Source organism: Rana temporaria, chromosome 8 (genome assembly GCF_905171775.1).
Source record: "Rana temporaria chromosome 8, aRanTem1.1, whole genome shotgun sequence".
Lineage (NCBI taxonomy): Eukaryota > Metazoa > Chordata > Amphibia > Anura > Ranidae > Rana > Rana temporaria.
This window is the reverse complement of record NC_053496.1, coordinates 93,845,720-93,989,898: the sequence shown is the minus strand read 5'-3', so window position 1 is coordinate 93,989,898 and position 144,179 is coordinate 93,845,720. Positions and strand designations below refer to the sequence as shown.

Genomic DNA, 144,179 nt, shown 5'->3' with positions numbered 1-144,179 from the left:
GTGTGTTTTAATTGATGCCTATCCTTCTTCTTTTTTTTCTTTTATTATTCTTACTGTGGGTGGGGGCAATGTGAGCATGGTACATGGCACATTGTACCATGTGGGGGCACGTGTACTTGAATCATATCCAGGAATCATTTTTACAAAGCTGTTTCCTCACTATAGTGATCATATCTGCATTCTACCATTCAGATGTGTATTACACAAAGTGCCTCATAATGGAATTATACAAGAGCAATATACAGTATTTCATTAGAAAAAATTAATCATGCTCTATGTTAGTGGATTTTTGTATTCTAATTTTAGGCCTTTATGGGTTTTCTGATAGGCTCATCAAGTTTGCTATTTAGTAACATTTGCATGCTTGTTTTAATATAGAGATGAATGTGTATTATGTAACTTGAAAAGTTCGATTTATTTATTTTCACTTTCATGCATCCTATGCATTAAGGTGGGAAAAAAACCTGGCCCCCCGTTTTACTTACCTGAGTCCCAAATCTGCTGTGCGCGTCCCCCAGCGTTCCTCGGAGTCTGGGCGTCAATTGGCTAGATTTTCTAGATTGATAGCAGCGAAGTCATTGGCTTGTGCTGCTGCCAATCACATGCAATGACGCGGCACACTGGGGGGGGGGGCCGTGTGATACAGTCGGCGGCTATGGCCGCTGGCTGTATCACGGGAGCGTGCCCGCAAGCTAACCCCCTTGGCAGAGCACTTCCCATGAAGAAGGTTAGCTGATGAGGGGAAGAGCCGAGACAGCCACCAAGGGACCTCAGAAGACCAGGATTGGGATCACTGTGTGCAAAACGAGCTGCACAGTGGAGGTAAGTATAACATGTTTGTTGTGTGTTTGTTTTTTTTTTTTTTTTTTTTAAACGGGAACCTTTAGTGTCCCTTTTAATGTTTGTTTGCCTTTATGCAGTGGGTATTCTATTCAGGTTTTATATTATAATGTCCATGATCGGTTTGCAGAGTATGTGCAAGAACTTCACAGTAACCAGTTTTCAGAGTGTGCATGAACCCTGCAGCACCCAATTACCAGAGTATGTTGATCAAACCCTCAGTAACCTTCAGGGTTTGTGTATTGACCCCCACAGTGACTGACCCAAAGTGAACAGTATGTACGTTAACTCCACAGTAACCATTGTCCAGAGTATATTTGTTGGCCACCCAGTAATCATTGTGCCGAGTATTTGCTTGGAACCCTACACTCTGAAATGTGGGTTTGTCACTAACAAAACTTTGAGAAAACAATAACCCAGGGAAGGATGCCTTATCTTTACAGAAACATAGAAAAGTGATGACAGAAAAAGACCAAGTGTCGTCGTGTTTGTTTTATTTTTTTTACTCTTTTGTCCAAGTGTAAATCTATGATTTTTCCAAGCATGTTTTAAGCCACTTACTGTTTACTGATTTACTACCTCTGCTGGAAGTCTATTCCAAGTATCAACTACCCTTCCAGTAAAATAATACTTTCTAAGATTCGTTTTGAACTTTCCTTCTGTTAGTTTGAGGTCATGATGGATTTTACATGCGGTCATGATGGATTTTACATGCGATTATAGCCACTAGCAATAATTGTGTGGAACCATACCTGGCAGGAGACCACAATGGCTCTGCCGGAGGGATTCCCTTATCAGCTCTGACTGTGTTGATGGGGGGGGGGGGGTAGGGGGGACACAGGTTGCAGGAAAGAAAATCGCTCCATCTATGTCCGACTTAAGAATCCCCGGTCAGTGAAAGATCCCCTGCCATAAGAATTGAGATCCATATTTGCCCCCCACCACATGTGTTGGCCAGAACAGTAAAACCTTGGTTTGAGAGTAACTTGGTTTGAGAGCGTTTTGCAAGACAAGCAAACTTTTTTTTTAACAAATCTTGACTTGATATACAAGTGATGTCTTGATATACAAGTAGCGTCATGTCACAACACCAATACTCCAACACAAAATCCAGCAGGAGCTACAGTGTATAAAAGAGAAGAGAGACGCCTCCTAAGAGCCGGTTCACAAAGGCAAGACTTGTCGAGCGACTCGGCAAGGTGATTTGCCCACGACTTCAGAGGGCTTCCCCCTCATTTCAGAGCTACCCCTCAGATTTACAGCGACTGAACTTCCAGTGCAATTTCAAGTGCACTTTGCACTTGTAGTTTGCACTTGTTGTGCAAATTGGATTTGGCTTTTGTAAATAACCCCCACAGTCTATAAGACTGGGCTATTGCCCGCTCACCACACTAAAACAGAAGAGGATGAGGATGGTGATATCTCAGGAATGTGGCTCCTTCTGATTGCAGGAATAAGTAGATATCCAGCTCCTGGCTACATTGTTGCCTAGGGCAGCTCTCAAAGATTTGCACAATGGAACACAAGCTGTACAAAAGTAGTAGAAGGTGGAAATCAGGTTCACAAACTGGCAATAAACTTCTGTAGTCTATCGTTATATTGTATCATATTATAAATAAAACCTCTCTGGCATTTACATTTTACTGAGCAAAAGACTTGATGAATACGTTTGGAGAAAGCACACGCGTAAGGCATTCAGAATATTGTGTAGTGGACCAGGTTAACATTTTTTTTTTCTTTGTACCAGCCAAACATGTATACTTCTGGGTTTTATTTTATCACAATGTCCCAAGAGTCAGCAGAAAAACTCAATGGCGTTGTTTTGGGCACATACACTGCCAAATGGACAACCCCAACTACCACAATGCAAATAACTTGAAATAAACATCTCATTTTTAGTGTGTTGTTGTTGCCTTTCCCATTAGGTTATGAAAAGCAGCTTACCACATGTATTCTTAAAATAAACTTTCAATTGCCATCTTTTTATTTATATTCTGGGAATTTATCCAACAAGACATTTTGGACAATGTTTTGTTCATTTTCCAGGAACCAGGGAATTATATTTACATAAGGGACAGGGTGAATCCAAAAATAAATTGGAAAAAGTTTCATGTTTAAAGTACATTGCAGCACGAAACCTGTATCCCCTGGCATTGGGTTGTGACCAAGGCAAGGAAATCTGATACTTGTCAAATGTTAATTACTGCTGAATCAACTCCGAAATTATAATTAGCATTGTGTGACTTATGATGATCCTTATTGTTCAAAAGCATTCCATGCTGCAGAAGGTTTGTGTATGGTGTCTCTGTACTTGTATTTGTTTTGTATCTGTATTTCTTCCAGCATTCATTTTGGGAAATGGTCTTCAACACCATGTAAAAGTTGGTGCTACTAGGAGGTTGGACACACATCTTGTGGCAATAGGCCTGCATATACTGAACAAACTTATATTAGTTTCCTTAGGAAGACCTCTATCCCCAGCTCTGCCAGCTCAAGATTTACTATTAAAGCCTTAGGCCTCATACACACGATGAGAATATCGGAACAAATCATTGTCGTGTTTTTTTTTGTTTTTTTTTGCATGGTAGTCTCCATATTGAAAATAGGTTACTCAACCTAAAAAAAAAAAAAATTTGTACGACAGAATACAACTTCCAAAGTGATGTAATGCAGCCCCCAAACTTTCCACTTGCCTGCTCATATTAGACATTATGGCAGACACATCGGACACGCTTGACACATTTTTTGGGACCATTGGCATTTATACAGCGACCAGTGCTATTAAAATGCACTAATTACTGTAAACAATCTCACTGGCAGGGAAGGGGTTAACACAAGGGGGCGATCAAGGGGTTAACTGTGTTCCCTAGTGTGTGTTCTGTGGGGGAAGGGGACTCGCTATAGGAAATGACAGATCGTTGTTCTCAGCTATTAGGAACTCACAATCTGCATCTCCTCTTCTCACAGAACAGGGATGTGTGTGTGTGTGTGTGTGTGTATTTATGCACACACGTCCCTGTTCTTCCTCTCCTGCCCACGGTCATCGCGACCGCCATTCACGAGCATCGGCACCTCCGCAGTGGGGGCGCACACCTGCTTTCCCGCTTAAAGGAGCCGACATACAGCTACGACGGCTCGCGGGACCGACCTGCTGCTGTATAATGATGGTGGCAGGTTGGCAAGTGGTTAAAGAGAAGGGTTTTCAGGGATCGTTTAAAGATGGCTAGATTAGGGGACCATCTGACAGATTGAGGTAGGGAGTTCCACAGGAGGGGAAAATCTTGGGAGAAATCCTGGAAGCGAGCATGGGAGGAGGTGACAGAGAGCATGAGGTCTTGGGAGGACCAAAGAGAGCGGCTTGTTTGGTATTTTGAGACTAGGTTAGTGATGTAGCTGAGGGCAGAGTTGTGGATGGCTTTGTAAATTATTGTTCGTACTTTGAATTTTATTTGTTGGGTGAGTGGAAGCCAGTGCAGGGATTGACAGAGAGGGGTGAAGGACACTGAATGGTTGGTAAGGTGGATGAGACTCGCAGCACCATTTGTTATGGACTGAAGGGGGGATAGTCTATGTAAAGGTATTCCAATGAGGAGGGAGTTGCAGTAATCGAGTCGAGAGATGACAAGGGAGTGAATTGGAAGCTTGGTGGTGTCATTGGTGAATAAGGGGCGTATTCTAGAGATGTTGCGGAGGCTAAGGCAGCATGATTTGTATCATGTCTGCCGTTTGCTAATAGTATTAATGGGGGCTCTAACAGACTCTCTAATGGACACCAAGAGGGCCTCTGTTAAAGAGAACCCCCTTCAGGTCCCATTAGACCCCACTGTAGTCTCTACCAGGCCTGGTGGGGGGGGGGGGGCTCTTTCTAACAGACTCTCAAACAGAGGCCCTCTCTGTGTCCATAAGAGAGACCCCCTGGGTACTCTGCTTCTCTTCTTGTATTTTGTTGTTAAGGGATCGTGGGAGAATCCCAGGGTAACAAACTCCTTAGGGGGGCATCTCTGTGTTTTGAGTTGTTGCCATAGAAACATTTGTAAAGGAGAGAAGTTGGTAAGATGCCCACACCCTGTAGAAAAAAAGTTCTGTGGGTGCCCATGCTCGAGCAGGATACAGGGGGCACCCACATACCTAGAGTCGGTCAGTGAGACCAGAAAGCAGTAGGAGATGCTCCAGAAGTGAACATTTTAAGAAAAAAAACGTTAAGAGCATGCAAGTTGTGCTGCTAGCACAGTGGTTCTCAACCATCCTAGTGCCGTTACCCCTTGATAAAATTTCCCAAGTTGTGGGAACCCCTAACAGTAAAAATGTTCATAGCGTGGGTTGTCGGCACCCAAGGCAAAACAAGTAATTTGCGCCCCTAACCCTTACATTTGTGAAGTATTAAAACCCCTTATGGTACATTTTAGTATGTACCACTCTTTGTTGTCATTTCTTTCCCTTTTATCTCTCTATCCTAATTTCTTCCCCCCCCCCCCCCCCCATCCCTCAATCTAGCAGTCTTTCTTGCTCTTTCTCTTAATATTTCTCTCCCTTTGTATTTGTTGTTCCCCATCTTTTCCTTTCCACATATTCTCTACATTTATTCCTTCCCTTACTCCTTGGGTGTGGGGAGTTGGGATGAGTGGCAGTGGGGGTGGGAGAGTTGGGATGAGTGGCAGTGGGGGTGGGAGAGTTGGGATGAGTGGCAGTGGGGGTGGGAGAGTTGGGATGAGTGGCAGTGGGGGTGGGAGAGTTGGGATGAGTGGCAGTGCTGGTGGGAGAGTTGGGATGAGTGGTAGTGCTGGCGGGGAGTTCTGATCAGCCAACATAGGTGCTCTTGATCAAGGTCATTTACTGATCTGAGAACTGTAGTGGAGACTTTTAATAGGAACTATAATCACATGTAGTGTTACTCACTATGTCTCCCACTTCACATTCCTCACCAATCGGCTGACCTAGAGTCTCTGCCCCCCCAAGCCATGTTGTCAACTGAATGGGCGGCTGCAAAGAGGCTGAGTGGGCGGCTGTGGGCTCCAGGGACAGCCCTGTTGGGTGGCTGCAAAAGAGGTGCGGGCTTCAGGAACAGCCCAGGATTTGGTGACCCCTGACAAATCATCATTTGACCCCCGAGGGGGTCCCGACCCCCAGGTTGAGAACTAGCAGCCCATTTAAAGTGGTTGTAAAGGCTGAAGTTGTTTTCATTGGTGCCTGTTGCCTGTTGCTGTCAAATCCAGTTATCAGTGCATTTTTATAGCACTGGTCCCCAAAAAGTGTCATTTGGGGTCAGATTTTCTCCACTGCAATGTCACGGTCCTGCTAAAAATTGCAGATCCCACCATTATCAATAAAAACTATTTTAAAAATAATAAAAGTCCCTGCATCTACAAACTACGGGATAGATTCAACTTTTGCGCAAATCAATCAATATACTCCTATTGCGTTTTATATCTGGGGTGTAGAGGGGCCAGAGTGCTGGGGGGACATTTGGGTTTTTAAAGAGGTCAGAGTGCTGGGGGGAATCTGGGATGTAGAGGGGTCAGAGTGCTGAGGAGATATTTGGGATGGAGAGAGGTCAGAGTGCTAGGGGGATATCTGGAATGTAGAGGGGTCAGAGTGCTGGGGAGGCATCCATCTAGCAGATATATTATATGCACAAGACAGCTTTGTTACTTTATGTGTTTTTTTCCCACTGTTTGCTGTACAGAATGATTGTTTATGTAGTTAATGCGGAGCTCCACCCAAAAGAGGAGGCTCCGCTTGTCTGCCTCCTACCTACTTGATGTCCGTTTACCTGCACTGTCTCCATTGTAGGAGCCCCAAAGCATTACTTTGGCCAGTGGCCCATGATGCTATTAAGACGGACCTGCTTGCGGCTTCACAGCTGGGTTCGCACTGGCCGGGCAATCTTCTGGGACCTGTGACATGTCCCAGAAGATTGTAGGGAGGGAAGGGGGAGAGGAGAACTTCATGCGGCACCATGAGCAGAAGTGGAAGCTAGGTACCTGCCCCCACCCCCCAAAAAAAAACGACATGCTAAATGTGGCATGTCAGGGGGTTGGTGCTTAAAGCAGAAGTTCCATTTTTGGGTGGAACTTCGCTTTAAATCAATTGAAAAACCCCCTTTTGGACCCTCTTGCTTATTTAGTCTACTGTGGGAGATTGCATACATTTCTAGTTCGTATGTCTGTATTTCCTGCATACTACTTTGTTCCTCTTGGTGTAGTGGTATTTTTATGTACAGTTAACTTGCCAGACAACCCCAGAGTGTCCAGCTGCTATTGACAAGTCTCAGAATACTTTGCCAGCTGGTGTCTATTGGCCAGGAGGGCATGCATGGAATTTTAAGCTGAAAAGGGCTGGGGATCCAGAAGTTGACGCATTTTACAGTGATTCTGGCTGTTGCTATAAATAGAAGTACAATAGAAGGATTCATTGAATAAATGTAAACTGGAATCCGCCACTTGAAGTAGATCATGTGTTGGTAAATTATGTCTAAAAAATATATCATGGTGACTCCACTGACCATCACTGTGCGCAGTTATTTACATTGGCAGCATGTTTGCCACACCCAATTAAGAGCTCACACCATTTGATCGCTTTATAGATTTGTACCTCTGTATGCCATGATTCAAAACCATTTTTTTTGCTGAGAAACGCCTTAAAATAGCCTTTTCTCTGATCTGAAAATGCTGCGTCATGCCCTCACACTTCAGTGCTCTATGCTATATAGCCACACACTTGTACATGTGCCCTCCCATAGAATTGCATTGCAGCGAAGGTGAGAACTAACTACCGTACCTTGAATTTCTGACAGCACTGTGTCTTGATTTGCTGCCTGTTAAACTGCATAGTCATTTAGAGACCCTGCACAGCTGCTGTCAGACAGAAGTAAAGATAAAACTAGCAAAATAGAGGATTGTCAGTCTACGCCCAGGTTCACACTGGGTACGATTTGCTTCGATTTGAGATGCGATTTCACATGTGAAATCGCATCTCAAATCGGCGGCATTTGCCGGCAATTGTCGGCAATGACACCGTCCTAATCGGTGCGACGCCGCACCGATTTCAAAAAGTAGTTCCTTTACTACTTTTTACGATTTCTGGCCGCGATTTACATTGACTCTGTGCAGAAACCTGCACAGATGTCTCTTCAAATCGCGGCCGAAATCGGGACTGCCAGCGGGAGTGAAGCCGTGCGAGTTCAGCTGAACTTGCACGGCTTCACTCCCGCAGCCCAGTGTGAACCAGGGCTACCTGTGACTTCAGTTGGGTTTTTGCAATTGTAGTCCTGTTGGAAAATTGGCAGGTACATCCAAAGAAATCCCAGGCAGGGGATACAAATAGTAAGCACAAATAGGAGCCATAGGGAGCTACTACAAACAGAACTTGCTCATGGGTGTATCAAAACGTATCTTCTAGTGACTAAGTATGAACAGCAGGTAATACACCAGTTATTGAGACATTTTTATGATGTGGGTTTAGTGACACTTCATATTGCAGGGAGAAGTGTTTTATTTGTATTCATTTTTTTTTTCTCTTTTTTTAGAAGAGTTTACTACTACTTTTACACTTTTTGTCAGATCGGACAGAACAACATCTTGTCTAAACGCCAAGTCCACCATTTGCAATAAAAAAACAAATGCACCCAAATTTTCCCCAAAAAGTTTTGAGTTGAGTTTGAGGGTGGGTCTGCTTGGCGCCATGTTGCATGGTATGCCCTAAATATGGGTGGAACGTGTAACATGTACTAAAAGGCAGACTTGGCTATGACTTTCCACTGGCTATATGCGTGTGACCAAACCACTTTTGCTGTAGAAACAGAGATGGCTTATAAAGAATTTTGATGAAAGTTCTGTTCAGTAAAGCAGAAGTAATAAGTAAAGAAAACATTACCGGTTTAATTAAGTGTACATATTTGTCAAAGGCTTGTATTCATAAATGCTTGAAAGGCTGTTCATCTAAAGAAAGGATGATAATTTTTTTCATCTGTCAATAGATAAAGCCCTTAGAAGTACACATTGTACAGATCCTCTGTTAAATCTTGCTGAATCCTGCCAAATCTGGTCCTCTATCCCAGGGATGCTATTTTTCAAAGGCTATGATATATTTACACCAGGGCCTGTCAGTGGGGAGTGCTTGACTTTTGGCCTCTGGCATTGACTGGATGATTTTACAGCCTTTAAAATCCCATTGTATCCTAGAGGAGCCTGCAGCACAAGATAACAATTCCCTGTTCTACTTGGATACAGGCACGTTCACAGCTTGTAAACTTGTAAAAAAGAATTTTGCATACGATTCCTGAAGCTTACAAAATATATCTGGAGAAGTGTGTGTGTTTGTGTGTAAAAGGGTATATATGTATACATATACAACATGCATATAATATAAATATATATAGTTTCTAAATGAAACATTTTGTTGCTGTCACATATGATTGTATGTGGTATTCACAACATTAGTCTGCTAAAATCTGACACATTTTCTTAAAACATATCTAAAGCTGGCTATAGTGAGTGGTTAGACCTATGTGTATGATCCCACAGATCTCACAAAGTCTTCCAGACCAGGTAGGAGGAGGGGGACTCTTAACCAGATAAGCAGAGGGAAAACTGTGCCACTTCATTGTCTCGACAAAATGCCCATTTGAGGTTGTTGCGTTCTACACCATAGATGTTGATCTGCCCAAAAAGTCTGGATCAGGAGATTGTCTAATGCCTGTAGGTATTTGAGTCTGGTACACACTGGCCGAATATCGGCCAGTTCAACAGGAGTCGGTCATTTGGCCCGTGTGCACACAAGCCTGTTCGACAGAACCTGGCTGAACAGCCGGTTTCTATCGAACGGGCATGCTGAAAAACCAGCATCCAATCAGCGGTTGTCTAAAATGGAACATGTGAGGTTCCCAAATGTTTGTAGCAAAGGAACTCAATGCTGTTACTCATGGTTTGTCTAGTAGACCAGTGGTCATCAACCCTGTCCTCAGGGCCCACTAACAGGCCAGGTTTTATGTATTACCTTGGGGAGATGCATATTAAAATACTGGAATCACTGAGGACAAGGTTGTAGACTACTACGTTGGAAAGAATGGCTAGGTAAAAAAGACAATCGACCACAAGATGGGGGGGGGGGGTTGTTGGGCTATTTATGGCCAGCCTAACTCTGACATCAATACATTTTTTACTAGCAACTTAAATCTCATTCTGTATTAAGGTCATTGAGCCCTTTTGAAAACCACCACAGGGTTATTAACTTTTAACACTACATAAAACTAATCAAAAGAAAACGGTCCAAAAACCTAACATTGATAGTTCTAGGCCTAAAATGATTGTAAAAAAGACAGACTGACTCTAAAGCTTCCCATTAATACTAGGCAACGGTCAGACATGCTGGTATGTCTATAAACTCAAATATAGTGAGCATTCATGTCTAGCCAGTGCAGAGGCACAGAAACAGGTGTTTAGACCCCATCTGACACTGGTTGTATGTGTTAGTTTTAGGCTGTAGTGATGGGGCGTGCTATCATACACAATATACTTCCTTTTGCTTGCATATCAACCTTAAAGATTCCCCCCCCCCCCCATCCCTGCTGGAAGCAATTTCTTTTTTTATTTTTATTTTCTCACTTTTTCAAAAAAAAATCTGTCTGGTCGCAGAACTCACTGGTTCCTATTCCTTCTTGTTTTACAGGTTATCTGTAGTGTTGTATATTGCTAGGCAGTATTGATGGTCCTTGCTTCCAAACTGAAGTTCTATTCATTGTTTATGTATAATCGTGATCCTTTCACATCTTCCTTTCTTTTTTTTTCTTTTTTTTAACTTTAAGTTTACAATTCAAACAAAATCAAAACGGTGGTATCCTTGAACTTCTTAGCTCTATGGCTTACATGGTATCATGCATAAAAATATGTTGTATATATGTTGAACTTAGGGTTGCCACCTCATCCCTTTAAAAAGGAACACATCTGAATTACACAGATTCTGTGGCTGATTAAGGTGGTAATTAAACTCACTTGGTGCCTTATCTGCATTAAATTAGCCTCAGAATCTGTGTAATTCAGATGTGTTCCTTTTTAAAGGGATGAGGTGGCAACCCTAGTTGAACTGCATATGTACCACATTTTTAAAACCCCTAGTCTAAATGAGCCCTTTTTTGTCAATGAGTTTCTAGGACTGTTGCTTGGCACTGTAGGTAAAAAAGGTGAGTACTGTGAAATTTACTTTCCTATTTTCACTGTAATAATGTTCCATCAAAGGCGAGTCTAGGTTCAATAAAAACATGGTAACATTTAATTCTTTGTGTGTTATTAGTTTAAGCAGACTGTGATTGTCTATTGTTGTGACTTAGATGAAGATCAGATCACATCTTATGACCAATTTGTGCAGAAATCCATATCATTCCAAAAGGGTTCACATACTTTTTATTGCAACTGTATACAGGCATACCCCACTTTTAAGTACACAATGGGACCAGAGCATGTATGTAAAACGAAAATGTACTTAAAGTGAAACAATACCTTTTTTCACTTATAGGGTGTAGTGGGGGGTCAGGGGTGTAGTGGGGGGTGTCAGGAGCTGTAGTTAAGGTCTCAGGGGCTGTAGTGGGGGTGTCAGAGGCACACTGGAACAGGGCGGGCTATGCTCTCTGAGCTTCAGCTCCTTCTACTGCGGCTGCAAAATGTCTGTACAGTACTTGTAAGGCACTTTACATACACTCACGGGTATGTCCTTACTCGCGAGTGTATGTAAAGTGAGTGTACTTAAAGCGGGGTATGCCTGTATACACAATAACTTTAACAGATATATTTAAGGAAATAGAATATTAGTCCAAAAATAGAAACAGATCATTCATATCAATGCTTTTTATCTTTTACACCAGAGATATGCAATTAGTGGACCTCCAGCTGTTGTAAAACTACAAGTCCCATCATTCCTTTGCCTGTGGGAGTCATGCTTGTGGCTGTCAGAGTCTTGCTATGCCTCATGGGACTTGTAGTTCTGCAACAGCTGGAGGTCCGCTAATTGCATATCCCTGTTTTACACAATTGTGATCCTTTTCAGTCTGCATTTCACTCCACAGCACTCCACATAAACTTCCCTTCTAAAACTCACAAACTACTTACTAACCGCCAAAACCAATCATTATTCCGTACTTACTCTTGGACCTTTACACTGCCTTTGATACAGTTGACCACCCCCTCCTCCTCCTCAAACTAAATTTGCTGTGCTCTCATTTTGGTTTGAATCTTGCCTATCTCACCGCACCTTCAGGGTCACCTGCAACTCCACTTCCTCCTCCAACTCCTCTTACCATTGGGGTCACCCAAGGTTCTGTTCTTGGCCCTCTACTATTCTCGATGTTGCATGTCTTCCATGGGTCAGCTTATGGCCTCCAATGACTTCCACTACCATTTATATGCCAATGACACCCAAAGCTATCACTCTGCCCCCAGCTCACCCCATCAGTCTCCTCATGCATCACTGATTTACTAACAGACATATCAGCCTGGATGTCAAACCACTTCCTCAAACTGAATCTATCTAAAAACGAGCTCTTAATATTTCCTCCCCCACGTGCCCCTTCCCCTGACTTCTCTGTCAAGATCAATGGCACATCTATCAGTCCGTCCCCACATGCCAGGGTGCTAGGTATAACCCCTGCCAATCCCTCCACTGGCTTCCACTCACCCAACAAACAATAATTTACTAACCTAGGTCCTCTCTAGATCTCCTGCTCACTAGCTCCCTTGTCACCTCCTCCCATGCTCACCTCCAGGATTTCTCTAAAACTGTAATTTAACTGTAATGTCTGCCTTTATTTTGTTAAGCGCAACGCAAACTGTTGGCGCTATATACATCCTGTATAATTATTATTATAATAGTGGTTCCGATGCAAGGTGGAAACATTTTGGCACCAGTCTCTTTTTTGTAAAAATGAACAAAGCGAGTTTATTTCTCTTAACAGGAATGGTGGGAGAGAGGGTTAGGGCACAGGACACTCTTGGGCAAACCCAATAACATCTAAGCAAACTCTGCAGACCAAAAAAAAAACTAGACAGACGGCATAGTTGCATAGTAGGTATGGCTTATATGTCAGTATTACAATGTATATCCCTGTATGTTGTGGTCGTTCAGGTGCTTATCTAATAGTTTTTTTAAACTATCGATGCTCCCTGCTGAAACCACAGTGCAAAGGAATTCCACATCTTTGTCGCTCTTACAGTAAAGAAACTTATTTTCTTCTAATTTTAATGAGTGCCCCACGTGTCATATTAAACTCCCTTTCTCTGAAAAGTTTTATCCCTATTGTGGGGTCACCAGGACGGTATTTGTAAATTGCAATCATATCCCCTCTCAAGTGTCTCTTCTCCAGAGAGAATAAGAGAATAAGTTCGCTCCATTTCCATTACATTCTTCCTGAGGACTGGTGCCCAGAACTGGACAGCATACTGTAGGTGCGGCCGGTCCAGAGTCTTGTAGAGCGGGAGAATTATCACTTTATCTCTGGAGTTAATCCATTTTTTTAATACATGCCAATATTCTGTTTGCTTTGTTAGCAGCAGCTTGGTATTGCATTGCCTATCATCTACTAGGACCCCCATGTCCTTTTCCATCCTTGATTTCCTCCAGAGGTTCTCCCCCCAGTGAGTAGATATGCATTTGGGTGGCAAAAATATAAATGCATATTTTAACATTTTCCACATGAAACCTCATTTGCCATGTGGTTGCCTACCCCATTAATTTGTTCAGATCTTCTTGCAAGGTTTCCACATCCTGCGGAGAAGTTATTGCCCTGCTTCAGGCCTGTCGCTACAGGACAGGCAAAACAAACAATTGCTTGGGGCCCCAAGCTGGCCTGGGGCCCCCAACTTGTAGCGTGGCCGAGCTCCTCTTCCTTCCTCCTGGAGTCCTGTCAGTCCGGCACTGAGTGCTCACTTCCTTTCAGTCCAGCCGGGAACACAGGAAACTGAATCTCCTGTACCGCGCGGTACCCGGCCTGGCCCGGCCCAGGCACTATCTGATAGGGGGCTGGTGACCCATAATGATAGAACACAGGACTGACAGGAGGAAGAGGAGCTCGGCCACGCTACAGCGGCAGCCTACAGGGAAGATGTGGAGGTGAGATTAGAAAAACATAGGGACAAGAGGGGGTTGGGGGGTGAGTAAGAACATGGGTTTAAAAAATGTGTAGCGTACTCCCCATTTATCCCCATCCTCTGAACTCGCCCTTGTAGCCAGTTTTCAATCCATGTAATCACACTATGATCCATGCAAATGGACCTTACTTTATACAGTAAACGTTTATGGGGAACTGAGTGAAATGCTTTTGAAAAATCCAGATACACCACATCTATGGACCTTCCTTTATCTAGATGGCAGCTCACCACCTCATAGAAGGTTAATAGATTTTTTCTGGTAAGAACGATTCTTCATGAATCTATGCTGTTTACTGCTAAATGCTAATAATACCGTTTTGATTACTAAAATATTGTATATAGTCCCTTCTCATCCCCTTACAAGAGCTTTCATACTATTGATGTTAGGCTAACTGGTCTGTAATTCCCAGGGATGTATTTTGGCCCTTTTTTAAAATATTGGTGCTACATTGGGTTTTCTTCAATCAGGTGGTATCATTCCAGTCAATAGACTGTCAGTAAAAATTAGGAACAATGGTCTGGCAATTACTTGACTGGGTTCCCGAAGTACCCTCGGGTGCAAGCCATCTGGTCCTGGTGACTCATTAATGTTAGGTTTTCCAAGTTATTTCTAATTCTGTCCTCTGTTAGCCATGAGGGTGCTTCCTGTGATGTGTCGTGAGCAGGGCTCTTTTTCTCAAGCAATAGGTGCCGGAACTCTACCATGCCCCCCCAAAACCCCTCCACCCACCCTCCAAATCACATAAAATAGTGGGTGTGGTCAGTCAAACAGTAGGAGGGTCTTAAATGGGCATTAAATACCAGGATTGCATTACATACAGAGTTCAGGGGGATTACACACAGAGTTGTCACTTGTAAACACAGAAACTGGACTTCTGTGTTTACAAGTGATTGTGGTGAGCAGCCCCCCCCTAAGGGTCTGATCCAGAGGTGGTGGAATGGAGTTCCACCAAGTTCCTCTTGGGGGAGAGCCCTGGTCATGAGGATAAACGCTAATTAATTTTTATCGCTTGAATTATTTTTCCCATTATGGGCAAGAGTGGGGCCTTGTCTTTGTTTTGCCTAAGGCCTCACATAGCCTGGAGCCGCCTCTGATGTCTAGTGCAGTGATAGGAAGCTTATGTTCACAACTACAGGTGAGCTTAAAATACTGAACAAAAAGCATGGCAATTTCCCTATAGCTAAGACTCCCCACGTGCTCCAGACCAGCCAATAGGAAGATGGACAAAATGGGTGTAAATTGCTGCAATCTTACAGGTTTGTAATTGACAGAATTCCAACATTACCTTCCTGTTTTCAAATTTCAATAGAATACTCTTCCAGTCCGGAAACCACATTTGAAAAAGATGATTTAAAAAAAAAAAAAAATACTAATACAGGCAGTCCCCAAATTACGAACGCCCGACTTACGAATGACTCCTACTTACGAACGGTCTGAATGCCGGCTGCTTGTGCTCCACGATGGTCCTGGATACCTCCGAGCAGCATTTCACACTGCAGTACTGCATGGCCAGAAGAGCCCCAGAAGGGCCCAGAACGTGCCACATCCCTGCACAGGCGGAAGTTACACTTACAAGCAGTGTTCCGACTTACGAACAAATTTTACTTATGAACAAACCTACAGTCCTTATTGCGTTTGTAAGTCGGGGACTGTCTGTACATAGAGTAGGTCTAAAAACCTTGAAAGATTTATTTACGCAAAGCAAACCTCTCTTCAGGAGAGTTATGGAGTGTGACTCAATTGCTATCAGTTGGCTAGATTTGTGTTCTAGGCACAAAAAGGTTTAAGGGTCAGAGAGTTGAACTAGAGGTAAGAATACTAAACTGCTCGCTTGGTTGTAATTGAGCATGGCTTATCTAAGAAAATAAATCAAATAATCACTGTTGCACTCACTAGTCCCATATTTGAAAGAATGTAAGAAAAGCCTGTATTTTTCTGCAGTGTGGTACTTAATAAGATGTAACATGCTAAATACTTTAGAACTAGAAATAATATCTCATCTACTGGAATATAATAATTTAATAATTTAATTCTTGTGGTTAAAACATGCAGTCGTAATTGGTGCCTGAAATATAGTGGAAATAAGAAGCTATGAACCTTGTTTGTCAAATGGATAATAAAGGAGAGTGGAAGTGTTGCCTATGCCAACTGGACTGGTTTTGGCACACAATAATTTGTGTATAGCCCTGGCAAAGGATGAAATATTTATTTATTATTACAGGCACTTGTATAGCGCCATCAATTTACACAGCACTTTACATATACACTCACCAACCACTTTATTAGGTACACCTGTTCAATTGCTTGGCAACACAAATTGCTAATCACACGGCAGAAACTCAATGCATTTAGGCATCTAAACGTGGTGAAGACGACTTGCTGAAGTTAAAACCGAGCATCAGAATGGGGATAAAGGGGATTTAAGTGACTTTGAACATGGCATGGTTGTTGGTGCCAGACAGACTGGGCTGGTATTTCAAAAACTGCTGATCTACTGGGATTTTCACATACAACCATCTCTAAGGTTTGCAGAGAATTGTCAAAAAAAAACAAAAAACAGTGAGCTGCAGTTGTGGGGACGAAAATGCCTTGTTGATGTCTAAGGAGAATGGGCAGACTGATTCAAATTTATAGAAAGGCAACAGTAGCTCCAATACCCACTCATTACAACCAAGATATGCAGAATACCATATCTGAATGCAAAACACATTAAACCTTAAAGCAAATTGCCTCAGCAGCAAAAGACCACACCGGGTGCCATTCCTGTCAGCTAAGAACAGGAAACTGAGGCTACAATTCGTACAGGTTCACAATAATTGTAAAGATAGAAGATTGGAAAAAATGTTGCCTAGGCTGACGAGTCTCTATTTCAGCTGCGACATTCAGATGGTATAGTCAGAATTTGGCATAAACAACATGAAAGCATGGATCCATCCTGCCTTGTATCAACGGTTTAGGCTGGTGGTGGTGTAATGGTGTGGGGGATATTTTCTTGGCACACTTTTTGGTACCGGGACCTTCGTCACAGGCAGCGCGGCCAAACTTTACACAATGTGACAGGAGTTGGGAGAGGAGCGGGACAGCCGCGGCTTAGCTCAAACCGGCCTCAGAACAGGCAGCCTACCGGAATATCTCCCGATATCCCGGTAGGCCAGTCCGGCCCTGTCTGCAGGCAAATCATCATTACACAACAATGGTGCAGAGCTAGGTAGCATTAGTGGCAGCAGTACACACTGTGTTTTAAAGCGGGAGTTCACCCCCAAATCAACTTTCTGACATTAGTTCCAGCATACTGCTAACATCTGCAGTATGCTGTGTTTTTTTTTTTCCCCCCGCTACTTATCGTTTTATGAGCCCTTGTTATCCGGCTCTGAGCGGGGAATCCTGCGGGGAGTAGGCGTTCTTAAGCAAAGAGGAGTTGATTGACGGGCTGCTAAAGCGCGTCACGGCTTCCGAAAATACCCGAAATGACATTTGGGTGTTTATGGCGCTAAACGGCGCCTGCGCCTGCCGTGTAGAGCTGACTGCGCAGGCGCCGTAAACACCCGAGTGTCACTCTCGGGTATTTTCGGAAGCCGTGACGCACTTTAGCCGACCGTCAATCAACTCCTCTTCGCTTAGGAACGCCTATACCCTGAAGCGATCCCCGCTCGGAGCCGGATAACAAGGGCTCATAAAACGATAAGTAGCGGAAAAAAACAGCATACTGCAGATGTTAGCAGTATGCTGGAACTAATGTCAGAAAGTTGATTTGGGGGTGAACTCCCGCTTTAAAGGCCTAGATTGTGATAAGATTAGGACGATTTTAAGCTAACCTAGTGTTTATATGTATTTTGTTTGATCTTGTAGAAATTATGGATAAATTGAGACAGCCCGAGATTCTGAAGAAATTCATTGATAAATATCAGGAATTATGCAACCTTTGGGAAATCAAAAACAACCTCTACCACAACAGTGTTGCACGAAGGACAACAATTTAACAATTTGCCAATTATATGAAGACCTGGATCCCAGAGGCAGATTACAACATGATAAACCGCAAAATAAATAATCTGAGGAATGCTTATAAGAAGCAGTATAAAGAGGTCCGCGCATCACTGAGATCAGGAGCAGCAGCAGACAAAGTGCATGTGCCCAAGCTGTGGTACTTCAAACACCTCCGTTTTCTGGACGATCAAATCGAAGCGTGGGAATCACTTTCGAGTCTTCCCTCCAGCGTTCCTTCCACCGTTCTCCCCACCCCATGCAGAGGGTGATGAGGAGCAAGCTGAGCTCGAAGAGCCGGATCCCAACATCTTCAGCCAGGTATAGTAGTTTACAACATATTTCTGGACCTCGATTAATTTTTGTTGGGAACGAGATGTTTTTTAAACCAAAACTGATGCATCAGTATGAATGTAATAACACTAAAACAAAATTTTTCAAAAAACAATTTTCCTCCTGCCTTATGCCACTACCCTGGCTTTTCCATCCAGATCGACACCAAAGGCTCGGCATACCCCCCCCCCCCCCCCCCCCCCGGAACACAATAGCACTGTGGGAAGGATTCCCCCATCAACACTGTTGATGGGGGGAATCCAAGCTATTTTCTTTCCTGCAACCATAAAAATCCAATCTATGGCTTGCCTTAGTAATGGCAATCTCCATTGTCCCTTATTTACCTTAACCTAGGACAGCCTGCTTCACGTCGTCATTAGTGCTGAAATGCCGACCTCCAAGGAACTCTTTTAGGCCCTGTACACACGTGCGGATATCCGATGAAAACGGTCCGCCAGACCGTTTCCAGCGGACATTTCTGCTCCGGATTTTGATCTGATGGGCTGTACACACCATCAGATCAAAATCCCTGCCGAAAACATACGCGGTGCCGTTGCCATGACGATGACGCGGCGACGTGCGCAACCCTGGAAGGTAAATACTTTCACGCATGCGTCGAATCACTTTGACGCATGCGAGGGATGGGGATCGGCTGGACTTATCCGGTGAGTCTGTACAGACGACCGGATAAGTCCGACAGACAGGTTTCCAGCGGATAGATTTCCGCTTGAAAAACGGTCGGCTGGACAAATGTCCGCCGAAAAATGTCTGCTAGGCCGTACACACAACCGGATTTGTCTGCTGGAACTGATCTGCGGATAAATCGCAACGGACAGATCCGGTCGTGTGTACGGGGCCTTAGGGGTCCAAACAGGTGGAAATAACTCGGAGCGAGAGGTCTGGGCTGTAAGGGGGATGTGGAAATGCCTCCCAGCCAAATTGCTGTAATGTGCTGTGAGCCATTTGATTTGCGGTCTTCGGGCTGGCACTCGACATGTGCGTTGCCTATAAGTAATAGGACACCTTTGCCACTTACTACTGCATGTAGTACCACCACGCTAGCATCCCTTCTTATACCTGTACAATTAAAAGTTCCAGTTTGACTTTGTATTAGGGGCAGATAAATTCATCTCCCTTTACTCTTTGGAACACTGCTGAGTATTCTGGAACATGTGAGGGGAACTTTCCAGGATGCAGCTGATGCCAGGGTTACATCACCAGCGCCTCACTCAAAAAGGAAGTAGAAAAACAGTAATTAATAAGTAAAACAAAAAAAGTGAAAAGCGAAAGATGTTTAATGATTGTAGGATGATTTTATATCAGCATGCAGAACTGTAGGCTAATGTGATTTTTAGTCAAAGGGGGAGGAGGTCTACTTTAAAACTCCTCAATGGCATTAAAGCGGTTGTATACACGCTGAACTCTTTTTTTTTTTTTTTTTTCTTTTTTAACCCTGTAAAGCAAAAGGCATACTAGCTCATTATCAAATACTTACCTTAGAACGAGGCGTTGGTAACTTACCTGGTCCACGCCGAGGTAGCTGACATGTTGCCTCGGCGTGTCTTCTGGGTATAGCGGATCCAGCACTGTAAATGGCATGCGCACAGGAGACTTCTTTCTGGCAAGGTCCGGCGTCTGCCGGTCCTTAACCCGAAAATCCCCTGTGCGCATGCGCCGCTGCATTCAGCGGCTCATTGTGAGGGGAATATCTCCTAAACCTTTCGTTTTGGATATATATATATATATATATATATATATATATATATATATATATATATATATATATATATATATATATATATATATTTATCTACAGGTAAGCCTTAAAAAAAATCACTATACAACCGCTTTAAGTGGAAAGGTTTTTAAAGTTGGTTCACCATTACCCATGGAGATGATATGTGTCCTTTGGTGGACATACAATAATTATTGTCCCAGTATTGAGTCCATACTGGGACAATAATTATTGTATGTCCACCAAAGGACAGATATAATTTCTATTGACTTTGTTTTTTCTTTACACTGCAGATGGTGGATTTGAAGTGGTTTCAATGGGCCTAATCCACAAAAACCCGGCGCAATGTATTTTTTCCCGTTTAAGTTACACCACCGCAAATTCTCTACCTAAGTGCCCAATCCACAAAGCACTTGCCTAGAAATTTTGAGCGGTGTAACTTAAATCCGTACGGCGCAAGGCGTTCCGAATTTAATGGGGCGAGTCCCATTTAAATTAGGCGCGCTCCCGCGCCGGACGTAATGCGCATGCTCCCGACGTCATTTTCCCGACGTGCTTTGCGCGGTTTTACGTTGCGCCGGGTTTTGAGAATCGCGACGGGCGTAAAAAAAAAAACGTGTTGCGGCGAAAAAAAAAAAAAAAAGACAGCGACGCGGGATAGAAGGGTCTACTTTTACAAGGTGTAAACAGTTTAGGCCTTGTAAAAGCAGCCCTAATTTTGCGACGGCAAACTAATACTTACGGAGAAAAAACGAAGCGTAAAAGCTTTGTGGATCTCCGTAAATGCTAATTTGCATACCCGAAGCGGCATTTCGACGAGAAATGCCCCCAGCGGCGGCTGCGGTACTGCATCCTAAGATCCGACAGTGTAAGTCCCTTACACATGTCGGATCTTCTGCCTATCTATGAGAAACTGATTCTGTGGATCAGTTCCATAGATAGAAACAGGGATACGACGGCGTATCAGTAGATACGCCGGCGTATCCCTTTTGTGGATTAGGCCCAATGTGTGTAATGTGTTGTGCATGCCTAGATTTGTTGCATTACACTACGTCTTATGATCTGTTATGTAAACATCGCTGGGGACAAACTAGATAAGTTGTGGAACACACCCTTGGCTCACAAACTACATGTACTTGCCAGGGACTTTTTTTTTAATCTTTGCTGTGATTGTCCGCTGTTTCACGACCTATAGTGGATAAGCTAGGGAAATGTCTACTCAGGAAACACCTGCCACCATATCACCTGACCCCAGAGCATCCTGGGAGTGTGGGATACTTGTCACTGACGGCTGAGCTGTGAACATGTTGCGATGAAAACAGCAGTTTGCATTTGTATAACTTTTCTATATTGTAACAACATTTTTATAGTGCTCTTTGTTGTCTTTGTTACTGGTGATTTTTTTGTAAAAACTGGCTACACATGTTATAATCTGATCATACAATATCGGATAACTGTTTTATGTGTGTTGTGCAAGTGCAGTGTATTAATTTAAATTGTCTACCTAATGCACAACCGTCCAAAAATGGGATATGCAGCATTTTCAGCAGCACAATTCACTGCAATGCATTGTTGGTGTATTGCAATGCAGGAAAAGTGTGTTGGGGTGCCATTCAGAGATGACACAATCGTTTAATTCTGGTGCCTATAAAATTTTCAGATGTGTTTTACAAATGTCTGACAGAGATCAGCCCTACTGCAACTTCTCAGTTTGTGACTTGCTACAAAGTTAGGCTGCGTTCACACTACAGCCGTTTTGAATCACAGGCAAATTTGCCATGGATCTGCCCAGGATTTGACAGCGCCAAGGTGTGAATGACAAAACGCTGGACTTGCATTTGAGATGCCATTCATTTGAATGGCACCTCAAATCGCTGTGCAGATCTGCCGCGATTGTTGCATCAAAAAATGCGCTGCAATAGCGACAACCCACATTGTGGGACACATCGCACCCAAAGTAGCACCCGAACGATTTTTGAGCGACATGCGTTCCGCTGATTGCAACGCATTTTATCGTTCAACAATCATGGCAGATCTGCACAGTGATTTGAGGTGCCATTATAATGAATGGTCTCTCAAATATGAGTCCTGCAATTTTGTCATTCACACCTCGGCGCTGGCAAATCTGCCCGTGATTTAAAATGCTATAGTGTGAATGCAGCCTCACAGTGTTTGATCACTGGCAGAGAGGAGATGCTTCCTCCTACCTCTAGCACACTGATGACATCATTGAGTCACTGATTGAAGCTCAATGACTGCTTTAATGGATAAAAGATGCTTTTTTTTATTTTTTTTATTTTTTTTCAGTTATTGTTGCTTTATATTCTGAAATGAATGTCATTATGTCTGTATTTTATTCTTGCAGAGTTACTGAAAGGTCCACTTTAAAGTTGTACAGCAAACATTTTCAGCATTGGTCTGCTTCGTCCAGCGATGAGAGGAACAAATGTGAGTGTTATTTTTGCAGTATACTTAAACTTTTTTTCCCCCCACAAAACTTTTTATAGTCTGTAGTTTTTTGTCTTGATTATTTTACCTTTGTCTGAACTTTCATGAACAAGGTGCTTCTGTACCAGGAGCACTGTTCAAGTAATTTTGTGCATTGTACAGATAAGAATTCCCAGAGTTCCTTCACAAAGTGGTAATGTCATCTTAAGCTGGCCATAGTCCAAATTTGAAAGGAGTCGATCATTAGATGGACTCCTCTCGAAAGGGAATGGCTTTAGATGGATCGAAATAGATGGTCCCTGTTGAACTGGGCAAATTTTAATCCATTTTTGGCCAGCTTTAGGCCCCTTTCACACTGGGCGCAGGAGGTGCGCTGGCAGCATATCGGCGCTAAAAATACTGTGGTCTTTACCGCGATATTCGGCCGCTAGCCGTGCGGTTTTAACCCCCGCTAGCAGCCGAAAAAGGGTTAATACCGCCGGCAATACGCCTCTGCAGAGGCGCATTGCCGGCGGTATTACCGCGGTTTCCCATTAATTTCAATGGGAAGGAGCGATTTAGGAGCGGTAAACGCACCGCTCCAAAGATGCAGCTAGCAGGACTTTTGGAGTGGTCCTGCTAGTGCACCGCTTCAGTGTGAAAGCCTTCAGTGTGCTTTCAGTGGGCTTTCACACTGAAGACTGCAGGGCATGATTTTTTCAGGCGGTATAGCAGCGCTATTTTTAGTGCTAAACCGCCTGAAAAAGATGTTAGTGTGAAAGGGGCCTTAGACTTCTCACAGCAGTTTAAATTCTCTCAGAAAGCTTGCCTCCTTGCTTATCAGACTACCATATTAGAGGACATCAGTTTAAAATGGAGCTCCACCAAAAAGGGGAAGCTCTGCTTTTTCACACCCTCCACTGCCACATTTGAACCTTTTTGTCCAGGGGCACTGGTTTTGATAGGTACCTGCTCCCACTTTCGACTCGGATCGATGTAGCGATCTCTGAGTATTTCCGGCACCTCCTCCCCCCCCCCTTCTCTTCCCAATGCCATCTGGGACACACACAGGTCCCAGAAGATGGCGGGACCATTTAGAAAGCGTGGCTCCCGCAAGCGCAATAGGAATCCGGCTGTGAAGCCAGCTTGGCGCTGCTTTCCTGCTGGTTTCACTTAGTGAAGATGCTGGTGCCTGCACTCAAAGCCGATTGAAGAATCGGTTCGGGGGGCCAAGATTACTGGAGAGGCAAGTGTCCTTATATTAAAAATCAGCAGCTACAATTCTTTTTTTGCCCAGAATGCAGTTCCTCGTTAAGCTGGCTATACACTGATGGGAATTTTGCAGGTTCAGCAGGTGAAGGATGAATTTTGAAAGGCTTGTGGCCGTTCCCGCTTAACAGAAGTCAATCCTTTGTCAGAATATAATGTCCTTTGCTTGTCCACCTTTATGTGGATGGAGGAATCTGTTTTTCATACAGCCCACTGGCTGAATGAAAGAAGCTGACAGTGTATGGCCAGGTTTACTCTTTATGGTGAAGTATTGATGAAAACCAAATCCTCTGCTAGGTCTATTATACACAGTGGAAGAATGTTAGAACCCTTTATTGCAGACTGTACTGCGGTGATTTCTATCGGTCAAATGTATCTACCATGCCTTATTTTTTTCTTTTGTTGGTCCTTTTTTATATATTTTGTAACATATGTGTTACTTTGTATGTGTATACTACCTGCTATTCAGCGTTTTATATGTGGGATTGATTTTAATCCCTCACACTTGCGATTCAGATTTCTGGTAGAGTTTTTAAATTGGATCTGTTAGCAACCGCCCAGTGCTATGATTAAGGCCCGCGTAGGGCAGAAACGCGTGAGCGGGAAGGTCATCATGTACAGTTTTATCCTGTTCTAATAGAGTATTGCATGTAACTCCAGGAGTGGGTGTTGGCATTCCAATTTAAATGAGTGTTTTTGTATAATATAGAAAGTATATTATATAATCCTCCTGTGCTACTAACTATTCCCACAAATGAACAAATAAAACAATTATGGAAACTGTAGCAGCTGCTGATACAGACGTGTTTTTAAAGAATAGTTGCATTTTATGGAAAGGACTATGATGGTTTTGCGTCAGTTTTGAGCGCTACCTTCATGGATGAGGTGGAAGGTAAAGGCTGAGGAAAAAAGTTGCAGGTAACACTGACAAGGCTTGTTAAATCTGGAGGAAATTGGAGGGCCGAGGTTCACTACCTCTTAAAAGGGATAGTGGGATTGGACCTATTTTGATACATAGTTAAAAAATGAGATTACAGTGTGGACAGTGGGAGATCACATGTGGTACACTAGTGTGAATATATCATAGATTGAGCACATTGCATTTTTAATTTATGTATTGGATTTCTATAAGGACTTTATATCACTGATGAATGTGGTAATTTATACAAATAGTGTTGATTTAAATCAGTTTTGAAGATCACTTTGTTATATTTGGGGTGATTTCTGTTTAGATTATACAATATATAGGATTATTTATTTAAATATACTGCACATATATTATTGCCCATATGTTTTCCAGCACGTAGGATTGCTTTGAAAAAAATGGCACATTGGGATATTTTGGTATATATTTTAAAGCATGCAGGACTTTTTTTTTTTTTAATTGTACTTAGAGGTTGGTTTACACATGATTTTTTTTTTTTGTATAATATTATATAATCACATGATCAGCCCCGGTTTTGTGAATGTTGCTTCCCTTTTAGATGTGCTTCACCTCTGTAATCCTATCACCAAGAGGAAAAAACGAATGCAAATAAATCTGGCTAAGGCTGACCATAGACACATTAAATATTGGCTGATTCATACTGAATTGTCTGAAAAATGTTACTTTGTAGATAGCTCTGATGGCAATACCTGGATCGACAAAGGTCGCTTTTTTTAAAATCAACTTTCTTAAAATGGAGCCAGGTGGAACCGTCATCCAGTCAGATGCAGGCACTGTGATTGTATTCTGAAAGCTGGTGGGACCAGCTGTCAGAATAAAACAACCTGCATCAGGAGACTCCTCCTACCACATTGTTGGTGTGCAGGCTGAACAAAAAATCTATATGTGTATGGCCAGCTTTAGGCTGTGATTTTACCACAACTTGTCTGCAGAAAAGCATTGAACCTGGTGGCTTTTTAGAACAGTATGGAATTATATTACAAAGCAGATCTAGCCCCATTATATATCTAGCTTTAAAATAAGGTTCTTTTACACTGAGGTGCTTTTGATGCGTTTCCATTAACTTACAATAGAAGGTGCCCTCTTGCTAATTTTTTTGAAAAACTACCAAAGATACAGCATGCAGGACTTTTCAGACCCCGTTCACATTTGAGCGTTTTGTAGTTAGAAGCTCAAAAAGAAAAAAACTATTATTTTCAATAGCCTTTGTTCACATCGGAGCGTCCTGTCACTTGTAGCAAAATGCCTGTCTTGCAAAAAAGTACATGAACTACTTTTCTGGTAGGATTGGACGTTTTTTGTCCCCATAGACTTCAATGGAAACACCTGAAAAGCGTTTTATCATGCATTTTCTGCTCAAACAGCAGCTCCAGACACTTTTTCAGCAGCACTCCACACCTTTTAGTTGGAAAAACTTGAAAACGTGATGCTCACTCTAAATTTACAAATTTACAATTAAGCGACACATTTTTTAGGCAGAATTTTTTTTTTAAACAGAATTGCACGTTTTATTCTTCAGGTGTTTTTTCAGGCATTTTTCAACTAAAATATGTGGAGTGCTGCTGAAAAATGGGGTAGAGAATTTCAGGGGCGGACTGACCCATCGGGCCCGTGCCGCTAGGGGGACCGTGAGAGCCTCTGCAATGCATGCAAGGAAAGAGAGAAGGGTTTCAGGACGTGTATGTGATACCTCTCACAGCGCGCTGCTCGTTGCCGGCTCCTCCTTCCCTCCCGTCCACCCCAGGTGCTTGTACTTGACTTTGCCTGGGACGGACGAGAAGAAAAGAGGGGTCGGCGGTGAGCAGCGCGCTGTGAGAGGTATTCAGGCTGCAGGCATCAGGTGACCGGAAATCACTGTTTTTTTTTTTGCTGGAGGTGCCATGGCCGCCATCGCGGGAGTGGGCAGCGCGGTGCGGCAGACAGTACAGGTCAGGTGGTGTAGGGGGCCTGGCCCCAACAGAACAGCAGGAGGCCCCGTGAAATTCTTCCAGTCCTCTCCCCTCCCAGTGTCCTCCGGTCCACCCACCCACCATCAGTGTCCCCCTGTGTCCTCCACCCACCCACCATCAGTGTCCCCCTGTGTCCTCCACCCACCCACCATCGGTGTCCACCCACCCACCATCAGTGTCCCCCTGTGTCCACCCACCCACCATCAGTGTCCCCCTGTGTCCACCCACCCACCATCAGTGTCCTCCTGTGTCCACCCACCATCAGTGTCCCTCTGTGTCCTCCACCCACCCACCCACCCACCATCAGTGTCCACCAACCCACCATCAGTGTCCCTCTGTGTCCTCCACTCACCATCAGTGTCCCTCTGTGTCCTCCACCCACCCACCATCAGTGTCCCCCTGTGTCCTCCACCCACCATCAGTGTCCCTCTGTGTCCTCCACCCACCCACCATCAGTGTCCCCCTGTGTCCTCCACCCACCCACAGTGTCCCCCTGTGTCTTACACCCACCCACCCACAGTGTCCCCCTGTGTCTTGCACCCACCCACCCACAGTGTCCCCCTGTGTCCTCCACCCACCCACCATCGGTGTCCTCCATCCACCCACCCACCCACCATCAGTGTCCTCCACCCACCATCAGTGTCCCCCTGTGTCCTCCACCCACCCACCATCAGTGTCCCCCCTGTGTCCTCCACCCACCCACCATCAGTGTCCCCCCTGTGTCCTCCACCCACCCACATGTGTGTCCCCCCTGTGTCCTCCACCCACCCACATGTGTGTCCCCCCTGTGTCCTCCACCCACCCACATGTGTGTCCCCCCTGTGTCCTCCACCCACCCACATGTGTGTCCCCCCTGTGTCTTCCACCCACAGTGTCCCCCCTGTGTCCTCCACCCACCCACAGTGTAAACTGTGTGTCCTGTGATGTGCCCCATGCCCTGTGATGTTCTCAGTGCCCTGCTGTGTACCGCCTAATGTGCCCTGTGATGTTCTCAGTGCCCTACTGTGTACCCTGTGTTGTGCCCTTTGCCCCATGATGTGCCTTCCTGTGTGCCCTGTGATGTGCCCCATGCCCTGTGGTGTTCCCTGCTGTGTACCCCTTGATGTCTTGATGTGCCCTGATGTGCGCCCCATGCCCTGTGATGTGCCTGTGCCCTGCTGTGTGCTCCCATGATTTATGTAGGTGGGGCTTTGTGTAGGTGTGGCTCACGTGTGGGTGGGGACACAGGGGGCCTCATGATCTTCTATTGGCCGGGGGCCCCATGAGTTGTCACTCCACCCCTGGTAGAGATTTGCTGTTTGAGCAGAAAATGCTCAACAAAATGCTTGAAAAAAAGCCAGTGTAAAAAACATGTCACGCTTTTCAGGTGTTTCAAATGAAGTCTATGGAGACAAAGACCGCTCGGTTCTGCCTGAAAAGAAGCTCATGTACTTTTTTAAGTGATGGTGTTTTCCTACAAGTGACAGAGGAAGAGACTGTCACCAGCACACCATGGATCTCCAGAACGGGTCCAAAGCTTTAGTTGGCGTTACAGCAAATAGTAACGTTTTAGAGCCTCGCAGAACCCCTTCATGATGTCTGACTATTCACGGTTCCAGCGGATGGTCGCACTCATTTATATGCGCAACCTTTTCTACAGGATTGTGTGCGTTGGGAATAGTGTGTTGTGACAGGACTCTCGGATGTGAACAAAGGCTATTGAAAATATTAGGTTGAGCATTTTTGAGCTTTGAGCTACAAGCTACAAAACATGCCTGCAGTGTGTGAACAGTTACATTTGATTTAAGATGATTGTTTTTATAGACTTTTGTGGCCCTGGGAAAGGGCCTGAAAGTTTTGTAATACTTGCATATTGGCTCCTGGAGACAACCAACCATATCAAATGGAAGCCAGCAAGGACCACCTGCATCCTTCTCCGATAGATTGTGTACTTTAATCTTTGTGCCAGTCTAGGTGCCAGTACGGAACATAGATGTGTACATTTCAGACAAGCTTTCTTATTTGATCTTTGTTGGTGTATTCTTTAATGAGTGAGTAACTTATATAGCGCTAACAAATGCGAACTGAATCGCCTCAAGGCGCTTTTGACCAACTTGTCCAAGGTCCTTCAGAAGAGATGAGTCTTAAGTTTTTTTCCTGAAGGCCCGATGGTTCTCTTCCATGTGGATGTTCGTTGGTAGAGCATTACCCATTAATGCATGGGTAACATTAGACAGTTGTCTTTATAAATTCTCTCCTGTGGATCATTCAGTAGAATTGTGAAAGTCGGTGTTACTTGCAGCGGCATGAATAATGAATTATCCTCTAGTCACAGCATCTTATATAATGGACTGTAATTGTTTGCTCCCCTTTGTATTGTACATTCTTTTTGTGTCCTTGAAATTGAGCTCAACAAACTCTATGTGTTATCAGTTATGTTTCCACTCCTTGACTTCATCATTTTCAAGTAGGAACAGGCCAAGGCTGTGCTAGACTCACTAATGCTAATACTCAAAGCTGCTATAACCAAAGCTACATTACATAATTAATTATGTTTAAGCTTAAAAGCTGCACATTTTAGTTTTCCACTTGTACTCTAGTAACATGATGCTGAAAATAAAGTTAATTGAAACGTATTCTATATCTGAGGTTAAATGATCAATAAAACAGCACCACTGCATAAATGGTCACATTTCTAAACTAATGGACAGGACACCTACAACTAATTTTCAAAACTTCCAAAAATGTAAAATATGAGCCCCTTCATACTTGGGTGCTAGTTTTAGCAGCACTTTACCGGCACTATGGGAGCGGGGGCGCTTTTAACCCCAAAGAAGGGGTTAAAAGCACCCACAAAGTGCCGCTGCCCATTGATTTAAATGGCACCGGCCTAAAGATGCTGCTTTTGCGGGACCCTTTTTTTTTGGTCCTGAAAGCACATCGTCCCAGTGTGAAAGCACTCAGGCGTTTTACATGTGTTATTTTTAGCGCTAAAATGCATGAAAGGCGCCTTCAGTGTGAAAGGGGTCTAAGGCCTCGTACACACGACCGAACATGTCTGCTGAAACTGGTCCGCGGACCAGTTCCCGCGGACATGTTCGGTCGTCTGTATGGGCGAGCGGACCGGATTCCCGTCCGAGCGGCCAGGTTTCCAGCAGACTAATGTTTCTTAGCATGCTAAGAAACATGTCCGTCGGACATGTCCGATGGTCTGTACGACTCATCGGACATGTCCGCTGGGCCGCAATCCCTCGCATGCGTCGAAGTGATTCGACGCATGCGTGGAAGCATTGACCTTCCAGGGTCGCGCACGTCGCCGCGTCATCGTCGCGGCCACGTCGTGACCACGTCGCCGCGTTTGTTTTCCACGGGGATTTTGGTCTGATGGTGTGTACAGCCATCAGACCAAAATCCGGCAGCAGACATGTCCGATGAAAACGGTCCGTATGTTTGATGGTGTGCACGAGGCCTAAGAGTGCATACCAAGTGTGTTTTTCAAGCTGAAGGTTTTTTTTCCCTCCTGTCTCTATAGTAGCGTTCTTTCCACTGACTCCTAATGAACTGGTTATTGCCGGGGTTCCTGAAAAAGTATTTGAAAGGTTCCTCATGGCCACCCTCATCATTTTTGTTCAGTCTTTGGCATTTATGTTTCAAGACAGAATTTTGTGTGGGACTTGTGTAGCATACTGCTAGATTGTTTGGAATTTAGGTGATACAGTTTGCATTTTACAATTGCTAACACTGTAAAAGATTAAATTTTTTGTATAACACATTAAAGTAAAGCTTTATTAGAACAGCAGGCTCACCTAATGCCTGGTACATACGGGCCGAGTATCGGCCGGTTCAGCAGAAACCGGCCAACCTGCGCTTCGAGTGTAAAGCTGCCTGTCCGGCTTCTATTGAACGGGCATGCTGGAAAACCAGCGTCTGATCAGCATCCTACTGGTATCTTCTAGCGGACGGGAAGTCCAGTCAGAACACAATAGCACAGCAAGCGATCACTGTACTAACCTCACATAATTAGTACAGCAAGTTTTTTTTTTTCAGTCTAAGTGTGTACCAGGTTTTAGGCTGGCCATACATGTTCTTGTATGATTTTCCTTTTAGATTTACCAAAAAACATGTAATATGAAGTCAAAGCTAAACCACTTTCAATTTTATCCAATTAGGCAGGCCCCTGCACTACATAGTTTAAGGTAAATTTAAAGCAAAACTGAACATGTATGGCCAGCCTTAGACCCCTTTTATCCCCATCACTGTATGCCGGACCTTCAGAGCACATGCATCGGTGTTACAGGCTGCATCCAGTGTGAATATCTCCTAAACACCGCAAGTTGTGCACCATGACAAGACCACATGTCATGGTGCACAGCAGTTTACATGCATTTCAATAGAAAAAACATCCAACAAAATGTCAGACTGTACACTTCCGACATGCAGCTTGATGTCACCGGCTCCTCCCAACGCGTTGTCTCATCAGATCACGTGAAGTCATCCATGGATAATGGGCCAGTACGCGCAAGCTGCCTTATAGACCAATTATCATAAGCCTCTCCATAGAAATTAAGTCGGCGGCCATTTTGTAGAAGACTGAAAGATTAATGCAATAGGCTGCCATCATGGGGTGTACCACCTATACTTATGCAAATGCTGAACATAATGTCTTATTTTTCCCCTAAACTCCCCTGGAGTTCAGCTTTAAAAAGTTCTCAAGGACTGTTTACTGTATATTCTCAGATATCCTTTTAAAGCACATGTTTATTTTCAAATGTCTGATGGATGATTTATTTTGTTTACTACCAGGTTAATCCCATACAATATTACCTCTGGCTCTTTTTAAATGAATTATTTGGAAAAAAAAACGCAAATATTTTAAATTGTAGAGGAGAGTGAAGGGTGCAGAAATATTTATATATTTAAATATGGGAATACTTTTACAGATAACAGATGAGTAGGGAGAGTTTGTTTTATTTTCTGCAACAAATGATTTGAAAGCTACAGACTAGGAAACAAGGAAGCAGTGAGACATATGAGCACTGGGAGTTGATACTGCAGCTCATCTGGGTAACCACCCTTTGTAAGTACCATAGGCCTGTTTTTCACAAGCCCGTTGATGTTCTCTATTATAGAGTGTTCCGTGAGATACCGAAAGTTGCTGTCTCCAAAAGTTAAGTCTGCACCTTTTTGAAAGCTTTTTTTTTTTTCCATCCCGTGGCTTAGTGCTTTCCTTGATGGCAGACGATTCGTCTTTTGATAACATTTCGTATGAGGGAACCCTGCAATAATATACAAATGCACATATGATGTTGGGGCAGTCATAGTCTTTCAGATATTGGTGCACACATTGGGAATTAGTTAATGCCAGACCTCCTCTTTTTATATCTAAAAAATTACAGTTTGCTTATGTTTATAAACTATAAAGTTCAGTGCTAAAAAATTGTGATTCGAGATGACACAATGCATGTGATAACTGTAAAGTACAAATGTGCAATACCATAACTAATGTGCAATAGTGATGCAGAAAAAAATGCAAGTATAACCAACACAATACAGCATAACGTGTGTTTTTTTATGTAAAGTGCAATAACATATAAAGTGCCAAATATAATATCGAATAACAGTGAAAATGTGAAAAGTTCATATATGGCTGGAGTTCAATGAAGGGGATCAAATGGGGTCACAAAGCGCTTTGTTGGATCAAAAATCCACTGAAAAGATGTCCTGAGCGTTTCCCACCAGAAGCCTCTACAGACACTGGGCGATGATCAGATAGCCTCAATACCGGGAAATGCAGATATGCAAGGAAACAAATACTCCAATTGTGTGATATTGTCTTTTTAAGTTTAATGGGAAATGCTGCATACACAAATTCTGTCTCAACAATGAGTCTCCTGTACAAACAAACGAAAAGTAATTCCTTACAGATAAAAAGTCCATAAAACGTGCATCAAAGCAATCGCGCATGTGCAGGGCATGTGTGCGTCACGTCCCGACAATCGTTTCGTCATATGCGACGTCATCAGGGGCCCTGAGGGAGAATGAGAATCTGCTGATGAAAAGGTACTGTTTTAATCAAGCTAAATCATATATTATTATTTTACATGTTATAACATAATTATTTATCTATTTGCTGTGAAATTACTGGTTTCAAGTTATAACTTCAGTAATTTGTCCGTTAAGCCACCTGCTTGAGTACAGTTTTGAAAATATAGTAAATTGCAAAAAATAATTATTATATATTTTTATTACTTATGGTAATTAAAGTGGAGGTTCCATCAAAAAAACAATTTTGCTTTAAACTCTAGCTTACGACTAAAAAAAAAAAGAAACATTTTTTTTTTACTCATCTGGAAATGCTTGTTGCTATGCGGTCCCACGAAATCTGCCTTTGAATCCACCTAGGATTCTGACATCATCTCCCTCTAATGCTCCTGGGAAATGCTGATGCTGTGTCATCATTTCCCAGGATGCAGTGCACTGTCCAATTATCACTCCCCATCCAAGACTTTCAGGAAGTAAGTGCCTGTAGGCTTCACAATGCCCACAAGCAAAATGACAACGGTGTAGACATAGTTTTATAAACTATCTTTTTTGAATATCTATGCGGATCGGCGGCAGATTGTGAAATAGTAAGTGACCAGATTTATATTATAAAAACGCAGGATGAAAGGACATACATTTAAAAAATGCTAATTGTGGTTGGAACTCCGCTTTAAACACTCCCCCCCCCCCCCCCCCCCACATGTAAAATTTATCATTTTTTTGCTAGAAAATTACTCAGAATCCCCACACATTACATATATACATATTGTGACATGAAGTCAGGTAAATCTGTGGGTGTTGTCACAGTCGGGATATAAAGTAGCCCAGAGTATAACCACTAATTGGCTAAGGCTAAGGCTGTGTGAGTAGGAGAGCAGTGCCAGAAAGTCTCCTGATGAGGTGAGGAGACCATTGACTTTTTCCTGTGTTATCAATATCAAAAGACTATTGTTTTGTGCTGTATGACCAACACTGTCTGCCCAGCAGTAGGCTGTGTTAGACTTCATAGATAGGTTCCTGTGTGGAAGGTAGACACCCAGAGTGGCTAGGATTTATTTTATGTTTGATTTTGTTTATGCTGTTTGGATGCTTGCAATTGTTTTCCAGCAAGATGGAAAAATAAACCAGAAACTTTGATTTCAACCGTCTTCGACTGCCAGTCTGTAGAAATTCAGTGTGTGGTGAACCCATCCAAGGGGTCACACACCCCGCTACTGTACAGAGGATGGGACTGATCATCCCTCTCTGAATGAACCCTAAGGGACCACAAACGTACAATTTTGCCAGATTTGCTCAGAATGCAAGGTTCAGGAATGCATTGTGCTTATAATGCACTGTGCAACATGCACTCACCTACCTGACACATGCACTCACCTACCTGACACATGCACTCACCTACCTGACCATTACACTGACCTACCTGACCATTACACTGACCTACCTGACACATGCACTCACCTACCTGACGCATGCAATGACACCAATAATGAAGCACAATGTTTCCCAATAATGAGGCACAATGACACCAATGATGGGACACAATGTTTCTCAATGACACCAATAATGAGGCACAGTGATACCAATGATGGGGCACAATGTTTTCCCAATGACACCAATAATGAGGCACAATGTTTCCCAATGAGGCCGTATAACACCAATGATGGGGCACAATGTTCCTAATGACACTAATTATGAGGCTGTTCTTTTTGCACAATTGATTGTTTGCAGAGCTAGCACCTGATGTCTGAAAGTAGGGCAGGACTGGAGCAGTGTGAACCCTTTTTTGCTTAGGACTGAGAAGATAACTGTACTGTACACTCCACAGTAACACTTCCAGTGTCTCACCTTGCTCCAGCAGCTCATTCCCGCTCGGAAGTCTCCTCTGATTCCAGCCGTGTGTTCTCCTAGTCATGCCCAGCACGTCACCGCTGATTTGTTTGATGGTGAGTGCGGTGTGGATGAGACCGCTTCTTTGATTTTGATTAGCGTGCGCACGCACATCACCCCCGGGCACTTCTTCTTTGTCACTCCCACTCGGACACGTCACAGCTAGCCTAGAGAACTGTGGGAGATGTAGTGTGCGGTGTGGACGAATAGATTTTAGTGTGTGCTTTTCTAATTTTTCATGGCGTGCCCACAGGGGTACGCGTGCCACGGGTCGCCATCACTGCTCTAGAGAATGAAGTGGTGGTCGTTGCAACTTTTTATGTTACACAATATTTGTGCAGCAGTTTTTTTGGGGCGGGTCGGACTGTTTCATGAATGTATAAAAAAAAAAAAACAGTAAAGTTATTCCAATATATATATATATATATATATATATATATATATATATATATATATATATATATATATATATATATATATATATATATTTTTGTATAATGTGAAAGATGATGTTACATCAAGTAAATAGATACCGCCGAACATGCTTTAAAAGGCGCACACACTCGTGGAATGGCGCCAAAACTTCGGTACTTAAAAATCACTATAGGCAACGCTTTTTTTTACAGGTTAAATGTTTGGAGTTACAGAAGAGGTCTAGCGCTAGAATTATTGCTCTCGCTCCAACGATCGCGGCGTATGTAACCTGTGTGTATTTGACTCTGATACTAGCCAGTGCCTCACCAGCCACTGACCTCACAGCACTGCCAGGTAATGTTGGGTTGTCCCTTCCCAGCGTTTCCTCACCAACTGTTGTAGACCACAGCCCTGGCATTGAGCTGGATGGCTGCATCAGGGAGTTTGGGTGCGGGGAATTAATGTCTGTACTTGTGGCCACAGCAATTTTCTTTGTATTGGTGCCTAGAATAACTGAAGAGGAGATGATAAATTATTATTAAAATAGTGGCCAGTGATGACTTTGGCTGTATAAACAGGTAAACCTAAAAGAAGTATCACACACGTTTATGTGCCATTCCTCAGTCTTTGTGCAGTGAATGTCATTTTTATGTAGCTTTCAGCAACAAATTGAGCTCCGATATGTTTTTTTTTTTTTTTTATATATCACAGCATTTTATGTATTTCCCCTTTTAGATGATATGTTTCTATTTTAGGGCACTGGGGAAGCTAAAGTACACAGTCTACATTTTTTGCATTCAGGTCATCGCTGTCGACAATGACCTGACATCGCTACCAGTTTACCCAGATGTCAACTGCGCCATTTGTAAAAAATCAAAAGTGTTCGAAAACATCGATCTTGGTGTTTTTGAATGCTTTTATAGGCAGAGGAGGGATTTAAAATAAAATAAAATAAATAAATGTACATGTAAATAAAAAGTGCCATAAAAAGCCTGGCCTGGAATTGGTGATCTGGATATAAAGGGCCAGATTCAGGTAGGAGATACGACGGCGTATCTCCAGATACGCCATCGTATCTCTGAGTCTGAGGCGTCGTATCTTGGTGCCTGATTCAAAGAATCAGATACGCCAGAATTTCTCTAAGATACAACCAGCGTAAGTCTCCTACGCCGTCGTATCTTAACTGCATATTTACGCTGGCCGCTAGGGGCGTGTACACTGATTTACGCCTAGAATATGTAAATCAGCTAGATACGCCTATTCACGAACGTACGCCCGGCCGTCGCAGTACAGATATGCTGTTTACGTAACGCTTTTTCTGGCGTAAAGTTACCCCTGCTATATGAGGCGCAGCCAATGTTAAGTATGGACGTCGGGACCGCGTAGAATTTTCCGTCGATTACGTTGTTTGCGTAAGTCGTTCGCGAATAGGGCTGTGCCTCATTTACGTTCACGTCGAAAGCATTGGCTTTTTGCGGGTTAATTTGGAGCATGCGCACTGGGATACTTTCACGGACGGCGCATGCGCCGTTTGGAAAAAGCGTCATTTACGTGGGGTCACAATAAATTAACATAAAACACGCCCACATCTTCCACATTTGAATTAGGCGCGCTTACACCGGCCTATTTAAGCTACGCCACCGCAACTTTGCTTTGTGATTACTGCACTTGCCTGTCAAAGTTGCGGAGGCGTAGCGTAAATAGAAGACTTTTGTTCAGACACTTCCAGGCATGGTCCAACGCTGCCATTATCAGGAAACCCATCCTGAGCAATGACATGCAGCTGCCACTGAAGCACATGTGCATAGACTAAAAGTAGCTACAAAAAGGTTTCAGGTGACCAGCACCCAGTGTTTTTTTTTTTGGGGGGGGGGGGCAGAGCAGACAGCGGTGACTGCCAGTAACCAGCTTTTCTCAGGGAACTTTGAGAACCGATCAATAAGGTGGTGTTTGATCGCTCAGTTCTCAGTCTCAGAGCTGGCATGGGACAGATGCAGCATCGGATTGATGCCACATCCACCTAGGTAAATATGATTCTTGGAAAATAAGAATGTATCACTGTTTTATACTTGGTCAGAACCCTGCATCTCTGATAACTTCACCTGTTGCCCAATAGTGCACAGTCTGAATTCTGGAAGGATGGGCTTCCCTTGCAGTGATTGGCGTTTTGCAGAATTTAGAAGATTTTGGAAAGGCGGGCAAAGAAAGATCTCAGGGGAACAAGGGACGGCTAAATGTGACCTATTACAAAAGTCTTGAGGGAGCAAGATCAGAGAAGAATTGGTGCACCTATCATTTTATGTGTCATAGTTTACTTCGTATTGAGAAACCATGTCTGTGACATTTCCTGCCTTCATCTGCAAATTGTAATACAGACTACCAGAAGGGAAATAAAATTGTCATTGGCTGACTCTGCCATAACTCCGGCTTCTGGCAGCTGTGTGTGTGAATGCTGCCATGACTGGGGTTTTCAGTGGCTGAAGGTTCTCAAGTTGCTTTTGCTATTTTCTTTGTGGCCTGTGGTTGCAGTCCTCTAAGTCGAATTCACTTCATGGCCGGTACATGTGTGTTTATGTTGGAAGAAGACAGGCTTGAGCCATCACTACTGCTTGCTTTCTGTATTTACCTGGCAGCAGGACATGTTTGGTTTAACAGTGTTCTGTGCTCTGTAGGACTGTCCCCTCCAAAGTGACTGTCATTTTTTAATTTGTTGAATCCCTTTTTTAAATATCATTTTTTTTTTCTGCATATAACTTTTATAATTGTTTGTCTACTAGTTCCCATGTAATCCTATATGGATTTCCTGTACACAGCAAGTTGTTCTCCAGTAAACTTAGCAGTGCAGCTTCTGGCTTTTCAGTAGTATAAATTGCAGAGTAGCGCTGAACTTCGGAGCTTTGTTACCCTGAGATGACGTTTGTTGGCAGTAATTCCCTAGATCACCCTGATCTCTACACTGAAAGCGGTAGTAAACCCCTAAAAAATAAATCTCCCTGCAAGGTAAAGTCATAATATGCTAGTAATAAAGACTTACCTCGAAATGAAACCCTCCAGTGGCATGTTGTCACCGCTGACAGGGCTTCTTTCTTTACCGGGTCTTCCTTCCAGGTTTGCGATTGAATGGCCGAGCCATGATGACGTCGCTCACATGTGGGAGTCTTGGCCTGCGGCACAGACGTCTGAAGGAACAGCACGAGTATGACGTTCCTTCAGAGCGCATGTGCCATTGATGTCACCGGCTACAGAGACACCGTTCACGTTTAGAACATATTCCCTGTAGCTACAGGTAAGCTTTATTATAAGCTTACCTGTGTGTACAAGTGTCCAAGCAGAGTTTACTCCCACTTTAACAATTTTAGGTATAATTTTTGTGTCCTCCTTTCACACTGATTAGTTTTTCTTCCACTTTTGCCTTATCAAAAGCTGAAGAAAAATGCACGACCATTAAATCATATGGAGCGCTTTACTCTGGTCATTCGTTTTTTAAAAGCCCTGCATTCTGCAATTTTTTTGGTGCGTGTTTTTTGTGCGGTAAAAATAACACACCAAAAAACGCACCTCCACATTGAAATTAATGGAAAACGCATCAAAAACACGGCATGTGAGTATGTTTGACTTTGTGCCCTTCAGGGGAGGAAACCTTGTTGACATTTGGATCAATTGTTAGTATCTCTCTACCATGTCCTTGCTTTGTACAAGGCATAACTGGAGTCATTCTTTTGTGAGCCGTTGATATGAATAGGTGTCTTGCCGTGAATGACTGTAGGAGAATATTGTCTTAAAGGATAAGTTCACCTTTGGGAACATGTTGTGTTACATGTCCCATTGGTTTTTAGGGTGGAACATGTAATATGTTCCCAGTGCTGCAGCTGCTGCCCGATCCTTTCCCTCCCTGTGACAGCAGTATGGGGAGAAGTTCCCTGTACTAGCTGTCAGTTTTTTAAATCGGTGTGGCTGTGCGGGGCTCCGCCCACAGAGTTCACAGATTTCTGAATGAACTACAAGTACTGATAGCCTTTGTGGCTGTCAGCTTGTAGTTCTCAACAATTCATTGATTCTTCTTGTCAGTGTATACTCGAACTTGTATTTGCGTGTTTTTAGGTATGGAGCTCAGTACTCCCTTGTACCCCTATTAAAAAGAACAGTCATCAGAAACAAACATTGAGATCTACCTTTTGATGATTATGTTTTCCAAACCTAAACCATTTGACTGCCTTTACCAAATGCTGTTTAATGTTTATTAAATGTTTGCTGCATGACAAACCACTTTATAGATATGACTCCTAAAATATCTCATTATTGTTACATGCATTACATGTACCTTTCTATTATCAGGTCTTTGCATTACTACTCCTTCCACTCTACTGTACCAAATATTCATTTTCTGGTGCTTTGTATGTAAGTGCCCCAGGACAGCCTGGCCTAATCTTCTAATGCGTGAGCAAGGGACAAGTATATTTTGAGTCTGTGCAGTACAGCCATGTCACGTCGTTCACACACAGTTCACACGTTTAATAAGAGCCAGCTGACCGTGACACAACTAGTGAGTTCACAGCTGCACACTGCTGCTGTTGGAATCAGCAGAAATGGGAACCTTTGTATGCACAAGTGCCAAGGGGCAGGTGGTTGCTGTCTCAGGATGCTGTTTCATCTCGTGGAAGTGAAGTGGGTGTACATCACAAATATATTTACATTGAGTGCTGTATATCTGAGCCTAGGGGACTGCAGTATGTGCCAAGAATAGAGACCAAGGAACAGAAAAATACAACTCTGTTGTGTATACAAAGGGAATGATTGGTGGACTGTGCCTCTACAGTGAACTTTGCCTAATCCAGGCCAACAGGTTCCTACATTTTGCGTTTTCTGCTAATCTTTCTCAGCTTAAAGGGTAAGGCCTTCACACCTATGCATTTTTTGTGCTTTTTGCATTTTGTAGAAAAAATACATAGGTTTCAATCAGGCCTCACTCAAAAATTTAAAATGAAGAAAAAATAATGTAGCGTATACAATTGCTACACAAGTCATATTGTGATTGAATGTTATTAAAAATTACCTTTCCTTTTCAATCTACAGCTTTTGTATTTTTGTAAAATGGCAATCGGTGGCGCACGGGTGTCGCCCCCCCCCCCCCCATCCATGTGTCCGGTCCCCTGATCTACATGCAGGACAGGGATGCATGGATTCCAATGGGGGGGGGGGGGGTTTATAGCATGTGACTAGAGCTAGATGCAAAAAAGGGGTGGGCTTGGGGCGCAGAGCACTGTGCGACAACACTTGTGTGACCATAGCAAATTCATTTTCGCAATTGTAGCACTGATAATCCTCCCTGCCAATCAGGAAGCATTTCGTGAGACCCGTCACCCGTTTGGTCAAAAGGAGATCTGATCAGATTGGCCACCAGGAGGAAGAGGCGCAGGGGAAGCAAGGAAGCAGCTTGAATGAAAACGACGTTGCCCGGAGTGCTGCCTGCGAGATGGGGTAAGTGCGGGGCCCCGACCTACTGACTGGACGACCTGGGGGCGGGGGGTGCCACCCGTGACCCAACCGTTAGGATGGATCATTTGCCACCCCCCAAAAAACACCAGCTGCCACTAATTGCAATATGGCTACCTGGAGGTGTTCTGTACACAGAATGTGAATGTGTACAGAACGCCCCCAGAAACATAATTTCCTGCTTGTGTGATTGGCTCATCAATTTTCCCAGAAGTCTGCACTAAGATACAAGTCAGATTTCAGGCATCCATGGGACAACATTTTTATTTTTGGTGAGATACTAACAATAGGAACACGTCTAAAGGGATGCAGACGATAATTATGAAGCCACTCCCATTAGACTCACACAGAGGAAAAACTGTGATTTGTTTAGAATAACAAAGGTTGTTATAATCCTTGAGATGTACATAGATCACCCAGAGGGGGAGTTGTGCTTTAAGGCTGGCCCTACATTATACAATTTTCTTGTACAATTTTCCTTTAGATTTACCCAAACCATATAAAATGAGGTCAAACAACTTCTTCAATTATCAATGTATTCAGGCAGGCCCTGGCACACTGCATAGTTGAAGGTAAGCCTAAATAAAATTGAATAAGAACATTGTATAATGTATGGCCAGTTTTACCTCAAAATTTTAACTAATGTACAAGCTGAGCTTGCCAAAAACTCAATGATCAGGACAATGATTCAGCCCCACTAGGGAGAATTCTGCAATCCAGCTTCTGTTGGTGACACTGTCATGTGTCTTGGGTAGTTCTGTATGCCTCTATCACTCTTGAAAGACAACCAAGGGTCAGTTGTATTTGGCACAGGTTTGTGGCTCTGGTCTCATGCCAAAGATTGTGTTGTCCTTGATATGATAAAGCATGGATTACCTTGGCATAGAGTTTAAAGGTGTTGTAAAGGTTTGGATTTCTTTACATAAAAATGACAAACATGTTATACTTGCCTGTAAGAAAAGAAATGGCTGCACATCCAGGAATTCTGATTGGTGTTATCACTTTGAACAATAAAAGGCAAAGACGCCAACATAAGGTCACGTAGACCCGTTTCACACATGCATCTTGTGCTTAATCATAGTTGCTTTGTGCAAAGGCTTTGCACAGAGCAACCCCGATCCTCCCCCTTCTGGGATGCTCCGCCGGTGCTCCTCCCCTTCATTGGGTGCCCCCACAGAGAGTCGCTTTCCATGGGGGCACCCTTGCGGGCTCGCTTAGGAGTCATGTTGCTGCGTCCCTTGAAACAGACAGCGTGACTTTGCCCCTTTGCTCCCGTGTCTCTGGATTTGATTGACAGCCAATGGCTCCTGCTGCTATCGATCTGTCCTATAAGATGAGAGCCAGAGGTTGGAGAAACTGTGCTCATGCACAGTGCTGGAACGAATGGGCTCAGGTAAGAAAAAGGGGAGGGGGGGGGGGTCTGGGCTGCAGCAAAGAAAGTTTTTGATGAATAGAATGCATTAAGGTGAAAAACGTTGCTACGTTACAACCCCTTTAATTTTGGGTAGGTTATGTTTAAATTTTTAAAAGCTTATTTTTAAAGGACAAATTTACTGCGTGAGTGTTTTTTCTTTATCTGTTTATTGATGATATAAACACATAAAATAATAAAACAAAAGTAAACAAACAAGACACAATTAAATTACATCTTGATGGCGCAACCTACATTAGCAAACAACTACATGAAACAAGGTTAGGTCAGAGAATGGTGGCGGGCCATCCATTAGGGGTGCAGGGGCACCGCTCCCCTAATCCATGTGTCCGGCCTCTAATCTACATGCAGGGTGCTGGGCACATGCATTTCAATGTTTTTTTTTTAAGCATGTGATTAAGAGCCTGAGGCTCTAAATGGCTTCAAAAAGGGGTGGGCTCTAGGTGCAGAGCATTAGTACTCACTATTCTCTTCCGGATTCTCCTCCCGGCCAATCAGAAAGAGGGTCTTGAGACCCGATTGGCCGAGAGAAGCAATTGTATTGGCTGTTGAGGGAAGACAGAGGGAATCCACAGAGGACGAAGCTGCCATGAAGGAAAAGAAAGTTACCGCTCCAGGTAGATCCAGATTGTGATGGTCCTCCTCCCAGAAACCACAGGTGCAGGCATTGCATGTAGCAGAACAAAAGAAGTATTTTTTGGACAGCCGCACTCTGAAAAAACGTTGCCTTTATTTGTAAAATGGGAAAAGCATCACAAGCCACAGCAAACTGAACTCTGACGCATTTCACACTACACTTAGGGCCAGATTCTCGTAGGAGCGCGCATTTTTGCGGCGGCGTAACGTATCCGATTTACGTTACGCCGCCGCAACTTAGACAGGCAAGTGCTGTATTCTCAAAGCACTTGCTCCGTAAGTCGCGGCGGCGTAGAGTAAATCGGCCGGGGTAAGCCCGCCTAATTCAAATGTGGGACAGGGGGGCGTGTTTTATGTTAATCTTCTCTGACCCGACGTGATTGACGTTTTTCACGAATGGCGCATTCGCCGTCCGTGAAAATCTCCCAGTGAACATTGCTCCTAATACGCCGCAAGGACGTATTGGTTTTGACGTGGACGTAAATTAAGTCCAGCCCCATTCATGGACGAGTTACGCAAACGACGCAAATTTTTTTCATTGTGTCGCAGGAATGATGGCCATACTTAACATTGGTATGCCGCACTTACGCCACCATATAGCAGGGGTAACTATACGCCGGGAAAAGCCTAACGTAAACGGCGTAAATTTACTGCGTCGGCCGCGCGTACGTTCAGGAATTCGCGTATCTTGCTGATTTACATATTTCGCTGCGTAAATAAGCATACACGCCCCTAGCGGTCAGCTTAAAAATGCAGTTACGATCCGACTGCTCAGTTTGCTGTGGCTTGTGGTGCTTTTCCTGTTTTTACAAATAAAGGCAACGTTTTTTCAGAGTGTGGCTGTCCAAAAAATACTTATTTTGTTCTGAAGCTGCCATGAAGCTGGAGATGCAGGGTAAAGCCACCGAGGAGGAAGCCGCCGTCGAGGAGGAGGAGATGGTGTAAGTGCAGGGCTGGTGGGGGGACGGACGAGTGAGTGACGGACCGACCGGGGTGGCGGCAGGTGTCTTGTTTGCCCCCCCCCCCCCCAAATATTCAGCACCAGCCACCACTGGGTGCACCTGAATGATAACCGGGTGCTGCTATCCACTTGCACTACACCTTTTCGTATTTTTTGGGGCAGTCCCATTCATGTATTTACCAGTTTGTACAGAGGTAGACTACTGATAAATCACTTATAGTAAAAACAACATTATTCCATCTTCCCTAGCCTCCTAACCTAAACTGACCTAGAAATCCCCCACCGGACTGCCCACTTACCGCAGTAATATCCTTGCCTGCGCAGTGTGCCCTCATACACTTGTTTAGAGCCATATGTGTTTTGTGCAGACAGGTGCCCTTTGATTACTGACACATGTAACCTGCAATTTTTTTTTTTTTTTACCAATTTGACTTGGTCCACTAGCTGGAGTTGATTAGCCTTGAGAAAAGCATATTACATATCATGTAGTGAAGAGCTGCGCAAGCTGTTGCTGCTATATAAAGTCTGTATTATTATTATTATTATTATTATTATAATAATAATATTATGTCTGTAAATACAAAGTTGTGATCGGAGCTCTTGAGCAGTATTGGAATATTTCTGTATGTATGAATGTGAGTTAGGGACCTTTTGATTGTAAGCTCCTTGAGGGCAGCGCTGTGTAAATTGGCATCGCTATAATTCATAAATAAATCAATTCAATGATCTGGGATTGGTTGGTGACTACATTACCTTGTACTCCGGATGATGGGCCATGTAAATATTATACATTTAAGGACTGCATGAAGCCCCTGAGATGGGAGAGGAAGGTAAAACCTAAAGAATTATTATTTCTAGTTATTGATGGACTTGGTAGTTTACTGTTCTGAATGTACAGAGATGCTCATGTGAAGGGCAACCAATATATTGCGGGTCATCATACAGTTAATGTGTGAAAGTCCAGGATTTTCTGGAGATTTTGTCATAAAACACTCAAGTACACTGCAGAGAAAAAACTCTGTCCTGTGATCTTCCACTTTGGGGTCATTAAGGGAATGCTCATTGTACACTGAGGAGCTGCGCCATAAGATGGACAATGCAGGAAAGCCACTCAGATAAGGTCACTGCATGGAGGAGACTCCCGTCCTTTCATCTGCAGATGCATGAATTTTAGCACTGTCCGTTTGTTTTGTTTTTTTTGATGAGAGATCTCTACAAATCAACTAAAGTTTTCTTTGATAAATGTATTTGTTGTACTGATGTTTGGCTGCAAGTTAGATATGTGGCAATACAAGTCCCGTGTGTTCTGTGACTTGCTCCACTCCAACATTAGAATATGAGAACATGATACCGGCTTATGTAAATAGTTTTCTCTCGTCAGTTCATACTTCATCTAAATATCATTGGTGACACTATTTAGAGGAGCAAAGAACACAAAACCCACAACATGCTGCACTTCAGAAACAAATTCTACCTTTACATACTGAGGATTCAGAGCTGGAGTACACTTGCATACATACACAGTATCACAAAAGTGAGTACACCCCTCACATTTTTGTAAATATTTTATTATATTTTTTCATGTGACAACACTGAAGAAATTACACTTTGCTACAAAGTAAAGTAGTGAGTGTACAGCTTGTATAACAGTGTAAAGTTGCTGTCCCCGTAACCTCATCTTTCACATTATGCAAAAGAATGAAGAAAAAATACTAAATTTGCTAAATTTTATAACTGAAACAAAGAAAAATTCATTTTTTTTAACAGAATTTTCAGTCTTTTTTCTCTTATAGCGCAAAAAATAAACTCAACGGTGATTAAATACCACCAAAAGAAAGCTCTATTTGTGTGGAAAAAAAGGACAAAAATGTAATTTGGTACAATGATGTATGACTAAGTAATTGTCATTCAAATTGTGAGAGCACCGAAAGCTGAAAATTGGTCTGGTTATTAAGTGGGTTTACATGCCTGGTGATCAAGTGGTTAAATCCCCTTTCTCCCCCCATTCTGATACTCGGTTTGAACTTTAGCAAGTCCTCTTCACCATGTCTAGATGCCTCAATGCATTGAGTTGCTGCCATGTGATTGGCTGATTAGCAATTTGTGTTGCCAAACAATTGAACAGGCGTACCTAATAATAAAGTGACTGGTGAGTGTATTTTTTTTTGTGCATATAAATGATAGTAATTTATGTTCCACAAGCCATATTTGAGTCCTATGTGTCAATGCTGAGGCAGAAGGAATGATGTGATTTCATACACACGCTTGCTTATCCAGGAAGACGGGTTTATATGTAGAATCTACCTTTTATTTGTGTAGTTGTTGTTGTCTGTAATCAGTAAGCGCTTTACTTCTGTATATTGTAACAGAAAACTTTGCTCACACCCTTTGGCTGTACCGACTACAAACTCCAGGACTGAAATCTTTCCTGACTCGAACGTTTCCATACGTTGTTTTCTTCTCGGGAATCTCTTCCCCCCAGATATACTTTGTGGCAGGTTTCGTATATAAAGTATCATTTTATAGTGTGCACATTCTCCCAGCCTCTTGCTTTTCTCCAGACCATTTCTTGATATATTCTGACCTCCCCCATCTGTTATTTCTTGTCTTTTTTTTACTTGGAAGGAAGGGTGGGCCTGTTTGCTTATTGGAACTGGTTTTGGCTGCTTCTGTCCTCCACACAAGTCTGCCAAAGTTGGGATCTGTTTGGTAGCCATGGCAAAGCTGTTATCAATCATCTGGAAAGTTGCTGACTCTGCAGTTATGCGATCCCCCTTCGTCTCTGAGAGGGGGGAGTTTTCATGCAGAAAGTGATAAAAGATGTTGAGTGTATACTTTATGGGCTTTTTTCAGGCTCAGTAACTTGAACTCTTGTGTTTTTTTTTTTTTTTTTTTTGAGATTTGCAGCTCTGGTAAGGCTAAACTGAAATGTACTCTAAGAAATGACAGTTCTGAAAGCTGGATTCTGATGCAAGTCAGAGATTTCTTGTAAACAGCCATGTTTTCTTTCATGAAAAGCCTCTACATTATGTATTTCAGATACTGCAAACATCGAGGCTGCGGCTTTAGAAATGTTTTTTGGGTCGCTTGTTTTTGTGGACATCATTAACAGAAGTACTTAAATGTACATGCAGAACATGGAACAAGCTTATTACAAGACTTCAAAGCCAGCCATAGATGGTGCGATTTTCTTTCCTGCATCCACAGGTTGCAAGAAAAAATATTTGCTCGTGGCTATAGCTGCTGGCAATAATTGCATGAAAAATCTGAAATTCTGGTTGTACCCAAGTTGATCTAAGAGCTCAGTTGTGTTTTTGGATCTTGGTTCAAACTCACCTGAGTCAGGAAGCAGTCACCTGTACTAGGTCAATCATCTCCAGCCATTCCACTGGCCTGCAGCTGCACGCATAAAAGAGGCACCCTAAAGTGAAGTCCCGCTGATCGGAACCCTCCCCCCCCCTCCGTTTTCACATTTGACACCTTTCAGGGGGGAGGGGGGTGCAGATACCTGTCTAAAGACAGGTATTTGCACCCACTTCCGGCCCGGCATTCACGGGCAAAAGACGGGCATTGCCCCCCCGTTGTGTGCTGGGAACACTAGGCTCCCAGCACACAGCGGGAGCCAATCGGCGGGCGCGGCGTGACTCGCACATGCGCCGTAGGGAACCGGGCAGTGAAGCCGCAGCGCTTCACTTCCTGGTTCCCTCAGCGTGGATGGAGGGAGGAGCAGCAGGGTGACGAGTGATCGCTCGTCCTCTGCTGCGGACGCCGCTGGACTCCAGGACAGGTAAGTGTCCTAATATTAAAAGTCAGCAGCTGCAGTATTTGTAGCTGCTGGCTTTTAATTTTTTTTTTTTTTTGGCGGGAACATCCGCTTTAAAAAGGGGCTGTAAAGGTTTGTTTTTTAGTTTCTAAATAGGTTCCTTTAAGCTAGTGCATTGTTGGTTCACTTACCTTTTCCTTCGATTTTTCCTTCTAAATGTTTTTTTTTCTTTGTCCTAATTTCTCACTTCCTGTTCCTCCTCAGTAAGCTTGCCCCCCATCATCCGAGTCGTTCTTGCTGGGGGTTAGTCGGTGTGCTTGCCCCCTCACTTGGCACTACATCCCTGTGAACGTTCACAGCGTCTCCCCGCAGGGATGTAGTCCCAAGGGAGGGGGCGAGCACACTGACCAACCCCCAGCCAGAACGACTCGGATGATGGGGGGGCAAGCTTACTGAGGAGGAACAGGAAGTGAGAAATTCAGACAAAGAAAAAAAACATTTAGAAGGGAAATCAAAGGAAAAGGTAAGTGAACCAACAATGCACTAGCTTAAAGGAACCTATTTAGAAAATAAAAAACAAACCTTTACAACCCCTTTTAAAAGATAAGTTCACGTTTTAAAAAATAATAGTAAATGCACATCTTTTTGCAGGTAAAAAATAGTGCATTTATTTATATATTTTATTAGGAGCCTGAAAAGCATTGCACCCACCATCAGCAGATTACGAGTACAATCTCAGGTTTCTGCAGAATATCAACTGTCTGCTCGTACCTCGTACAGGCAGGCAGTTACTGAATGACAGGAAGGATCAATGAACTACCAAGAGCGCTCATGAGCACCCTGGTAAGTCATTGAGAACTACAAGCCATCAGCCACAATGGCTGATGGTAGTTGCAATTCTCCCATTCACAGAACTCTCTGAATCAATGACCCGGCCGGGCAGGCGGAGACTTGCATGACCACGACTTTTTAAAATTGTGCCAATGGGTGCGGAAAAAGGATCCCCAGCCTGCTGCCACAACAGGACTCTCCTATCCATCCTTGTCTCAATGCTTTATTTTGCTGAAAAACACACAGATGATTCACGTAGCATTTACTTCCTGGAAACCATCTGCCCTTAGCTTAGGCATGCAGGCAGAAAGGTGTGCTTAGCAGAGAAACTCCTCCCCTCCTGAAGACTTTTGGGATGATCTATTGATGAAGGCCAATGAGAGGCCGACACGCGTTTAGAAGGGAGGAGTCTAGATCTGCGGTGGATGAGCTGGTGATTTGATACATGCTGTTTTTATTGTTATTTGTTGTAAGTGTAACTTTTTAGTCTGTTTTTTTTAATAAATTCAAAAGCAGAGAACACTATGGTACTTGTGTTTTTTGTTTCATGTCCTTAACCCCTGGATACATAAGTGGAATTGATTATTAAAAAGCGAATGGAGGAAGGTGGTGTTTGGAGACAATTTAAACGTTGATTCCCCACACAGAGGTGCAGTCTGGAGACTGTAGGAATTACTACCATTGGTAAGGTGGGTTGATGGTGGTGGACACATGGAGTGATCTGTTTATGAGTTTTATACTCATCCTTGAGGTGAGCAGGCATTTTAGCAGGTGGTTTTTCATGGGTGAAAGGGTGCTCTGTGCATGTGTGGCTTTTGAATCTGGCTGCTCGTTCCTGCGGTGCTTTGGGGCATGTGCCCAACTCTGCATGTCCTGACATCAAGGCAGGACTGGGAGGGTCAGATTTGGGTAGGGGCTGTGCACCGGCTTTCATGTATGACATTTAAAAGAAGCTCCTTTTTAAAAGCTGCGTAGTGTTATTTATTTTATTTAATGGTGAACGTTTAGCCCTCAAGCTCATACACATAGGCATGTAGTGCCATGTTTGTGCTTTCAGCTAAGAAAGAAAAGGAGTCGCATGCTGTTTGCCAACATCATCAAGAAAATGTTGGTCTGCAAATGTCATCTTGCCTCTGTATTTTGTGGGTGTTTGTACCCCACAGATAGTGTTTTGAAGTTGTTTATTTTTGTTTTGTTTTCTGGCCATACAGCAAGTGTTGTCAACCTACCAGATTGAAATTTACTGAAATGACACCCGACATTTACTGGCACTGCCAAGTTTTTACTGCCATTTCCCAAAAATTCAGGCCCGGATTCACAGAGAGTTGGGCGCACATTACGCCGTCGTAACACAAACGCCGTACACCACACCGACGCAGTGCAGAGAGGCAAGCATGGAATTCAGGAAGCCAGTGCTCCCAAAGCTGCGTCGGCGTGGCGTAGGTTTCAAAGGCGCAGGCCAGCCTAGGTGGAAGTGGGCTTGACCCATGCAAACCCATGCAAATGAGGTGTGAACCCATGCAAATGATGGTCCGAGCGCCAGACAAGTACGTTTACCGAACTGCGCATGCGCCGTGACGTGGACACATCCCCCTGCGCATGCTCACAACCACGTCGGAACAACTGCCTAAGATACGCCGGAGCAATGCTTGCGCCATGAACGTAACCTACGCCCAGCCAGACACACGTCCAACATAAAATACCCCGGCTTGTGTTCCCTGGTGCAGACTTTTGCATGTCTGCTGCTGGGTTACACCTCTTTTATGGGGCTTAACTTTACGCCAGACGTACAACTTACACGCACCTCTCGTAGCCTGTGTCGGGCGCACGCAGGTTCGTGAATCGCCACATTTCCCTCATTTACATATTTGAATGACTAATAAATGGTAGCGGCACCATGCTCCCAGCCTAAATGTTTGCCCACTCTACACCGGCGTAAGCAAGATATGTCGGCGGGGTGCAGCCTGGTTTTAGGCGCATCTCTGTTTGCAACTAACAATGTGACTTAATGTAGATATTAGGGCAAAAAAACATATATATATATATTTTTCGATCTAGTAAGTAGCTTAGGGACAGGACTCAGGAGGGCAAGGAACTAGAGTGGGCAGGCACCTAGTTGCCCAGTGGCGTCTATTAATTGAATCACTATTACTTTTGTACAAACTTGCATACATGGGTCGTAAACGCCCCCCAAAGTTTGGGAAAATGTGGAATGCATGGGTTACAGCCAGATCCCTTAATCTTTAACTCAATGTCGGAGGGGAGACCTGGTGTTCTCCCAGCCATTGGTATACATCTCCTGGATTTCAGGATGGGAGTACTAAGGCTGGATGTTCACTGCGCTGTGGGCCCTGACGTTTTGGGTGACAAATCCTGGTGTACTTTTCAGTGGTGGCTTCCTCCTCCTCTCTCCTTCCTCTATTCACCGCCTCTTCTATTCCTTCTTCCTCATCCACTCTCACCTCCTCCCTATTTCTTTTCTTCCCCTCCCCCCTATTGTCCTCACACTTGTGCTGCATATTTCCTCCCTCCATCCTCCTCCTCTTGACAACACCCTAGGGGTGGATCAGGTTATCTTCTTTCAGTGGTCCCGTCCCTTGGAATTGGTGAATAATCTGGCAAGCTTTATTTTTCTTCTACACGTCTACAGACTCTGTGCCCCGCTAAGTAGTTTTTAGGTTATAATCAAGAGGAGCCTGATACTAAATTCTGACCGTGTGTCTTTTTGCTATACTTGGTCAATCCACCGCTCATGTCTAGAAGCTTTTACTTTGACTTTTTACGGTGTATGTTCTCTCAGTGTATTATGTATGTCTCTGTTTTTTGTGAATAGATTTTGTTATTGGTTTATTTATAAATAAATAGAAATTCTGTTTAAAAAAACAAAACAAAAAAAAAAAAGAATAAGCTGGCGCACACGTGAAATTGACTCTCACAGTGACACGGACAGCGGAGTGCAGCAGCAAAGATCACCAACATGACACGTCCTCTCCTGAGTAACAGGGACAGTCTTTCTCCATGCAAGCTGGTCCCTTCAGTCCAAACATCACTGACAGTCCCGCTCCCGGCTTGCCGTGCTCCCGTCCCACAGGGCCACACATGGGGCTCGGGCCGCTCTGCTTGGTTCACTTGCACCATGACATCGCACAACAAGCTCAGGTATCACCTCCACCAGATCCGGCGCCATCTAAACACATTGTAGCAGGCACTCGGATGGTCTCAGTCGGCTCCGGACCGGAGTGTCACAGCCATATTTACTGGCAACCTTTTCCTGTTACTGGCAGGAGAAAAGTGCCTGTTTTTTACTGGCTGCCAGTGAAAATACTGACAGTTGGTAACACTGCCATACAGATTGGAGTGTTGGCATGCAATAAGTGTGCAGTAGATGGACCAGTGTAAAACTATTCAGGTGTTGGAATCACCACCTGCTTTATGGGACCATCTCTGCCTATATATACCTGCGTAACAATAATGCCAGTGTGATCATTAGTGCATTTTACAAATGTACTAAACAAGCACAGAGTTTGATTGTCATGTGGTAAGAAGCATTTGGTAGACTTGGAGAATATGTAGTATTTTTATACAATATACAACTGCTTTCTTTTCATAAAAACAGCCAAGCTTGTACCCCAATTGATACCATGAACTGTAGGTTTTGTGCCTTCCTTTTCCAATCTTGTACCAGTGAAACAATTAACTGGCACAACACTTTTGTCTGTGAACATTACTTGCGCTTGTTAGACGCTGTATACATGTGACCAGCTGTTCACAAGATCTTGTTTCTAGAATACACAGTAACCCATTGAGTGTTTCCTTCACTGGATGATCCGCCTGCATTCATTAACATGGATCCTAAACACCTGCAGTCTAGGTGGTCCCCAGGGACGGGAAATAAGGAACACCTGGATTAAACAGTAAAATCTTGTGTGCGGTTCTTGTTTGGTAGTATGTTTACCATTGTGTTAGGCATTATTGCTTCTTGGCCTCTAGTTTGTGTAGTGTTGCTTTGTAAGTAAAAGGCCTTCATTTACAGAACATAAAATGCAATTTAGTCTGTGTACTTATTTTGTATTGGCATTTGTCTTGCCTAGTTAAGCACATCCATCACGTGTCAATCACGCAGAATTCAATTAATGCACAAGTTGTTTTCTTTTTTAAATCGGGTAAAATACAGCAAGATAGGTATGCAATGTAACATAGTGTGGTTTACAATAAATCAGAGCTTATCTTTTAAGATAATGTACACTAATACAAAGATGAAAAATGAAACGCATACGCCAGCCTTAGATGGTTTGAATTTTGTCCGGTTCAGCGTGGACTGGCCGAGGTTCAATACATCTATGGGCATGATGATTGGACCCAAGTCCATCCATTCATCGACTTGGTTACAGCCAGCATGTTGGATTTCTAGCATGCAATTGCACCGTGGTTGCAGGAAAGAAAATCACATAATCAATGGCCTGTCTTAGATTGTCTGTCTGATGTGGCATGTCACAATATTATATATACCGTAAATACTCGAGTATAAGCCGAGGCACCTAATTTTACCACAAAAAAATTGCAAAGCGTATTGACTCGAGTATAAGACTAGGGTGAGAAATGCAGCAGCTACTGTAAGTGGAAAAGAGGGTCAACAATGCCCATTTGCAAGCCTCACTGTGCCCATTGCAATCTCACCTCACTGTGCCCATTGCAGCCTTGCCGATCGCCATATACTCCTGACTGTGTACCCGATTATGGTGCAGAGTCAGACGGCAGGTGGACATTGTGGAAAAGTCGCGCCTCCTCTTCGTTCTGTTTTGTGATAGGCAAAACACGCCGTTTCCCAGCAGACAGATAGTGTTCCGCCTATCACAGACCTTCTTTCATCCTCGGACAAGAGCACAGGTCTTCAAACTATGGCCCTCCAGTTGTTCAGGAGCTACAATTCCCATCATGCCTAGTCATGTCTGTGAATCTCAGAGTTTTACAATGCCTTATGGGATAACTGCATGTTCCGCCTATCATGGAACAAAACGAGGAGGAGGCGCGACTTTTCAAGAATGGCCGCCCGCCGTCTGACTCTGCAGTGCACCATAATCAGATAAACAGAACGAGGAGCAGGCACGACTTTTCCACAATGGCCACCCGCCGTCTGACTCTGCACCATAATCGGGTACACAGTCAGGAGTATAGACTCAAGTAAAAGCAGAGGGGGGCATTTCAGCCTAAAAAAAAAGGGGCTGAAAATCTCGGCTTATACTCGAGTATATACGGTATATATTTAACATGCAGAAAATACAGTGCACCCATGAGAACGACCATACCAATCCTGAATGTTCAAAGAGATAAAAAAAAAATCTGATTACATATTTTATATAATTAGGCAGGGGTTGGAGGTGACCCTGGGCAGAGATATTTTAGATACAGGACCCCTTATTGAGCTGTATATTTATGTAATCTGGGATTAAGAAAGACTAAAAGGGAACATTAGAGAAAGGACCATCGGGGGGGGGGGGGGGGTAAGGGGGGAATCCACGAGGCAGGAAATCCACGAGGCAGGAAAAGGTTGTCCCTTGTTTCCAGTTGGGATTAAATACAGAAGAGTTGGGTAATGGCATTAATGAGAATGATGAGCCTAGTTGTGCTATTCATCAGTGAGCTTAAATTCTAGCCAATAGAACCAAATATTTCGAAATTTAGTAGTTAGGCCTTTGATCGAACTGGCCAAATCTTCCATCAATTTGATGTCTTTAATGTAACGTCACATTGTGTTATTGGGGATTGTGAGACTTCAGGAGTGCTCTACATTAACCCGGCAGGGGTTTTTCGGTCATTAGCCTTTGACAGTTTTCTATTGAACCGGCCAAGTGTACGAGGTTTAAGTCTATTACCACAATTTTTTTATTTTTTTGTAGATTTTCAGTGTACTGTTATGGTAGAGGAGGAAATACAGAGTCTGTAGGTACAGAGTGATCTATATACATGTACTTGAATCCAAATGGGCTGTAATTTCACATTAAGACAGGGCAGCAAATTGTATTCACTACCAGTCTTCAAAAAACAACCCAACAGGCTTTTGAAGTAGATGATGTGTCTAATGATTTTTCTTGTGGGGATGTTGCCTTTTTGCTGTGCGGTTACATATAGGTGACAGTGATTGTTTTACCACTAAATAGTAAATGTATGAATTGGGTGAAAACAGGATTACACAAGAAAAGGGCTGCCGGCCATAAGCTTAAAATTGACCTCCGTCACTACCAGGGTTGAAATGACTGAGCCATACAAACACTCATCAGAACCTGATATAGCAGACATTAAATTATGTTTTTTATATTGTAATGGTAAGGAAGGAAGGAGGAGAATGGTGCATTGTCAGGTCAGGAACAGAGTGTTTTAGTGACAATAATACTTGTCATTGGGTAGTGTGGGACAAACCTGACCAAGAGCTGAAAAGCATTTTGTTTGCTGTAATAATACGAGGAATATTGTTTTCTGTAAAAAAAAAATCATCAAAAATAATTCCCCTTACCCAATACACTTGATGTTATTCTCAGTATGGGTGCTTGCTATGATGGCTGCCTTCTATGGTTTTACTGTATCCTGTATACTTATGAATAATGGTCCAAGCATGTCTAAATGCCGTGGTCCTATTTTTTACTGACATTTAGGTCGCATAATTATAATGTGACCTAAACTTGTAGAGGGTAACTTGTGTTGCCTTACTTGTAGAGGGCCTTCTGATTCTATAGCTATGGCTTGCTCAACCTTTTATATACTGTATATTGTGGGGTCCAACCACTAATAGCTGAGGGTAGTAATTAAAAAAAAAATAATATAGCATGAAATTACTGTATATACTCAAGTATAAGCCGAGGCACCTAATTTTACCACAAAAAACTGGGAACACGTATTGACTCGAGTATAAGCCTAGGGTGTCCATCTTCATGCCTCACTTTGCCTCACTGTGTCCATGACTAGACTTGCGTTTAACATGGGAGTATATAGAAGGGTGCCCGGCTTTGAAAAATCGGTGCTCCCCGGCTGTAGGTCCCCCAGACAGCAAACTTTGCACACTGGTACATGAGAACATGTGTGCCAAGTTTCGGGTCCAGGGGAAAAACTCGGCTTATCCTCGAGTATATACGGTATGTAGTTTGCGTTTGTTTTTACCATACATCCTCTATCACTAAATATAGTGAATATATGTCCGCTTGCTGTATAGTTGACCTGGGTAGCCTTGAAATATGAGTAACAAATTAAAAACAAATGACTATGTACAGGAGGCAGGTATAGAGAGAGACCTGCTCCCCCAGTTCTCTGCTAGAAAACTCCTTTGATCGGATGGTTTGGGTGTGAACAACACTGTCCAGTACTAATCCCCTTCGCCCCAAATAAGCCTGTTTTGTCAGCCCAGAGCAGAAAACAACAGATCTGCAGTTAATGCTTCCTGCAGAAACCCTGCCAAGCTCTGTTTAGTTGTATTGTTTGTGTTTCTACCAGCACTGGAAACAGCAGACATGCATGCTTCACCGCTCGGCCTGTCTTGCTTAATTGGCTGGCTGGGTTCTGGATCCCTATTTCAGCACAAATCTGTGATCTGCCAGTCAGCATCAGGTGACGACACTGGACAGTTCCATAAAAGACATGAAGAGCCTAGAGTATTATTATTATTATTATTATACAGGATTTATATAGCGCCAACAGTTTGCGCAGCGCTTTACATTAGGGGAGACAGTACAGTCACAATACAAATCAGAGGGCCCTGCTCGTTGGAGCTTACAATCTAGAAGGGAGGGTAGTAAACCTTTTTTCGATTTTTATAGTTTACCGTAATGACATACTGATTAGATTTACGTATTCACTCCCATCCTGAAATGTGTTATACAGCCATGTGAAAAAGTAAGTACACCCCATGGAAGTTGTGAACTTTTTTTTTTTTTTACATATTTAAACAGGCAAACTCTAGATAGATATTGATTGGAAATAGGGCTAGCGATAAAGATGATATACCAATGACACAAAAAATTTACAGTGTATTCATTTTCATGAGGTTTAGGAAAATACAGATTTGTCACATGGAAAAAGTAATTGCACCCCTACATTTACCACCACCTCAAAGCCATGAAATCCATGTTCTCTTTGCTGTTAGTGTAGTATCATTATGATTAATAGACCGCTCTGAAGCCAGCCATAGACCAGTCAAAATTCAGCCAGCTCTGCAGGAACTAGACATATTTTGATCCATCTATGGGCAGGCTGGTTGCACTGAAGTTTATCTATCCATCGATTTCTGTACAATCAGCCTATGTTTTTTCATTTTTTTGTGCGATCACTGTATTCTTAAGGCTGGGAACCTCCCTCTGTTGGAAAAGAATAGCGCAGCAGGAGGGATCCCCTATCAACACTGACTGTGTTGAAGGAAGGAAAATTGCATAATGTATTGCCTGCCTAAATCTGGCTATACACAATTTGAAGGAAAGATGTTAACTTGATTCCCCCATTTAGGCGCCTTTCACACGGGCGGCTGTTTTGCCACAGATAAAAGCATGTTTGTTTTGCTGGAATTCAAGACTCCAGGCACAGCGATTAGCTGCATTTGTACAGTGCTTTTAGCTGCAGTTGTGTTTAGCCGCTGCACGATATTGAACGGGGATCCGACTTGGATCCTTGCCAATACCAAGCACTGTGTCTGGTATGAATCTTGAGGGGGAACTCCACGCCAAATTTCAAATAAAAAAACGGCATGGGTTCCCCCTACAGGAGCATACCAGGCCCTTGATGAGAGTACTTGATGAGAATGTGAGGCTATCAGTCCAAAAGTTGGGATGGATCGAAAGAACACTGGTCAATCCACCAAGGAATAGACTGATGATAAGAAATAGTGGGTTATGGACTGCCCTTGTCAAAGTCCTGATTTGTTTCCCATTACAAATTTGTAAGGGCTGTTCATGCAGAGAAACCCATAAACATCTTGCAACGGAATGCGATTTGCATACAGGAGTGGTCAGAAATTCCAGTCAATGTCAAGGACTGGTAGCTAGTTAAAGAAGTAATTTCTACCAAAGGGGCAATATCGGCTTTTTCCATAGTATACCATTACATCTAATGTTGTTTTTTTTTTTAATACAAGATTGAAAAGACAAATTTTTCTTCAAATAAATCACATTTATCTGTAGGCATTGTTTGAATAAAGATCTAGAAATTGTTAACCCTTTCAACATTTCCATGGGGTGTACTTTATTTATCCAGATGACCGTAGGAACTTTTGTTTTATGTGACTCATTGGAGTTAAGCTGGGTATACACTAGGCAAATTTCACCTGGTACCCGAGGGACTGGCCAAAATTTACTACATGGGTGGCACCGTCGGCCATTTCCCGCCAGACATCCTTCAGTAGAAAAATTGAAGGATCCTGGGTGGAAGATTGTGAACTGAATAAGCGGAAGCCAAAATACAATATCAGCAGCGGCGGATTCCGCCATTCATGATGTATAGATTATTCTTGTTCAGCCCGCAGGTACACAAGCTTTAGGTTTGTTGCTATTCCATCATGAATGGTCCAACCCTTCAAAAGATACTTCTAAAAGCTCACGTAGACACTAGATGATCCTCATCTGATCTGGATGACTTCAGCTGGATCAGTTCATAATGAATGTTATGTTCAGGGCTTCACAGTTTTGGGAACCAAGCCAGGTTTTCAGCCCTCGGGCTAGAGAATGTGTGTTTATAAACATCTTTGTTATATAACGAAAACTGTGCCGTGTGCATTTAATTTGTGTTTACCCCCAGGCAGTCTGTTTTCCACGAAAAGAGTGGAAAAATATCTGGTGCTAGGGTGGTGGTGCTTGGCCATTGGCTGCTCAAACAACCAGCGCTGCTTTATGGAGGTAGTGGGAGAGTCCTCTGCCTTGTGTAAAGTGCTAAGTGGCAATTTGATAGTGATTTCTGCTCCCAGCACCAAATTGGAGCATCAGGTGAGCAAAAGGTAGGTGAGGGTTGGCAATAAAGTAAACCTATTGCTTCGCAATAGATACTAAAAAAAAAAAGGGGGGGGGGGGTTTTAGCTTATGTCTCACTTGACATTGATATTACTTTCTCAAGCTAGGCATTGCTGAACTTCTCACAAAGGGAACTGCTGGAAAATATCAGTTTAATCAGCACTGCAGCTGATAGGTCACAATCAGTATATTCTGACATTGAGGGGGAGTCAGTTTTGGCTGAATGGAAAAAAAAAGGGACCAGTGAATAGGCAGCTTAACGCATGCCAAGGCATGCTGTGAACGATAACTGTTACCGCTACTTGTGCTCTAGACTGAACTGACAAGTTATCAAATGGCTGGCATCAAAACTGATCACGTGGGCATCACCTTGGCAACTGCAGATCAAACAAAGGCTAAGGTGGCCCCCCTCCTGAACCGTACCAGGCCGCATGCCCTCAACATGGGGGCACCCTGCAGGCCCCTCCCACCCCAAGGCACCTTGTAGCTATGACTAAGCACTGAAGCTACAGTGCGAAACGCGTTAGCTTTTGTTCTAATTTTTGCTGTGGCATGTTCATTTTGTGATCTATTTTAATAAAAGGAAACGTTTTTGGAGTACGGCTGTCCAAGTTCCCTTCGTATTTTTGCACCTTGTCCCCATGTTGATGAGGTCAAGAGCCTTTTCCCAACAACCCTGGCCGTTGGTTGTCACGGTCTGCTGGCGGGGGGGCTTATCAGAATTTGGGAGCGGGGGCCCCCAGATCCCGGCCCCCCACCCTATGTGAATGAGTATGGGGTACATCGTACCCCTACCCATTAACCTGGGGGAAAAGTGTCAAGAAAAAAAAAACCACACGACCGGTTTTTAAAGTAATTTGTTAGGCAGCTCCAGGGGTGGTCTTCTGACTTCTCCGCTCTCTCCGGCGTCTTCTCCCGCTCTCCAGTGTCTTCTGCCGGGCTCCTCCGCTATCTTCTTCCAGCTCTTTTACTAGCGGCGGCGGCGGCCCGGTCTTCTGCGGCATCTTCTTCCCTTCTTCCGATGTCGACGATCTCTCCCGCTGTAATGCCATGTGCGCAACGATTTATATAGGCATGGGGCGTGGTTACCAGGTAATGTCACCCGGTGACCCCACCCCTTATGAATGTCATAGTCCGGGGCATGATGAGACTGTGACGTCATAAGGGGGAGTCACCTGGTGACCACACCCCATGCCTATATAAATTGTTGCGCACACGGCATTACAGCAGGAGAGATCATTGAGTCAACATCGGAAGAAGAGAAGAGGGAAGAAGACGACGCTAGTAAAAGAGTTGCAAGAAGATGGAGCGCCTTCAGTAGTGTACATTAAGACGGCTCCATTCACTTCCATTGATTTTCTCATGTCGGCGACTTGAAGTTAGATCCCAAGTCGCCCCTGTGTGAACCGACTCTCAATATCTGTCTTTTATGGTTTTATTTACAAAAGACAGCGGTGCATATTATTATCATCTGCTGGAGTAATTCTTGCATCTCACAACTCTGACTATAGCAGAAAGTTTGGCAGCTAATGCAGCCATATTCTCCGCAGGATCCATTCCTCCAGCTGTCCGCCTTATTTCCTGGTTATTGCTGATAGAGTCTTAAGAGGCAATGGGTGAGGTGTCAGGAGGGAGAGGGGCGGGGAAATGTCATACCCCTTTTCAGATGAGTGAAGTGATCTTTGCATTTATACTATTGATTGCAGTGGTGGCTGGTGCTCAAAATTTTTGGAGGGGGCGCAAACAAACTGAAAAAAAACCCCCATCAATTGCAGCCTCGCTGTGCCCCATCAAATGCTTCCAGTGCCCCCCCCCCAGCACTTACCTGTCTCGGGTCAGCACTGTCCTTCACGCTCCCTCCGAGTCCTCAACGTCCTCTTCTGCTATGACTGGACGCCTGATAGGCGTCGAATCACAGCGCCTGTCGCTTCAGCCAATCAGGTGACAGGTAACCAGGCTGAGAGGCAGGTCGGTGTTAGGGAAGCGATTTAACAATTTGGAAGCCTATTGGAGCCGACGGCTCTTATCAGGCACTTCCAAATACACCCCCGCCGCTGTAATTCAGATGCCTGACAACTAAATAGTGGGCAGCAGCGGCAACAATAGATAGATTCATGCTGCATGAATCTATCTATCTATCTATCTATTGTTGATTAACGGGTGCAGGACCCTCTATGGACGCACCGCCACCGATTGATTGTATTCCATAAATCGGACTTTGTGTATGGATACAATAATGATTTGTATATGTAATCCTCTCTTTCTAGTTTTCCAGCCCAGAATAAAGGGGTGCTTTATTTTTATACCCCCCCGACACAAAATGTTAATGGTTACATAAAAGATGTGATTCCAGTGTCCTATTTGTTTCTGTTTAGCAGATTGCCATTAAATGTATCCCAATCCGATAACAGCAGGCCTCATTGTTCAGATTAAAAAATAAAACAGAACTTTTTATGAATTAATCTGCCATTTTCTGTAGAATGTGGTGCAGTGGTTACAGAAAATGGATTAGTAATAGCTTTGGCTGAAGGGGACGGGGGACGACAACAACTCCAGACCACTTACCCTGTACAGAATCCTTGCCTGGGGCCGGTCACTAATAAAGGGTCATCATAATGAAAGGTTATCTGGAGAGCACCTATGCCTTCTAGATGTTTTATCTTTGTTTTCAGCACGTAGACAAAACACAAATGTACTCGCTTGTCCTGTTCTGACATTTGAAGAGTTTGCCTATCCGTATATTACTTGAACACAAGCACTGGGAACTGGATCCTTTACATTTGTTTATATACATTTCTATCAAAATAAACTAATCAATCCAATGGAAAAAATCTATCCAAATATCCTATTATTAATAAATACACAAGTTTTCCTTAATTGTCTTTTGGAAAAAGAGGCATCTCGGGGGCTCCCTAAAGGTTCCCTCTGTTCTTTTAAGCTACAGGGACTGACATCCCTGTCACAAGTCTATATAACTTGCTTGGTGGCCTAGACTGGATTCAAGGCTCTTTCACAAATGTGCTGAATGCAGAAGAGTATGCAAAAATCAGTGTACACGGGTATTTGGCATACCTGGCGTATTTGCAAGTGCCCTATTCAGCTTAGTGTCAGCTATTGGACATGGCAGTAGGTTGGAGATGTTACTGAGCACCCCTTTTAAATGCCCCTGGAAATGCACCCTTAATATGCAAGGTTACCCATCTCATGTTTTCATCAACGGTATTGGCTATGGATTCCAAGTTTTAAGCTTTATATGTACTTTTTCCGGTGCAGAAACTGACTGCATGGTGTGAACTAGAGCCATTGGAATACATGGAAAAACACAGTGCATGCATGTTGTGCAGAAAAAAGGCGCACAGAAATGCGTCTGGTGTGGTCTAGCACTTCAAAATAAAAAATGATCACATGAAATTATGATAACTTGCCACCAGAATCAGATAAAATGTTGGTGCTCCTATCCTATATATAATAACATTAAGTGCCACATCCACATAGGGGGTTTCAGTTTCCAGTCCCCCAGCACTTCCATTGAAATATCACATAAGTGTGATTTTCATGCTGCCTAGTGGAATGGTAATGCTCAAAATTTTACTTATTTATTTATTAAAATGCTTATAAAACACAGTGCAGTCTTACACACGTGCCTCGATGCGCTGGCGGGATAAAAACAGAACAGAAAAGGGGCAAAAACTATATCGACCAAACAAGTGACAATAAAACAATAACAATCAGCGAATAAAAAATATAAAACATACAAAGCTAAATATATAAAAATTTTGAGCTATCAGAATACTTAAAATTTAAGTCACCCCGAAAGCCTGGATATATAGCCATGTTTTTAACAATCTCCTAAACTTTAGGAGATCATTTTCCAGTCTTATGTGAAGGGGCAAGGAGTTCCAGAACTGAGCTCCTTGAACTTCCAGGGTCCTCCCACCACATTTGTTTTTAGCAAATTTGGGGATGTTCAACAAAGCCAAATTCTCAGACCGCAGCGATCTAGTAGGCACATGTCTGATGATGAATTTTTCTCTGAGATAGCCCGGTCCAAAACCATGGATGGCCTTATGCACAAGACACCCCGTCTTAAACTGAGCCCGTTGTGCCACGGGCAGCCAGTGTAAGGCTTGTAGGGATGGAGTGATGTGATCGTACCGCCCACGCCCGTGAGTAACCTGGCAGCCGCATTCTGCACCAGCTGAAGCTTGTGCAAGATGTTCTTAGACACACCCATATACAGGGCATTGCAATAATCAAGTCGACTACCAACCATTGCATTGATCATAGAGATTTTGTCAGAGTCCTCGATAAAGCGAAACGTAGATCTCAGGAGTCTCAAGTGGAAGTGGCATACACTTACCACTTGATTCACCTGGCTACGCAATGCCAACTTAGAATCAAGGATAACCCCCAGGTCCCTGACTTTAGAGACTGGTACCGGACTCGGTTTAAAGGAGTCTGGCCAGTCGGGCATCTTACTAGGGCAATCATGGTTACTGAAGATCATAGTTTCAGTTTTGTAGCCATTAAGCTTGAGGTAATTGGCTCCCATCCAGGTTCTAATCTCCTCCAAACAAGAAGCAAAATCAACCCAACCTGCCTCTCGTTGGTCCTGGGGAGGCGGAAGTATATCTGGGTGTCGTCTGCGTAGACGTGGAAGAGAAGGTTATGGCGGCATATGATGTACAACAATGGTCTCATGTAGATATTAAACAGGATGGGCTTCACCTTTTTCCCCTTTTAACACTACACTGCAGCACATGCAGGGAGAAAACATGATTACATAAACTGTTAGCATAGCATTAAGATAGGACTGGGTAGGCTTGAGGAGTTCACGCATGAAATGCAAATGTCATCCAACATCATTCTTGGGAGCTGATGATAAGTCTAGAAGGGAAAAGTTTATTTTTAGGGTCTAACTTTTTTTCTTGGAAAACCAGATCTAGACCCCCCCCAATACAGATGTGCAGCAACAGATCACTGCTAATGTTGATCTATTGCTGGTTGCAGTTAGCCAACAGTGGATTACTATAGGAGTGATCTGCTGCTACAGGGAGAGGCAGGTAAAGGCTCTGCTCAAGCCTCTGTACTAGGGAAAAGCGCTATGATGTCACATCACTTCTAATAAAAACACAATGCCCATCAGCTGATCACAACTCACATGCTGGTCGGGACCCACAGAAGCTGCTGAGCCCGGGTGCCATTCTAAAACGGATTTGGGAAAAATAGCCACTGACCCTGTGATGTTTTAAAATGACAATTGGGTGTCAAGTATAGGGGGCTCTCGGTGAATAAGCCGAGCTTGCTATTTTAGTGCAAGTTACAGATTTAAGAATATTCCAAATTAAATGACAAAGTATGATGAAAAAGTACTGGTTAAAAAAAACAAAACGTTGTGCATGAATTCTTAAAGCGGGGGTTTCCGCGGTCCGTCAGATTTTTTTATTTTATGTTAATTTAAATGTTTTAATGTAGGCAAGCTTGTACTCACTTCTTTAGGCTTCCTACTCCTCCGCAGTCTGAATCGGCAGCTAAGAATAATTTATAAAAATTCCTGCAGGCATTTTGCTTGTGGGCAGCGTGAAGCCCACAAGCAAATACTTCCTGGAAGCAAGTAAAATCTTGCGAGATTTCGTTGTTGGGAGCGGTGTGAATCGTCTCCTGGGAAGCATGACACTGTGCTCCCAGGAGACATTGCGAACTAGTCCCAGCAAAGACACGCCCACTCCCGCAGGAGGGATACCCGGAAGTGTGTGCAATCAACTGCAGATGAAAGGTATTTAAATGCTAGAACAAAAAATGGATAGTGAAATGTCTATGTAGTTAATGAGCTGTTCTGGATAAGCTCGAGTTGAGATTTAGGGTGAACCTCCGCTTTAATGGAGATGTGACTTTGGCTAAATACTTTGTGCTAGGAGGGCGGGCTGTGATGTAAATGGGGTACTGAGGGCACATATGTAAAGGATTCAGACCTCTGTTGGAAGGAAATGTTACTGAATTTGAATTTAGTACCATGAGTTTCATGCCAATAAGGACAGTACTGTAATACGTAGAAATGTGTAGTCACCGATATGCTAGTTTTTGCATTCAGTCATGAAATCAGATATATTTAAGCAGTTATTTATCAATACAAATTTTTTTTTATTTTGTTATTTGGGAGTAGAAAATTATATAGTTAACTAGACAAGTTCAACGTGTCGGAGATAAACTCCACAAAACAAACAACTCGTCTGATTCTATTTTTCGTGACTTCATATCAGATGACAGAATATTTCAAAAGCTTAACAAAACATCTTGGTTTTCGTAGCTACAAAGTCAATATTGGTGTGCATTTAGTGACAGAGGAGGTACAGCAGTGAGGTGGTGTGACAATCTCCTTATCCACCCCATTCTACTCACTGCTAGATGTACTGTATGGTCTGCTGTCCCCACAACAACCAATCACAGATCAGCATACAGCCATTTCTTGTATGACCACTGTTCTGTCCCACTTTTGTGAAATCCATCTATTTTGTTCCAGACATGCAATGGAAATAGAACATGCTCCTGAATTTGTAATGGCTTTTTATATACGTTATACACATGGTTCCTCTTTTGCTACAGATACCAAGAATTCCTTTTTGTGGATGTTTTAAATTGAATGGTATTTATGGCCCTCATAAGATTTAAAGTTCTTATAAAGCTTGTTATTCTATCACTACAAGCTCATTGCACCCCCACATGTTGTATGTTCTGAATAGGGACTCTGTCTCTGATCAGCACTGGGTTGGAGACGGGGGTAATAGACTGCAGCACTCTCCTTTAAAAGGAGAAGTCCAGCCTGAGCTTTTTAGGCTGGGCTTCTCCTCTGGGTCACATGAGTGCAGAGCGTCATCTCAACGTTCAAGTTGGGATCCGCCAGCTGCCATAATTGATGCCAGTCTCAGCGAGCTGCTGAGACAGCCTCTCCCCGCCCCTCCACTGCTCGGCGCTCCATTGAGCGTGGCGAAGCAGCGAGGAAAGACACTGACTGTCAGTCAGCAGCTTTCCTCTCTGGGATTTGTGAGCACTGAACCATCGGCGGTGTTTGGTGGCTCGGTTCTCAGTGCAGAGACGGTGGGGGACAGATGGAGCATCGGTCTGATGCTCCATCCACCGAGGTAAGTATGAATCAAAAATTAAACCCATACTTCTCTTTTAAGGGTCTGTTTATAAGGGAGTTTCCTACCTAGGGGTGTACAATTCTAAATTTTCTTTACACATTATATTGTACCGCGGTAGGGCAGCCTATTCTTTTGAATGGACTGCCTGATGCACAAAAATGGCACATGGACCATTTCTGCCAGCATCAGCAAGGTGCAATGGGATGCCACTCAGAGGTGATTCAGTTGGCATGTGTTGCGCTATATAAGTTTTTCACTCACTCAATGAGCAATCGTGAGCTAGCAACCAGCATGCATGGACACTAAAAATGAACTCGTATTTTCTGTTCTGTTAAATATACTATTTGTAATGGCTTTTTGTTATATCTGTTCAATAAGTGCAAAAAAAAAAAATTGTTGATCCTGAGTTGCTGTGAGCTGATAACTTGGGGGGTCTCCCATGTAACAGCCCTTACATCTTCGTGCAAGGTCTGCTTTAGGTAAGAAAAAAAACGAATAAACTTTTGCGCATAGTGTGCCAAAAAATATTTTCAAAGAAATTGAGAGTGCCAGCTACTTGTATATAAAAGAAATCCAACTTCACACAGTGAATCATGAAAAGGAATTTTTATAAACTAAATGCTGTAAACGATTTTAACAACAGTAAGAAATGAAATGAATATTGGAGTTTTGCACCTTCAAACCTCAAATAAGCCAACTCCCTGCACTATAGACCCAAGATCACTCCAGTTCATGCACCTCAGCCGGGTTCACATAAATTTGACTTGGATGCGGTTTAAAATGTGCGGGGCAGCCGCGGTTTGAAAAAGGGTACTGTAGGTTTTTGGGTCTGGTTCACCGCAGATCAGCACCAATTCTACACCATCACACCTCATATCAGTCCCAATGCCATCATCATAACAAGTCAGACCACCCCAATTCCTAAATTTTCACACTTCAGTCCCAATTCTTGCAATGGCTCCAAGTTACTAGTTCTCAATAGCTGGTTAATTACCAGTCCAAAATAAGATCAGGCAAATCAACACCAGGACTGATTCTAGCCCGTGCAATAAAAAAATAAAAAGTTAGGGGGCACAGGATGTGAGGTCAGCAGGGCAGAGGACGGGTGTCAGTGGTACAGAGGATGGGATCACTGCTAACAGGGCACTCAGCAGAGCTGCTCCTTTCCATCACCTAAGATCTGATTATTTTCCATACACAACCTGGATCTGCAAAGTGAGTAGCTGGCTGTTGCAGCTGTGAAGCCATTCTGATTTGAGGATTACACAGGTCAGAACTGAAATCACCAGCTACATGCTGTGCCGATCGAGGTGGAATGTGCAGCACACCACCCCCTAGATATGGCCATCCAGTGCTTGAATGTCTGCTGTAGGCAAGCAGAGAGGTGGGTGGAAACTGAGGCAGATAGGAAAGAAGTTGATTCCAGCCATAAATGCTGGTCTGTGGGAGGTGGGTTTCCGAGGCATTCTTCACGTGCCAGAGGTTGCTGACCCCCTGCTGTAGATATTGTGTGCATTTCATGCTATGCACGCCATTTTTTGACCATCATGGTTGCATTGAGGTTTGCCATGGAGAATAGAATTACAGGGTATTTATTATATAGGTTTAGACTTCACTGGTTGCATGCTTGTTCTAGTTCAGTGACTCACCAAGTTTTGAAGACAGAAAATAAGTTCTACGAAAAAAAAGCTGCCTGTGCCAAATACCCCATCTACAGAGAATACGGCAATGAGATTTGGTGTCTGCTCCCTCTTGCAGCTGGACTCCCCGCCGATTTTATATATTCTACATTATGGAGAAATCAGCTGGGGCAGTATCCACACTCCAACAGTTGTAACTGAAAAGTCTGCTGTGCAAAATAAAGTCCACATGTAACCTGGAAACAATCACGGAAAACCAAAAATACCAGTTTAGGGTGAATTTCGTCTTTTTAAACCAGTGCTGCAGGTATTTAATAAAATGTACCCTAGCAGGAAGATTACACATTTAAAGACTCTAAATTTATTAAATATATTCCATCAGATGCAGTTATTTTTAAATATGAAAGACTCAGCTCTTGGCCAATGCCAACACAAAGATTCACACAATGGTTTAAATAGAATAACAGATACTGGCTAAACAAATTTAATCCAATATCTGGATAATTATTTCTGTTTAAAAGTACAACATATATACAGCTAGAAAGTAATTCTAAATAGATTTTCTTCATTCATTTCTTTGTTCTAAAAGTCTTCTGATTCCACATATTGTAAGGTGTAATAGGCCACAGTCTTAAGGGATCCAGACAGTCGGGGCAGAGATCGGTTGGGGTTTGTTCCGAGCAGCTGCCGAGCGTATATTATCCTACAGGTGCATTAAAGTCTATGGGCAACGGGACTATGTGGGGACTGTGGGAAGAAGCCGAGCAGAGATTCTGTCCTGCTGCCAAACAATGTCAGGAGGATTGTGCATTGACATATCTCAATTTGTAATCAGGCTGCAGTTGAAGAGTCCGTAACGCACTAGAAAGCAATGCGTTGCAGGCCCCCAGACAGGAAATGAGCCCTCCCGTGTATTGCCAAAATTTCCAGCTCTGAAGATCTGCAGAGAAAAAAAAAACACTGGATTTAGGAGTAGGCTGCATTTAAATGTTATAAAGATCAAAAGAATTACTATGATGTATGGCTCAGTATCAATTAATGAAAGGTTTGGTCTCAGAGCTAGCTGGGCTTTTTTATTCGCTAATAAAATCACTTGCTGTTATTACCATCAGTCGCTAAACAAAGGGGACAAATGGCTACCTATGGTACTGATGCACTCCTGCTCTCCTCTATAGGGCAATTGGCTGTAAACAGACCCCCTGTCCTTGTCCATCTGATCCGCCAGAAGGATGGGGAATAGGACCACCATCTGTCTGTTTTTGGCACACCTGATTGGGTGGCGATGGGTGTCAGCGGACATCCGCCGCACCATAGCTGAGACTGGAGGGTCTGTCGGAAAACGGACAGGCAGAACTTGATTGGACAGCTTGTGTGAAGGGGCTTAACGCAAGTAGCAATTCATTGCAAAGTTAACTGTCATTTCATACTACTAGTTTACCTTACACCAGAACAAGTTAGTGACTGATTGCTAATCAATATTCATTTCAGACATATAACTGGCCTACTACAAATCACCCATATTGATCGTCTAAAATTGAAAACACAATTCTATTAATGAGAATAGAAAACAGATGACATGCAGAGCTCATTTACTAAAGAATTGAAGAATGTTCATCCAATAAAATGTGAAAAGATTCACTTTTAATTATCCATTTTATTGTGAGAACATTCTCAACGTGTGAGTGGATCAAAATAGGGGAGAAACTAATCAATTATGAAATTAATCGATTACAATTTTCAGAATCGATTAATCGGCCAGAAACATAATGGGGTTAAAAAAACTAAAATGAGCCCTTTATAGTACAAAAAAGCAAATCGCTACTGTAAATATTACTTTCACTGTCCCACGGTAAAAAAAATGAACCCCTTACAGTAGCGATTATTTGCTCTTTTTGTACTTAATTTTTTTTTTTTTTTAACCCCCATTATGTTACTAAACATCTCAGGCCGGGACCTTGAACCTTTGTTTTGGTTATTTTTGCAGAAACACACTACAGTTCAGTTACATGTTTTCCTATGGGACACGTTCACATCCATGATTTTTTTTCCAGCTGCTGCGTATTTGGAAAGGGCGAGGACTTTTTAATGCAAAACTGTGCTATTTTGTATTTTTTGGTTCAATATACTTCAATGGAGAAGCTGCAGAAAAGCATCTAATGTGTTTTGTAATCTGCCCGACAACAAATTGGCCTATTTTTTTTTTTTTTAAAGGCTATTATCCGATTAATCGAAACAATAATCGGCCAACAAATCGATAGTTGCAGCCCTAGATCAAAATAGAAGTGCTACTTGTGTGGCTATAAATGCTGAGGAATTTTCTTAGAGGAAGTAAACCCTCTTAAAAAAATCCTAAAAAACACAAACCATGCAAGACAAAGCATAACATACTAGCTCATTATGTATTACTTACCTTCGAAGCCCCCGCAGCGGTCCTCATCTTCCCCTTCAGCGGCTGACATGTCGTCCTGGCGTTACTTCCGGGTATCGCGGCTCCAGCAATGTAATTGGCCGGAGCCGCGAAGATGTCACTCCTGCGCATGCGCGGGAACCGCCGATAACGGTACGGAGACTGTTGCAATGGCACATAGGTGCCATTGCTTCAGTTTACAACAGTGAGCATGTTCCAATGACAGGGGATATCTCCTAAACCATGTAGGTTTAGGACAGGGGTATGCAATTAGCAGACCTCCAACTGTTGCAGGACTACAATTCCCATGAGGCATAGCAAGACTCTGACAGCCACAAGCATGAGACCCAGAGGCAGAGGAATGATGGGACTTGTAGTTTTGCAACAGCTGGAGGTCCGCTAATTGCATATCCCTGGTTTAGGAGATATCCTCGTTGGCTACAGGTAAGCCTTAATATAGGCTTACCTGTAGCATAAGGTTTTAAAAAAAGGGTTTACAACCACTTTAACACTCCTTAAGGCTGCTTTCACATTGAGACGTGCAGCCACGGTGACGGTATAGCCGCGCTATTTGTAGCGCGGCTATACCGTCGTATTTACCGCGATATTCGGGCGCTAGCGGTGAGGTTTTAACCTCCGCCAGCGGCCGAAAAAGGGTTAATACCGTGGTATTACCGCTGATTTCAATGGGAAGGCACGGTATAGGAGCGGTGAACACACCGCTCCTATACCGCGATAAAGATGCGGCTAGCAGGACTTTTGCAGCGCTCCTGCTAGCGCACCGCTTCAGTGTGAAAGCCTTCGGGCTTTCACATTGAACACTACAGGGCATGATTTTTCATGCGGTACTTAGCGCTGTACCGCATGAAAAATGCCCCAGTGTGCAAGGGGCCTAAAACCGAAGAAATGTATTGGATAAGCTAAAAAGAAAAAAAAAAAAAAAAAGGTTCAGTTGAACACGACTACTACTAGATGGTCTCAAACCCTTGAGTAAATCAGCCTTTGTATATCCATCCTTGGAAATGCCATCTTAGGCCCCTTTCACACTGGGGTGGCGTCGGTGGTAAAGTGCCGCTATTTTTAGCCACGCTTTACCGTCAATTTCGTGGAGCTATTCGGCCACTAGCGGGGCAGTTTTACCCCCCCACTAGCGGCTGAGAAAGGGTTAAAAACCACAGAGGCGCTTTGCCAGCGTTATAGCCGCGGTGCCCCATTGATTTCAATGGGCGGGAGCAGTGAAGGAGAATTATACACACCGCTCCAAAGATGCTGTTGGCAGGACTTTTTTTTTTTTTACTGTCCTGCTAGCGCACCGCTCCAGTGTGAAAGCCATCTGGTTTTTCACACTGGAGAGACAGCCGCGGCTGTTTCAGGACGGTCTGCAGGCGCTATTTTTAGCGTTATAGCGCCTGCAAACGCCTTCAGTGTGAAAGGGGTCTTTGGAACTCTGAAAATGTTTGCAATTCTCAGCAGTAATTAGATGAAGTTCATATTCCGGAATGATCTTCTTATTAAATTCAGGTGATTGGTGGCCACATCGGGCAGGTGGGATCCCGAACACGCCCAAGCCCATTCCTACGTGAGATGTAGGCTGGGTTGTGTCTCCTTACCATGGTGGTATTGAGTGCAATATAAAGGTTTTATGTTCACTGCTTTTCTTTTTTTTTTTTTGTGCAGCAGAGTAGCTTTAAACTGTATTTTTGTTTATGTGTTCAGAGTTTTTGTGAATTGATTATGCTTGAACAGGATTTTTAAAATGGCTTACCTGTAAAATCCTTTTCTTGGAGTACACCACAGGACACAGAGTCATTCATTACATAATGGGTTAAGGGTCACCAGCGGTGATTGGACACTGGCACAACAAATTGAAGACAGTTCCCCTCCATATAACCCCTCCGATCAGGGAAGTATCTCAGTTCTGTAGCAAGCAATAAGGTTCCCATAAGAAGGGGGGGGGGGACCTCTGTGTCCAGTGGTGTACTACAAGAAAAGGATTTTACAGGTAAGCTGTTTTAACAATCCTGTTTTCTTTATTGTACACCACGAGACACAGAGCCATTCATTACATAATGGGACGTCTCAGAGCAATGCTTCATGAAGGGTGGGAGACACAGATCAAGCAGGCCGCTACAGACAAGAAGCCCTATACTGCTGCCTGCAGTACACTTCACCCAAAGGTAGCATCATCATGTCCTTTCATGTCCACCTGATGGTCTTTAGTCCACACATTTTCCAAATTCTAAGTTGCAGCTTTACAGATCTGAGCCAACGAAGCCTGGTGATGCACTGCCCATGAAGCATTTATCGCCCTGGTAGAGTGCACCCTAACAGAAAAAGGAGGAGTTCTGTTCTTTAAACCATAGGCTTGAATAATTGTTTGTCAAATCCACCTGGAGATAGTGGATTTGATGCCGCTTGTTCCCTCTTGGGACCATCTGGCAAAATAAAAAAAAAATCTGTTTTGCGTATCTGAGCGGTTGCCTGCAGATACACCTTTACTGCTCTCAATAGATCTAGAGAGTGCAATCCTTTTTGAAGAAGGCAGAACAATGTCCTGATTTAAATGAAAAGCCAACACCACCTTAGGTAAAAAGGCAGGATGGGGTCCTAGTACAATTTTGTCTTTGTGACAAATTAAATAAGGCTCTTTGCAAGAAAAATCCCATGGGCACAAGGGAGACTTGACCGGCGGATTGACCCGCAGTACCCCCTGAATGAAAGCTCGAACTAGGGAATGAGATGCAAGCGGTCTTTGAAAGAAGACTGATAGTACTATTAAGGGTCAAATATCGTCTCTAAGGGCCAATTTCATATCCACTCCTAGCTGGCAAAAGGCGAGAATCCTACTTATGTCATATCTTTGAGGATTACATTTCTTGGTTTCACACCAGGGAACCTATGCCTTCCAGACTCTATAGTAGATAAGCCTGGAGGCTGGCTTTCTAGCATTGAGGAGTGTAGAAAGAACTGGACCCGACATCTTTTGTTTCTTCAAAATGTGGGTCTCAGCAGCCAGACCGTCAAGTTTAGCTTTTGTAAGGAAGGATGGAACACTGGACCTTGCGACAGCAGGTCGTGACGAAGTGGAAGCTTCCAAGGTCTTCCTACCGCCATGATTTCGGCGTACCAGGGCCTTCTGGGCTAATTTGGGGCCACTAGGATTACTGGAATTCCTTCCTTCTTGATCCTGCAAAGTAGCCTTTGTAAGAGAGTGATCGGCAAAAAACGCATAGATCAGTGAAAATAGATTCCATAGAATTATTAGAGCATCCGATATGTAGGCCAGAGGATCTCTCATCCTGGACACAAAGTTGTCGAACTTCCTGTTGAACCTGGAGGCTAATAGATTTTGGATGAATTGTAAACTTACAAGCCCAAAGAAGGGTCGAATATTTGGGCATGATCATAGACACAGCCCAAAGCCGGGTATTCCTACCAGAGCCAAAGATCAAGTCGCTAAAGGACCTGATCCACAAGGTCAAAGAAAAGACCATCTATTCGCCTTTACATGAGGCTTTTGGGGAAGATGGTAGCCTCCTTCGAGGCTGTCCCTTACGCCCAGTTTCATTCGAGACTACGTCAAGGCAGTATTTTAGCCGACTGGAAAAGGAAGATCCAAGCTCTTGATTTACCCATGCGCCTGTTTTTACAGGTGCACCAAAGCTTCAGTTGGTGGTTAAAAACAAAGGACCTGGAAGGTGGCGTCTACGGATGCCAGCCTAATGGGCTGGGGAGCAATGTTGGAAGAAGCTTCAGCCCAGGGAACCTGGGCCAAGACCGAAAGGAGCCTGCCCATCAACATACTGGAAATGCGGGCAGTATAATTAGCCATCAGAACCTGGACACACAGGTTACAGGGCCACCCAGTTTGGATTCAATCCCACAATGCTACCGCAGTAGCTTACATCAATCACCAAGGAGGCACCCGCAGTCAGGGTGCTCAGAAGGAGGTGAATCAGATTTGAGCTGGGCAGAAGAACATGTTCCTTGTCTCTCTGCAATCTTCATTCCAGGGGTAGAAAACTGGCAAGCGGACTATCTGAGTCACCAGCAACTATTACCAGGAGAGTGGTCTCTCCACCCCCGATATCTTTCGGGCCATATGCCAGAAATGGGGGACCCTGGATGTAGACCTGCTAGCCTTTAGGTTCAACAGGAAGTTGGACAACTTGGTGTCCAGGACGAGAGATCCCCTAGCCTATGGATCAGATGCTCTAATAATTCCGTGGAATCCATTTTCACCGATCTATGCGTTTCCGCCGATCACTCTCTTACAAAGGTTACTTTGCAGGATCAAAAAGGAAAGAATTCCTGTAATCTTAGTGGCCCCAAATTGGCCCAGAAGACCTTGGTATGCCGAGATCATAAAGATGGTGGTAGGAACACCTTGGAAGCTTCCGCTTCGTCACGACCTGCTGTCGCAAGGTCCATCTTTCCTCACAAGAGCTAAATTTGACGGCTTGGCTGCTGAGACCCACATTCTGAAGAAACGAGGGATCTCGGGTCCAGTGCTTTCTACACTTATTAATGCCAGAAAGCCAGCTTCCAGGCATATTTACTATAGAGTCTGGAAAGCATATGTGTTTCAGGGTGTGAATCTAACAAATGGAATCCTCAAAGAAATGACATAAGTAGGATTCTTGCCTTTTGCCAGCTAGGAGTGGATATGAAATTGGCCCTTAGAAACGATATTTGACCCTTAATGGTACTATCAGTCTTTTTTCAAAGACCGCTGGCATCTCATTCCCTAGTTCGGGCTTTCATTCAGGGGGTACTGTGGATCAACCTGCCAGTCAAATCTCCCTTGTGCCCATGGGATCTGAATTTAGTATTGCAGAAGCAACCTTTTGAACCTATTCGCCATATTCCGTTGATTCTTTTAAGCAGGAAATGGGCCCTTTTAATTGCTATTTCTTCAGCTAGAAGAGTATCTGAATTGGCAGCGCTTTCTTGTAAAAAGCCTTATTTAATTTGTCACAAAGACGAGATTGTTCTACGACCCCATCCAACCTTTTTACAAATCCGCAGACAGAGGAGGAAAAGTTATTGCACTCTCTAGCTGTAGTGAGAGCAGTAAAGGCGTATCTGCAGGCAACCGCTCAGATACGTAAAACTGATGTTTTGTTTATTTTGCCAGATGGTCCCAAGAAGGGACAAGCGGCATCAAAATCCACCATTGTGCGGTGGATTCTACAAGTAATTATTCAAGCTTATGGTTTAAGGAACAAGATTCCCCCTTCTTGGTCTTCAGTCCATACATTTACATCTATTTGATAGAATTTGGTAAGAGGACATGAGGATTCTGCCTTTGGGTGCAGTGTACTGTAGGCAGCAGTCTAGGGCTTCTTGTCCATTTACGGCCGGCTCGGATCTGGGTCCCCCCCTTTATATTGAGCATTGCTCTGGGACGTCACATTATATAATGATTTAAGGCTCTGTGTCTCCTGATGTACAATAAAGAAAATAGGATTTTTATAAACGCTTACCTGTAAAATCCTTTTCTTGGAGTACACCACAGGACACAGAGGCCCCCCCCCCTCTTATGGGAACCTTATTGCTTGCTACAAAACTAGGGTACTTCCCTGATGGGAGGGGTAATATGGAAGGGAACTGTCTTTGATTGGTTGTGCCAGTGTCTAATCACCTCTGGTGACCATACAACCCATTATGTAATTATTTAAGGCGCTGTGTCCCGTGGTGTACTCCAAGAAAAGGATTTTACAGGTAAGCCATTATAAAAATCCTATTTTCATTTCAAATACACCAATAAAATAGAACTCCGAATATAACCCTTTCATGCCTACGCCTATGTATGACATTTGGTGTTTACAAGTTAAAATCCATATTTTTGGCTAGAAAATTACTTAGAACCCCCAAATATTATATATATTTTTTTAGCAGAGAATCTAGAGAATAAAATGGCGATTTTTGCAATATTTTATGTCATACGGTATTTATGTGGCGGTGTTTTAAACACAACTTTTTGGGAAAAATTAACTTTCATGAATTTTTAAAAAATGAAAAAGTAAAATTAGCCCATTTTTTTTGCATAACGTGAAAGATGATGGTACGCCGAGTAAATAGATACCCAAGCATGTCACGTTTTTTAATTGCACGCACTCGTGGAATTGCGACAAACTACGGTACCTAAAAATCTCCATAGGCGACACTTTAAACTTTTTTTACGGTTACCAGGTTAGAGTTACAGAGTAGGTCTAGTGCTAGAATTATTGCTCTCGCTCTGACGATCTGCGTTTTCTTTGCTGCGCAAGCTCGCGGGGAGGGGGGCGCTTTAAAAAAAATGTTTTTTTGTTTTCTTATTTATTTATTTATTATAATATTAAATTGTGTTTTTTTTTTTACATTTTGATCACTTTTATTGCTGTCACAAGGAATGTAAACATCCCTTGTGACAGTAATAGGTGGTGACAGGTACTCTTTATGGAGGGATCGGGGGTCTAAAAGACCCCCGAGCCCTCCTTTGCACTTCAAAGTATTCAGATCGCCGAAAACGGCGATTCTGAATACTGTGTACTTTTTTAAATCCGGCGCCATTGACAGCCGAGAAACCCGGAAGTGACGTCATGACGCCGCTTCCGTGGTTTCAATGCGGAGACTGAATCAAAGCCGTTTTACGGCTTAGTGTCAGTCTCCGCCTGGACACAGAACGCGGCGGATGGAGGATCGGGTCTCCTGGTGGGACGGGAGGCCCGGTCAGAGCGGCGAGAGGTGGCAGGATGTCCCCTCCCGCATAACAACCGAGCGGCTTTTAGCCGCATCGGTTGTTATGTTTGGATAGCCGATCGCCGGCTCTAAACAACAGTACCGGGATGATGCCTGCGGCTGGTAGCTCTACACCTTTTTGAACTGCTCTGTGTGTACCTGCGGTTTCTTCAGTGTGCTCAGAAAGATCTAGCCATGCATTGAAGCTTGGACTTCCGTCAGTCTGTTACAGCTAGGGGTGCCCATCCTCTGCGCTCTCTGGTAGAGGTCTGCATCTCCAAAGTAACGTGCTCGGTATAGTAATCCTTCCTCTGAAAGTAAAGAGAAAGTAGTCAGAATTTGCTCAGTACTCTCACCAATTTATAGCTAGAGACACCAAAATGAAGCATTTTATCGGGATAATTAAAGATCACCACACATTCCAATCTCCTTGTAAAGACCTGCTTATCTGGATACAGGGTGATTAGATACGTTTGGGAAGGTCCTCATTTTACAACAAAAGTTGTATTTTTTATAGCGAACCTCAAGTATAACTAAACGCAAACAATTTTTAGTTTTGGATAGAGTGGAGAGGGATAAGAACGCTTGTCAGGTTTTTATTGCCGGATTCACCCTCTCCATGTCTTGGTGATCATTTTGGGCCGTCACCAGAACAGGAATAGAATGAAAATCCTGCAATGGGGACAGTAGTTCTAGTTGACAACCAGAGATTTCCCTCACTTTGCAGGGATTCTCACTTCCTGTTATGGCTATGAGACAGGAAGTGAAGGGACCACATGGCAAAAAAAATAAAACAGAAAAATGACAGGTACCCTTAATGGGTGAATATGGAGTCTATAAGGCCCCAAATCTCTCATCTGTCCATAATAGCATTCAAAACACCAAGATCTGTGTTTTTGAATACTTTTTTTTTTTTTTAAATAGCGTCATTGACATCCAGATCAACTAGAAGTGATGTCATGTTATAGTTTCCGCATTACCATCACAAACAGCAGATCAAAAGCCAACCTCCCTTCCGATTGCTATTACAAGAGAGCCGACCGGCGGTTCTAAACGGTACCAGGATGGTGTCTGCAGGCATCATCCTGGTATAACCACCGAGAGTCCAGTGACATACGGATACATTGCTGGTCGTTAAATGGTTAATGCATTTTAAAGCACAATTTTTGGGTAAAATAAAAAAGATGATGTTGCGCCGAGTAAATAGTTACCAAACATGTGACGTGTTAAAATTGTGCACACCTGTGCCCATACACTGATACAAAAAAATGTATCCATAGATGACACTTAAACCTATAAAGGCCTTTAAAGGTTGCTCTCATTCTGATGTTCACAGCGATACCTCCTCACGTGTAGTACGATCGCCGTTAACAGATGCGTGCAGGACCTACCGTATGTATGCATTTGTGCGTACATATACACACGCGCTCAAAAGTTTGCATACCCTGGCAGAAATTGTGTTATTAATATTGAAAAAAAAAAATCACAAATTAGTGTCTTTATATAAAATAAAGAATGAGTTTAGCTCTCACATGGATTCACTAAGCAGGTTAGACCCGGAACCATGAGGAGGTAGAAAATAAGTCAAAAGACCTGCGTAACAAGGTAATGAACTATACAAAGATGGAAAAGGATATAAAAAGATATCCAAAGCCTTGAATATGTCAGTCAGTACCGTTTAATCACTTCTTAATAAGTGAGCTGGGGTATGTAAACTTTTGATCAGGGTCATTTGGGTAGTTTGTTTTCATTATGACATAAAAACAGTAAACACAGTTGATTGATAATAAATGGCTTCAGCCAAACACTAAACATGAGTGAAAGAAACTTTTTTGTGTTCTCATTCATATTCTCTGAAAAATGGCCAAGAAATCATAAATTCTGCCAGGGTATGTAAACTTTTGAGTGTGTGAGTGTGTGTGTGTGTGTGTGTGTGTGTGTGAGATATATATAAAAATTGTTTATAGGGCCCCTTTATTATTTTATTTTGGATAATTTTTATTCTTATCACAAGGACTGAACAACATCCTTTGAGTGTATTAGCAGCTCTCCGCTCCCACTTTTTTCCCCCCTGAAATCTCAGACAAACTTGATCAGACTGCAGATAAACAAGTACAACTTATGTAGGAGGGTTGGCTTAATCTGTGTATCACCTAAGGGCCAATCACTTCACTAGGTATATTTAAGGGTTTACAACCACCAGAAAATTGACTGGTGTAGAACAGGTAACCGTCAAAATCAGCCATGGCAAACTGAGCCAGAGGCACACAATGTCTGAGAGATTGGATCTTTCCATGTACTTACTTTGCTGCTTCTCCTTCCAGCAGTTATTCCTAAGGTTAGCTATAAAGTCCTCTTCTACACTTCTTTCCACATTTCTCAGATTGCCACCAGTGTACTCTTCATCAAAGCCTTCAGACACAAAGTACGGGACCCTGAGATGTTCGGTGAGCTTCTTATGTACATGACCCACTGACCTGAATGCAAAGAAAAGCAGTCAAATGATTAGATTTTGGGGATGATGATTCATGGATAAATAATAGAAAAACATGGAGGCTGCCATTACACAGACTCTCTGAATGAAATACCCAGTTTATGCCCAGGAACTAGTATGCAGTTGTGGACCTCTTACTCTCCTCCCATCTGCAGACATGTTCCAGGTCAGTCGCAAAGTATTTAGTTAAGTAGGAAGCATTTTTCAGAAGGTGATCAGCCAACATCTGTATTTATAGACAGATTTATTTTTTTAAGCCAGTCTGCATGGCCCCTCAAAATAAAATGCTGCTTCTAGAGGAGTTTAGTGTTTTGCCTGTATGGGCAGCTCAATGTTATCCTATGTGTACATGGACATTGGGACGATTAAATGCTGAGCTTACAATATACCTCTAGAGGCAGAACCCCCCCCCCCCCCACATAACGCTCCCAAATTCCTGTACAAACATGCTCTATGTGAGGTTTTTTTTCTGCCAAAATAACTGGCGTTTAAGCCCAGTGTGCATGGAGCCCAGGACCCCCTTCACACTGAGGCACTTGAAAACTGCCTATAAAACAGCGAGCACTTATTGGAAGGTCACGCGACTCAAAAAACTGCTGCAAGAACCATTTTGAAACCTTCTTTTCAATGGAAAGGGGGGCGCTTTTGAGGTGCCTTATTTTGCTCTTCAAACGTGATCCAAAGATGCTGCTTGCAGGAGTTTCACCTCCCGTCAGTGCACCACCCCAGTGTGAAAGCATCCATTGGTTTTAATGGGAAGCAGTTTTTGTGAGCTTTGCAGGCACTTTTTTATTTATTATAACGCAAAAACGCTTGAAAATGTGAAAGAGGTCTATGACTTTTTGCAGTGCAAGTGTTTAGAACCGGTTCTGACATGCGGTTGACCTTGTGCTCATAATTAGACCAGAAGAGTAAGCCCTGGCTTGTATACATAACCTATTGTACCTTTTAGAGACAGGCTCTCATTTCTTGTACAGGTGAGACTTTTCAGGTCATAAAACAAACTACCTGGGTCAGTTGTGGAACAATTAGAATCACTAAATGTTCTCACGCTGCTGTCACAATAGTGCCCTCTAGTGGTACCAAAACACTTTGTGCACACCTGAATGTAAAAGCTTACAGGGGTTGTAAAGGTTTGTTTTTTTATTTTCTAAATTGGTTCCTTTAATCTAGTGCATTGTTGGTTCACTTACCTTTTCCTTCAATTTCCCTTCTAAATGTTTTCTTCTTTGTTTGAATTTCTCACTTCCTGATTCTCCTCAGTAAGCTTGCCCCCATCATCCGAGTGGTGGAAGGTCAGTCAGAACAGCTTACTGAGGAGAAACAGGAAGTGAGAAATTCAGACAAGAAAAAAAAAACATTTAGAAGGGAAATGGAAGGAAAAGGTAAATGAAAAAACAATGCACTAGATTAAAGGAACCAATTTAGAAAATGAAAAACACATCTTTACAACCCCTTTAAGGGCCAGTTCACACCATAGAAACGCAATCCGGATGGGTTCCAGGTGCGTTTTTGATGCAGTCCATTGCTTCTTTTCACCCCTCTTTTTTTTTTCTTATTAACCTTGGATAAGGACAAAAGTGTTTCAGTGTGTTTTAGGTGCGTTCCAGTGATTTTTATGTGTTTTTACAGCGTTCCAGTGCAGGTAAAATGCAGCATGTTTTTTTTTTTTTTTTCTGGAACTGCAAGCACTGGTGTGAACGATGCCATTGAAAACCATATAACCAAATTTCCATGCGTTTTTGATGCAGAGAAAAATGCACTATGTGGTGTGAACTGGCCCTAAATAATAAAAAAATATATATAATATCTTATTTAAATTTATCACAGCACTCCTGGGTGTACAAACTTAAATAAGACCTCTCAGATATAGCAAATGATTTGTTTCTGTACAGTGTCCTACAATGATGGATGTTTCCTCCCATCCGCGTCATTATTTTGTTATCACAAATGTGAAAGAAAGATAATTGAGAAAAAGAGTAGATGGAGAGAAGGATATGGAGATACACTAGATGACATTTATCAATACTGTCTTTAGGATTGCTAACCTGTCACATCTTATATTATAAGTTAGTCATACATTTATTTAGCTTGTATGCAATCTGCATAATAAGAATATCTGCACCCGTTTAAAAAATGTCTTCTTATAGCACTTAGTTCTGTGGCAGATGTGGGGACCAATCATTTTACAAAAGAGTTGCTGGCTCCTTAATGTTAAAGTGGGAGGTGACCTTTCAGAACCATTCCATTGGTAATGCGCCCATATTGGAGTAGTCCTATTTTTCATATCAAACACACACTATATTTGGTTACCAACTTTAGCTATAAATCAGAAAAAATTTAAGTAGCACCAGTGGAAGTGAACTCGTGAGTCAGATATTTAATCTACAGCATCCCCCCCCCCCCCCACCAACCGTTTGGGAGGGAGCCAGGTGAGAAAAGGGTTTTCAGTTGGATCATGAAAAAATGAGGACACCCCAACAGGTGCCATTACAATGCTGGATGTTATTGTTTTTTCTCCATGTGATTTATCATACAGTCTTTGAAAGTACTTTTTCCCCTTGTTCCAGGTACCCAGCCATCACATGACCCATGGGGTTTGAAGACCAATATATGAAGAACCACAGCTGCAAGAATGTTCTCTTTCCAGCCTAAGCAGAAAACTTATCCTCTACTGTTCCCCTTTCCAGTAATTTGTAGGGCTGGGGAAATTAAAGATTAATTCCTCGATTAATCTTTCATTTTTTTGATCCATCAATATTCTTGACGTCACCGGACAGTGAGACTTGCCCTGCTGGATGCGAGCAAACTGCACCCATTGGATTTAGGTACCTTTGTATCTGTGGAGCAGGAGGATGCATCAGGCTCCATCGGGGGAAGGGGGCAAAAAAAACCATTGTTTTCCTGTTCTAAGCAGTTTTGTGCAGACGATTCTTTGTGTATCGACAACATCTGTTCAGTGCGAAAGACTGTTCAGTTCCTCAGGGTATATTGTCAATAAAATGTGATCATGTCTGCTTCCAGAAAATGTAAACAATCTGGTATGTCTGCCTGACTGGCTAAAGTGATGCCTACTTGCCTACTATAAAGTGACTGACAGTCAATATACTAGATACGTTTTATAATTTAAAGTTAAACTAACTTTCTACGTTTTTCTTAAAGTTTAATAAGAAAAAATTACTTGCATCAGTGCTACAATTTGAATTTAAAACTAATTTGTGTGAACTGTGAAGTTAAGTCATGGATTGTGGAAACTAACTAGTGTCGGGTGATTGTATATAGTGTATACCACATTTACCACTGACTAATGCAGAGTTGCAATGCAAGGAGATCAGTTAAAAGTAGTTGGATCTGTATGTGCGTTATAATTAATCGAAATTAGTCGATTAAAAAATCGATTAATCGAACACGAAAATTGTAATCAGTAACAGCCCTAGTAATTTGCCCTTTGTGTAGATTTCTAAAATAAAAATAGTCTACAGCTGGTTTTTATTAGTTTTTTTGTGTTCTGAGAAGGGGGGAAAAAAAGCAACCGTTACATTAGTGAACAAATCAACCAGCAATGTTGGCGGTAAAGCTCCGTTATTTTTAGCGTTGCTTTTAACCCCCGCTAGTGCCCGTAAAATGGTTAAAAGCAGTGCTTTACCAGAGCTGCCCACTGATTTCAATGAAGCGGTGGCTGCTGGCAGGACTTTTCTTGATGCCCTGCCAGCGCAGTGTCCCAGTGTGAAAGCACTCGGGCTTTCACACTGGGTTTGCAGCTCAGGCTATTTTTAGTGCTAAAGCACCTGGAAAACACCTCCAGTGTGAAAGGGGTCTTACCATTATATAAGCATGAAGAGGAATCCTGGATCTACAGGAAATGCTTACAGAACCTGAAGGACAGAAAAGGATTTCCTACTTACGGTCTATGGCTGAGGCTGTAAGGCGGATTGGACACCATCATCTGACTTAGTGCCGATACAATGATCAGGATGAGAATAGGCATCAACTGGACAAACATTCCGAGACTTCCCTGTACAGACAATAGCATTATTAATACCTGCTTTGGGATCAAAGAAAAAAAATAAACTTCAAATTGTGTGGGGATAATACAAATCTGTGGGCCAGATTCACATAGAATTTCCCTGGCGCAGCGTATCAGAGATGCGCTACGCCGCCGTATCTTACCTGGCTCTAAGTCGAATCCAGGAAGATTTCGCGCCATAAGTTACGGTGGCGCAGTGTATCTCTCGGCGGGTAGGGGGCGCGATTCATTGAAATGAAGCGCGTCCCCGCGCCGATTGAACTGCGCATGCGCCGTTTTGAAATTTCCCAATAAGTGCATATTGATTGTGTGCAAAATGTATAGCATTGGACACTGACACTTTGCCGGAACTGGTGACACTAATACAGTCATCAGTGCTAAAAATAGGCACGGACACTGGCTGGGAAGGGGTCAAACATCTAGGGCGCTAGTGTTGTTGTGTAAACTGTTTTTACTAAGGGAAGTGATGGATTTTTACAAAATCCATCCCTTCCCTCCAGTCAGGACAGAGCTCTGCCTTGTGTACATGGGCAAAGCTCCTTTCTGAGTATCCGCCCGATGATTGGATAGTGGCAGGGGATGTCCAGTGGCTGTCGCCCGCAGATTGGCTTCTGCTTTGAGTAATCACAAAGGCATGCCCCCTAGTGTGTGTATATGTGTATATATTAGGGTTGTCCAGATACCGATACTAGTATCGGTATCGGGACCGATACCGAGTATTTGCGGGAGTACTTGTACTCGCGCAAATGCTCCCGATGCCTGAATAGAATACTTTTTTTGTATTTATCAACATGTTCTATGAAAATTCTTTGAGTTTTTTACTACTGCGTGACAAGCAAACAAAACATTTTTATTCATTTTTATTCTTTTATAATGTCTTGAGTTAGAGTTCTTCATAATTCTAAAGAAAATATCCTTAGTCTGTATTGTGGTTTGAAAACTGTCACATGACATTTAAAAAAAAGAATCGGTATCGGTGAGTACATGAAAAAAAGTATCGGTACTTGTACTCGGTCCTAAAAAAGTGGTATCGGGACAACCCTAGTGTGTGTATGTATGTATGTATGTATGTATGTATGTATGTATGTATGTATGTATATATATATATATATACATACATACATACATACATACATACATACATACATACATATATATATACACACACACACACACAATTCTGCACAGGAGGGCTGCTATGTAGCAGTATATCTGCTATAGGGAAGACCTTAAAGTGTTACTAAACTTTAAAAACGTTTATTTACCTTAATGCATTGTTTGCATTAGGGTAAAAAAACATTCAATTTCCATGTGCCCCCTTCCCCTGTGTGAAGGAAAAGAGAGGGGAGAAGAGATCAGCGCTGTGCACGGCTGCATCTATTCTCCCCTTATTTCCTCTTTACACAGCATTTGAGAAGTAGCATGATCCGTTGGCTCTTGCTGCTGTCAATCAAGTGCAGTGAAGAAAAAAACGGGGGGCGAGCCCAAGTCCAGCTGTGAAAGTCTTTGGCGCACGGCTCCATAGACACAGGTCGGGAGCACGCTTCTTTCCCTAGCAAGTCGCTGTAAAAAATAAATAAATAGAAGAAGAAGCCAAGATTGCAGCCGAGGACCCCAGAAGAGGAGGATCGGGGCCACTCTTTGCAATACCACTGCACAGAGCAGGTAATTATAAAATGTTTGTTACTAAAGTCTTATATTTATATATATATATATATATATATATATATATATATATATATATATATATATATATATATATATATTCAAGTGGTTAAACATGTCGCCTGCAGTGCGCAGGTTTTGCACAGAGCAGCTTCCGATCCTCCTCTTATTGGTTCCCCCGCCAGCACTCCTGGCTCCTCCCACCTGCTGATTGTCCCCATAGCAAGCAGCTTGCTATGGGGACACTTGTGCGCTCTCACTCCCAAGCCCTGCTCGGTGTGTCGATTAGCCCTGCTCCCTCCTCACTGGCTGTAGTTAATGGCAGCAGGAGCTGCACACAGAAGGTTTTTACCTTCAGGCAAACAATGCATAATGGTAAAAACCTTAAGCCTTTTGAAGCACTTTAAACAATGATTACTGTTAGAAGATGAATTCCAAGTATGGTATATTCTTACATACCTGGAGTTCTGAGACTACGACTATACTATACCTGACGGATAGCCCTAGAAACTGAAAATCATTGAAGTAGACCCCGCTAGCCCAGTGCTCTCCACTTATTTCTGGGTCTCGTACTGAACGGCTGGCATATTGCATTGTAAACACAGGGGAGGTTGGCCACCATTCAGAGAAGGCGTTTCACTTTCTGAATGAAAGCAAAATATTTTTAGATTGGACGAGGTGATCATTCAATGTAAAGCATTCTCTGAATGGTCCCTGTGTGGAAGGTCCGACCTCCTGTGTGACCACCCATCCCGCCAAAACACGCTGATCTGCGCTCCTAGCAAGCGCCGTTTGGATGCTGGTCGGATACTGGTTTTCAAGCATGTCCTTTAACAGAAGCCGGATAGGCTGCTGTACACACTGGCCGAATGTTGGCCAATATCCGGTCAGTGTACCAGTATGTACGACGTGTCAATGCAAGAAAACTCTCAAGTGTACGTCTGCAAGTTTTTTTTACTACAGCGTTATGGCTCATGCACAAGGGTGACTTTCTCTTTACAGTGCAAGGTTGTAAGGAGGAATGTTCTGTTACTGGTGTATGTGTGCACATATAAATCTGCATTCAGGACCTTAAAGCTGGTCATACATTTATACAATTTTCTTAGTTAAAATTAAATTTAAAGGAAATTGACTATGTAGTGTAAGGTCCTGCCTGCATACAGAGTGAATGTGTTTAGGTGTGACCTCATATTACATGGTTCTGGTCAATCTAAAAGAAAATTGTATAATGTATAGCCAGCCTAAGTCTGTACACGTGCCCCAATTTAGGCAAGTAGTAGCGCACACCTGTTTACAGCTGCGTACACTTATTCATGTTTATGGGTGACTGTATGCACCAAAATACACAACTTGTGTACACTGCAAGTAGGAATGTGCCTGTGGGTATGAGCCCTTCGTAAACAAAGCAGGGGACCAGGTCAGGGACATGAGATGCATTTTCAGTCTACCGAGTTAGATATAGTATCGCAAACATACTTTCTGCTGTCATTGGTGGCTGGCATGGCACAAAACTCTGCTACTAATAAATTGGGTTGACAGTCAATAATGTCCTTCCATGTTAGTCTGTGTCCATGCTCACATAGTCTTTTAGGCATTTAGAGACCAAAAAAAAACAAAAACCCTGCCAGTGTATCCAGGAAAAGGAGCGTTTTGAAGAAAAACCACTTGATTCTTCTAGACGCCTGATAACGCTAGGCACGTTTAGCACTTTAATGTTAATTTATTTTAGTGGCCAGAAAAGATTATTATTATTCTGACCAATGAAATTAATTAAACACCCAAGCGCTTCACACCTGTAAAACGTGCCTAAACACATTAAACAAATTTGAAAGTGCTAGGTGTTTTTTTTCTACCAAAATGCAGCTGGCAGGAGGAAAGGAGAATTAGTAAAAACGTCCTGTGTGCACGAGGCCCAAACCGCTATACACACACATTCTGTATATGCTTGGAATCAACTTCTTTGTTAAGAAAAAAAAACAGAATGAGCAATAGTGTATAGCTTCTGAACCCATTTAGTCAGTCATAGTGCTCCCTCTAGTGGTGACATGCTCACTTTACAGTCAAGTCACAAAATAGAAACCTAGCGGCATAGTCAGATATTTTGGAGTCCAAGTTTGAGAAAGGAAAAGTTATAACACATCTTATTAAGGGCATCACATCCAGTAATAACCCTGCTAGAATTATAAATGATAATGTTCTTATTGGTCTGGAACACAAAAAGCTTAATGAACTCACATCTCCTTGATGTTCCCGCCGGTCTTGTCTCTGAGCATTGGTATAACGCATTCGGCCATTGCTGTACACGTGGACATTACCTGGAAAAGGTTCACGTATTAGGAGACCATGTTGCTCAAGAAATATCCAGCATCACATACAGTTTAAAAGGCCAACTACACTCAGCTGATAAATCAATGATCTGCAGTAGATATGCTTACTAGTAGGAAATCCTCCTCCGAAGAACATGTTGAAGAGGTCTTCAGGGGAGATGTCTGCTTCAAACCCTCTGTGGAAGTCGGAGTGTCCGTGTCGAGATGGATTCACCTTTTCTTCTCCAAACTGATCATACTGCTTTCTCTTTTCTGGATTGCTTAACACTGCATATGCATTCCCGATAGCTAGAATACAAAAGTCACAATTAGAGATCACAAACTATACACGTTTACATGACAATAGCAGATGAACAGCCTGGACTGGCCAATGACACAAAGTAGTTTAGCACCGATACACACAGATATATATCCTCATACAGCAAGAATATACAGGTCTATGGACTATGGTGCTGGTAGTACCAGTGCAACCACCAGCCCCTGAGAGTTATTTGCTTGGGAGGGGGGTCAGGGGGAGGAAAGGGCCCACAGGCACAACGATCATTTAAAGGCTGTGGGACAGTACAGCAGCTCAGTAGCATAGGATATGAAATGCACTACTTGTGTTCAGCTGTTCTCTAGCAAACCTACATGTCTAGGATCTTTTCCTGAAAGCTTACTTTGTGAAACCTTCAAAAACCCTTCTTTGTTTTGTCTGACACGAGGAAGAAAAATGGCAACAGAACTTTTATTAAAAAAAAAAAAAAAGAAATTAGAAAGTAGGGCCTTTCCCGTCCTCAGAATACAATGATCAGTGTTGCCGGCTATAGCCAGCGGCAGCGATAGTTCAGACCCAACAGGCTGGTTGTACACAAGTTGATCAATGAATTGACTTGTGTACAAACTACTCTGCCCAATCTGTCCTGCTGAACTGGCTGAATTTTGATCCATGCATAGCCAAGCTTAAACTCAGTACACGCGATTAGAAAATAGGATGAAAAATACCACTTTCAAAGTAATCGTACGATAATCTGATCATTCATCCAGTATTCTCATTGGGTGTACAAGGCTTTAGCCTACATTAACTTTATAAACCCCCTTTAGGTAGTTACAGTATTATCAGCAGAAACAAATCTAAATTGTACTATAAAAGTTAAAAACAAAAAAGATAGCACTTCTGCCATTCATTGTCTATAAACCCAGTGAACCTGGAAGAGTCACACCCCAAGAGATTGTGATAGATCTGGACAGCAAGGTCACATGTGCAATATAAATACAACAGTATCCCATTCAGGACTTGCACTGGGATATGTTTTGCTGAATCAAACTGTGAACAAAAGCAATAAAAACAATGCCAATGCTTAAGGCCCCTTTCACATGGACGGATAGAATGGTGCTTTTAGCTGCGGATTTTACCGCAGCTAGAAGCACACAATGCTTTCCTATGACATCATTCACACACTGCGGTTACCTGCGGTTTTGTTCCCCGCGGTTTTGTGCGGATAGAAAAAATAGATCTCAATGCGTCCAGCTGCGAAATTCCGCAGCTATCGGCACATAACCGCAGGTAACCGCAGTGCACTGTGTCAGCTGCGTTTGGTATGAATCTTGAGGGGAACTCCACGCCAAATTTCAAATAAAAAAAACGGCATGGGTTCCCCCTACAGGAGCATACCAGGCCCTTGGATCTGCTATGGATTTTAAGGCAACATCCCATACGCCGAAAAACCGGCGTGGGGTTTCCCCCAAAATCCATACCAGACCCGTATCCGAGCAGCAGCCCAGCCAGTCAGGAAAGGGGTGGGGATGAGTGCCCCCCCCCTCCTTAACCATGCCAGGCCGCATGCCCTCAACATGGGGGGGTAGGTGCTTTGGGGCAGGGGGGCGCCCTGTGGCCCCCCCACCCCAAAGCACCTGTCCCCATGTTGATGAGGACAGGGCCTCTTCCCGACAACCCTGGCCGTTGGTTGTCGGGGTCTGCGGGAGGGGAGCCTCCTTTAATAAGGGGGCCCCCAGATGCCGGCCCCCCACCCTAGGTGAATGAATATGGGGTACATCATACCCCTAGCCATTCACCTGGCGGGAAAAAAAATGTAAAAAAACACACTACACAGGATTTTTAAAGTAATTTGTTAGTCAGCTCCGGGGACCCCCCTCTCTTCTTTAGCTCTTTTACAAGGGGGGGCCTTCTCCTTCGATGTCTTCTGCGGGGGGGGGGGGGGGTTGGGATGTGTCGGTCTTCACCGCCGTCTGGTTCTCTTCTGCCGGGGGGGGGGGCGCTTTCTTCTTTAGCTCTTTTACAGCGGCCCCCCTTCCGGGCTTCTTCGTCAGAGGGTGCCTGGGCTTCTGTCGCCTTCTGCCTTCTTCTATGGTGACACGTCGCTTCCTCCTGCTGTAATGCCGTGTGCGCGGCTCGCACCGATTTATATAGGCCTCTTATGACGTCACAGTCCCATCATGCTCCATGCACCTGGAGCATGATGGGACTGTGACATCATAAGAGGCCTATATAAATTGGTGCGAGCCACACACACGGCATTACATCGGGAGGAAGCAACCTATCAACATCGAAGAAGGCAGAAGGCGACAGAAGCCCGGGCACCCCCTGCCGAAGTCGTCGAAGAAGCCTGGGAGGGGGGCCGCTGTAAAAGAGCGAAAGAAGAAAGCGCCCCCCCCCCCTGGGGGAAGAGAACCAGACGGCGGTGAAGACTAACACAACCCCCCCGAAGAAGAAAGCCCCCCCTTGTAAAAGAGCTAAAGAAGAGAGGGGGGCCCCGGAGCTGACTAATTACTTTAAAAACCCTGTGTAGTGTGTTTTTTTTTTAAAAATTCTGCCAGGTGAATGGCTAGGGGTACGATGTACCCCATATTCATTCACCTAGGGTGGGGGGGCCGGCATCTAGGGGCCCCCTTATTAAAGGAGGCTCCCGGATTCCAATAAGCTCCCCTCCCGCAGACCCAGACAACCAACGGGCAGGGTTGTCGGGAAGAGGCCCTGTCCTCATCAACATGGGGACAGGTGCTTTGGGGTGGAAGGGCCACAGGGCGCCCCCCTGCCCCAAAGCACCAAGCCCTTCATGTTGAGGGCATGCGGCCTGGCACGGTTACGCTCGTCCCCACCCCTTTCCTGACCGGCTGGGCTGCTGCTCAGATACGGGTCTGGTAAGGATATTGGGGGGAACCCCACACCGTTTTTTCGGCGAACGGGATGTCTCCTTAAAATCCATAGCAGATCCAAGGGCCTGGTATGCTCCTGTAGGGGGAACCCATGACGTTTTTTTATTTGAAACTTGGCGTGGAGTTCCCCCTCAAGATTCATACCAAACGCAGTGCTTGGTATTGGCAGGGATCCAAGTCGGATCCCCGTTCAATATCGTGCCGCAGCTAAAAGCACTGTACAAATGCAGCTAATCGCTGTGCCTGGAGTCTTGAATTCCAGCAAAACATAAACATGCTTTTAGCTGCGGCAAAACAGCCGTTCGTCTGAAAGGGGCCTAAAACATAACATGAACTAAATACAACATATCTGAAAAATTCCACAAGAGTTCAATTTCCCCTTTTTGCAAAAAAAGCAATCAGGAGTATCGCATTTCCACTCAAAGACTCTGACAACAACTGTAAGGCTGGCTGAAGGCCAGTGTGTATTTATGGGAGGAGTCGGAGAGGGCTATTTAATCATCCTCCTCTGTTGGGGCCGGTGTTGGCGGTATTTCTGGGTTCCCACCCCCCCCCCCCCCCCAGCCTTCATACATACTCATAATACTTTCTTACATTCAGGATATGCCCTCTTTTCAGGCATACTGACTAACTAGGCCAAGGCACACCTCAGGCCTTGGTTCTTAGAAGTATCGCATTTCCACTCAAAGACTGACTACAATTAGCAGTCAGTCATTATTCCGACCTCTCAGCATCTCTCTCATGTCTGGGTACCAACAGTGAGAAAACCGTATAACCGGAAACATGGTTGAAGCGGAAGCTCGGTGGGGTCCCTGCAGGTTGTGCACCTCTGTTGTAGACAACTTGTCACCCAGTCATTATGCATGGCCTACACTCTTATAAATTATAATTTTTTTTAGATCAGATTTATCGTCCAGCCACTAAAAATAGTTCTACATAACGTGGACCACCCAACATCAGAAATGAATGCAAAGTATACCACAAAATTATCATCTGCTGAAATATCTCAATGACCAGCCAAACTCCCTCCAAGATCTGTGAGCAGAGAGACATAACAGGAGTGTCACTTTTCATAATCGGAGATAATACGGGAAAGGTATTCTGCAGCATCAAAAATCTCAAGTGGTCACGGAGTTTGACAGTCTGCAATATCTGCATAATTAGCCCAGCATACAATACCTTGATATTTTGATACTTTGTTCAGCAGAGACTTGCTTATTCAGAACTAAGCCTACTTTTACAGCCTGTATGAACTGGTGATGTCCCCATTGTGTAAAATGCGTGGACAGGCTTTTTTTACACACATTAGCTCTTTAAAGTCTCATGCAGAAAGACAAAAACAAAAAAACATGCCATGTATAGCTAATGAGTCCACGCACATGGCAACTTTAATCTGAGCTTATCGCTTCTGAACCCCTTTTTTTTTATGCTGTACACATGTAAGCGATTGTACACATACACATGGGTAGAGCACACAATGCACTCTAAGACCTCTTTCACACTGGGGCCGCAGCCATGTTGGCTTCACTCATTTTAGCGGCTTATCGCTGTTTAAGCGGTGCTCTTTGGGAGCTAGCGGGGCGCTTTTAACCCCAAAGAAGGTTTAAAAAACTCCTGTGCTGCCGAATCGCTTTTCAGGCTATTCCAAAGCACTGCCTATTCTTTCCGATGGGCAGGGAGTTTTGGGAGTGCTAAATACAGCGCTCCCAAACTGCCCCAAAGATGCAGCTTGCAGGACTTTTTGGAACGTCCTGCAAGCCCACTGCCCCAGTGTAAAAATTCACCCTTGAATGAATGGGAGGCGGTTTTCAGGCACATAGCAGAGGCTATGTGGAAAATTTTTCTAAAGAGACTGAAAACCGACCCAGTGTAAAAGGTGTCTTAAAATCACTTCCCTCCTAGCAAAGGACACCAGACAACAGGAGATAGGAAGCGGGCATCTCAAGCCCCTCAATGACCATTCTTGTTAGGAAGCAGGCACTTCTGGCTAGGACTACTGCTTAAAGGATCACTAAAGGAATTATTTTTTTTAGCTAAATAGCTTCCTTTACCTTACTGCAGTACTGGTTTCATGTCCTCATTGCTCGTTTTTGCTTTGATGTTGCTGTAAAAATGCTGTGATCTCCACACTTCCTGGTTGTCCGTTTCCTTATAACCATCATACTGGGAGCTTTTCACGATGGTCTAAGCTGTCATTACTGTGTGTCTAAAACTTAACAGAACCAATCAGATTCATTTTAAAAACAAAACACTGCCCTGGATTTGTTTGTTTTTGTTTTGTGTGTCTCTCTAGTTCACAGGAACATGAAACCAGTTTAAAAGTGAAACTAAACTGCAGGCACATTATATGATTGATTTTTATCTATTTGTAATCATTTTTAAAAGGAATCCATTAACTTTTATGTCTCTATACCCTGTAAACAGTCATTTCAGCAAAAAACATGTTTTCCTTTAGTGACCCTTTAAAGTGGAGTTCCACCCAAAAATGGAACTTCCGCTTTTCAGAATGCCACCCCCCCCCCCCCTGTGTCTGATTTGGCACCTCTCAGGGGGGAGCAGATACCTGTCTAATCCAGGTATTTGCTTCCACTTCCGTGCATAAATCACTGCAGGCTCTGAGGCAATCTATGCCATGTCCGGCTCCTCCTCCTCCTCCCCCCGTCTTCTGGGAGACACACAGGTCCCAGAAGGCAGCAGGCACCAGTGAGGACATGCAGCGCGACTCGCATATGCACAGTAGGGAACCAGGAAGTGAAGCTGCAAGGCTTCACTTCTCGATTCCCTTACCGAAGATGAGATGCCTCCACCCGAGGGACAGATCGGGTGAGGTCATCACGGGTGCCCTGGACAGGTAAGTGTCCTTATTTTAAAAGTCAGCAGCTGCAGTATTTGTAGCTGCCGACTTAAAAAAAATTTAAAAACAAAAGCCAGTTCACACCAGACGCAGTTCCGTGTGCTTTTTTTCTGAACAAAATGCATGCACAGGGTTTTCCATGTATTCCAATGGCTCTAGTTCACACCATGCAGTCAGTTTCTGCACCGGAAACTGACTGCATGGTATGAACTAGAGCCATTGAAATACATGGAAAAAACTGTGTATGCATTTTGTACATGAAAAAAGCACACGGAACTGAACGGAACTGTGTCTGGTGTGAACTGGCTCTAAAGGGATGCAAACCCTGCAGCTTTGCTCCTTAGAGTCCTACAGGCGCTGTTGATAATTATAAAACCACTCCCATACAGATTCACTCTGAACATGGATACAAACAGCTATTTCTCCAATATAACAAAAGGTAGAAATCTGCAACCGAGTTTGTTAAAATCCCTGCAATGTACATAGATTACCTAGATGAGAATGTTTTCTTCAACAAAAGAGTTACTCTTTAATCATACTGAATGAAATCCCTAAAACCCACAGAATTACACATCAAAGCACACACCAACATGCATTATTGTGCATAGTACAATGTGAATGAGAGAGATATATATTATAAAAGCAAAATAAAAATGAATATTCTCCAGTCAGTCTCTAGTGTGGAGAATGAGGGTAGGGCTGTAGCGAACGATTAGTTGGCCGATTATTGTTTTGATTAATCACATAATAACCTTAAAAAATGTTTTTGCATTTTTAAAAATGTTTGGGGCAATTTGTTGTTGGGCAGACTACAAATCACAAATTGCCGCAAAAACACATTACATGCTTTTCTGCAGCTTCTCCATTGAAGTATATTGAACCCAAAAAAATAAAAAATAGCACCGTTTTGCGTTAAAAAAGTCCTTGCCCTTTCCAAATAAGCAGGAGCTGAAAAAAAATCATGGATGTGAACGTGTCCCATAGGAAAACATGTAACTGAACTGTAGTGTGTTTCTGCAAAAAGCACCAAAAAACAGGAGGTGTGACCCCCGGCCTGAGATGTTTAGTAACATAATGGGGTTAAAAAAAACAAAAATAAGTACAAAAAAACAGCAAATAATCACTACTGTAAGGGGTTCATTTTTTTTAGTGTGGGACAGTGAAAGTAATATTTACAGTAGCGATTTGCTCTTTTTGTACTATAAAAGGGCTAATTTTCATTTTTTAACCCCATTATGTTACTGGCCGATTAATCGATTAATTTCATAATCGATTAGTTGTTTCGGCCCTAAATGAGGCCCAATATTTCTGGATGTAAACAATGCAGAGATATACTTTGTGTACATGTGGATTACAATTGCACACTATGTCAATGTGAAAAAAGAGTCAATAGCCTCCTAATCTCTGCACACACTTCCATATCTCTTGTATTAACCAGCCTGTGTTGGGAAGGCCTCCATATGTGCTTGCAACAGCTTAAAAAATGCACAGGCAGGCCATATTGCCTAATCGTCTTGTTCATGATCAAACTGCATTAATCCCCAAACAAATAGACACGGCATAGATAAGAGTAACAGCATAGGCAAGTAGAACATTATGTACGCTACTGGTCTCTACCTGCCTCGGCCTGTTCGTCTTAAGATAAGGACACGGAATATACAGGTTGGCAACCTGGAATGACACGTGTTATGGACAGGCGGGTGGTTGTGGTCTCTGAATACAGCGGAGTAATGCCCAAAAGACTCGAGTCCCTGCCAACATGATTTCACAAGTAAGCCAGGCATCATTTTGTATTCTGACCACCATGATCAGTGTGGTCACCTATACTGTGGAGGAGGGAAATGCCTTCTTCTATAAATTATTTCAGTTTAACCACTCTGCCTTCAGGGCAAAAAGAAAAAAAAAAATGTAAATACATTTTTTTGGTAGAACATTACTTAAAACCCTTAAACAAGTATACATATTCTGAAAACAAATGCCTTGTAAAAAAAAAAAAAAAAAAAAAAAAAATGGTGGCAATTCCACACAATATTTATGAAATTCATATTGTAAGAAAAAAAAGACTAAAAAATGAATCTTAGTGCCCACAAACCACAGAATAGCACATTTATTGGTAAAAATATAAAAGATGGGGTTGTGTCAAGGAAATAAATACCAAACATGTCAAGCCTCATAGTTGTGTGTGGCCATGAAAACGCTGAAACACTACGGTACCCAACATTGTCCACATCTAAAGTCAGCCGTGAATTATGGCCCTAGGATCTCTCACTCTGATGGTCACAGCAATATCCAACACGTGGCACAATTGCTGCATACATACATGTGTGCCCTATGCCTATGTTTGCATTTGCGTGTATGCACAGGGTGATGGGGATGCATTTAAATATATATTTTAATTATTTTTATTGAAATAATAAAAAAAAAAAAAATCATCATAAGGGTGCTAACAAATCCCTATGTGATAGCATGGGGCAGTGATAGGTTCTATTGGAAGTACATTAGATCCCTAATGCCTTTCTGCCCTCCACTGCATCTAATTGGACATGATTAGCTGCTTCCTGGTTACAGTAGCCAATAAATTAACTTAAAGCTTCTCACTACAGTAAAAGTGATTAGGCAGCTGTAATGCCTCCTGGATCACTGAACAGCAGATCAGATAGCCATGATCTTGTTTTGACTGATTTTATTAAAGAGGTTGTAAACCCCTCTGGTAAAATTGTGCCTATTGGTAAGCCTAGAATAAGGCTTACCATTAGGTTCTGTAAATATCTCCTAAACATGCGCCAGTGATGTCATCGGTGCATGCGCTGTGAAGAAACGGTCCCCCATGCAGTTTTGTCACGAGCGAGTGCTGTGACTGACGGCTTCCATGCGCATGCACGGCAGTGATGTCACGCTGCTCTGGCCAGTCACAGAGCAGCCTATGAGTTCTGCTTATCGATGCCCATCAGTGCTTCCCAACAGTGCCGTCTGCTCTGAGCTGACAGCGTCTGTCATGGAACCGCACAGAGCCGGCATTGACAATTCTATCTCCCCCTCCATCCTCTCTCGCACGGGATGAGAGAGGACACAGCTGATCTGCTCTCCCCCCCCCCCGTGTGTGCTCTGTGGGCAGTCAAGTGCAAAGCTAACGCGCTCACATTTCCCGTGGAGCATACAACAGGAAACAGAAGGGGAGCAGATCAGCGGTGTCCTGTCTCATCCTGTGCTAGAGAGGATGGAGGGAGTGATGGAATGGTCCGTCAATGCCGGCTCTGAGCGGTTCCATGAGAGACACGCTCTCTGCTCAGAGCCCTGCGACTAGCAACCCCGCTGCCCCTTCCCCCAAACAGTGGTGGAATTCTAGGGCGCCGTCACAAGTGCGACTGTTGTGACCATAGTAATTCCGCCACTGTTTACAGTCTAGCAGGTAAGTGTGCCATTGGTAACCTAGCTGCCTGTCTACTTCGTTAACCAGCATGATTTAGTACTTTCTGAGCCACTTACCCACAGCAGGTATGTAGATTAGAAAGTCAGGATAAAGTTAAAACTGATAAACCGATTATCTGCATACTTGTTCTTAGAAGTTATTGGGCCATTGGATAACCAGGCAAGTATAAATGTTTATTTTTAGTAAAAAGCCAGCCATTGCCGCCTCCATATTCTCTTAGTACAGATGACCCACAGGCGATATTCCTGTGAATATTTCTTCAGCTGTTCATCTGGAACATCAGTGTGTGGAAATCTGCAGCACAAGCAGCTAAGTAGCCGCTAATCTGCTTTAGACAGATAATGATAGTCAGAAATGGAGAGCTCATCCTATGTGACAGCACTGCTGATCTCAGGATAATGCTGTATAAGACGGGCATATGAAAGCATCACACCGATCCAACACTGGAAAATCATCAAAACGTTCAACATCAGGTTGAATCACTAGCTTGTTCTTGTAACACAATGCATCACATCTAAAAAGGAGAAATGATCACTATAGCATTGATAAAGAATTGGGACTGTTTATATTAAAATGTCATGAAAGTTTGTTAAGCAAAACCCAATCCTACTGAAATTGTACCCTCTAATCCATAATATACCCATGAAAACAATTTCAAATTGATTTACCCACCTTTAAATGCTTCTGTGGCGCCAGGAGCGTGGTTTTTATCTGGATGAAATTTTAGAGCAAGCTTTCTGTAGGATTTCTTCAAGTCATCTTCAGTGGCTTCTCTAGTGACTCCCAAAATTTCATAGTAGTCCTTACATTGCTTTACCCTGATGAGTGAAGGTAGAAGCCTAATATTTATTTCTGATCACATTAACATAGAACACCCAAAAAAAAAAAACAGAATAAAAGCATCATTAATTTAAAACAAAAAGGGGGGGGGGGGGGGAGAGCTGTTACAGCAAATTTGAATAGAACTACAGTATAACATAGGGGTAAAGAACCTTGAAGAGGCATAGTGCTACTTCAGATGCAATGAGGTGAGAAAAGATCTACTAAGCCACATCTGAGTCATGATTTCAGACTATATTCAAAAGTAGAAAAACGGAGGAATAAGATGGTGGCTTTGAGGTTACCACCAATAGGTTAGCTGCTCAGCTACCTTCAAGCACCACACTGTTCAGTCTAGGAAAGTTACTGATCAGTACAGGCGGCACACCATGGAGAGACATTCATGTATCAGTCTGCGAGTGGTGTGCATAGAATAGAAGCAAGGCTGGAAGTGACAGACTTCCAAGCTGTACAGGGCTGAGCACAACAGGGAACTGTTGGACCTGTAAATGAAAGCAATGCACATTAGGGCTGCACGATTCTGGTCAAAATGAGAATCACGATTCTTTTGCTTAGACAAAAGATCACGATTCTCAAAAATGTAATGCCAGATCCCCCCACCCCCCCCACCCCCAAAAAAATAAAAAAAAATAAACCTGTGATTTATCTGAAAATATGAATATATAAAAAAGAGAGACCAGTGATATGTATATAATGTTAAAGATCATATAACTCCTATGATTAAAGCAGAATAAAACTTTGATTCTGATTTTTTCATAGGAGTTATATGGTCTTTAACATTATAGACATATCACTGGTCTCTTTTTTTTATAGATCAGAAGCAGTACTGCCAGCAACCATTGGGTGGCGCATGGATTCATACAGTTGTACAGAACTGTGAGAAGGTTTAATACATCAGAAGCAGTACCGCCGGCAACCACTGGTTGCATGGATACAAACTACTGTTGTGAGAGAAGCTCAGGCATCTATCCAGCGGCGCAGGCTGCTGACGTCGGTTTTCGATGTCGGCGGCATTTGCATTCCACACTGGTTACCTGGACGGCGGTGACATGTAGGAGAATCGTCGGTCATTCTGAGGGGAGATCGCGGAGGAGGAGAATCGAAATCGTGCGATTAATCGTGCAGGTCTAATGCACATTAGAGGAAGAATCTGATGAAACACTGAGCGAGATCGGAAGCATCTGGGTGTTGTCAAAGCCAAGCCATTCCTGTATTTGAATGACAGATGAGTGTTGTCAGAAGGACACCAGAAACCCAATAACAGATAAATGACAGGGTCAAAGGGGAAATTCATCTTATAACAATTGTCTGCCCATATGGGGGGGTTTTATGAATTTTCATTTATTCTTCTCAACTTTGTTCTGCATGATTTCAATTGTTTCCTGGACAAACACTGAGTTTTAGGCCCCTCCCTCTTTTTTTTTTTAAGATGTTGAAATGGAAAGACATGTCTCCGATATTTGTTGGATTCTAAATTCGTAACGTGTGTGCACCTTGTTAAAGTAGATGTAAAACCACTCTCATCCTTTCTAAACTAGAAATGCCCCCAGATGATGCCTTATTAGGAGAAACGCGTCGGAAGGGGCTCCGCTTATGCCACTGCGTTACTTTGATTGTATTTGCTTTATATGTCTTCTCAAATGTAAGTGACCAATTTTAATAAATCTTCTCATTTTGAAACGGAATTACAGTATGTGGCCCAATCTTTTTCCTTCCACTATAAGTTACATTGGGAGGATTTATATGTGAGGTACTGCTGCTCCATCCATGGTCTACATTTATTGATGTCAACTCTGTGATACATCTCCGCCTGGTTCCATTGGAAGTCGTACTTGTTTAATCCTTCCTGAGTGAGATACACCAACAAGCCAGTTTGACTCATCAGGCGTAAGCCTCGCTAGGTCCAACTCGTTTGGTAAGCCTTCAATCTTCACGGTGGTGGACTACCTACAGACAACTAATTATATAGAGCTTTACATTTCAGTGGGATTTTTTGGACTTTATACTCACTTGTTTACCAACACATTTGGTTTATTGTCACTTTGGTGTTTATTAACACAATCACCTTGATGTTCAATATATATATTTATTTATTTATTTATTTATATCTCTTTGTACATCTATACACTTTGTTTATCAGGATTTTAGTTTTTTATGTTTTATGCACCATTAATTTTGGTTGTTTTATTAATATTCATTTATTACCTTCTGTGTGTACATTGAAATTAGCACATTAGTGCAGTCTAATGGTTCAATTTATATAGACAGCACCCTCTTATTCACCTATTTATATATTTTTTGATCACATCACTTCAGCGCCGCATTTTACCATTTCCACTTTGCCTATATAAAAAGTATACCTGTTGTGCAGGTTTTCCTTCTTTTCCTTTCTAAACTACTGCCATAGTGCTGATCTATAAGGATATACATGCCTCCTGCATTTATCCTTACCTGTCAAATGTCTCCCCTCTGTCTGTTATGAGACCCGAAAAACTACATATTCTGTGGGTAGGTCTGTTGTCTGGAGCTCGGTGGGTGGAGTCGTGATGTCAGTAGACTCCCCGCCCTCCATTACACTCCCCTTGTCAACATGCATTTTTTTCCTGTGTATTCCTTACACTAAATTCTGCTATGATCACTAACATTCAGTCAAAATACAGAAAAGTAACCACATGACTTCAGAAAAGGAGTGGGGGTGGGAATTCAAATATAATGCCTGTCTCCAGGCTAGTGCACGAGATATGTAAATAACCTTGATGTTGCAACTGTGATTAGGTGACCTCAGACACACACACTGCAATATAACAATCAGATCACTCAATCTTCTCCTCTGCTTAGCTCTCACTCTCATCTAACCTAAATCAGATCACTTGTCAGTGTATATTCTGCCTTCTGTTCTATGTTTTCACTGCAATATACATGCATTTCCTCATCACACTGAACTGTGGATCACACCCCATGATGAGAAACATCCAGTCAAAACACAGTAAATGCAGCCAATCCTGGGAGAGCTGGAAGGGAGGGGAGAGGAATGTGAATTGTGAACTTTTTACACAGGATGTGCCTCTGTCTCAGGCTAGTGCATGAGATATGTAAATAACCTGTCACTCACAGCAAGGGGGCGGAACGGACTAAGGTTTTTCTCTGTAAGTCTGTTTTATTTCACTGAATAAAAGAGGATTTCTCAGAGCTGGATTAACTCTGTGTGGCAACAGTTTACGGGTTTACATCCACTTTAACCACAATCCAGTTTGATTTGACCATCTACACAGGAACCTGGAACTAGCTTGCAGTTCCAAGAAAATACTACCTATTGGACGAGGCAGAGAAGAGAGACAGTGATGCCAGGTTCTCCACCTCATCTATTCATTGAAAAGGATGCAACATGTCCTGGAATGGTTGCCTTGCCCATCAATCGACATCCTGTGATTACTATACAGAAGGGTAGCCGTCAGCGCAGCACCTAGATATGCAGTCATCACTGTAGTGCTCAGGCTACAATGCTTTAAAACTTCTACAGGAGGTTCAGCTTTCAAACTAAAGTCAAGGAAAGTGTTCCTTTATAACCACTAGGGCTGCATACAGATATGAAAATGTCTGAAGCTTATATACTCAGAGGCCTCAATATAATGACTACAGCCTTGACTTTCTACAACAACTTGGCCCTCCACACTATAATTCTAGAGAGAACAAACAATTAACCTCAAATTAATCAAAGCAGGTGAACAATCCTTTGCATAGCCATTTACTGTTCCTTCAAAAAGACCTAATTAATATAATTGATGTCAATGCTTAAAACATTTCTGAAGTATAAAATCAGGCACAACCCAACAATAATGAATAAATCATTAGGAAAATAGTTAAACATTTTAGCAAACGGTAAAGTGAACTTGATCAAGTATCATAGCAGTTAAAGTCACCTTTTTACTGCTTCCACCTGGTCTGGTGTGTAGCCCTTTCCAGTGTCTGTGCCAGCTTCACCATTGGCAGTTGTGGCAGATTCAGCAGCATTTTTCCGGAGACGCGGGTTTGAGGACTCTGTGCTTTCAGGCTCGCCATTTGCTTGGCTGGCATGTGTGAGGGATTCAATAAGCTCTACAAGAGAAAAAAAAAATGTGATTTTAGGATTTCCCCAGATCATTGAATGCTGTATAGACTTGCATTGTGAGAAGCAGTACAGCCCACCCACTGTGAAACACTGAAAATCACAAAACACAGTATGCACATGTAATGAGAAAATGTGAACGTATGCATAGCATTACAAAGTTAGTAACACAAAAAAGTTATTAAAAAAAGTTAAGTTAAAAAACACGACAATTATTTATAATCAACCTGATCCTTTTGCGTTCATCTAAAAGACCCTGAAAAAACACCAACTTAATTTTTATCCCCAAGGTAGCCAATGTACTGCTTTACCAGTGAAGCTCCAGAGCAAATGGTTTTCATTTTTTGCAATGAAATAACTTGGAGAAGTAGGGCCAGAGCTTTTTTGGCTGTACTTCTCCTGTGGGTCACAGGAGTGCAGTTAGTGCTTCACTCCTGTGACCCGTTTTCAGCAGACTTAGGCCCCTTTCACACTGAGAGTTTTTCAGGCTTTACAGCGCTAAAAATAACGCTCCTATACCGCCTGAAAAACTCCTGCTCAGCCTTCTCAATGTGAAAGCCGGAGGTCTTTCACACTGAGGCGATGTGCTGGCAGGAGAGAAAAAAATCTCCTGCAAGCAGCATCTTTGGAGCGGTGAGAGGAGCGGTATGCTTACCACTCCTTCCCATTTAAAACAATGGGAAACCGCGGTAATGCCACCCGCAATGCACCACTGCATTATTAACCCTTTATCGCCCGCTAGCGGGGGGGTTAATACCGCACCGCTAGCGGCCGAATCCCACGGCAAATCCGCCCCAGTGTGAAAGGGGCCTAAAGTCTGCTGCCAGCTGATGTCATAGAACCGGTGCTGGCTCTGAAAAAATTCTGACCATATGGTAAGAGTCCATGTACACTGGCTTAAAGGGGTTGTAAAGGTTTGTTTTTTATTTTCTAAATAGGTTCCTTTAAGCTAGTGCATTGTTGGTTCACTTACCTTTTCCTTCCATTTCCCTTCTACATGTATTTTTTTTCTTTGTCTGAATTTCTAACTTCCTGTTCCTCCTCAGTAAGCTGTTCTGGCTGACTAACCCCCATGGATGTTGGGGCAAGCTTACTGAGGAGAAACAGGAAGTGAGCAATTCAGACAAAGAAAAAAAAACATTTAGAAGGGAAATTAAAGGAAAAAGTAAGTGAACCAACAATGCACTAGCTTAAAGGAACCTATTTAGAAAATAAAAAACGAACCCTTACAACCCTTTTAAGTGATATTTAGAGTCTTTTTTTTTTTTTTTGTACTTACCTACTCTGTGCAGTGGTTTTGCACAAAGCAGTCCAGATCCTCCTCTGCTCGGGTTCCTTCCTCCTGCCCCCACAGCAAGCAGCTTGCTGTGGGGGCACTTAAGCCAAACCGCTGCTCTGTGTGTCCATTCAGACACTGAGCCATGGCTCGGCCCCGCCCCCTCTCTCTCCCCAATGGCTCACCGACTTTGAATGACAGCAGTGGGGAGGGACGCTGCACAGTTTTTTTTTATCTTAATGCATAGAATGCAGCAAGATAAAAAAACCTTCTGCCTTTAGAACCACTTTAAAAATCACTGCTACTAACCTTCCCGTGGAGGACAATTTTAAATTGCCCATTCCAAGGGCCCTATTTCAGGCATGCCTACTCATCCTTAGATGATGGAAGGCAACCGATCCCCCCTTGCTAAGGGAGTGGATTAACAAGGTGGGAGACACTATGGCTAGAAAAGTTTATTTTTCAACACAGGGGGCTCCCTAGCAAATGTGAAGTGTAGTGGTCACGCTGGCTGAGCTCCCCGGGATTAGCCCCGGTGGACCTCATACTCGATAGGTTACTGTATTGAGCCAATAGTCAGAGGAATAACACCAGGTTTCACCGCTAGAAGATGACAAGCGCAGCAGGCCATGTAGGTTGTTGGGTGGCCATAATAAAATGTACGTTGAAACTACCACACCCTAGGTAGAGGTGTAGAGATGTCAAGATAGAATGTATGTAAACTGCGATTTGGTGAAACTGGACTTTTTGACATGTTTGTAATTCTTGTTCTTTAATAAACTTTAATAAAACTACTACAGTTTTGCCTGTAAAAGCCGCTCAATCTTATCCTATTGGTCTGTGCACATTAGGATGATTATAGACATATTTTAAGCTCAACATTTAGAGACAGGGAAGAAAAAAAAAACCCTCTGGTTTGCGTTTGATTTGCGCTTTTTGGCAGAAAAAAACCCTACAAAAAAACTCTTTAAAGTGGAGTTTCCATCCCAAAAATATATTTTCATTTTTGTGCTCATTAGACCTAAAAAAAAAAAAAATGTTTACTCATCTGGAAATGCCTGTTGCTATGCGGTCCCACAAAATCTGGCTTTGGATCCACCTAGGATTCTGACATCATCTCCCTCTAATGCTCCTGGGAAATGTGTGTCATCATTTCCCAGGATGCAGTGCACTACCCAATTATCACTCCCCATCCAAGACTTCCAGGAAGTAAGTGCTTGTGGGCTTCACAATGCCCACAAGCAAAATGACAACGGTGTGGACATAGTTTTATAAACTATCTTTTCTGAATAACTATGCGGAGCGGCGCCGGATTGTAAAATAGTAAGTGACCGGATTTATATTATAAAAACGCAGGATGAAAGGACATACATTTAAAAAATGCTAATTGTGGTTGGAACCCCGCTTTAACTCGCCTAAACTGTGTATAAAAAACACTACGCGAGTGTTTTTTCCTGCCGTTTCCTGGCGTTTTTGTAAGCCCAGTGTGCATGGAGCCTCAGGATCTGCCCAGTTTTTTTCACAAAACATTTCCCCCAGAAAAAAAAAACAGTGAGCAGTCCTCTGTGGGACAACATAAGTGAGCAGTGCCCTCTGTTGGCTGCAAAATTCCATTCCAGAATCTCCGACTTCATACACCTTGCTAAATGGAAGATAGCACAACATGTACTTTGAGCTATAATTAGATCACCACCACCCTTCAATATATGATCGCTTGTAAAAGGGCGAGGCAAAATGACAAAATGCTCCACACACAAAAATCAAGGAATACTTCTAAGAACACATCAGTGGGTACGGTGACTGCAGGTGATGGAATCCATAGCTTTAGTATGCATTTTATTTATTGAGCATGTTACGTAATCAAATCTTTGAAAAAAAATTTAAGTTAAAATGTCACATTTACCACTTGCATCCAGCAGGTGGAGCATTATCAGGAGCTCTCTGGTGCTTCTCTTTGCAGCTATTGCGCAAAAATACAAATTTAAATAACTCCGACCAGCTCCCTTTTCGGATAGCAGACACAAAAAAGTATTATTTCAGTCTACAAACACGGCTAAGAAAGCAAAGGTCTCCAAATGCTGCAGAAAATGCTCAGCTTGAATATTTTTTTTTTTATAAAACCTATGTTCCATTGTGGAGTCTGTACTTGAATGTCCATGGGGCACCCATATTACCCTGCAGTGCTTTACATGTAGTATTAAGCCCAAAACACATTTTTTTTAAGTCAGGCAGTTCAGCGTACCGCGGTCTGACTGGCTTCTGTCGAATGGTCTTGCAGGAAAATCATCATGCGATCAGCATGCGCAGGTAAAAATAATAATGAATCAAAAAAAGCACTGAGCAGCGCTTCAGGCGATTGGCAACGAGTGTTCATGAAAAGTCGATTGATAGCTCACCCTCTCATAAACAGAATAGGCCATATATGGATCGAAATTCAGACAGTTTCTGTTGAACCACCTGAATTTCGGTCCATGTATGGCCTGCTTTAAGCCTGGCTGCACACCTATGAGCTGCAGAAAGATATACAATTTAATGCAACACTCAGTAGCTCCCAAAAGGCTGTTCGATGCCATGCAAACCAGTGGCGGCTGGTAAAGGGGAGCAAAACAACACCCCCTACGCGGGCGGTCCAGCACGTACCCGCTCGTGTGGCAGGGCTGTGATGTCCTCTCCTGGAGTGCAGGCAGCCTCCGTGGCGGCTGGTGTGTCCACTCCTCCACCATGTGTCTCCTCTTCCGCCAAAGCGCTAGGCATCCAATGTGATCGCCTGACGCTTTGGCCAATCGGGAAACAGGTCTCACAGACCTGCCTCCTGATTGGTGGGGAGAAACTTTAGTGTGATAATAGCACACAACTGGGTGGGCTTCGAGGGCAATGCTCTGCACTCCAGGCCGACCTTTTTTTAAAGCCTCTGGCTCTAATCCGGTGCTTAAAAAAAAAAAAAAAAAACACCCCGCCGCATTGGAATCCATAGTCCAGCGCCACTGATGTACAGATCAGGGAGCCTGGATATGAGAGGCGGTGCCCATGCGCCCTCTATGGACAAGGTGCCACTGATGCAAACATACCCTACCAAATGGGAACTGTGATTGTGGTGCAGTAAAAAAAAGCTCACGTTTAGTTTTAGGTGTGTTGCCTATCCATTCAACACACGATAACATGTGTGCAGTAATGCACTGGAGAAGTGGGAAGGGCCAATACATAATAAAAACACACACACACACACATATATATATATATATATATTTGAACAAAAGAACGTTTTTTTTTTTTTTACAAAAGTGCAGAATATGCACATAATGATCCTTGTTCCATCTCCCCAGACTATTAAAATCAACCAATGGCTACTGCAAGAGATATAATAAGGCTTAAAGGGGTTGTAAAGGTTTGTTTTTTATTTTCTAAATAGGTTACTTTAAGCTAGTGCATTGTTGGTTCACTTACCTTTTCCTTCAATTTCCCTTCTAAATGTTTTTTTTCTTTGTTTTCTCACTTCCTGTTCCTCCTCAGTAAGCTGTTCTGACTGACTAACCACCGCTCGGATGATGGTGAAAAGCTTACTGAGGAGAAACAGGAAGTGAGAAATTCAAACAAAGAAAAAAAACATTTAGAAGGGAAATAGAAGGAAAAAGGTAAGTGAACCAACAATGCACTAGCTTAAAGGAACCAATTTAGAAAATAAGATGAACCTTTACAACCCCTTTAATGTAAACGGGACGTTTTTACAACCTCTCCTGAACGATTTAACTTTACAGATAGTAACCAATGTTTAAAACGTCTGTTTTGCTGCGTTTGAGTTTAGAAGTGTTTCTAAAGAAAAAAAATATCAAGCGTTTGGCGCTTGAAATGCCTCTAAACCCATTTTTTTTGCATTCCCAAAAAAGCCTCTAAACTCAACTGCCTAGAATTGGCCCTGTGTACATGTACTGGAGGAGAGTTCAGGAGCAGTTGAAAAAAATGCCCAGATGCTCCTAAACGTCCATTTAACCAGCAGCAGTGTACATGAGGCCTAAAGCAGGCACCAAACACTGCTAGATGCACCATTGGAGGTAGTGGTGGGGGCAGGGCATGGTTGAACAAGGACACTTGCTGCATTCTCTGAGCTCAAAGAAGGAAAATCCAGGCCAGCATTACTGCCTTGTGGATGGGATTTGCAGCTTCTCTTAGCTGTGGATCACATCCATTTAAAGTGTCAAGTACTGCCTGTTAGTTAATGGTCTCCAAATCAAACAGGAGCTTACATTACAGCCTTAGCAAACGCAGTCGGAATAAGTGTTTCTGCAAACACACAGCTCTGACACAGTATCGGGGAGCTGTGTGTTTACACACACAGCTCCTGGTTCTCGCTCTGTAACGAGCGATCACGGGTGCCCGGCGGTGATCGCGCCCGCCGGGCACGTGCGTGCGCGCCTCCGGCGGCGTGCGCCCCTATTGGCTGCTCGGCGAGATGACGTAAATATACGTGATCTTGCCCAGCAGAGCCGACCTGCCGCCGTAAAACTGCAGCGGCTGGTCTGCAAGCGGTTAATAAATGAATAGATTGCACTTACAGGAATGATGTACAAAAATCTGTGAAACAGTCAAATCTTGAATGGTAAAAAAGCTGTGGCGTCTCCATTTGCTTCTCTCTACTTCTTATACAATTCGTCTATTTAAAGTCTGGGAAGGAATGCGTAATGAAGTCACCGTCAGAGGATATACCCTACGCATTTCGTCACAAATGGACGTCTTCTGGGGATTGGCCAATCTGGTAAGCAGGCTACCTTACACTTGGGTGTCGAGCTGATCGCACTTTATTTTGTGTGAAGATTTGCGTCACGCCTTTCTTCTTGCAACTTATCCTTACGTGTCTGGATCTTGCAACTTATCCTTACGTGTCTGGATGTTAACACTTTATAGACACATACAGATTTTAATTTGAATGGGACTTTGCCTTAAGCTTTCTTTTTTTAAAAATGTCACTTAATCATTACAAATGTTTTTTTTTATGTTTTTAATTCATCTTATATTTGTTCACCATTATTAGCGCTGCACTTTCTTTATGCATATTCAATGGTAGGTTAGCCATGTATATTTGGTCTTCTTTAACACTGTCTGCACAGAGGCATTTTTATGGGAACCCAATAAAGACATTTGTGTAATCTAAATCGACTTCAGAAGTAATCTGTTTTTAAGTCACAGAGACTTAAAGCGGGAGTTCACCCATAAAAAATGTTTTACCCTTAGATTGATGCTCATTTTGTCTAGGGGAATTGGCTAGTTGTTTTAAAATCGAAGCTGTACTTACCGTTGTAGAGAGCGATCTTCTCCGCCGCTTCCGGGTATGGGTCTTCGGGACTGGGCGTTCCTATTATCAAAGTACAGCTTTGATTTTAAAACAACTAGCCGATTCCCTTAGACAAAATGAGCAGGAATCTAAGGTTAAAAAATGCTATTTCCGGGTGAACCTCCACTTTAAGGCCCGTATACGAAAACTGGAAGTAAAATTTAGGTCCGACAAACAATCTTCCGATTTTCGGATTCGTTAGTACATCGCATCGACAGCTGATTCCGTTTTTTCTTTAGACTAAACAAAAAAGCTGGATGTGCAGACTATAATTTTTTTGTCGTACGTGAACTCAACCTCCAATTTTCGTTCAATTAGAACGGTTTTCGTACGGAATTTTTTTTGTAAGAGCAAGAGTAAGACTACACTTGCTCAGAAACGAAAGAATAGTTGAATTATGTCATACAAGAATTTTCGTATGGTGAGTATCCTCTTCACTTTCGACATGAGACTAGCATGCAACAAAAGAAAAGCGTATGAACGGTCATCCAAAAATCTGATTGTGTGTACGAGGCTTTAATGGGACCCATTTAACCACTTGCCGATATACGTCGGCAGAATGGCACGGCTGTGCAAAGCAATGTACCTGTACGTTGCTTTGAATTTGCCGCCGTGCTAGCGCATGCCCGCCACAAGCTCCGTGACTGTGCCCACGGGACCCGCGGACTCAATGTCTGTGATCGTGTCACAGAGCTGCAGAACTGGGAGATGTAAACAAGGCATTTCCCTGTTTTGCCTAGTGACAGGACACTGATCTACTCCTCCCGGTCATCGGGAGCAGTGATCGCTGTTGTGTCACTTGTAGCACAGCCCCCCCACAAATAAAATCACTCCCTAGGACACACTTCATCGCCCCCTAGTGTTTAACCCCTTTCCTGCCATTTATAAAATAATCGCACTGATCGCTGTATAAATTTCAATGGTCCCAAAATAGTGTCAAAAGTGTCCGATGTGCCTGCCATAATGTCGCAGTCACGGGAAAAAATAAATAAAAATAGCTGATCGCCGCCCTTACTAGTAAAAAAAAAAAAAAAAAAAAAAAAACACCTATCCCCTATTTTGTAGACGCTATGGGCCAGATTCTCGTAGATCGACGTAAAAATGGGCTGGCGTAATGTATCCAATTTACGTTACGCCGCCGCAAGTTTTTTAGGCAAGTGCTTTATTCACAAAGCACTTGCCTGTAAAGTTGCGGCGTAGCGCAAATCACCCGGCGGAATTCAAATTCAGCGGGTAGGGGGCGTGTTTCATTTAAATGAAGCGCGTCCCCGCGCCGAACGAACTGCACATGCGCCGTCCCTAAAATTCCCTAAAAACCTTAACGTAAACATCGTAACTTTACTGCGTCGGCCGCGCGTACGTTCGGGAATTCGTGTATCTAGCTAATTTGCATACTCGACGCGGAAATCGACGGAAGCGCCCCTAGCGGGGAAAAAAAATTGCAGTTACGATCCGACGGTGTAAGAGACTTACGCCTGTCGGATCGAAAGGATATCTATGCGTAACTGATTCTAAGAATCAGTCGCATAGATACGACGGCGTATCTCTTTTGAGAATCTGGGCCTATAACTTTTGCGCAAACCAATCAATATACACTTATTGCGTGTTTTTTTACCAACAATATGTAGAAGAATACATATCAGCCTAAACTGAGTAAGAAATTTGTTTTTTTTATATATTTTTGGGGGAGAATTATTATAGCAAAAAGTAAAAAAATTGCTTTTTTTTTTCAAAATTGTCACTCTTTTTTTGTTTATGGAGAAAAAAAAAAGAAAAAAAAAAAGGCAGAAGTGATCAAATACCATCAAAAGAAAGCTCTATTTGTGGGGGGAAAAAGGACATAAATTTTCTTTGGATCCAACGTTGCACGATCGCGCAATTGTCAGTTAAAGCGACGCAGTGCCGAATAGCAAAAAGTGTTCTGGTCAGGAAGGGGGTAAATTCTTCTGGGGCTGAAGTGGTTAAAAACAAAACCAGCATTTATTTTGCCGATTCAGGAAAAAGATCACAATCCCTCACCTGACAAACAAGCTGGTTAATTATTCAAGACAGCCTGCCAGGAAAGGTAGCAAAAATGTAACTTGCACATAAACCATGAAAAGTTATTGGCTGATAATGCGCAAAGTTCTAACAACTGTCTATTGTGGAAGTGACAGAATATTATCCATGGCAGCTATTATTTCTTCCTTCCAGATCATATTTATTATACATTGCATTTATGGTATAAGAATTTCATCTCCCCATAAAATAATAAATATCTAATCCAATCACCTGGTAACCAAATTTTAGGAATAAGCCCAAAAAAAAAAAAAAAAAAAAGAATTCTCACACATGTACATACACAGTTGGTGAAATAGCTTGCCAAAGCCACAGCTTCTCTTTCTTATATCAGCCAATTTTTCACCTCAATCACCCCTGCATCAGGAACTTCTCACTAGGCTCAGTGATGCTGTAGTGATTATTGGGCTGTAGAGCACATGCACAATAAACAAACATAAAGAGAAGTATGTCAGTCACCAGCTCTCTTCTCCCCCCCCCCCTCCCACTTACTGGAGCACCGAGCCAGGTCGCAGTCCAGGCATGCGGGCGGATTCTGATTTCATGGTTGCAATCTTGGCTGAGCCTGGCCCGGTTCTGTGATGTCAGAAGACACTGGACTTATAGAGGAAGTAAACCCTGATGGGTGTTACTTCCTCTTTGTTTCCCTGCAAAGGTAAAGCATAATGGACAACTATGCATCGCATAGTAGCCTATTATGTGACACTTACCTGCAGGAGAAACCCACAATGTCCCCATCTTCCTCGCTAGTAGCGAGCATCCATTCTTCACCGCTCTTCCTTCCGGGGCTGCGAACTCCGGCTCTGTGACTGGCTATAGTCGCGTGAGCCGCCTTTAACAGCATGACCCGAGATAGAAACGGCACAGTGTGCCCTTTCTAACTCCGGCGCATGCGCAGAAGAAATCGCTGTACGGCGATTTGCAAATATCTCCTAGACCGTGCAGGTCTGGGAGATATTTCAAGCACCTACAGGTAAGCCTTAATCTAGGCTTACCTGTGGGTTAAAGTGGTTGTAAAGGGTTTGCAATCACTTTAAGCCCGCTGTCTGCTGAAAACGGGTCACAGAAGTGTAGAACAAACTGCACTTTTGTGATCCCCAGGAGAAGTACAAACAAGCTTTGGCTGTACTCCTTAAACCACTTCAAGACCAGCCCTTTTTCTGACAATTGTTGCTTACAAGTTAAAATTAGTATTTTTTGCTAGAAAATTACTTAGAACCCCAAACATTATATTTTTTAGCGGAGACCTTAAGAGAATAAAATGGCGGTCGTTGCAAAACTTTAGGTCATATTGCGCAGTGGTCTTTTAAACGCAATTTGTTTGGAAAAAAATACACTTCTATTATATATAAAAAAAAAAAAACAGTGAAGTTAGCCCAATTTTTTTGTATAATGTGAAAGATGATGTTACGCCGAGTAAATACTGTAGCTATCCAACACAGGGTTCGACGAACCCCGGGCGCCATTGCGACTAGAATTTGTGACCTAGCGCATCCTGTGTCTTCATGTGCCCCTGCGGCCTTCTGCAGTCCTATGCTTTCTTTCGGTGATCTGGCGCCATCTTGTGGTGGCCGTTGGTATGACAAAACAACCAGCAATTCTAATGTTGCTTCCCCTGTTTTCACTGCCATCTCCTTCCCTCTAATTAGAACTAGGGGTGCAACGGATCAAAAAAACTCACGGATCGGATCATTTTAAGATCAGCAAAAAAATAAAAATGATGAAAAAAGTCGGATTCAAGTCTGGGCTCTAGCTGGGCCAATGGCTCTATATGGTAATGTACACCATTGCCCCCCACTCGTCACTGTAATGTCCACTATTGTCCCCCACTCGTCATCACCATCACTGTTCCAGTCAACATTGCCCCCACACTAGTAAACAGTAACACTGTAATAACAGCCATTTTCCCCCACTAATAATAGTATAGCCAACATTGCCCCCACACTAACAGTAACACTGTATAATTTTTTTATAATAGGAATAAAAGTGATCAAAAAATGTATTTTTGGGGAAAAAAGTGACAAAACTATTACTGTTTTACTAGACCGAGTACATCAGTACAGTGAGATGGCTATTAAGCCGTTAGCCAACTCACTGTACTGATGTACTCGGTCCGTCTCCAGGTTACATGCAGAGTCAGCGGCGCAGCGCGCTCTTGCAAAATAGAAAAAATCTACGAGCAGAGGGAGGGGTGATGACGTCAGCGCGCACCGCCGCCGAGTGTACCAAGATGGCCGACCGCTCCGGAGCTAGGCCGAAGCCGCGGTCTTTACTAAGACCGCGGCGGCGGTGCGTTCCGCGGATCCCATACTGTTTCGATCTGAACAGGTCGACCCGTGCGGATCGGGCACGATCCGTTGCACCCCTAGTTTGGGCGTATTTGAGCGTTTCCATTTCCCATAGAAAGTAATGGAAACGCTCGATTCAAGCGACTTGCCCCGACAACGGGCGTTTGCTACGGGCGTTTCGTCGCTTTAATCAATAGAACTTGTCGCCCATGCAGAAGATTACAAAAATCTACCAACATAGCAACAAGTGATGAAAAGATGATAGTTTTTCCTATTGGCTAAAATAAAAAACGTCAAAGTACAAAAACGTCGGACAACGCTGTATGCAAACGCGCAAATAAGCATGAAAAAAACGCCTAAAAAAACGCCGAATGACCGACGCTCAGGTGTGAATGCAGCCTAAGGCTGGGTTCACACTGATGCAACAGGACTGTTGTATGACTATCATCCTACTTTGCCCTGCTACATCTGTCCTACATCAGTCCTACTTCCATCAGACTTGAATGAACAAGATAAGATTTTGCTTAGACTTTGATAGACTTGTCTTTTGACCAATCAAAACAATCCCAGTGTGACATAAATGCCTTTTACTGCTGCTGTAATCACATGTCACAAGTCAAACCAAAGTAGTACAGGGAGCATTTTCAAAGTCGGACCAGTTAAGACAGCTGGGAATTACACCTGGTCCATATTCAGTAGTAATCCTCCACCTTCCATTTATTAATCCCAACATGAGCATACGATAGCCAAAAAAGAAGCTCACATAGTGCCATTCCATTCAAATTAAGGCTCCATTCACACTTCTACGACTCCAAAAAGTCACGCTACTTTGGAGGAGTGCAACTTAGATTTCAACTTCTTGTCCCTCCAAGACGAAACCCACCGATGCATTTAAAACATTTGGGTACGACTTTCATGAAACTTTGGAGGATTAACATTGAAGTCTATGCGAGTTGCATGAAAGTCAGACCAAGTCGCTGCAAATTTAAGTCACACATATATGAATGGTTAAAATGATATTAAAAGGCAAGTGTTTTTTTTTATTTATTTTTTAATACGTTATACAGTACTTACCTGCTCTGTACAGTGGTTTTGCACAGAACAGTCCCGATCCTCCTCCGATGCTCCTGGCCCCTCTGTCCTGCCAAGTACCCCCAGAGCAAACAGCTTGCTGTGGGGGCACCCAAGCAGGCACGCTCCTGAGTCGCTGCTCTGTGTGGCCATTCAGACACAGAGCCACGACTCAGCACCGTGATTGAAAGCAGCCAACGGCTCCGGCTGCTGTCTCAGCTAATGAGGACAGAGAGTCCACAGGGAGTTGAGGCGATCATGCACATCAGCGGATCGCGATAGGGCTTAGGAAAGTATTAGGGGGCGCTTCTGCACACAGTAGGTTTTTAGAATGCATGAAGGTAAAAAACCTTGTGCCTTTGGAACAACTTTAATACCAAGACCCCTTTCACACTGGGGTGGCAGATGTGTTAGCAGTGCTTTTCGCCCCCTAGTGGGCCCAAGAAGGGGTTAAAGTGGAGTTCCACCCATTTTTTTATGTTTGTCTGTGCTGCATGCTCTAATCTCATAGTGTTCAGAATGGACAATTTTTATTTAATTTGTTGCTTGTAAATACCTTTTATTTTGTAGTCCTTCATTACTTCCTCCTCCTTATTTGCCTAGGCTATTTGCAAGGGTTTCTGGGATAGGCATCATGTTTCCCAGTAGTCCTTGCAAACCTGACTGAAACCTAATACATTGCTTGTGCACTGAGCATGTGCGAGATAGGCAAAGCTGAAATCCAGGAGGTCATACAGTCTGGCTTCATGATGCCCACACTTAAGATGGCCACGGTCTATTTCTAGATTATAAACTATTTAAATGCTGTAACAACCTAACAAAACGGACCTTAGTTTACAGACTAACTTTACTAGAATACATTAAGCTTGTGTATTACAGGGGTATTTATATTTAAAAAGTGAAATTGTGGGTGGAACTCCCCTTTAACCACTTCCCGACCTCCTCATGTACATATACGTCAGCAGAATGGCACGGACAGGCACAATCACGTACCTGTACGTCCTCTGCTAGACGTGGGTGGGGGGTCCGATCGGGACCCCCCCCCCCCCGGTACATGCGGAGGTCGGGTCCGCTCGGGGAGCGATACGGGACGACGGCGCGGCTATTTGTTTATAGCCGCTCCGTCGCGATCGCTCCCCGGAGCTGAAGAACGGGGTGAGGCGCGTGTACACGCGGCTTCCTCGTGCTTCACTGTGTCGGCGCATCGATCGCGTCATTCCCTTTATAGGGAAGACACGATCGATGACGTCATTCCTACAGCCACACCCCCCTACAGTAGTAAACACACACACGTCACACTAAATGTTACAGCGCCCCCTGTGGTTAACTCCCAAACTGCAACTGTCATTTTCACAATAAACAATGCAATTTAAATGCATTTTTTGCTGTGAAAATGACAATTGTCCCAAAAATGTGTCAAAATTGTCCAAAGTGTCCGCCATAATGTCGCAGTCACGAAAAAAATCGCTGATCGCCGCCATTAGTAGTAAAAAAAATAAAAAAAATAAAAATGCAAAAAAACTATCCCCTATTCTGTAAACACTATAAATTTTGCGCAAACCAACCGATAAACGATTATTGCGATTTTTTTTTACCAAAAATAGGTAGAAGAATACGTATCGGCCTAAACTGAGGGAAAAAAAAATTTATATATGTTTTTGGGGGATATTTATTACAGCAAAAAGTAAAAAATATTGCATTTTTTTCAAAATTGTCGCTCTATTTTTGTTTATAGCGCAAAAAATAAAAACCGCAGAGGTGATCAAATACCACCAAAAGAAAGCTCTATTTGTGGGGAAAAAAGGACGCCAATTTTGTTTGGGAGCCACGTCGCACGACCGCGCAATTGTCTGTTAAAGCGACGCAGTCCCGAACTGTAAAAACCCCTTGGGTCTTTAGGCAGCAATATGGTCCGGGGCTTAAGTGGTTAATAGCGCCTGTGTTGCAGTGCATCGGAAGGGCTGCCCATTCATTCCAAAGGGCAGGGGCGGTGTAGGAGTGCTGTATACAGCCCTCCTACACTGTCCCAAAGATGCTGCTTGCAGGACGTTTTTTCCCTGTCCCAGAAGCGCACCGCCCCAGTGTGAAAGCACTCAGGCTTTTACACCGGGGAGGCATGAGAGGCGTTAAAACGCCTGAAAACTGCCTCAGTGTGAACGGGGTCTCACAGTATCTGGCAGATGGCAAGTACAATTTTCATTCTCTTGTAGAACTATGGACTCCACCGATACCAGCTGTAGTAAGTTGGGTAGTAGCCACATTCAACTGGCCTTGTTCTGCAATGTTAAGGATGTTTTGCAAGTTATTCAGGACACTTCAGAAGATGCAAAACGCCTTCAATATTACAGAACAGTTCAGGTGGATGCAAACAAATACTTTTAGCTGAAATAGCCAACCATGTTTAAAAAAAAAAAAAAGACCAGAGCGCCACTTGGTGGTTTAAAAGGAGAATACAATACAATATTAATATGCAATATTTTACATTTACGTGCACAAAACATTCTGTTTGAGGTAAACTTAAGGCTGGTACACATGGGCCATTTGGTCAGTGTGTACAGCTTCTGTCGAACAGGCATGCCGAAAAATCAGCATCTGATCAGCGATCGCTGACCGGTGTGTTCTGGGGGGGGGGGGGGGGGGTTGGGTGATCGTTCTGGTTGTCAGAACACAATAGTACAGCAGGGGAATCACAGTAATAACATTGCAGTTAGTACAGCAAGCTGTTTTTTCATTCGCCCCGCTGGGCTTATCATGTGTACCAGGCATTAGTGGAATTTGCTGATTGATTTGCTCCTTTCAACTAGAATCTTAAAATAGACTCCACTGATGTATTTTTTTCATTGCAAGCGCTCCTGTTCTACTTCTGCAATGTAAACGAGAACATGAGAATAATAGATACCTAATGTAAAAACTGGTGTATGATAAAGTCTAATCCTGGCCAGTATGACAGGTACACAATGTTTAATAAATCATCTGTAAATGTGTAAAGACAATATTTCATATGCCTGCAATAAAAATACTTTTTTGGAAATATAAATACTATTGTATATTCAACAGCTTTTGTTTGCTACCCAGATTTGTCCAAGAGAAGTCAAAAAGTGAAAGCAGAAATTAGCATAGCTAAATAAAGGCACACACCGTTCTTGGTTACAGGATGATGCAACAGTAAGCAATCGGTTACCTGCAAAGGTGAGCAATTCAGCTGCTTTTACATTAATGAAGGAGAAAGCAAAGCCCAATAAAGTATACAAATTACCCATAATGTCTGTCTGTTTACTAAACATGGATATGTTATAAGTGCCAGGCACAAAGGTAGTGTAAAAAAAAAAAAAAAAAGTTACCGTATACGTTTTTTGAAGTTTTTTGGTAATCTGTTAAAAGATTTTAAACCACCACCTACGGAGATTATTTAGGTACTGTAGTGTGTCGCCGTTCCACAGTCATACGCAGTTTTAAAATGTGACATGTTAGGTAACCATTTCCGTGGCGTAACATCATCTTTTATATTTTACCAACAAATCGGGTATTATATTGTGTCTGTGTGCACTTAAATTCAAAGTGTATTTTCTCCTGGAAATGTATTGATAAACCATTGCGCAAATATTGTACAATTTAAAAATTGCAACAACTATTTTATTCTCTAGGGCCTCTGCTAATCTCTCTCTCGCTCTCCAAAACCGCCAATGGTCATTGGAATGCCTGGGCAATGCTTCGGAAGCGCGAAAGTTACTTGGAACCCCCAAATATATAGGGCCAGATTCAGAATAAACCGCAGGGGCGTAACGTCTTTACGTTACACCGCCGCAAGTTTTCAGCGCAAGTGCCTGATTCACCAAGCACTTGCGAGTAAACTTACGGCGGTGTAACGTAAAGCCGTCCGGCGCAAGCCCGCCTAATTCAAATGGGGCGTGTACCATTTAAATTAGGCGCGCTCCCGTGCCGAATGTTCTGCGCATGCTCTGTTAGTAAATTTCCCGACGTGCTTTGCGCGAAATTACGGCGCCCCGACGCGTTTGTGAATATCGACGTGCGTAACGTACTTGCGCCGAAATTTTTTTTTTTTTAATTCGACGCTGGAACGACGGCCATACTTTAACATGGCTGGTGTAAAGTTAAGCCATGAAAAAGCAGGCTTAACTTTGCGACGGCAAAAAACGACTTGCGACGACGTAACGCACGCGAGTAGCTTCGTGGATCGCCGTAAAAGCTAATTTGCATACCAGACGCTGGAAAACGACGCGAACTCCACCCAGCGGCGGCCGAAGTATTGCAGCCCAAGATCCGAAGGCGTACGAAGCCGTAAGCCTGTCGGATCTTAGCCAAATGCCGTCGTATCTTGTTTGTGAATCACAAATTAAGATACGACGCGGCAAATTTGTATTTCTTCTATGAATCTGGCCCATAATATCTATATTTAGCAGAGGCCCTAGAGAATAAAATAGTGGATTTTTTTGTCACACAGTATTTGCGCAGCATTTTTTCAAGCGCAAAGTATCTTCTATTAGACCCCAGATGTCTCCTCTGCCCTTAAAAGTATCTGATCGCACCAAGGATCAGTGTGATCAGATACTTTCCAAACTTAAAAATGGTGCAGTTTACATCTGGGAAAACTGAAAGTGATATAAATACTCATCGCATCCAGTTTCCTATACTATAGAGCTCATTGGGGACCTTCCGGTCCTTGACAAGCTCTATAATAAGCTAGTAGAACTGCCAGCTTTCATTGCAGGCTTTCCAGTGGGACGATAGAGCCCAGAGAGGGACTGGTGGGCAGGCAACCTCTCCCGCCGCCTGTAAAATCCATCCAGCGACTAACAAGCCACTAGGATGACTTTTACATAAAAGCCAGCCACTGGCTGAAACAAAAGAATATCGGGACTATCCCTGTAGCTGCAGATGTTGGAACATGTGTTACATGTTCTACCCTAAAAACAGGTGAAACATGTAACATGTTCCAAAGGTGAACTTATCCTTTAAAATCCACAAAACTGGATTTTCCACTCATTTCAGTGGGCCTACTTAAAGCGGGGGTTCACCCCAAAAAATTTTTTTAACAATACATCCAGCATACTAAGGACATTTACTGTATGCAGGTAATTTTTTTTTCTCCTTACATACCGTCATATTCTGATTTTGTCCAGGGCTTGCGGGTTCTGATGACTGCGGGACTGGGCGTTCCTATCCTTGGATTACATGATTGACGGCTTGTGAAACAGTTCCCCTGTCGCACGTGCGTCACCAGATTTCCGGAAATAGCCGAGCTGCGAGTCGGCACTATACGGCGCCTGCGCCCGCCGCGTAGAGCTGACTGCGCAGGCGCCGTATAGTGTCGACTCGCAGCTCGGCTATTTCTGGAAATCTGGTGACGCGCGTTGTGCGACAGGGGAACTGTTTCACAAGCCGTCAATCATGTAATCCAAGGATAGGAACGCCCAGTCCCGCAGTCATCAGAACCCTGAACAAAATCAGAATATAACGGTATGTAAGGAGGAAAAAAAAAAATGACCTGCATACAGTAAATGTCCTTAGTATGCTGGCTCTAATGTTAGAAATGTGTTTTTAGGGTGAACCCCCGCTTTAACATGTATTAGGGTAGAACCGATGCAGTTTATCGGCAAGTGCCGATACTTTCGGTCCAGTACATCACCGATACAGAGTACCAATACATTGTAGTGCGATTTGCGTCAATTAAAAAAAAAAAATTTAAACAGGAAAGCGGAACAGTTGCTGTATATATATATATATATATATATATATATATATATATATATATATATATATATATATATATATATATATATATATATATATATATTAGGGTTGTCCAGATACCGATACTAGTATCGGTACCGATACCGAGTATTTGCGGGAGTACTCGTACTCGCGCAAATGCTCCCGATACCTAAATAGAATACTTTTTTTGTATTTATCAACATGTTCTATGAAAATTCTTTGAGTTTTTTACTACTGCGTGACAAGCAAATAAAACATTTTTATTCATTTTTACTCATTTTTATTCTTTTATAATGTCTTGAGTTAGAGTTCTTCATAATTCTAAAGAAAATATCCTTAGTCTGTATTGTGGTTTGAAAACTGTCACATGACATTTAAAAAAAGTATCGGTATTCGGTATCGGCGACTACATGAAAAAAAGTATCGGTACTTGTACTCGGTCCTAAAAAAGTGGTATTGGGACAACCCTATAGAGAGAGAGAGAGAGAGAGATATACACAGGTGGTCCCCTACTTACAAACACCTGACTTATAACCGACTCCTAAGTGAGAAAAAAACTAAAATGCTCTCCTGTAAGAGTTAATAGGGGAAAAAGGGGTCTCCTCTCCACTGATACTTTATCACCAATCCTTGTTTCCCTAATAACCCAAAATTTTCTAAATCCAATTGTCATTGGGACAGAAAGTGAGGTGAAATCTGAACAGGGGTACAGACAGCAAAACAAATGTTACAGGGGTGATAACTAGAGGTCGACCGATATAGTCGCCAATTTTTGGCACTTTTTAATTAATCGACATAGGCCGATTGTTTTTTAAAAGAAAAGCCTATTTACTTCAGCGCAACATGCAAATAGCTTCTGTATAATAGAAGTCATTGCAAGTTGCCTGAAGTTTGCAGTGGACTTGTCTCTGAGCATCCTGCCAAGTGTGAGAAAAGATACAATGTTTCTACTTATCAATGACCTGAACTCTGTGTACAAGTTCTCAGTTTAACCATTTAAAGACTAAATCTTTTCTGACACTTGTTGCTTACAAGTAAAAATATTGTATTTTCTGCTAGAAAATCACGTAGAACCCCCAAACATTATATATTCTTTTTTAGCAGAGACCCTAGGAAATAAAATAGCGGTTGTTGAAATATTTTATGTCACACGGCATTTGCACAGCGGTCTTCAAACGCAAATTTTTGGGGGAAAAATACACTTTAAAGCGGAGCTCCGGCCACAATTTCACTTTTTATATATAAATACCCCTGTAATACACAAGCTTAATGTATTCTAGTAAATTTAGTCTGTAAACTAAGGTCCGTTTTGTTAGGTTGTTACAGCATTTAGACACTTTATAAAATAGAAATTGACTGGGGCCATCTTAAGTGTGGGCATCATGAAGCCAGACTGTATGACTTCCTGGATTTCAGCCCTGCAGATCTAGCACATGCTCAGTGCTGCACAAGCAGTGTCAGATCAGGTTTCAGCACCTGTGCTGTCCAAGTCACATGATTCTTTGAGACTGGGGAATGCACAGACTCCTGGAAAGTTACACCCACTACATTCCCAGGAGTCTGTGCGGTGTAGGTTAGGAAGCATTAAGCACCTAGGTGCAGGAAGTGGGAAGATTAACTATTCTGCCTAGCAACAACACTTTGAAGGCATCTAAAAAAAAAAAAAATTCGTAAAGGACTAATGACATTTTTTTAAACTACTGATGTAATGTTATATTTATGGGTGGAACTCCACTTTAATCATGAATTTAAAAAAAACTAAATAGTAAAGTTAGGCAGTTTTTTTTTCTTTGTCCAAAAGTTTTGATTACCCGTTTTTGTGCCTGCTTCCTGGTTGTTTTACCGAAGATGGCCAGGGCAGCACCTGGGAAAGATCGGCTTCGGGTGCCGACATCGCAGGCGCCCAGGACAGGTAAGTGTCCATATATTAAAAGTCAGCAGCTGCTGTATTTGTAGCTGCTGACTTTTAATATTTTTTTTTCGGTGGAACTCCGTTGCTTTCACACTGGAGCGGGCAGGCGTTGACGGTAAAACGCTGCTAGTTTTAGCAGCGCATTACCATAATTCTAGCAGCGCTATTCGGCTGCTAGCGGGGCGCTTATAACCCAGCTAGCAGCTGATAAAGAGGTTATATGTGCCCATGTAGCACCGTTTCAGAAGCGTTTTGCAGGCGCTTCGGCAGCAGTGCCCATTCATCTCAATGGGCAGGAGTGGTGGAGGAGGGGTATACACCGCTCCAAAGATGCTGCTTGCAGGACTTTTTTTTTAACGTCCTGCCAGCGCACCGCCTCAGTGTGAAAGCCCTCGGGCGTTCACACTGAGACTGCAGGGAGCCGTTTTGCTGGCACTTTACAGGCGCTATTTTTAGCCCAAAAGCGCCTGAAAAACACCCCAGTGTGAAAGGGGTCCAAATGTTAGATTTTATGAGATGAATGCAAATTTTTTTTATTTTTTTTAAATCGCCCCAACATATCGGCCCAAAAAAAATCGACATCATATATCGGCCGACGCGATTTCTAAATATCAGTATCGGCCAGAGAAAAACCCATATCGGTCGACCTCTAGTGATAACCCTTCCCTATGGTTTTCCAAAAAGCTTAAAAATAGATTTTTTGGCTGGAGCTACACTTAAAAAATGTACCTGTTCCCCCCCATGTCCCCCAAATTCTTCCTCCTGGGCATGTCTCCCCTGAGAACCCCGCTGCCTTGTAGAAAGCTAACGCGCCATATCCTCACAGCTGCCCGATGCCTTGTAGCTCTAAATTGGAAAAAACGCTCTCCCCCTGACCTGGGGGCCTTGTACGCTAGAATTAAAGATGTGGAGCTGATGGAGAGAATGACTGCCAGGATACAGGACAGGTTGGAAGCCCACGACATGGTCTGGGCACCTTCGGGAGGACCCACCGTGATCAGGTAAATGAGCCAACTCGATGACCCTTCCCTCTTCTTACCTCTACCCCCCCCCCTTATTTCTTTTCTATCCTTTCTTTTCTTCTTCCTCTCTTCTGGGGGTACCCCTGAGGCCCCTTCCATGCTCGACGTTTTGCAGTATATGTAGGCATATTGATGTGTTATGGTATTTTCGCCTTCGGCTTTGTGTTAGCTATTGCCTAGACTCATGAAAAAGACCTGTGTTACTTATTACTTAAATACATGCCACACAGGCAGATGCGTGCCTTATAATACTGTCAACCCTTTTGCTGTGACATATGTTCCTGTATACAACCTAATTTTTTCTTCTATTCAATAAAACGTTATTTGAGAAAAAAATTTACCTGTTCCAAACAGATTCAACTTAAAGCGGGGGTTCACCCAAAAAACTAATTTTTAACATTAGATTGAGGCCAATTGTGGGAAGCACAATCGAGTGTTTTTTTAAATCAATGCGGTACATACCGTTTTAGAGATGGATGTTCTCCGCGGCTTCTGGGTATGATCTGCGGGACTGGGCGATCCTATTTGATTGACAGGCTTCCGACCATCGCATACAGCGCGTCACAAGTTGCCGAACATCGGTGCGCAGGCGCCGTATAGAGCCGCACCGACGCTCGGCTTCTTTCGGCAACTCGTGACGCGCTGTATGCGATGGTCGGAAGCCTGTCAATCAAATAGGAACGCCCAGTCCCGCAGATCATACCCGGAAGCCGCGGAGAACATCCATCTCTAAAACGGTATGTACTGCATTGATTTAAAAAAAAAAAACACTGATTGTGCTTCCCACAATTAACCTCAATCTAATGTTAAAAAAAAAAATTTCGGGTGAACTCCCGCTTTAAGAACAAGTCTACAGTCCCTATCTTATTTGTAACCCGGGGACAGCCTGTAGATGCGCACAGAAGCGGTGGGGGAAATTGCATGCGATAAGAATCGCACAACATTCCTGCTCAAATCGCATGTGATTCTTTGCAGTGCGATTTGCGCCTTTTTCATTCTGTATTGACGTAAATCGCACCACAAAGTATAGGTTTCTGTATCGGGAGCATTTGCCCGAGTACTAATATTTGCACAAATGCTTGGTATCAGCACCGATACAGACATCAGTATCGGTGAATCCCTAACATGTATGAATACACAAACATGCAGCCCCCCCTCTCAGCCTGCTAAATGGTCAGTGGAAGAGCCCCAGCAGGTCATCTCTTTGTGCTCTTCACCTACCTTTGTATTCTTGTCAGCACACAATACTCAATTGACTTCTGCCCCTCCCTCTCATAATCTGAATACCGCTGTATAGGAGATTGCAGGTGAAACTCAGATATGCTAGACAAATTAAAAAATGGTTTATTAACAAGAGCTGCATTATTTTATTATTCTGCCCCCGTCCCCTGCTTGGAGAAGACAATGGCTCGCTGGGAGGGATTCCCCCATCTACACTGTCTGTGTTGATGGGGAAATCTAGTGAATTTCTTTCCTTCACTCTGTCTATAGCTGACCTTAGTCTAGTAGTGACTCCAACACATTAGACCTGCAGGAATAATCGTAAAAAAAAACCCCTTACAATCTTAAAGGGGTGTAAAGGAATTTATTTTTTCCTAAATAGCTTCCTTTACCTATAGCACTGCAGCAAGTAGTTATCCACAACCGCACAGCTGACTGTTTTTAGAGGTTCAGATATGCCGTCAACTTAAAGTTCACTGGTGAATGTGCAGCTTATAATCCGGTAGGATAAAAGCTTGTCATAGGGCCGGGTGTATGCCACCAAGCAGGCATAGGGCCGGGTGTATGCCACCAAGCAGGCATACACCCGACCCTATGACAAGCTTTTATCCTACCGGATTATAAGCTGCACATTCACCAGTGAACTTCAAGTTGACAGCATATCTGAACCTCTAAAAACACAGTCAGCTGTGCGGTTGTGGATAACTACTGTAAACTTTGGGGGTCCTTAAGCTCCGCGAGACAAGTGCGTAAAACCGTGTCAGTAAAGCAAAGGGTCTTTATTGGTGACCAAACAAAACAAAAATAAAGCTTTTCTTCAGCATCCAAAACGTCACAACAAAAGTCCTGCTTGTTTCCAGCATAAATTAGGAAAAAGTCTTTCTTCAGAAAAACAACCAAAAGAAAGGCACATACGTTTTTAGTAAGAAGTCCTCCAGACCTTCCCTGCAGACACAGCTCACTTCCAAACTACTCAGAAGTCCTCTCTGAGCAGCTAGCAGACTTCCATCTTGTCCTCACAGGTGCACTCTCCCAACTCACTCACACACCTCCACCATCACTTCCTGTTTAAATGGGTGGTTCTCTGGGAGTGTTAACACCTTGTGTGCTGGCTCTTCAGTGTTTAGGAGTGGAGGCTCTTTCCCACCCAAATAGCACTTTAGAGCCTCCAGAATTCCAGGCCCCAAATTACTCTATCAAAACAGATAGAACTGCGAGCCAGTCCTCTCTGGATTAATTCTTACCTGGAATCCTTCACCCACTTTGGGTGACCCCCTGAACACTCTTCCCGCTATTTAAAGGGACCATAGCCCAAATAGTGGTGCTGTATAGCACCCGTCCAGGACCCAACCCTGGCGTCCTGTACATATCCCCCCCCTCTGCCTCAACGCGGAGGTGTTGGAGGCACCAGTAGACACCATACAATGGACACGGGAGAGGGCATCGGCATTCTGATGTTGTCTCCCGGGTCTGTGCTCTACCACAAAATTGAACTCCTGGAGAGAAAGGAACCACCTTGTTACCCTGGCATTGGTGTGCTTGTTTTGTCTCATCCACGTAAGGGGGGCGTGGTCTGACACCAAGCGAAACTTCCTACCCAGGAGGAAATATCGTAGGGAGTCTAAAGCCCACTTGATGGCCAGACACTCCCGTTCCACCACCGCGTAGTTTCTCTCAGCTGATGTCAGCTTCCTGCTAAGAAAAACCACGGGGTGCTCCTCTCCATTGATTTCCTGAGACAGGACCGCTCCCAACCCTTCACTGGAAGCATCTGTCTGCACTACAAAATCTTTTTTAAAATCTGGAGCTACAAGCACCGGATCTTGGCACAAAGCTGTCTTAAGCTTTTGAAAAGCTGTCTCGGCCTCGGCGTTCCACTTTATCATCACTGACTTTCTACCTTTGGTCAAGTCAGTCAGCGGTGCAGCAATAGTGGCGAAGTTGGGGACAAACCTCCTATAATAGCCAACTATGCCCAAAAACGCTCTGACCTGCTTCTTGGTTACGGGACGGGGCCAGTCCTGTATAGCCTCCACCTTATTCATTTGGGGCTTCACCAGCCCTCTACCCACAATATACCCTAGGTATTTTGCTTCCTCCATCCCAATGGCACACTTCTCTGGATTGATGGTGAATCCTGCTCTTCTCAAGGAGTCTACAACTGCCTGAACCCGGGGAAGGTGGGACTCCCAATCAGTGCTGAAGATGACTATGTCATCTAGATAGACCGAAGCGTACCGTTGGTGTGGACGCAGAGTTTTGTCCATGGCCCTTTGGAATGTGGCGGGGGCTGAGTGTAGACCAAACGGCATCCTTTTATATTGGAAGTGGCCTTCCGGGGTAGAGAAGGCCGTTTTCTCCCTGGCTTCCTTAGTCAGGGGGATCTGCCAGTACCCTTTTGTGAGGTCCAGCGTGGTGATGTACCTGGCAGGACCTAACCTCTCAATCAGCTCATCTACCCGTGGCATGGGATATGCGTCAAACTTGGAGACTTCATTAAGTTTTCTGAAGTCGTTGCAGAAGCGGAGGGTGCCGTTGGGCTTGGGTACCAACACAATTGGACTTGACCACTCGCTCTGCGACTCTTCAATGACTCCAAGCTCGAACATTCTTTTAACCTCTTCTGACACTGCCACCCTATGAGCTTCTGGGATACGGTAAGGCCTTAATCGGATTTTTACATTCGGCTCGGTCACAATGTCATGCTCGATGACATTGGTGCGACCGGGCAACTCTGAAAACATATCCTTATTTCTTTGTAAAAATTATTTTGTTTGCTGGGTTTGGGGCCCAGTCAGGGTAGCAGCAACCTGCACCAGGTCGATCCCTGCATGGTCCCCTGACTGTACCCCTACTACCGCGGACACTTGTTCTCTGTCTCTCCAGGGTTTCAATAAATTAACATGATAGATCTGGTATGGTTTTCTTTTTCCTGGCTGGTGTACCTTGTAGTCCACCTCACCGACTTTCTCTACCACCTCAAACGGGCCTTGCCACTTGGCCAAGAATTTACTCTCTACCGTGGGTATTAGAACAGCCACCCGGTCTCCTACTTGGAACTGTCTAATTTTAGCCGACCTGTTATACACTCTTCTTTGGGCATCCTGAGCCTTCTGCATGTGCTCCCTCACCAGCGGCATCACCTTAGCCACTCTCTCTCGCATTTGAGAGATATGCTCCACCACCGTTTTATGCGGTGAGGACTCACTTTCCCATGTCTCTTTTACCAGATCGAGTAACCCCCGGGGCCTTCGTCCATACACTAATTCAAATGGTGAGAAGCCCGTGGATGCTTGTGGAACCTCCCGGATAGCAAACAACAGAGCAGGGAGTAGCATATCCCAATCCTTACCATCTTTCTGGACTACTCTTTTCAACATTGACTTTAGGGTTTTATTAAACCTCTCAACCAGGCCATCGGTCTGAGGGTGATAGACGGACGTCCGCAACTGCTTAATTTGGAACAGTTTGCACAAGTCCGCCATCACCTTTGACATAAAAGGGGTACCCTGATCCGTCAGTATCTCTTTGGGGAACCCAGTTCGTGAGAACATTTGAAACAATTCCCTGGCAATGGCCTTAGAGGAGACTTTCCTCAAAGGGACAGCTTCTGGATACCTAGTTGCATAATCTAGGATTACCAATATGTATTGGTGCCCCCGGGCCGACTTTACCAGAGGTCCCACCAGATCCATAGCGATTCGCTCAAACGGGACCTCAATAATTGGCAAGGGTACCAGAGGATTTCTATAGTGGGACACTGGGGCGGTTAACTGGCAAATGGGACAAGACGCACAATACCTTTTAACCTCGGCTTTCAGCCCTGGCCAGTAAAACCGGTCGGTTATCCTGGCCTCTGTTTTCTCCGCCCCCAGGTGTCCTCCCAGTGCATCGTTGTGGGCCAGATCAAGGAGCATCCGCCTATACGGTTGGGGAACCAGCAACTGCTCTACAGTTTCCCCTCGGCTCTCAGCCACTCGATACACCAAGTCCCCCTTCAATGCAAAGTGAGGGAACCTCTGGTCTGCATCTGGCATTTGTGAGACCCCACCAATAACAGAAACCTGCTCTCGAGCATTGATCAATGTAGGGTCCTGTAATTGGGCGGTGCCGAACACACCCCTGGATATATCCAGGTCTGGAAGTACTGGCCTTGAGGATGTTTCCCCTTCATCCTCCTCAACCGGGGAGAGCTCCTCGTCATCCTCCCCCAGCATGACTTGTAATGGGAAGACCTCCCCCACCTCAGAGATCAACCCGGGTTTAAGACCTGGGTCAGGGGCATTATCCTCCACATTAGCATTCCCTGCGACTTCATTATCAATGGTAGGTATTTCTATATCAGAGGGGTGTATTTCAGCTCCGGACCCCTCGGACCCTGTCCCTTCCAGGCCCAGTGCCCCCAGTTCCCCTGGTGGTGCCATTTGCACCTCGTTCCATAGTTCCAGAAATAGTGGACAGTCCCGCCCCACTATGATGTCATGAATTAAACTGTTTACCACCCCGACCTCCTGTGTAACTGAGGCATGGCCATAAGAAACAGTCACCGGAACCAAGGGGTACTCCTTGGTGTCCCCATGGATACACACTACCCGTAGTGTCTTGGTTACTGGCCCAAGCCTCCCAAGTACCCTGGCATGTACTAGTGTTACCATGCTACCGGAGTCCAGTAAAGCCCTGGCAGGAAGGTGGTTCACCCACACTTCACACTCAAACCGTCCTGCAGCCAGGTCAAGATGAGTGGTACACACACTTCGCACATAGAAGGAGCTTCTCCGACCAGTTCCGCACTCCATAGGCTCCTCCTGCAGTGGGCATTGTGCCCGGGTATGCCCCCAGGACCGACATCGCCAACATTGTATGTCTCCCATCTTTGGTACAGGAACCGACCTCCGTGGTTCTAGGGCAGATGGTGTAAACCTGCGGACGCCAACATCTGGCAAGGCTTCTCTCCTCAGGTTGGTGGCTGGTCTGGGTGTCCTTGGCGTGGGTTCTCGACGCTTGGCAGGCCCAAGCAGGTCCTCCACCACGGTATACCGTTCAACCAGCTCGATCAGCTGGTCAGCATTAGTAGGGTTTCCATGGCTTACCCAGCGCTGTAGGTCATCTTGTAGGGACCGTAGGTACCGGTCCATCACCACTCGTTCCACCATTTGTGGACCTGACAACTTTTCTGGCTGCAGCCATTTTTTAACTAACTGAATTAGTTCATGCATCTGGGACCTGGGTGGTTGGTCCGATTTGTACCGCCAGCGATGCACCCTCTGAGCCCGGACAGCTGTGGTCACTCCCAGGCGGGCCAGGATTTCAGCTTTTAGACGTTCATAGTCTTTGATGTGCTCAGCTGGGAGGTCAAAATAGGCCTTTTGCGGGTCACCAGTGAGAAAAGGCGATATAATGCCGGCCCATTGGTCCCGGGGCCACGCTTCTCTCTCTGCTATCCTTTCAAAGGTGGTAAGAAAGGCTTCTACGTCATCGCTGGGTGTTAGTTTCTGCAAGAAATGGCTGGCTCTAACAGACACTGGGTTGCTAACGGTAACGACCGCTTGCGCTTGTCCCTGAGCCAGCTGCTGTACGGCCTCCTGCAAGGCAGCCACCTGTGCTTGAGTGGACTCCTGCTGGGCCGTAAACTGGGCGGATAGCAGCCGTGTATTTTCCTGCTGCGCAGCTATAGCCGGTGCCAGGGCCTGCTGCTGCTGAGCCATCGCTTCCTCATGGCGACGGTTTGACTCTGCTGACGCTTGCTGCTGGGCCACAGTGGCTTGCTGCTGGGTCAGAGTGGCTTGCTGCTGGGTCACAGTGGCTTGTGCCAAAGCCTTAACGACCTCCTCCATGCCTTTGTCTGCTGTTTGTAACGCCTGGGCTGACTTCACCCAAGACATGCCATAGGTACACTGTCTCTTTAAATGTCAGTTTTAAACGTTTTTTTGCGCCTGCAAATGCACTTTGCCCGCATTCGACACCAATTGTAAACTTTGGGGGTCCTTAAGCTCCGCGAGACAAGTGCGTAAAACCGTGTCAGTAAAGCAAAGAGTCTTTATTGGTGACCAAACAAAACAAAAATAAAGCTTTTCTTCAGCATCCAAAACGTCACAACAAAAGTCCTGCTTGTTTCCAGCATAAATTAGGAAAAAGTCTTTCTTCAGAAAAACAACCAAAAGAAAGGCACATACGTTTTTAGTAAGAAGTCCTCCAGACCTTCCCTGCAGACACAGCTTCACTTCCAAACTACTCAGAAGTCCTCTCTGAGCAGCTAGCAGACTTCCATCTTGTCCTCACAGGTGCACTCTCCCAACTCACTCACACACCTCCACCATCACTTCCTGTTTAAATGGGTGGTTCTCTGGGAGTGTTAACACCTTGTGTGCTGGCTCTTCAGTGTTTAGGAGTGGAGGCTCTTTCCCACCCAAATAGCACTTTAGAGCCTCCAGAATTCCAGGCCCCAAATTACTCTATCAAAACAGATAGAACTGCGAGCCAGTCCTCTCTGGATTAATTCTTACCTGGAATCCTTCACCCACTTTGGGTGACCCCCTGAACACTCTTCCCGCTATTTAAAGGGACCATAGCCCAAATAGTGGTGCTGTATAGCACCCGTCCAGGACCCAACCCTGGCGTCCTGTACATATCCCCCCCCTCTGCCTCAACGCGGAGGTGTTGGAGGCACCAGTAGACACCATACAATGGACACGGGAGAGGGCATCGGCATTCTGATGTTGTCTCCCGGGTCTGTGCTCTACCACAAAATTGAACTCCTGGAGAGAAAGGAACCACCTTGTTACCCTGGCATTGGTGTGCTTGTTTTGTCTCATCCACGTAAGGGGGGCGTGGTCTGACACCAAGCGAAACTTCCTACCCAGGAGGAAATATCGTAGGGAGTCTAAAGCCCACTTGATGGCCAGACACTCCCGTTCCACCACCGCGTAGTTTCTCTCAGCTGATGTCAGCTTCCTGCTAAGAAAAACCACGGGGTGCTCCTCTCCATTGATTTCCTGAGACAGGACCGCTCCCAACCCTTCACTGGAAGCATCTGTCTGCACTACAAAATCTTTTTTAAAATCTGGAGCTACAAGCACCGGATCTTGGCACAAAGCTGTCTTAAGCTTTTGAAAAGCTGTCTCGGCCTCGGCGTTCCACTTTATCATCACTGACTTTCTACCTTTGGTCAAGTCAGTCAGCGGTGCAGCAATAGTGGCGAAGTTGGGGACAAACCTCCTATAATAGCCAACTATGCCCAAAAACGCTCTGACCTGCTTCTTGGTTACGGGACGGGGCCAGTCCTGTATAGCCTCCACCTTATTCATTTGGGGCTTCACCAGCCCTCTACCCACAATATACCCTAGGTATTTTGCTTCCTCCATCCCAATGGCACACTTCTCTGGATTGATGGTGAATCCTGCTCTTCTCAAGGAGTCTACAACTGCCTGAACCCGGGGAAGGTGGGACTCCCAATCAGTGCTGAAGATGACTATGTCATCTAGATAGACCGAAGCGTACCGTTGGTGTGGACGCAGAGTTTTGTCCATGGCCCTTTGGAATGTGGCGGGGGCTGAGTGTAGACCAAACGGCATCCTTTTATATTGGAAGTGGCCTTCCGGGGTAGAGAAGGCCGTTTTCTCCCTGGCTTCCTTAGTCAGGGGGATCTGCCAGTACCCTTTTGTGAGGTCCAGCGTGGTGATGTACCTGGCAGGACCTAACCTCTCAATCAGCTCATCTACCCGTGGCATGGGATATGCGTCAAACTTGGAGACTTCATTAAGTTTTCTGAAGTCGTTGCAGAAGCGGAGGGTGCCGTTGGGCTTGGGTACCAACACAATTGGACTTGACCACTCGCTCTGCGACTCTTCAATGACTCCAAGCTCGAACATTCTTTTAACCTCTTCTGACACTGCCACCCTATGAGCTTCTGGGATACGGTAAGGCCTTAATCGGATTTTTACATTCGGCTCGGTCACAATGTCATGCTCGATGACATTGGTGCGACCGGGCAACTCTGAAAACATATCCTTATTTCTTTGTAAAAATTATTTTGTTTGCTGGGTTTGGGGCCCAGTCAGGGTAGCAGCAACCTGCACCAGGTCGATCCCTGCATGGTCCCCTGACTGTACCCCTACTACCGCGGACACTTGTTCTCTGTCTCTCCAGGGTTTCAATAAATTAACATGATAGATCTGGTATGGTTTTCTTTTTCCTGGCTGGTGTACCTTGTAGTCCACCTCACCGACTTTCTCTACCACCTCAAACGGGCCTTGCCACTTGGCCAAGAATTTACTCTCTACCGTGGGTATTAGAACAGCCACCCGGTCTCCTACTTGGAACTGTCTAATTTTAGCCGACCTGTTATACACTCTTCTTTGGGCATCCTGAGCCTTCTGCATGTGCTCCCTCACCAGCGGCATCACCTTAGCCACTCTCTCTCGCATTTGAGAGATATGCTCCACCACCGTTTTATGCGGTGAGGACTCACTTTCCCATGTCTCTTTTACCAGATCGAGTAACCCCCGGGGCCTTCGTCCATACACTAATTCAAATGGTGAGAAGCCCGTGGATGCTTGTGGAACCTCCCGGATAGCAAACAACAGAGCAGGGAGTAGCATATCCCAATCCTTACCATCTTTCTGGACTACTCTTTTCAACATTGACTTTAGGGTTTTATTAAACCTCTCAACCAGGCCATCGGTCTGAGGGTGATAGACGGACGTCCGCAACTGCTTAATTTGGAACAGTTTGCACAAGTCCGCCATCACCTTTGACATAAAAGGGGTACCCTGATCCGTCAGTATCTCTTTGGGGAACCCAGTTCGTGAGAACATTTGAAACAATTCCCTGGCAATGGCCTTAGAGGAGACTTTCCTCAAAGGGACAGCTTCTGGATACCTAGTTGCATAATCTAGGATTACCAATATGTATTGGTGCCCCCGGGCCGACTTTACCAGAGGTCCCACCAGATCCATAGCGATTCGCTCAAACGGGACCTCAATAATTGGCAAGGGTACCAGAGGATTTCTATAGTGGGACACTGGGGCGGTTAACTGGCAAATGGGACAAGACGCACAATACCTTTTAACCTCGGCTTTCAGCCCTGGCCAGTAAAACCGGTCGGTTATCCTGGCCTCTGTTTTCTCCGCCCCCAGGTGTCCTCCCAGTGCATCGTTGTGGGCCAGATCAAGGAGCATCCGCCTATACGGTTGGGGAACCAGCAACTGCTCTACAGTTTCCCCTCGGCTCTCAGCCACTCGATACACCAAGTCCCCCTTCAATGCAAAGTGAGGGAACCTCTGGTCTGCATCTGGCATTTGTGAGACCCCACCAATAACAGAAACCTGCTCTCGAGCATTGATCAATGTAGGGTCCTGTAATTGGGCGGTGCCGAACACACCCCTGGATATATCCAGGTCTGGAAGTACTGGCCTTGAGGATGTTTCCCCTTCATCCTCCTCAACCGGGGAGAGCTCCTCGTCATCCTCCCCCAGCATGACTTGTAATGGGAAGACCTCCCCCACCTCAGAGATCAACCCGGGTTTAAGACCTGGGTCAGGGGCATTATCCTCCACATTAGCATTCCCTGCGACTTCATTATCAATGGTAGGTATTTCTATATCAGAGGGGTGTATTTCAGCTCCGGACCCCTCGGACCCTGTCCCTTCCAGGCCCAGTGCCCCCAGTTCCCCTGGTGGTGCCATTTGCACCTCGTTCCATAGTTCCAGAAATAGTGGACAGTCCCGCCCCACTATGATGTCATGAATTAAACTGTTTACCACCCCGACCTCCTGTGTAACTGAGGCATGGCCATAAGAAACAGTCACCGGAACCAAGGGGTACTCCTTGGTGTCCCCATGGATACACACTACCCGTAGTGTCTTGGTTACTGGCCCAAGCCTCCCAAGTACCCTGGCATGTACTAGTGTTACCATGCTACCGGAGTCCAGTAAAGCCCTGGCAGGAAGGTGGTTCACCCACACTTCACACTCAAACCGTCCTGCAGCCAGGTCAAGATGAGTGGTACACACACTTCGCACATAGAAGGAGCTTCTCCGACCAGTTCCGCACTCCATAGGCTCCTCCTGCAGTGGGCATTGTGCCCGGGTATGCCCCCAGGACCGACATCGCCAACATTGTATGTCTCCCATCTTTGGTACAGGAACCGACCTCCGTGGTTCTAGGGCAGATGGTGTAAACCTGCGGACGCCAACATCTGGCAAGGCTTCTCTCCTCAGGTTGGTGGCTGGTCTGGGTGTCCTTGGCGTGGGTTCTCGACGCTTGGCAGGCCCAAGCAGGTCCTCCACCACGGTATACCGTTCAACCAGCTCGATCAGCTGGTCAGCATTAGTAGGGTTTCCATGGCTTACCCAGCGCTGTAGGTCATCTTGTAGGGACCGTAGGTACCGGTCCATCACCACTCGTTCCACCATTTGTGGACCTGACAACTTTTCTGGCTGCAGCCATTTTTTAACTAACTGAATTAGTTCATGCATCTGGGACCTGGGTGGTTGGTCCGATTTGTACCGCCAGCGATGCACCCTCTGAGCCCGGACAGCTGTGGTCACTCCCAGGCGGGCCAGGATTTCAGCTTTTAGACGTTCATAGTCTTTGATGTGCTCAGCTGGGAGGTCAAAATAGGCCTTTTGCGGGTCACCAGTGAGAAAAGGCGATATAATGCCGGCCCATTGGTCCCGGGGCCACGCTTCTCTCTCTGCTATCCTTTCAAAGGTGGTAAGAAAGGCTTCTACGTCATCGCTGGGTGTTAGTTTCTGCAAGAAATGGCTGGCTCTAACAGACACTGGGTTGCTAACGGTAACGACCGCTTGCGCTTGTCCCTGAGCCAGCTGCTGTACGGCCTCCTGCAAGGCAGCCACCTGTGCTTGAGTGGACTCCTGCTGGGCCGTAAACTGGGCGGATAGCAGCCGTGTATTTTCCTGCTGCGCAGCTATAGCCGGTGCCAGGGCCTGCTGCTGCTGAGCCATCGCTTCCTCATGGCGACGGTTTGACTCTGCTGACGCTTGCTGCTGGGCCACAGTGGCTTGCTGCTGGGTCAGAGTGGCTTGCTGCTGGGTCACAGTGGCTTGTGCCAAAGCCTTAACGACCTCCTCCATGCCTTTGTCTGCTGTTTGTAACGCCTGGGCTGACTTCACCCAAGACATGCCATAGGTACACTGTCTCTTTAAATGTCAGTTTTAAACGTTTTTTTTGCGCCTGCAAATGCACTTTGCCCGCATTCGACACCAATTGTAAACTTTGGGGGTCCTTAAGCTCCGCGAGACAAGTGCGTAAAACCGTGTCAGTAAAGCAAAGAGTCTTTATTGGTGACCAAACAAAACAAAAATAAAGCTTTTCTTCAGCATCCAAAACGTCACAACAAAAGTCCTGCTTGTTTCCAGCATAAATTAGGAAAAAGTCTTTCTTCAGAAAAACAACCAAAAGAAAGGCACATACGTTTTTAGTAAGAAGTCCTCCAGACCTTCCCTGCAGACACAGCTTCACTTCCAAACTACTCAGAAGTCCTCTCTGAGCAGCTAGCAGACTTCCATCTTGTCCTCACAGGTGCACTCTCCCAACTCACTCACACACCTCCACCATCACTTCCTGTTTAAATGGGTGGTTCTCTGGGAGTGTTAACACCTTGTGTGCTGGCTCTTCAGTGTTTAGGAGTGGAGGCTCTTTCCCACCCAAATAGCACTTTAGAGCCTCCAGAATTCCAGGCCCCAAATTACTCTATCAAAACAGATAGAACTGCGAGCCAGTCCTCTCTGGATTAATTCTTACCTGGAATCCTTCACCCACTTTGGGTGACCCCCTGAACACTCTTCCCGCTATTTAAAGGGACCATAGCCCAAATAGTGGTGCTGTATAGCACCCGTCCAGGACCCAACCCTGGCGTCCTGTACACTACTTGCTGCTTGTTTTCACGTGGGTCTTAGGGCACTCTTATCTTACTAAATCTTTTAATAATACAAAGTCACGACAGGTCTACCTTCGCAGTTGCCCCCTTCTTGGTCGCCGTGTGAGAGTGCTCTCCACGGTCGGCTCCTGGCTCCTTAGCGAGTGGTTGTTCTCTGTATAGAATTCTCCTGACGAAGCAACTTTGTTGCAAAACTAGTCGAGATCCTGTGTTGTATGTCCCCCTTCTTTTCACCGCCACCCTGTGCTCAGGGTTTATTCCATCTCGGTGACCTGTACGGTTGGTCGTACAATATGTCCATCATTCTACATTGCTGTCTTTTGATGTATTTTACGATTGCGTGTCTCTTGTGTTTTTTGATACTATGTTAAATAAACTGACATATGTCTTATCTTTACTACCTCTCTACTCTTTTTTTCTTATCTAGTACCAATATAGTCCCCCTGCCCCCTTGTCTTTTGGTCTATTGGGCCTTTGGGGTCCCTCCAGTCCTTACTCTATACTGCTTAGCCACATTGTTGTTATTACAAGAAAGCAACTGTCCGCACTAAAGAATGGTACCTGGGTGATGCCTGCAGGTGCACGCATTACCCTGGCACAACCATTTGAAGCAATATTGGTAATATCGGTACGTTTGTTACCGATTCTTCAAAAAAGGTGAATATTGGCCGCCCCCTAACTGGCACCCTATAAGTGAAGTCAGTACACCTACACCCATATGATGGTTTGGTACACCCTATTTTTGCTATATGCTGGCCAATTTATGTAGGATAATATATACACACACACACACAGTCTGTATATTATGAAAAATTGATATACCCCCATTAAGTGACGGTCTATTACAGCACACAGGTGAAGCATCCATAAACCGTCCTCATGGGTGATGGCAGGGTACACCGACTACCCCCACCATATGTGACAGCTTAGTACACCACCCCCATGGGTGACGGATTGGTACACTAACCCCCCCATCTTTGTGCCCCCCCATGGGTGAGGAGTCCGTATACCCTATGAGTGAGGAGCGGGTACATGGACACCCCCCCTGGTGAGAGTTGGGTGCCCCCCATGAGTGAGGGGTCAGTATACCCTATGAGTGAGGAGTGGTACATTGACACCCCCCCCCCCCCCCCGATGAGAGTTGGGTGCCCCCCTCCCCATGGGTGAGGAGTCAGTATACCCTATGAGTGAGGAGGAGGTACATTGACACCCCCCCGATGAGAGTTGGGTGCCCCCTCCATGGGTGAGGGGTCAGTATACCCTATGAGTGAGGAGGGGGTACACTGACACCCCCCCTGGCGATAGTTGGGTGTCAGTATACCCTATGAGTGAGGAGGGGGTACACTGACACCCCCCCTGGTGATAGTTGGGTGTCAGTATACCCTATGAGTGAGGAGGGGGTACACTGACACCCCCCCTCTGTGAGAGTTGGGTGCCGCCCCATGGGTGGGGGGGGTCAGTATACCCTATGAGTAAGGAGGGGGTACACTGACACCCCCCCTGGTGATAGTTGGGTGTCAGTATACCCTATGAGTGAGGAGGGGGTACACTGACACCCCCCCTCTGTGAGAGTTGGGTGCCGCCCCATGGGTGGGGGGGGTCAGTATACCCTATGAGTAAGGAGGGGGTACACTGACACCCCTCCTGGTGAGAGTTGGGTCCCCCCCATAGGTGAGGGGTCAGTATACCATATGGGTAAGGAGGGGGTACACCGACACCCCTCCTGGTGATAGTTGGGTGTCAGTATACCCTATGAGTGAGGAGGGGGTACACTGACACCCCTCCTGGTGATAGTTGGGTGTCAGTATACCCTATGAGTGAGGAGGGGGTACACTGACACCCCCCCTGGCGATAGTTGGGTGTCAGTATACCCTAGGAGTGAGGAGGGGGTACGCTGACACCCCTCCTGGTGAGAGTTGGGTTCCCCCCATGGGTGAGGTGTCAGTATGCCCCTCTGGGCCTTTCCTGTCATTTTGCTGTATTAGGCTGGCTGTCTGTGTCAGTTCGGTGCTCGCAGTGCATTGTGGGGGTTGTAGTCCAGGTCTCCATCCTGTCCCTGTATTTCTCCTGCACTGTAGCACACAGGCGGATGACATGGCCCTTCTCCGGTGACCAGGCCTGTTCTCCAGAATTATTTGGGGCTCTGAGCCACCCTTTCCTCCCTGTCAGCACAAAATCTCCACAGAGCTCCATTCTATAGACACCGGGCCCATAATACAGCTGTCCGCCGCCATATTTTTGAACTGTAGTCCCCTCAGCAGGCTAGACACACGGATAGTACAGGTCAAACAGGACCGGGGATCCCGGGGGTCACACTACACATAACCCCGAGTCACAGACACACCGCCCGGGACTGCGGAGGACAAGAATGACAGCCGCTACCAGGGATATCCCTCATTCTGTACACACACAATACTACATCTCCCACAATTCTCCTCACCACGGGCTTCTTGTACGCATGCGCGGCACGAGATGTGACGCCACAGCTGTCCCAGAGCCAGCCGCCCTCCCCCACACCCGCCGAGCCGCTTCTCTGCTCCCCGTCTTTACCTCTCGCCTTGGCCGTGGGGAAGAGCCGCTGAGCCTTCTCCAGAAACCGCAAAGCCTTGTCCGCCTTCTGGCTCTTGATGGCATTCAGCGCGATGGCTATACAGCGCTCCGCCTCGTCCCGGTTCGATTCCATTGCGGAATCACTGCTAATAGGAACTGGTGGGCGGCGCTCCGCGAGCACGTCATCTAGGTTCTGGCGCTGACCGATGACATCAAAACCCCCTCCCGGGTGATACAGTGTACCATAGTAAACAGCTGTTAGAGTGTTTGTAGGACATGGAGGCTGATAGCTACATGGGGAAACCTCGTCTGGATTATTATCATGGGATAGAAGATAGTGCAATGACGGAGGGGTTAGTATAGAGAAGGCCTAAACGTTTTCCTTCAGCTTAGAGGAATTATGTTCCATTGTAGAGATTTCCCTTCACTTCCTGTCCCAGAGATACAACAGGAAGTGAAAGGAAATCTCCCCAAAGTCAGGACCGATGCAGACAGACAGTGCACTGCATTCAGATCAGGAATCTAGACTTTTCTTTTTAGGGATTGGAAGACATTTGTATGTTATGATACAGATAATCTGGAACTACGTTAATAAAAGAAAGACAATTCTGTGTATGGATCATATATAACAGTGGGTGTGTCTATCACTAACATTTACAGGAATCCAATTTTTATTGGAGTCAGGGGCTCTTTTTCTTATAGTTGCACATGGTACCTTTAAAGTGGAGATTCACCTTAAAAAAAAAAAAAAAAAAATATTAAAATACTGCAGCTGCTGACTTTTAATAAAAGGACACTTGCCTGTCCAGGGTACCCGCGATGTCGGCAGCCAAAGCCAAGCAATCGCATCCAAAACGCAAGTACTGCATTTTTATCACGATTTTGCTGCGATTTGCGTTTTTTTTTTTTCAACCTGTTTATAGCTGGTTGTTGAAAAAAAAAATGTAAAAAAATAAAAATTGTTGGCTAAAAAAAAATAAAAAAACTGCAAATCGCAGTAAAAACGTGTGTCGAAAAATGCAGCAAACACTGCAAAAACGCTCAAAAGCAACATGGATAGGTGTGAATCGAGCCTTAGGCTACTTTCACACTGAGGCGCTCTGCAGGTGCTACAGCGCTAAAAATAACGCCCGTTTTTGCGTCACTAATCGGCCGCTAGCGGGGCGCTTTTAACCCCCGCTAGCGGCTGAAAAAGGGTTAAAACCGACCGCAAAGCGCCGCTCCTACAGCACCTTTAAAGATGCAGCTAGCAGGACTTTTTTTACCGTCCTGCCAGCGCTGAGACACAGGTACACAGCGGGGATGTCATCACTTCCGCCGTGCAAAGCCTGACGAAGAAGCACACATGCTTCGAACGCGCGCACCTCCCCGCTGACCCTGTACCCTGTCTGTTACCAGACCAAGGGAGGACACACAGACACCACAGGCATCGGGCAGCTCCCGGGACAGCGCGAATGATGATATTACTTACAATGCTGATTTCTACCGCTCGTTTGTGAGTATTTTTATTATGTACTTTATACATTAAAACAGGGATCCTCAAACTACGACCCTCCAGCTGTTGTAGAACTACACATCCCATGAGGCATTGTAACACACTGACATTCACAGACATGACTGGGCATGATGGGAATTGTAGTTCCTGAACAACTGGAGGGCCGTAGTTTGAAGACCCATGCATTAAAACATCTAACTGCTACGCTTAGATTGAATGTACTGATGACCCTCTTCCTTCAATACTTGAAGGTCCCTAACCCACATTGGCATTGCTACTGGGAGGGGGGCAATTTCCCCCCTCCCTTGGTTATTCCTTGCCCCCACTATAGGCTGCTGGGTAGTGGCAGAACTACCAGGGTAGTCTGGCTACTACTTACAGAGCTGCAGCCAATCCCTGCGAGTGTGCAGAGTGCGTTCCCGCACCCGGCCGACACAAGTAGTGTAATAACCACAGTCATTTCCATGTCATGCGGAGAGATCTTCCTGGTCCTGGTTTCTCTGCAAGTGAGCATGGAGGGGGTTAATGTATTGCCACTGGTCACTGATGCATTGGTGACCAGTGGCGTTTAATTAACCCCTTTGTGCTCCATTAGTGGCAGTGGCTCAAGTGGCCGTGTTAATACCTGTATGCTGCAGCATGAAGGGATTTATAAACACTGACACTGGTGCCGCTAATGCAGCACAAAGGGATTAAATAAATGCCACTGGTCACTAATGCATCAGTGACAATACAGTAACCCCCTCCATGCTGCATATTACAAATAGCGTACATTCTGGAACTGGCCATAGGGCAAACCAGGCATTTGCACACTGGTGCTGCCCTATGAGAGCCGGCTCCCCACAGGACACCATTGGCTTGTCTGCCAGACCCTCCCTGGAAGAGCCCATGGAGCTGAATATGCGGCTTTCCATGCTGATGGTCATGTCTGTGCTGTTGCTGGAAGGAAACCAAAGCGACCACGGACAAGTGCTGGAGGGCGTCCGGCCGCAGTGCTGTATGCTTCCTTACCAACTACAACAGCCAGGTGGACACGGGTGACACAGCCAGACCCTGATGACTGGGATCTAGTACCCACACTCCATCAACCTGGCCCTGCACCTCGGTCACAGTCCCCAGAGACAACCTCATCTCCCCTATACACCATCCTATACCCCACCCCATCTCCCCTAAGGACAGGAACCCCAGGGATCCCCATCTCATCTAAGGACAGGGATCCCCATCTTTCCCCTGAGGACGGGAACCTCAGCAATCCCCATCTACCCTAGGGACAGGGATCCCCATCTCTCCCCTGGGAACAGGGACCCCAATCTACCCTAGGGACAGGGACTAAATACTAATTTAGTCTTTTTTAGTGGTATAATTTAGTGGAAAATTATTATTGTCCAGCCCCCCCCAAGTTTTGACTGTGGTATCTTATATGCTTCCACAGTGACGCAGTAAAGGTGCTCAGAAAATATTATATCCATGAATGACTGTTACAGCTCTATCAAGCAAAAAGTAAGGGGAACATAGCTGGTAATGTTTAGGGGGTGCAACTAAACTCTATGCAACTCTATGACAGTCTACTTCAAAAGCTCAGTCGGTGTTGCCGATGTGGCAGAACCAAACCACCATAACAAAGTTGTGGACATTATTTAACAGAGATCAGGAGATCTAGAGATGGTGAGTCAGTGAACTTTTAGGCTACTTTCACATTGAGGCAACGCCGGTAAAGCACCGCTATTTTTAGCAGCGCTTTACCGTTGTTTTTGCGGCGATATTCGGCAGGTGGCGGGGCGCTTTTAACCCCTGCTAGCGGCACTTTGCCAGCGGCGCTGCCCATTGATTTCAATGGTGCTTTAGGAACAGTGTATACACCTTATAGTGGATATAGCCTATTGTAAAGTATCCAAAGCCATTTTTAGTTATGTATAGCTCAGGTTGAGGATTTGAACATCTGTCAGGTTTTTATTGCTGTTTGTACCCCCACTGGTAAAATTCACTCTTTTTATTTGTCCTGGTGACCATTGTCACCAAGACAGAAAGTGATGGGAAATCCAAACACTTCGAGCTGTTGCCAGAAGAAAAGAGGGACACCTATTCCAGTGACACTTTAGGACAGAAACAGAAGCAAAATGTCACCAATAGAACACAGACAGCAAAAAATAAACGGAAATTCATTTTTAACCATTCCCCACTCTATTCAACCCTGATAAATATGTATTGCCTAAACTTAAAGTGGAGGTTCACCCTATAAATTTTTTTTTAACACTGCATCCAGCACCGTGCTGCATATAAAATGTCACTGACCTTTGCACCGGCGCCGAATAGAGCCGAGGTGACCTTCTTTCGGGAAGTCGTGACGCGCTGTGTGCGTCGTCATTTAGAATGCCAATTGATTGGCATGTCAATAGGAACGCCCACTCCCGCAGGATTCCCTACCCGGAAGCGGCAGTGAATTCCACGGCTAAACGATATCTAGGGGGGAAAAAAAATAAAGGTCAGTGACATTTTATATGCAGCACGGTGCTGGATGCAGTGTTAAACATTTTTTATAGGGTGAACCTCCACTTTAAGTCTCTTCATCTAAAAGTAGAAAGGACATCGAAAGTCACTGGAACAAATTTTCTGGCTCCAGAAACTTCCAAAAAATTATCATGTGTAATTAGAAGGATTGATGCCTTGGCACAGTTTACATCTGGGCTCCATCTTGCATACAGCTTACCTGATAAGAAGCCCTTTGATTGAAATATATCAGAGGCTTGCAGCTGCTATAGGCAAAACACACTCATTAATTTCCCTATCCCTACAGCCCATTAGCAGAATGGCTGCAGCATCCGTTAAAAATCTCCAGCTGCTTCATTTGTCTTCTAAGCGTTAATATTGCTAATGCTTCCTGAGGAAAGAACGGTGAGACTAGTTGAAAAATATAGCATTAGATTGATTAGTGAAACGAAAACATGTGGACGTGCAGACACCTGCTTTCTTTTAGGCCTCATTCACACTACATTGGATACACAAGTTCATGTATCACACAGAGGGTGCATGTATTAAACATTTACAGAAGTATTCTTGTGGTGACTCTGCATGTATATTCATTCTGTATGAATGGGGGCAAAATGGAATGTTACTAGGCTATGTTATGTTCCCTTCAGGTTGAATGTTATTTATTTAACTAAAATTGACCGAATAAGGAAAATATCACATTATGGTCACTAGATGGAGCTGATGATCATAGGAAGGAAAAGCTATAGAAGAATTTTAAAAATACACCTCCCAATTGAAGGGAGTTTGGCAGGGGTCAAAATTTACATAATTGGCCAGTAATTAAAAGAGTAAACTTATTTTTTTTTTTTAATACCAAAACTCTACCACATAATCGCTCCGTCAAATGATGGAGTGATCACTTGTAAACAGGCCGGCGCATGCCCGGATTAGCTCTTCCCTGTCTGTATCAATCCGTACAGTGTGAGAGGAGAGGGGGAGAGATTGGTTGCAGCAGCAATAGTGCCCACAGCACTGCTCTGTAACAATTCCTGCACTCATCCATCCCCATCAATACTCAGCCATTCTGATTCATGCTCAGCCATATTTATTCATGCTCAGCCATCCAGGCCATCCTGATTCATGCTCAGTCATTCCCATCCATAATCTGCCATACTCATTCATGCCCAGTAATCCCCATCCATACTCAGCCATCCCAATTCATGCTTAGTCATCTCCATCCATCCTCATTCATGCTCAGTCATCTCCATCCATCCCCATCCATGGCTCATTCTTCCCTCTTCCATGTCTCATTCATGCTCATCCATCCCCATCCACCGCTCATCCATTCATGCTCACCCATGCCACATCTATGCCACTACACGGTCTCACAAACGTGTAATAGGTAGTCAAATTAGATTTGAAATCTATGCCCCTAGAACAATTGATGGTGCTTCCTGCATGTTGGGCCTCTGTATGTGGCCAGGCTGTGGAAAAGTCTCACACATGTAGTATCGCCATACTCAGGAAGAGTAGGAGAATCTATTTTAGGGTCTAATTTTTGGTATGTACATGCTATGTGTTAGAAATATTGTATAAATGGACAACTTTATGTAATAAAAAAAATGTGTTTTCAGTTTCTTTACATATTTTCCACAAACTTGTGGAAAAAAATGACATGTTCAAAGCACTCATTATGCCTCATAGATTATACGTTGTGTTTTATTTCAAACTTGGGGTAATTTTTGGGACGTTTCCATTGTCCTGGTGTTCCAGGGCCTTCAAAAGTGCAAGAGGTAGTCAAGAAGTTAAATGTGTATTTTATGCCCCTAGAACGCCTAATGGTGCTCTCGGCATGGTGGGCCTCTGTATGTGGCCAGGATGTGTAGGCCCAAATTTTGGGAAAAAACTAACAAAACGGTTTCATAGTTTGTTATACAATTTTGAAAACCGGTAATTTTTCTCCTGCACGGATATGTGCTGATGAGGCTGCACTGATGGGCACTGATAGGCGGCACTAATAAGCAATGATGAGGGGGCACTGAGAGATGGCACTGAGGCATTGATTGGCAGCACTGGTGGGCATTGATGGGTGGCACAGTGGGCACTGGTAGATGGCACAGTGGGCACTGGAGGGCACAAAAAATGCAGCCGTGGCTTTCTGTGTGAGGGACCGATATCCCTCTGACAGAAGCCGGTGATCGGCATTTTTTTCCCTCACGCTGACAGCGTAAGGGAAAGAAATACAGATTACCAAGCTTCCGTTTACACCACGTGATCAGCCGTCATTGGCTGACAGCTGATGACGTGGCAAGGGGCCAGGATCGACCCCATACTCTTATCTGTGATCACCCGAGTCCGCAGGGACGCGCAGACAACGCTTGTTTGGGAGGACGTCCATGGACGCCCTCCCGGCAATTAAGGCCCGCGCTGCAGCCATATTTTGGCTATAACACGGGCCTCAAGTAGTTAAACATCAATAACGTATTTATTAGCCAAATATCCCTCATATATTTTGTGATAGTTTATACATTTTTTTTTTTGCTTTAACATACTGTACAGGTGCATCTTGCCTCCCAGTTGATATAAAATATGTAAACATGTTGAAAAAAGAAACAAAAGCGTGAAATGAAAACATTTTATTAAATATGACATGCTGAAATGTAGGTATAAAAACATTTCACCTTTTTAAAGATTTTTCTTCTCCCTGTAGTATCATTCTCTGATGCGGGAGTAAACATAGTCATTGTTATACCTTTTCTTTGATCCGTGTTCCGTCTATTGAAGTACACTTCAAATGAACAATTTGTAAACACTGTACTCTGCAGGGAATCTTTATACTCTTCATTTACACACACACAGCTAAAGTTCATTATAGAGGTTAGCCCATTCTCTATCCTGAAACAAATTGTTTGCTAGCCTGAGAGGTATCTTTTGCAAATATTAGAAGACAACAGAAAACAGTTACACAGAAGACAATAAAAAAAAAAAAAATGAAGTAAATACTATACCTGTTA

At 44.0% G+C, this 144,179-nt stretch overlaps 1 protein-coding gene across 1 annotated transcript; it reads right to left on the bottom strand.

The window, feature by feature from the left end:
* Positions 1-67,086: 67,086 nt before the first annotated feature.
* On the bottom strand, positions 67,087-137,388 carry DNAJB12 (DnaJ heat shock protein family (Hsp40) member B12). Its single transcript, XM_040362309.1, has 9 exons — positions 137,202-137,388; positions 100,661-100,835; positions 96,573-96,718; positions 86,569-86,748; positions 86,369-86,448; positions 82,347-82,456; positions 78,252-78,424; positions 76,107-76,258; positions 67,087-67,757 (listed from the first exon to the last, which is right to left on the bottom strand). The coding sequence occupies exons 1-8, from the start codon at positions 137,332-137,334 to the stop codon at positions 76,137-76,139; spliced, it is 1,119 nt and encodes a 372-aa protein (XP_040218243.1). The 5' UTR covers positions 137,335-137,388; the 3' UTR covers positions 67,087-67,757; positions 76,107-76,136.
* Positions 137,389-144,179: the final 6,791 nt, after the last annotated feature.

Excerpts from the sequence above, each read along its gene's own strand:
- DNAJB12 (XM_040362309.1), bottom strand. The coding sequence starts at position 137,334 with ATGGAATCGAACCGGGACGAGGCGGAGCGCTGTATAGCCATCGCGCTG. Across the intron at positions 100,836-137,201 it reads CCCCACGGCCAAGGCGAGAG|AGCTTATTGAATCCCTCACA; the intron begins GTAAAGACGGGG and ends TTTCTCTTGTAG. Across the intron at positions 86,449-86,568 it reads CGGAGGAGGATTTCCTACTA|GTAATGTCCACGTGTACAGC; the intron begins GTAAGCATATCT and ends AACCTTTTCCAG.